Genomic DNA, 135,774 nt, shown 5'->3' on the forward strand with positions numbered 1-135,774 from the left:
AAATTAAAATGCAGGACCTCAAATGTAATAATCGCAGGATTACTCCCAGTTCCACGTGCTAGCGAGAGCAGGAATAAGAGGATAGACCAAATGAACACGTGGCTGGAGAGATGGTGTAGCCGGGAGGGATTCAGATTCTTGAGGCACTGGGACCGGTTCTGGGGAAGGTGGGACCTGTACAAACCGGACGGGCTGCACCCGGGCAGAGCTGGGACCAGTATCCTTGCGGGAGCTTTTGCCAGTTCTGTTGGGAAGTATTTAAACTAGTGTGGCAGGGGGATGGGATCCCAGGAGTAGGATCAGATAGGTCAGATTCAGATCAGAAAAATGGAGGTAGAACATTAATTAGGGATGTTGTGATAGACATGGAGTTACAGGAGAAGCAAAGTTTACAAAGTGTCCAGCAAGGGAAATTGACAGGGTTAAACTGTTTATACTTCAATGCAAGGAGTATTACAAACAAGGTAGATGAGTTAAGGGCACAGGTAGACACATGGCAGTAGGATGTCATTGCTATAACGGAGGCCTGGCTAAAGGAGGGACAAAACTGGCAGCTTAATATCCCTGGTTATAGAGTCTTCAGATATGATAGAGTAGGAGATAAAAAAAGGAGGGGGGGTAGCACTAATGGTTAAAGAATCAATTCCAGTTGTGAGAAGGGATGATGTACTAAATTGGTCAACAAACGAAGCTTTATGGATTGAGTTTAGAAATAAAAAAGGGGCAGTCACACTACTGGGAGTATACTACAGACCCCCAAATAGTGAAAGGGAGATAGAAGAACAAATATGTACCTAAATTTCTGCTTGTAAGAACAAGAGGGCAATAATAGTAGGAGACTTCAACTATCCTAATATCAATTGGGATTCAAACAATATAAGGGACACTGAGGGAGAAAAATTCATGCAGTGTGTCCCGGAAAATTTTTTCAACCAATTAGTGACAAACCCAACGAGAGGAGATGCAATTCTAGACCTCATCTTGGGGAACGAAGAAGGGCAAGTGGTTGAAGTGACAGTTGACGACCATATCGGGGACAGTGATCACAATTCAGTTAGATTAGCATTACCATGGAAAAGGACAGAGGTAAGGCAGGAGTAAAAGTCTTGAACTGGGGGAAAGCAAATTTTGCAGAAATGAGAAGGGACTTGGCTGAGGTGGACTAGACAGCACTGCTGGAGGATAAAACAGTGGAAAACCAGTGGGAAGCACTAAAAAGCGAGATCCTAAATGTACAAAGTAGACATGTCCCCTACAAAAATAAGAGTGGTACTGCCAAATCTATACCCCCCCCCCCCTTGTTGTCTAGAGGAATACAGGGGAAGATCAAATAGAAAAATAAAGCGTACGATAGGCACAAAGAACTAAGCACTGCAGATAGCCTAGACAAATATAGGAAGTGCAGGGACGAAGTAAAAAAGGAAATAAGGAAATCAAAGAGAGGGCATGAAAAAAGATTAGCAAGTAAAGTTAAAGATAACCCAAAGATGTTTTACCAATACATTAATGCTAAAAGGTTAGTTAAGGAAAAAGTAGGACCGATCAGAGATGAAGATGGAAACTTGTGTGTAGAATCAGAGGCTGTGGGAAGGGTTTTGAATGAATATTTTGTCTCCGTGTTTGCAAAGGAAAGGGAGGATATAGTAGTCCAGGAGGAACACTGCGAGATATTGGACAGGATAGTCATAAAGAGAGAGGAAGTACTCAAAAGGTTGAAATCCTTGAAAGTTAATAAGTCACCAGGGCCAGATGGATTGTTTCCGAGGCTGCTGAAGGAAGTCAGGGAGGAGATAGCAGATGCTCTGAGGATGATTTTCCAATCTTCACAAGATACAGGGAGGTACCGGAGGACTGGAAAAATGCAAACGTAGTTCCATTGTTCAAAGGAAATGCCAAACAATCATAGTCCAGTTAGTCTAACATCGGTGGTGAGCAAATTAGTAGAATCAATCCTGAGAGATAGGATTAACTGTCATGTGGAAAGGCATGGACTAGTCAGGGATGGTCAGCATGGATTTGTTAAAGGAAGGTCTTGCCTCACAAATTTGATTGAATTCTTTGAGGAAGTGACAAGAGGGTTGATGAAGGTACTGCAGTGGATGTTGTGTACATGGATTTTAGCAAGGCATTTGACAAGGTTCCACATGGCAGATTGATCATGAAAGTAAAAGCCCATGGGATTCAGGGTAATGTGGCAAACTGTACAAAAGGTTGGCTTTGTAACAGGAAACAAAGGGTAATGGTCGATGGATGCCCTTGCGAATGGAAAGTTGTCTCAAGTGGTGTTCCACAGGGCTCGGTGTTGGGATCCATGCTGTTTGTGTTATATATTAACAATTTGGATGTGAACGTGGGGGGGCACGATTGGGAAGTTTGCAGATGACAAAAGATTGGCTAAGTAGTGGATAGTGTAGAGGATAGCCATAATCTCCAAAATGATATAGATGGGTTGGTGGAGTGGGCGGTAAAGAGGCAGATGGATTTTAACATAGAGATGTGTGAGGTCATACATTTAAGGAGGTCAAACAGTTATAGGGATTACACAATAAATGGGAATATACTAAGAGGGTTAGATGAAGTGAGAGATCTTGGCGTACAAGTACACAAGTCCCTGAAGGCAGCAGTTCAAGTAGACAACGTTGTAAAGAAGGCATATGGAATGCTCTCCTTCATTGGCAGAGGTATAGAATATAAAAGTAAGGATATAATGTTGGAATCGTATAAAACACTGGTGAAGCCACAACTGGAGTATTGTGTGCAGTTCTGGTCACCACATTACAGGAAGGACATAATGGCTCTGGAGAAAGTGCAGAGGAGGTTTACAAGAATGTTGCCAGGGTTAGAAAAGTGTAGCTGCAAGGAGAGATTGGATAGGTTGGGGTTATTTTCCTTAGAACAAAGAAGGCTGAGAGGTGACTTGATTGAGGTGTACAAAATTATGAGGGGAATAGAGTGGACAGGATAAAATTGTTTCCCTTGGTGGAGAATTCTAGGACCAGGGGACATAGATTCAAGATAAGTGGCAGAAGGTGTATGGGGGACATGAGGAAGAACTTTTTTATGCAGAGGGTAGTGGATGTCTGGAATTCACTGCCCAAGTTGGTGGTAGAGGCAGAAACTCTAAACTCTTTTAAAAAGTACCTGGATCTGCACCTTAAGTGCTGTAAGCTGCAGGGCTATGGGCCAGGTGCAGGAAGGTGGGATTAGAAAGGGCACCTGGGTGTCCCCGGGCTGGCATGGACAAGATAGGCCGAATGGCCTACTTCTGTGCTGTAACTTTTCTATGGTTCTAGTTTCAGATTGGACCACTTCACTTTCCATCCTAATGAAGATTATTAATTAACCCCTTCTCATTGCACAATACCAAATCTAGCATAGCCTGTTGCCTAGTTAGTTCCTGGACATACTGGTCTAAAAAGCCGTCTCATACTCACTCCAGTAATTCAGCCGCCACAGTATTATTGCTAATTTGGTTTGCCCAGTCCATATGTGGATTAAAGTCACCCATGGGGCAGTAATTGGCATCTACTCAGCAATGTGGAAAATTGCGTCCATATCAGGATGATTTCAACCCAGCCAATTTTCCACCGGGTAGATGCCAATGTTGTAGCTGTGCTGGAATAGCTTAGTTAGGGGTGCAGCTAGTTCTTCAGTACTAGTCAGGGCCCTTAGTCTTTGAAGCATCCTGTGCCTCCAGCTGTTTCTTGATACACCACATGGACTGCAGTGGTTCAAGAAGGCAGCTCACCACCAAGATGTCTCTGGGTGGCTTTTAATTCCAGATGTATTTACTACATTTAAATTTCACAAGCTGCTGTGGTGGGATTTTTTTTTCTCTATTCATTCATGGGATGCGGGCTTCGCTGGCTGAGCCAGTGTTTATTTCCCATCCCTAGTTGCCCTTGAGAAGATGGCGGTGAGCTGTCTTCTAGAACCGCTGCAGTCCATGTGGTGTAGGTACACTCACAGTGCTGTTAAGAAGGGAGTTCCGGGATTTCAAATCCATGTCCCCAGACCATTAGTCTGGGCCTCTGGATTGCTAGCTTGGTAACATTGCCATTATGCCACCGACTCCCTGGAATACTGGCAGGGAAGGGGAAGGTGTGTTTGGTGGTAGGTCATGATGTTGTCTGGAGTCATTTTGGTGCTGCAGGTGAATGGAAACGTGAATGGATAAGGGTGCAGCAGGATCCTGCTTTAGACCAGGCCAGGGTCAGCTCTGGAATGGGGCTGCCCTTAGGAATCAGGGGGAATACTCTCCACTGGTTGGAGTCATACCTAACACAAAGGAAGATGGTTGTAGTTGTTGGAGATTAATCATCTCAGTTGCAGAACATCACTGCAGGAGTTCCTCAGGGTAGTGTTCTAGACCCAACCTTAGGAGCCCAGCATTGAACCCAAACACTGGACCTATCTCATTTCATGTGCGACATGCACCAGTAGGAGGCGCTGCTACCCCGAGGGATGCCGGGAGGTGTAATCTCCAATTGAAACTCAAACTCCAGGCAAGCCCAGCGCGTGGCGCATGGGCACTGCCCAGCCCTAGGGGCTGCTGGGAGTTGTAGTCCTCCTGCCCAGCCAGGACTACAGTTCCCAACAGGCACAAAGTTTGCGCACGCGCAGCGTCAGCGGTTCTGCCCATGGTTGCCTGTGCGCAGGGGGAACCGCGCGGAGCGATGTCGAGATCCGAGGAGGAAGAGATGGAATTCGGTGGATTTCCGGGCTCGGACAGTCGCAGTAGCTCAGCCGGGAACAGCGAGCTTGAGTCCTGGCAGGAGGAGGATGAATCGTCTGAGGAAGAAGTGGCTCAAGATGAGGTAAAGTGATCTTCAGAAGTGGCTTTGAGAGGGAGCGCTGCCGGGATAGGTGCTGCGGGTGGGATTACCTGTGGACTCGGGCCCGGGTTCACTGCCCGCTGTTTCCCGCACTTTCCCAACATTGCTCTGTTTTGGTAAGAGTGCGGGGACTGCCGGGATACAGGAGGAGTTAGCGCAATGCGCATGTGCATGCCGCTAACCTGCCAGCACGAGGAACCGGTCAATCATCTGGAGGCTGGGCAACAGCAGCAGTTACCATGGTGAAGGAGGCGTGGCAGAGTGACGCGAGAGAAGCTTTTTAGCCCCGCCCCCACTAGCAAGTCCCACCCCCTCCCCCCACAGAGAACTTTGGTGAATTATTCAGGTTTTTAATAAAAGCTCCGCTGATTCCTTGAGCATTTCTCCAGATTTATTAAATTCAGTTTTGCAGTCTGCTATGGTGAGATTTGAACTGATGATTTCTGTCTGCACATTCACAACAGTACCACACCTCATTTCTTTTTGTGGTATTACCATTTTTTCTTTTTATTTTTCTGTTTTAAAGTCCTATGACCCCATTTATAATGGAAATTGTGTAAAGTTAACACGCAGTCCCTAAGGATTGAGGATCACTTGCTTCCATAGAAATATAGAAAATAGGAGCTGGAGTAGGCCATTTGGCCCTTCGAGCCTGATCCACCATTCATTATGATCATGGCTGATCATCCAACTCAATAGCCTGCTCCTGCTTTCTCCCCATATCCTTTGGATCCCTTTTGCCCCAAGAGCTATATCTAACTCCTTCTTGAAAACATGCAATGTTTTGGCCTCAACTACTTTCTGTGGTAGCGAATCCCACAGGCTCACCACTCTCTGGGTGAAGAAATTTCTCCTCATCTCAGTCCTAAATGGTCTACCCCGTATCCTCAGACTGTGACCCCTGGTTCTGGACTCCCCCACCATCAGGAACATCCTTCCTGCATCTACCCTGTCTAGTCCTGTTAGAATTTTATGGGTTTCTATGAGATCCCCCCTCATTCTTCTGAACTCCAGTGAATATAATCCTAACCGACTCAATCTCTCCTCATATGTCAGTCCCGCCATCCCAGGAATCAGTTTGGTAAACCTTCGCTGCACTCCCTCTATAGCAAGAACATCCTTCCTCAGATAAGGAGACCAAAACTGCACCCAATATTCCAGGTGTGGTCTCACCAAGGCCCTGTATAATTGCAGCAAGACATCACTGCTCCTGTACTCGAATCCTCTGGCTATGAAGGCCAACATACCATCTGCCTTCTTTACCGCCTGCTGCACCTGCATGCTTACCTTCAGCGACTGGTGTACGAGGACACCCAGGTCTTATTGCACATTCCCCTCTCTCAATTTATAGCCATTCAGATAATAATCTGTCTTCCTGTTTTTGCTACCAAAGTAGATACTCTCACATTTATCCACATTATACTGCATTCGCCATGCATTTGCCCACTCACTCAGCTTGTCCAAGTCACACTGAAACATCTCTGCATCCTCCTCACAGCTCACCCTCCCACCCAGCTTTGTGTCACCTGCAAATTTGTAGATATTACACTTAGTTCCCTCATCTAAATCATTAATATATATTGTGAATAGCTGGGGTCCCAGCACCAATCCCTGCGGTACCATTCAGAAAAAGACCCATTTATTCTTACTCTTTGTTTCCTGTCTGCCAACCAGTTTTCTATCCATCTCAATACACTACCCCCAATCCCATGTGCTTTAATTTTACACATTAATCTCTTATGTGGGATTTTGTCGAAAGCCCTCTGAAAGTCCAAATAAACCACATCCACTGGCTCCCCTCATCAACTCTACTAGTTACATCCTCGAAAAATTCCATCCTTGAAAAATTCCAGTAGATTTGCCAAGCATGATTTCCCTTTCGTAAATCCATGCTGACTCTGTCCAATTCTGCCACTGTTTTCCAAGTGCTTAGCTATTAAATCTTTTACAATGAACGCTAGAATTTTCCCCACTACCGACGTCAGGCTGACTGGTCTATAATTCCCTGTTTTCTCTCGACCTCCCTTTTTAAATAGTGGGGTTACATTAGCTACCCTCCAATCTGTAGTGTATTCCACTCCAGTTGGATGGAATCTCCCAACAATGATGGTGCTGCAGTGCCTCTGTTGATGGGAGACTGTAATTACGGTGTGACAGTTTACGCTGGTAATTTCCATTATAAATATTGACAGGAATTTATAATGTGTTAGGCTGTCTGGAAGTCCATGCAGACACAAAACTTTCATAGGAGACAATTGCACTCTGAATATAGTCGCGGATGAGTAGTATTCCATTTTACTAGCATTTACCAGGAGAGTAATGAGGGAGTTCCTGGAGGCAGGAGAGTACCAGAGGTCTCAGAGAGGAGCAGCACATCTGCAGAAGATAAACTCCTAGGACCTGAGGGTGGAGTTCACACAAAGATTATGGTGTCAATGAATATTTCTGCCATTTAAATTTGGCAACCCATAGTGACTTCCATGGCATGTTTAATTATGGCAGCAAGGCAGGGGAAATGAGAATTTTATTGAAACACATCATCAAATAATTGGATGCTTTATCAGAGGATAATGAATTAAATATTTTGGAGTATTATGATTCGTTACACATCTGCAAAACGTCAGCAACATTTCCAAGCAACTTGAACGCCTGGACGTGAGAGTAGGTTTTGCTACAACCAGTGAAGGTGGGCTGTCCGAACCTGAAGTAATTGTATAGTACAGTTGTACACAGTACAAGTTAAGTGTTTCAGGACTGAGATTAATGGCCCTTAGAGCTGGGAACAAGTGCAACAACAACTTGTATTCATCTATCACCTTTGACATAATAAGCATCTCAAGTAATGCAGCACAAGGCTTCTGTTAAGCAGCAAGTGTTCTGGGCAGAGGAATTTTAATATCAGTGATCTTTTTGTCAGACTGTCTGTTATCTTTCCAGCAGAGTATTTGTCTGGCAGACGTGAATCCGTATATTCTGTGTCCTGTTTGTGGAGGCTACTTCATTGATGCAACCACCATCACAGAATGCCTGCACACATGTAAGTACAAAATGTTCTTCCATAGGAAGGTCATTTACCCTCACTTATTGCTTCATCCGTTAATGTACCTGTTAAGATGTGTAAGATACAGCGTTTACAGTTTTGTTGCATTGTATCAAGTTTCAGACACATCCCAAAGCATTTCACATAAAGTGAGCTAAATTGTGCAGTTACTGTGGGGAACACAGCAGTGATTTTGCATATTCCAAGATCACAATCAGTTCGATCATGGCTGATCCTTAGTTAAATTCCCTTTCCTGTCATTGCTCCATGCCCCTCAATCTTTTTACCCAACAAAAATCCTTAAGTTTTGAAAGCTCCAATTGACCCCCAGCATTCACACCTTTTAGGGGAGAAAGTTCCAGATTTTGATTTCCCTTTGTGTGAGAAACTTACTTCCTGATTTTATTCCTGAATGATCTAGCTCTAATTTTAAGATCATGCCTTCTTGTTCTCGATTCCCCTCAGAGGTAATAGATTCTCCAATTGAACCCCAAGTATTGCAGGATCTCTGACAGTAACTGTGTTCATCATTTGGAAACTGCAGTGGGAACACTGAAAGTTTCTGTTAGCAGCTGTGTCGCTGGGGTTTATTATTTGATGATCAGAATTTTTGCAGTGCATACTTTTTAATTCTGAAATCCTAACTTTATGTCTCTGCAGTCTGTAAGAGCTGTATTGTCAAACATTTTGACTACAGCAACCGCTGTCCAAAATGCAACATTATTGTCCATCAGACACAACCGCTGTACAACATAAGGTGAGTGGGGGAAGAGGTAAAATGAGTGGGGGAAGGGGGGTATGGTGAGCAGGGGAAGGGTGGGACACAGTGAGTGGGGAGCGGAGGAAGGGTGGGATACGGTGAGCAGGCAAAGGATAGGGTGGTACAGTGAGAGGAGCAAGGGTGGAGTACGGTGAGTGGGGGAAGGATGGGGGGGTACAATGAGCAGTGGAAGGGTGGGGTACGGTGAGCGGGGGAAGGATGCGGTACAGTGAGAGAGGAAGGGTGGGTTTTGGTGAGCAGAGGAAGGGTGAGGTAAGATGAGTGGGGGAGGGTGGGCCATTGTGAGCAGGGGAAGGGTGGGGTATGGGGAAGGTTGGGGTATGGGGTACGGTTGGCAGGGTGGGGTATGGTAAGCGGGAGAAAGGTGGGGTTTGGTGAGCGTGGGATGGGTGGGGTATGGGGAGTGGAGAAACTGTTTCAAATGTGTTTTACATAGGAATAGGAAGAAGGCCTGTGTTGGCCTTATCAAATCTCTACTCTTCTAATCACCTTGATCAGACCACCTCTCAACCTTCTAAACTCAAGGGAATACAAAGCAAGCCTATGCAGTCTGTATTGGAATGGTAGTAAGCCATTCAGCCTTGTGAACTTATTCGCTGTTCGATTCTATCATGACTGAACTGTATTTTAACTCCATCGACTCACCTTCATTCCATAGCCATTAATATCTTGCCCAACAAAAATCGATCAATCTCAGTTTTAAAATTTTCAGTTGACTCCCAACCTCAATAATTTCTTGTGGGAGGAGACTTGCAGATTTCCACTACCCTTTTATCCCTAATATTTGTTCACAGGGTGTGAGCTGCTCTGGCCTAGTCTATGCAACCTGTCTTCATAATTTAACCCATTTAGCCCAGGTAGCCTTCTGGTGATTCTGCCCGTGTCGTACCTGGACTGAATTTTGTTTTTTATTCATTCACGGGTGTGGGTGGCACTGGATAGGCTATTTCCCATCTCTAATTGCCCTTGAGAAGGTGGTGGTGAGCCACCTTCTTGAACCGCTGCAGTCCATGTGGTGTGGGTACACCCACAGTGCTATTAGGGGGGGAGTTCCAGGATTTTGACCCAGCAACAGTGGAGGAACGGTGATATAATTCCAAGTCAGGATGGTGAGTGACTTGGAGGGGAACTGTGTTGAGGGTGGAGTGCTGTCTGTCCCACCTCTTATATGCAGGCTCCTCTCTCCTGAGCAGAGAATGCATGTCACAGGTGGTGGTGTTCATACTCAATGGCCCCGCCTTCACCACCTTCTGAGGCAGAGTTCCAAAGTCACGCAACCCTCTGAGAGAAAAAATTTCTCCTCAACTCTGTCCTAAAAGGGGGACCACCAATTTTAAAACAGTGTCCTCTAGTTCTAGACTCACCCACAAGAGGAAACACCCTTTCGATGTCCTTTGTCAAGGCAGTTCAGGTTCTTGTATACTTCAATCAAATCACCCCTCACTCTTTTAAACTCCAGTGGAAACAAGCCCAGTCTGTCCACCCTTTCCTTATAAGACAACCCACTCATTCCAGGTATCCAATCTAGAAAACAAAAACTGCTGGAAAAACTCAGCAGGTCTGACAACATCTGTGCAGAGGAAGACAGAGTTAACGTTTCGAGTCCATATGACTCTTCATCAGAACTAAAGAGAAATAGAAATGAGATGAAATATAAGCTGTTTAAGGGGGGTGGGACAGGTGGAGCTGGATAGAGGGCCAATGATAGGTGGAGGCAAAGGAGAGATTGCAAAAGATGTCATGAACAAAAGGTCAGAGGGGTGTTAACGGTGATGATAGCAGCTAAAGGATGTGCTAATGGTGACATTAAGGGTAGAAAGCAGGATGAGCAAGTGACAGATGGCCCTAGTGGGGGTGGTGTGGGGGGAAGGGATCGAAATAGGCCAAAAGGTGGAGACAAAACAATGGATGGAAATAAATTTTTTAAATAATAATAGAAATAGGTGGGAAAAGAAAAAAATATATAATAATTATTAGAAAAAAGGGGATAAGGATGGAGGAGAGAGTTCATGATCTGAAGTTGTTGAACTCCGTTAAGTTTTGAAGGCTGTAAAGAGCCTAATCGGAAGATGAGGTGCTCTTCCTCCAGTTTGCATTGAACTTCACTGGAACATTGCAGCAGGCCAAGGACGGACATGTGGGCATGAGAGCTGGGTGGTGTGTTGAAATGGCATGCGACAGGAAGGTCTGGGTCATGCTTGCGGACAGACCGAAGGTGTTCTGCAAAGCGGTCACCCAGTCTGCGTTTGGTCTCTCCAGTGTAGAGGAGACCGCATTGGGAGCAGCAAATGCAGTAGACTAAATTGAGGGAAGTGCAAGTGAAGTGCTGCTTCACTTGAAAGGAGTGTGTGGGCCCTTGGACAGTGAGGAGGGGGGAAGTAAAGGGGCAGGCGTTGCAGCTTCTGCGGTTGCATGGGAAGGTGCCGTGGGAGGGGGGTTGAGGTGTAGGGGGTGATGGAGGAGTGGATCAGGGTGTCCCGGCTTCAATCTAGTAAACCTCCTTTGAACCGCTTGATAGCACTGTTGATCACCCCTTCCATCGCTTCAGTAGTGATCAAGAGTAGACTGATGGGGCGGTAATTGGCTGGGTTGGATTTGTTCTGCTTTTTGTGTACAGAATGTACCTGGACAATTTTCCACGTAGCCGGGTAGATGCCAGTGTTGTAGCTGTACTGGGACAGCTTGGCTAGGGGCGCGGCAAGTTCTGGAGCACAAGTCTTCAGTACTACTGTCGGAATGTTGTCAGGGCCCATAGCCTTTGCAGTATCCAGTGCCTTCAGCCATTTCTTGATATCATGTGGATTGAATCGAATTGGCTAAAGACTGACATCTGTGACGCTGGGCACCTTCAGAGGAGGCCGAGATTGATTATCCAATTCAGTTCTCCAGAAGGGCTCTGATTAAGGCTGTTCATGTCCAAGGCATTTCTTCCTCACCGATATTTCATTAGCTTTTTGGATTACATTTTATAAGGATGCCCTAGCTCTTAGTGATTCCGTACTTGAACACGCAAATCCTTTAAGACTCTCACAGCACCCAGTCTCTCACTATTAAAAAAAATAATGCCAATTTGATTTTATAATCCAGAGTGGACAAACTCTCAGTTTCCCAGATTAAACTACCTGCCATAGTTATGCCCACTTAGTCCTTTTGGATTAATGTGTGACTCTTTTTTTTGATTTTTCTAGGCTGGACAGAAAATTACAAGATATCGTTTACAAACTAGTGCCCAACTTAGAGAGCAGTAAGTGATCGTGATCACACTGAACAAGTTTTCAAGAACATTGCCTTGTTTTTCTCTGACAGTCAAGAACTGAATGAGTGCTCCCAGCCGGAATGTTTACTTTCTTTGTTATTCATGGAATGTGGGTGTCGCTGGCTGGGCCAGCATTTATTACCCATCCCTAATTGCCCTTGAGAAGGTGGTGGTGAGCCACCTTCTTGAACCGCTGCAGACCATGTGGTATAGGTACACCAATGATGCTGTTAGGAAGGGAGTTCCAAGATTTTGACCCAGCGACAGTGAAGGAACGGCGATATATTTCCAAGTCAGGATGGTGGGTGGCTTGGAGGGCAACTTCCAGGTGGTGGTGTCCCCATCTATCTACTGCTCTTGTCCTTCTAGATGGTAGTGATTGTGGGTTTGGAAGGTGCTGTCTAAACAGCCTTGGTGAGTTCCTGCAGTGCATCTTATAGATAGTACTGTGTTCACATTGGATTCAACAGCTCCCCAGTTCAGCAAGTTCATGGTGCATGAGAAATGAAAATATCCGAACAATGCATTAAAGGTGCTCGTCACTGTCAGGTGAGGTTCAAGGGTGCCTTGCCAAAATAAACAACAGGGAGGCTCTGCGATGTTCCTACATAGTGACACTTTAGACCTGGGTGTAATGATTATTGAGGAATTATTGTCACTGTCCTGGTCTGGGTGTAATGGACAATGAGTAGTTAATGTCACTGTCCTGTTCTAGCTATGATGGACTATAAGGAATTAATGTCACTCTCCTGGTCTGGGTGTATTGGACAATGAGGAGTTAATATCACTGCCCTGGTCTGGGTGTAATGGACAAGAGTAGTTAATGTCTCTGTCCTGGTCTGGGTGTAATGGACAATGAGGAGTTAATGTCACTCTCCTGGTCTGGGTGTAATGGACAATGAGGAGTTAATGTCACTCTCCTGGTCTGGGTGTAATGGACAATGAGGAGTTAATGTCACTCTCCTGGTCTGGGTGTAATGGACAATGAGGAGTTAATGTCACTGTCCCGGTCTGGGTGTAATGGACAATGAGGAGTTAATGTCATTCTCCCGGTCTGGGTGTAATGGACAATGAGGAGTTAATGTCTCTCTCCTGGTCTGGGTGTAATGGACAATGGGGAGTTAATGTCACTCTCCTGCTCTGGGTGTAATGGACAATGAGGAGTTAATGTCACTGTCCCGGTCTGGGTGTAATGGACAATGAGGAGTTAATGTCACTCTCCTGGTCTGGGTGTAATGGACAATGAGGAGTTAATGTCACTGTCCCGGTCTGGGTGTAATGGACAATGAGGAGTTAATGTCACTCTCCTGGTCTGGGTGTAATGGACAATGAGGAGTTAATGTCTCTCTCCTGGTCTGGGTGTAATGGACAATGAGGAGTTAATGTCACTGTCCCGGTCTGGGTGTAATGGACAATGAGGTGTTAATGTCAAAAACAAAATAAAAACAGAATTACCTGGAAAAACTCAGCAAGTCTGGCGGCATCGGCGGAGAAGAAATCAGTCAACGTTTCGAGCCCTCATGGCTCTTCGGCAGAACTGAAGCATAGTTTCAACAAGGGAGAAATATAAATTGGTTTAAGGTGGGTGGGGGGGAAGAGACACATTGAGGGTGTGGTGTGAGCAGATAATCAAAAGATGTCAGAGACAAAAGGGTCAAAGAGGTGTTGAAGGTGGTGGTCTTTGTCTGAGAAAAGTGCTAATTAAGAATGGAAAACAGGATATTCAAAGTACAGCTCTAGTGGGGGTGGGGTGGAAAGACTAAAGGTTTTAGTTTTAGATTTAAAAATAATGGAAATAGGAGGGGAAAGAAGAATCTATATAAATTATTAAAAAAAAGGCGGGTGGGGGGGGAAAAGAAACGGGGTGGGGATGGGGGGAGGGGGAGTTTAAGATCTAAAGTTGTTGAATTCAATATTCAGCCCAGAAGGCTGTAAAGTGCCTAGTCGGAAGATGAGGTGCTGTTCCTCCAGTTTGCGTTGGGCTTCACTGGAACAATGCAGCAAGCCAAGGACAGACATGTGGGCAAGAGAACAGGGTGGAGTGTTAAAATGGCAAGCGACAGGGAGGTTTGGGTCTTTCTTGCGGACAGACCGCAGGTGTTCCGCAAAACGGTCGCCCAGTTTGCGTTTGGTCTCTCCAATGTAGAGGAGACCGCATTGGGAGCAACGAATGCAGTAGACTAAGTTAGGGGAAATGCAAGTGAAATGCTGCTTCACTTGAAAGGAGTGTTTGGGCCCTTGGACGGTGAGGAGAGAGGAAGTGAAGGGGCAGGTGTTGCATCTTCTGCGTGGGCATGGGGAGGTGCCATAAGTGGGGGTTGAGGAGTAGGGGGTGATGGAGGAGTGGACCAGGGTGTCCCGGAGGGAACGATCCCTACGGAATGCCGTCAAGGGGGGTGAAGGGAAGATGTGTTTGGTGGTGGCATCATGCTGGAGTTGGCGGAAATGGCGGAGGATGATCCTTTGAATGCGGAGGCTGGTGGGGTGATAAGTGAGGACAAGGGGGACTCTATCATGTTTCTGGGAGGGAGGAGAAGGCGTGAGGGAGGATGCGCGGGATATGGGCCGGACACGGTTGAGGGCCCTGTCAACAACCGTGGATGGAAAACCTCGGTTAAGGAAGAAGGAGGACATGTCAGAGGAGCTGTTTTTGAAGGTAGCGTCATCAGAACAGATGCGACGGAGGCGAAGGAACTGAGAGAATGGGATGGAGTCTTTACAGGAAGCGGGGTGTGAGGAGCTGTAGTGGAGGTAGCTGTGGGAGTCGGTAGGTTTGTAATGGATATTGGTGGACAGTCTATCATCAGAAATTGAGACAGAGAGGTCAAGGAAGGGAAGAGAAGTGTCAGAGATGGACCATGTGAAGATGATGGAGGGGTGGAGATTGGAAGCAAAATTAATAAATTTTTCCAGGTCCCGACGAGAGCATGAAGCAGCACCGAAGTAATCATCGATGTACCGGAGAAAGAGTTGTGGGAGGGGGCCGGAGTAGGACTGGAACAAGGAATGTTCCACATACCCCATAAAGAGACAGGCATAGCTGGGGCCCATGCGGGTACCCATAGCCACACCTTTTATTTGGAGGAAGTGAGAGGAGTTAAAGGAGAAATTGTTCAGTGTGAGAACAAGTTCAGCCAGACGGAGGAGAGTAGTGGTGGATGGGGATTGTTGGGGCCTCTGTTCAAGGAAGAAGCTAAGGGCCCTCAGACCATCCTGGTGGGGGATGGAGGTGTAGAGGGATTGGACATCCATGGTGAAGAGGAAGCGGTTGGGGCCAGGGAACTGGAAATTGTTGATGTGACGTAAGGTGTCAGAGGAATCACGGATGTAGGTGGGAAGGGACTGGACAAGGGGAGAGAGAAGGGAGTCAAGATAACGAGAAATGAGTTCCGTGGGGCAGGAACAGGCTGACACGATCGGTCTGCCAGGACCATTAATGTCACTCTCCTGGTCTGGGTGTAATGGACAATGAGGAGTTAATGTCACTCTCCTGGTCTGGGTGTAATGGACAATGAGGAGTTAATGTCACTGTCCCGGTCTGGGTGTAATGGACAATGAGGAGTTAATGTCACTCTCCTGCTCTGGGTGTAATGGACAATGAGGAGTTAATGTCACTCTCCTGGTCTGGGTGTAATGGACAATGAGGAGTTAATGTCACTGTCCCGGTCTGGGTGTAATGGACAATGAGGACCATAAGAATTAGGGAGCAGGTTTCGGCTGTTTGACCCCTTGAGCCTGCTCAACCATTCAGTAGGATCGTGACTGTTCTGATTGTGGCCTTAACTCCCATTCCTTCCCGGCCCACATAACCCTTGACTCCCTTGTAGATCAAAAATCTGTCTAACTCAGCCTTGAATATATTCAGCAACCCAGTCTCCACTCTGGGGTAGAGAATTGCAAAGATTAATGACCCTCTGAGAGAAGAAATTCCTCCCCATTTCTGTCATAACTAGGTGACCCCTTATTCTGAATCTGTGTCCCCTCGTTCTGGATTTCATTACGGTCAGAGACATCCTCTCAGTGTTGTCCCTGTCAAGCTCCTTCAGAATTATATATGTTTCAATAAGATCCCCTCTCATTCTTCTAAACTCCCCATCACTGTCCCTGTCTGGGTGTGATGGAGATTGTGGGTTAACTCGCTATGTTCCAGTCAAAGCTTGAGGTGGGCTTTGGACCTCGAACTCTCACTGCTGGAGTCTGTCTTGGTTACTCACCTCACCAGCCAGCGTGGTTAGCACTGTAAGCATTTTGGTTGGTTAAAAGTTAAATCCTCTCATTCCCATCTTTAACCAGTGAGTGACGTTAGTTTCTTTGTTCTCAGGTGAAAAAAGGCGGCTTCATGATTTCTACAGAGAGAGGGGACTTGAGGTTCCCAAACCAGGTGAGTTCTCAAGACTGTGCTTCGGGTGGCCAGTTCTTCATAACATATGCCTTCTGGACTGGCGACCCTGGTACCATGCTCTATTTGTCGAATGTGCTGAATCAGATTCATTGTTCAGTGAAATGGCAACTCCAGAACTAAACCACAAAATGTAGAGTGCCCTCTTTTCGCTGATGGACATACTTCCCGTGCTGGAGTAAGTAGTTATCTCTGGCTCACCCCGGGTCACTGAGTCCAGCACAGCTTGAATACCTACCAGCTAGCCCTATTTCCCGATCTTTACACTGCACACTCTCTGTGAGTACGTCAGAAGGACAATGAATTTACCAACTCGAGGTTTCTCAGTTAGATGTGCAGGGAGCTGGTACCATGTGGGATTCTGCCCACTACATCCTGTATGTAATGTGTTTCGAGAACTCTTGAAAACCAAGCTCAATTAGTTGTCTTCTCATCCAAATGATGCTGGCAATCAAACCAATCCAGGATCTGACAGTAGAGACCGAAGAATGTAACTCTGACCATGTGGGCAGCTGGAGGTGATCTTGCTCGGCTTTTCATTCATTTCAGTCGTCAGGGTTCTTCATACCTTGTCCCTTTAGTACCTCAGGCCATGCCCCAGGTAACAGTCCATTGGTTAATCTTTGCAGAATTATAATTTACTGTTTTGTGATCACAGGTAATGTTTGGAATTCAGCATGAGATTGAGTGCAACAGCAAGTGTTTGCTTAGCAACAGGGCCATTGTCTCTGTGGTGTGTCACCATGTTGACTCTATTGGGTGAACCTGACATCCCTGTGGATTTGGATGTGTGTTGCAACAGGGAGGAGAATTTCAGTGTTTGTATTAAAAAAGTGGGCAGCTTTAAATCCTAGTTTACACTTCTTCCACGTCCATCCTTGAGTTCCAACTGCCCCTCATCCTTTAATAGATGCACAGGAAGTCTCTGCTTTCAATGAGGTAATGTAGTACAGGTCATTGGTGCCTCACACACATCTGTGACTGATGCTTTGACCAGATTGGAGTGGGGGGGGTGGGTGGTGGCAGGGTGAACCATGTAGACCTGTTGATAGGAGGGATCAGTATCTACCTGATGTGAAAATGTCTCATTCAGTTCCAGTGTGACTGTACTTTGCTGGAGATGGACTGCCCTTGCCTGATTACATTCTTATTATTCAGTCATAGCCAGAGTATCTCCTGCACCGGCTTCTCTTCCTGCTCCAACACCATTACTTTCATGTGCCCCACTGTATCCTTGACAGCTTCCTTTTCCTTGTCTAAATGCTGCTCTTCTGCAACGTCATCTGAAAACACAGTGCCAGGTCCTTTATGTATGCTGACAACACCAGCTCAACCTGACCACCACCTATCTCGATTCTCTCTAATTTATCTCATCTGCTGCTGTAACCTTGATCCATGCCTTTGTTACCACTAGTTTTAACTATTCCAATGGTCTCTTAGCTGGTTTCCCATCTTCTATCCTACATGAACGTGTGCTTATCCAAAACTCTCCTATCCGTATCCTAACTCACACCAAGTCCTGTTCACCCATCACCTCTGTGCTCACTCACCTATGTTGGCTCCCAGTCCAGCAATGCCTCCATTTTATAATTTTCATCCTTGTTTTCAAATCTCTCCACAGCCCTTACACCTGTCCTCTCTGTAATCTCCTTCAGCGCTACAGTCCTCTGAGATATCTACGCTCCTCTAATTCTGGTCTTTTGAGCGTCCCCAGTTTTAATTGTTATGCTATTGACGACCATGTCTTCAGCTGCTGAGGTCCTAACTTTGGACTTACTTCCCAAAACCTCCCTACCACTCTCTCCTCCTCTAAGACGCTGTTTAAAATTTACCTCTTTGTCCAAGCTTTTGATCACCTGCCCTAATATCTCCTTATGTAGCTTAGTGTTAAATTTTGTTTGAAAATCCCTCCTTTGGACATTTTTCTATGCTAAAGGTGCTATATAAATGCAGGTTGTTTCTGCATGTGAGCTATCTTGACCATTGATGGTTTCTTATGTTCTATGCCTGTACAGTTGTCCAGGTGCCCAGCAATGGTAAAGTGAGCCGTATCCGATCACTGGGTAAGAAGCTGGCATTGCCCATCGTTCCCCTGGACCGTCCTTCGCCTCATCTTGAGATTTCCTTGGTGCTCGAGTTCATTGGGTAAGTTATAGCTCATAATTAGCATTGATTTGCAGGCAGTAATGTGAGCTCCAAGTGATTCATCATGTGAAACTCCTTGCGACATTTTAAACGGAATATGTAATTCAGTCAGCTCGGCTCAGTGGGTAACACTCTGAGCCACAAGATGGAGTACTGCACTGTCAGAGGGTCAGTACTGAGGGAGTGCTGCATTGTCAGAGAGTCAATACTGAGGGAGTGCTGCACTGTCGGAGGGTCAGGACAGAGGGTGTGCTACCCTGTGGGAGGGATCATCTTGCAGATGAGATGTTAAACTCAGGCCTCGTTTGGCCACTCAGGTGAAGTTAAGTGAACCCCTGGCACTATTTTTATTTGAAGAACAGTGATTTCCCCAGTGACTTGGCCCTCATCCAACATGAGCAATAGAAATGATCCTGTAATTATCACATTGCTGTTTGAGGAAGTTTTTACACACACATTGTGCATTTCCAACATTTTGAAAGAATCTCATTGGCTGTGAACTGCTTTGGAATGTCTTTAAGTCATGAAAAATACTGTAGAAATACAAGTTCTTCCTTATATATGTATACATGTATACACATATATAAATAAAAAAACAAATTCTGCAAAAGGGTTTTAAAGAGTATATCAGGTGAGGTTCCTTGTGTTTTGCTGATAGCTGCCTGGTTACCTGCCTGGGGACCATGTTGTTCGATGCTTGGTTGAGTGAATGTGCCTTAATGGAGGAATCACTCAGACAGGAGCTCACGCTAGATAAACTATCAGCCTCCTGCTTCATGATGCAGCCAAGCAGTACTCAAGCAGAGGGCTGTGGCCTCCAGACATTGTATGATGTTGTGAAGTAAAAGTCTCAGCAGAGCCTCCCAAGACAGCTCTAGTAATTAGTCTAGAAACAAGGCAGGACATTCATGAAGGTAGATAAATGAAACCAAGAACATTACTTCAAATCAAGCAGGACTGTAGGAGCAGAGGTCATAAGGTTAAATTTAAAATTGATAAAAGGGAGAGCTTACTTTTATCCCACGGCAAAGAATGTTGTGTAGAGTTTGTAAGCTGGGTCATTCAGAATGCAGTTGGATGATACATTGATGATGCAGGAATCTGGTGGGATGACTTCTAATAGGTCAAAGTGGCCCTTTCTCAGTCCTGGCAGTGTCTAGTTTCTTGTGCTTTCTGTAAAAATGAGGTGTTAATGTCAGAATTTTACTTTATAGTGTTTGAATTTGGGCAGCAGACAAGTCGGCAGCCTTGTGCATTGTAAATTCCTATTCAGCCCCAGCAGTTGCTTTTTTCTTTGACTGATTTTGGTGACAGTTAAGGAGCAGTTCAGAGAGCTGGGGTGGGGGTCTAATCTGGGCTGATGTTTGCTTCTGGTTTTCCAGGCTGCCCAATGTCTCCAGCTGGTTACTGTTCCTGAAACGCTATTCCTGATACAGTCTGTGAGGAGTGGCCCGATTCATGTCACACTGCAGTGTTGCAAATGGATTCTGGCTCAAAGACAAATGAACATCAGGAATTAAAATTACATCAATAGTTTCATAAACTTATAAGGTTTTGAACCACTGTGGCTCGAAATCTAGCTTCTGTCACCAGTTGTGCTAACTTGGCCTGTGTAATCCTTGATTGTTGTCTGCCTTGTTTAGATTTCTAAATGCAATTATTCTTGATGCCCAGTGGGTGGCTGCAGAGACCAGCAGGATTGTGAGAGACTCACACATGTATGGCAAACGAAACTCATTCTGTGGATTTGAGAGTCAGTATTTTTTGGGAACAGCAAGTTGTTTGGGTTCTTTGGGTAATGTAAATTACAGAATCACTTTATAGGTAGTCAATAATTTTTTTTGTAAAACTGCAAAGCTAGCCTTTTCCTCACAGACTTGTATCAGCGCCCTGGTGCAAGTCACAGCCTTGTACGAGTGTCCTGCACTTATGGTAGTCAATAAAGATGACAGCCTCGCACTGAGGCTGATATTGTGCTGGCTAAACTCCAGGATGCCCCAGGAAACCGAGCTGCTGGTTTTACTGGTGTAATTGCCTTATTTTCACCGGTACATTCTCAAATCATGTCTGACCCAAAACTGAATAAATGGGTGCAACAAGGTGTAAGTTTAATTGTACCTGAGTGTGGGGTTGATGATTTAGTTCTATCCGGGTTTGGGGGCGAGTGTTTAGTTCTATCCGGGTTTGGGGGCAAGGGTTTAGTTCTATCCGGGTTTGGGGGTGAGGATTTAGTTTTATCCGGGTTTGGGGGCGAGGGTTTAGTTCTATCCAGGTTTGGGGGTGAGGGTTTAGCTCTGTCCGGGTTTGGGGGTGAGGGTTTAGCTCTGTCCGGGTTTGGGGGTGAGGGTTTAGTTCTATCTGGGTTGCTGCTTTGCTGCTTTTAGACATAATAAGGAACAGCTCTTCTTTAGTCAAATTGCCTTTCCATTCTTGGTTTAGACGTGTCTGCACTGTTTGCTGGCCAGCTGCCCAGTGCCTGGAGTGCCGATGGATGGTGTGCTGTGTGCTGTTCTATTGCACCGTCTGCACAGATCAGTCAGTTTGCTCAATGGTTCCATAAATTGAATAGAGCAGTCGACCCCATGGTTGTGCAATAGCAAGGTGTCTGAGGCCAAGATTAATAGAAAGTTGTACTCAGACTCAAATATCCCTCAGACAGGGTAAAAGAGAAGAAAGGAGAACATCAAAGCTGACTTGCCTGTTAATGGGATGTGGACGTCGTTGTACGGTCAACATTTATTGCCCATCCCTGATTTCCCTTGAGATGGTGCTGGTGAGCTGCTGCAGTCCATCTAGTGCAGGTACACCCACAGTGCTGGTAAGGTGGGAAATCCAAGATGTTGACCCAGTGACAGTGAAGGAACAGCAATATCATTCTAAGTCAGGTGGTGTTAACATGCATCTGCTGTCCTTATCCGTCTAGGTGATAGAGTTCAGGGACTTGGAAGGTGCTGTCGAAGAAGCCTTGGTGAGCTACTGCAGTGCAAGTTGTTGATGGTACACACTGCTGCCACTGTGTGTGGGTTGTGGAGGGACTGAATGTTTAAGATGGTGACTTTGTCTTAGATGGTGACAACCCTCTTGAGTGTTGGAGCTGCATTCATCCAAGCAAGTGAGGGTATGCCATCACACTCCCAACTTGTGTCTTGGAGATGGTGGCAAGGCTTTAGGAGTCAGAAGGTGAATTACTTGCCATATAATACCCAGCCTCTGATGTGCTCTTGTATCTTTGTCCAATTCAGTTTCCGGTTATTGGTAACCCCCAGGATGTTGATGGTGGGGAATTGAGTGATGATAATGCTGTTGAACATCAAGGGGTGGGTGGTTAGACTCTCTGTGAAAATGATCAGTGCCTGGCACTTGTGTGGTGCATATCTTATTTGCCACTTATCAATCCAATCCTGGATGTTGTCCAATTCTTGTTTCATGCAGACATGCACTGCTTCATTATCTGAAGAGTTGCAAATGCAACTGAACGCTGCAATCATCAGTGAACATGCCATTTCTGACCTTATGATGGGGGGGATGGCCATTGATGAAGCAGCCTACATCTGCTGAGTCCAAATCAACTACCCTGAGGAACCCCTGGAGCAATGTCCTGGGACTAAAGAGGATTTGCCTCTTCACAATCACAGCCATTGTCCTTTGTGCTGGGTATGACTCCAACCAGTGAAAGGTTTTTGTCTTGATGCCACTGACATCAAATTTACTAGAATCACAGAATGTTTGCAGCACAGAAGAAAACCATTCAGCACATTGTGTCAATGCCCTCTCTCTGCAAGAGCAACTCACCTAATCCCGCTCCCCCCACCTCTTCCCCACAGCCCTGCAAATATTTTCCCTCATTTCAATCTGCCTCCACCACACTCAGGCAGTGCATTCCAGATCCTTTTCTGGAAGTCTGTTTCCAGTCAGGTTCCGCAGGGCTCGGTGGTGGGGCCCTTGCTGTTTGTGGTGTACATAAATGATTTGGACTTGAATGTAAGGGGTATGATCAAGAAGTTCACGGATGACACAAAAATTGGTAGGGTGGTAAATAATGAGGAGGATAGCCGTAAACTGCAGGAGGATATCAATGGACTGGTCAGGTGGGTAGAGCAGTGGCAAATGGAATTCAACCCGGAAAAGTGAGAGGCAATGCAGCTGGGGAGGGCTAACAAGGCAAGGGATCACACTATGAATGGTAGGACCCTGGAAAGTACTGAAGATCAGAGGGACCTTAGTGTGCATATCCACAGATCCATGAAGGTAGCAGGGCGGGTAGATAAGATGGTTAAGAAGGCATATGCCTTTATTAGCCAAGGCATAGAATACAAGAGCAGGGAGGTTATGCTGGAGCTGTATAAAATGCTGGTTAGACCACAACTGGAGTACTGCGTGCAGTTCTGGTCACCACATTATAGGAAGGATGTGATTGCACTGGAGAGGAGATTTACAACGATGCTGCCTGGTCTGGAGGCTCTGAGCGATGAGGAAAGATTGGATAGACTGGGGTTGTTTTCCTTGGAGCAGTGAAAGTTGAGAGGAGACCTGATAGAGGTGTATAAGATTATGAGGGGCATAGGTAGGGTGGATAGGAAGGCATTTTTTTCCATTAGTAGAGGGGTCAATTACTAGGGATCATAGATTTAAGGTAACAGGTAGAAGGCTAAGAAGGGAGTTGAGGAGAAATGTTTTCACCCAGAGGGTGGTGGGAGTCTGGAACTCACTGCCTGAAAGGGTGGTTGAATCAGAAACTCTCGTAACATTTGAGGAGTATTTAGATATTCACATGCGTTGCCATAGCCTCCAGGGCTATGGGCCAAGTGCTGGAAAATGGGATTAGTGTTGTCAGATCTTTGTTGACAGGTTCGGACATGATGGGCCGAATGGCCTCCTTCTGTGCTGCAGATGTTTATGAGTCTAACCACTTGCTGTGTAAAAAGGTTTTCCCTAGTTTGCTATCACCTCTTTTCTTAAAAGTGGTGTCCTCTGGTTCTTGATCCTTCCACCAATGGGAACAGTTTCTCCCTATCCACTCTGTCCAGACCCCTCATGATTTTGAACATCTCTATCAAATCTCCTCAACCTCTCTTCTCCATTTGGAACAGCTCCAGCTTCTCCAATCTATCCATGTAAGTGAAGTTCCTCACCCCGGAATTATTCTAAAATGTTGTGCACAGAGCTGGACACAATGGACCAGTTGAGGCCATTGCAGAGTTTTATAAATGTTCATCATAATTTCTTTACTTTGAATTCTATGCCCCTATTCATAAAGAGGGGGGCCGGTTAAGCTTCACTCTAAACATCGACTCTGTACCCCGTGAGGCCTCATATCAATCAGGCCAATCATAGACAAGGCATCCACCTGCTGATTACAACCTATCACGCCCTCCCCACCCCCCCACCCCTGCAGCTGATGATTAGTCCTCCATTTGGAAGAAGCACTGAGGGGGTGAGTAGGGCACATAATGTACTGTGGGTGGAGGACTTCAATGTCCATAACCAGGAGTAGCTTGGTAGCACCACTCCTGACCAAGCTGGCCGGGTCCTAAAGGACATAGCTGCCAGACTGGGTCTGCGGCAGGTGGTGAGGGAACTAACAAGAGAGAAAAACCTACTTGGCCTTGTCCTCACCAATCTACCTGTCACAGATGCATCTGTCCATTATAGTGTTGGTAGGAGTGACCACAGCACAGTCCTTGTGGAGACAAAGTCCCGTCTTCACCTCGAGGATGTCCTGTGTGGCACTTGTACTGTGCTAAACGGGATAGATTTCAAACAGATCTAGCAACTCAAAACAGGGCATCCATGAGGTGCTGTGGGCCATCAAGCAGCAGCAGAATTGTACCCAATCACAATCTGTAACCTCATGGTCCGACATATTCCCCACTCTACCATTACCATCAAACAAGGGGATCAACCCTGGTTCAATGAAGAGTGCAGGAGGGCTTGCCAGGAGCAGCACCAGGCATATCTAAAATGGAGGTGTCAACCTTGTGAAGCTACAACACAGGACTGCTTGCAAGTCAAACAGCGAAAGCAGCATGCGGTGGAACTAAGCAATCCTACAACCAATAAATCAGATCTAAGCTTTGCAGCCCTGCCGCGTCCAGTTGTGAATGATGGTGGACAATTAAATAACTAACAAGTGGAGGAGGCTCCACAAATATCCCCGTCCTCAATGATGGGGCAACCCAGCACATCAGTGCAAAAGATAAGGCATTTGCAACAATCTTCAGCCAGAAGTGCTGAATGGATGACCTATCTCAGCATTCTTCTGAGGTCTCCAGCATCACAGATGCCTGTCTTCACCCAATTTGATTCACTCCACGTGATATCAAGAAATGGCTGAAGGCACTGGATACTGCAAAAGCTATGGGCCCTGACAACATTCCAGCAATAGTACTGAACACTTGTGCTCCAGAACTATTTGCGCCTCTAGCCAAGCTGTTCCAGTACAGCTGCAACACTAATATCCACCGGGCCAATTACTGCCCCATCAGTTTACTCTCGATCATCTGCAAAGTAATGGAAGTGCTCGTCGACCGTGCTGTCAAGTGGCACTTACTCAGCTTCTCTTCTTCTTAGGAAGTCCAATGGGCTGAGGATGACTTTCTTCCACTCCAGGTCTATGAGTCCTGAGGTGACTAAAAAGTCCAATGCTGGGTCTGTACACACAGTTGGGGCAGGTTGTGTTTGATGAGGTGGATGGGTGGGATGCTCGGATTTGGTACGCTCCTTCTGCCGTTTGTGCTTGGCCTCCACCTGGGCCTGTTGGAGATGCTCAAAATGGTTGACACCTTTGCAGGTGCTTCTCCAACTTGGCCGGTCTTGAGCAAGAGTTTCCCACATATCGGTGGAGATGTTGCATTTTATCAGAGAGTAGCTCCACTCCAGTGGGGAGCTTTATGGAGATGGGATGGAGTACTATGGCAAGGAAGATGGAAAAGAGTGTTGGTGCGATGACACAGCCTTGCATGACTCCAGCTTGCACTCATATTGGGTCTGTAGCAGATCTGTTGGTGAGGATCATGACTTGCATATCATTGTGCAGCAGGCGGAGGTTGGTGACAAATTTCTGTGGGCAGCCAAATTTGAGGAGGACGCTCCACAATCCTGGTTGATAAAGTCGAAAGCCTTTGTGAGGTCAAAGAAGGCCATGCATAGAGGTTGCTGCTGCTCTCTGCATTTTTCTTGGACTTGTCTTGCTATGAAGATCATGTCCACTATGCCTCTTGATGGATGGAATCCGCATCGTGACTCCTGTGGGAGCTCTTCAGCCATGGGGAGAAGGCGATTGAGAAAGACTCTTGCAATGACCTTCCTTGTGGTGGACAGCAGAGACACCTCTCTGTTGTCACTGCAATCGGTCTTGTCTCCTTTTTTGAAGATGTTCACAATCACAGTGTCTGTGAAATCCCCTGGCATGCTCTCCTCCTTCCAGATGAGGGAGATGAGGTCATGTATTCATGCTAAGAGTGCTTCTCCACTGTATTTTAATATTTCGGCGGGGATTCCGTCTATGCTGGCAACCTTATTGGTTCTTAGGTGCCGGATGGCCTTTTCATGCTGGATTGTGCTGAGGTGGTGGCGGGTAGCATGCTGTAGAATGTGGTCGAGGGCACTCATGCCGAGGTCTGAGTCTTGGTTGAGGAAATCCTCCAACAAATGCTGACTGCCTCTCTGTCCTTGATGAGCACACTCTGTTCTTAGCTCTCAGTGGTGTAGGCCCTTGGGTGCGTGGGCCATAAATGGCCTTGACTTCACTAAAGAATCCACGCGTGTCATGGCTGTCGGTGAGTTGCTGTATTTCCTGTGCTCTTTGCACCTACTATCTGTTCTTTAGGTTATGGGCTCTTTGTTGGACCTCGGCCTTCATTTGTCTATAGACAGGTTTTCCTTCCCTCAAATTTTTGTGGTGCTTCCAGCTTAGGAACGTCTTGTGCTTGCGATTTAGTAGCTTCTGGATCCCCTGGTCATTCTTGTCAAACTAGTCTTGATGTTTCCTGGTGGAGAAACCAAGAGTATCCTTGCAGATGCTGATTATGGTAGATTTAAGGGCAGACCGGGCACTGTGAAGGTTCTGTGGTTCCTATTTGTTGAGCATCACCACGTTGATTATGAGGCTTTATCTAAGTAAGTCTTTCTTCAGAGTCCTTGAGTCCACTGACATTGATTTTCCTGCAGCAGCACTCCTGCTGCCACTGCCTTTTTTGGGCCAGGAGATAGTAGCCCTGATTAGGTGATGGTCGGTCCAGCAGTCATCAGCGCCTGTCATGGCACTGGTGATGCAAACATCCTTGCGGTCCCTTACTCGCAAGATGACATCATCGAGCAGGTGCCAATGTCTGGAGCGAGGGTGTTGTCATGAAGTCTTGTCTCTCCGATGAACTAGGGTGTTTGTTATGATCAGACCATGTTCTAGGCGTTTTGTCAGAAGGAGGACTCCAGTGGTGTTAGCTTTCCCTACACTTTCCTTGCCAATCACACCTTTCCAGAGGTTTGTGTCCCTCCCAACTCTGGCATTGAAATCACTGAGGGAAATCAGCTTGTCTCCCTTTGGGACATGGCTCAAGGCTGGAGTAGAATTCCTCTTTGGTGTCATCTGTTGCATCTAGGGTTGGGGCATAGACGCTGACAACTGTGGTGATTTGTTTCGGTGCTAGGGTGAGCTGAAGGGTCATATCACACAAGGGGGCTGGCTGAGACAGTCAACTAGTTTGTTTTTTTATGGCGAAACCAACCCCATGGAGTCGGCATTCTTCTGATTTACCTTTCCAGAAGAAGATGTATCCACCACCTTGTTCCTTGAGCTGGCCTTCTCCTGCCCACCGTGACTCATTCAGGGCAGCGAAATCGATGTTGTAGCGCCGGAGTTCTCGGGCTATGATAGCAGTGCAATATGCTGGTCTGTCACTGCTGGGGTTGTCCATGAGAGTCCTGATGTTCCAAGTCCCAAAATTCAATTTGAGGGGGTGGAAGATGCCTAACTCAGCCGCACGTGCCTGCTCGCTGATGCTCAGTTTGGGTTCTGCCAAGGTCATTCAGCTCCTGACCTCATTACAGCCTTAATCCAAAAATGGGTGAAAGAGCTAAACTGTATCGGTGAGGTGAGAGTGACTGCCCTCGACCTTGGGCAAAATCGTCCCAAATTTGCACTGTACGGTAGTGGGTGTGAAAGAAGATATTTTACCCACCAGCCGCAAGGTCGGCTTCTCACACCGTATCATCCCAATCCCACCTCATTAATCATGCATTCCCGGGAAACATGCCGTTTCAATGGCAGGCGGGCTGCGATTTGGCCGCCATGTCATCACCTCACCGCTTCATCACACTGGGTATCACATTTAAAGTGCAGCCGTGCACACAACTCTTAGTGCTTCCACCCCAGAAAGAAGATATGGCCCCGAAAGGCAATAAGGCTGCAGCCCCCTGGTTTAGTGATGCATCCCTCGAGCACCTTTTGGACGCCATGGAGGCCCGCCGTGACGTCCTCTATCCCCACTCTGGCCTCAGGAGGGGCAGCTACATTACTATTCCAGCTTGTTAGGCGATGGCAGTGGTGATCAGTGCCAGTGCTGCACAGAAGAGGTTGGCCATCAGATGCAGATAGAGGATGAATGATCTCATCCCTGCCGCCAGGGTAAGGCAACCATCTCATCACTCTAAACACACACACTCAAGCCTATCACATATCCACTGGATCTCACTCACTGCCAGCTCAAGGGACATAACCACTCACTCTCTCACATACACCCTCACATCTCCATCTGGCCTGATCTCCTCTGGAGACTGCTTCCTCAGCCCTGACCTTCTTGAGGCCACTTGCACAGCTCAACATGTGCCCCCACACACACCCTGGGACACTCCTTTTCCTAGTACAGCTCTCGCCCTGCAGCCTCTTCCCTTGCTTGAGGCCACTTCTCCCCTTCAACAAGGAAGCCCTAGCCCTGCAGCCGTTGAGAAGCCACTCCCTGCCTTATGGCAGGTCTGGTAGGTAGAGACCTGCCCGTGAGCCCCCTCTAAAAGTGATGTGGCGTACGTGAAGCCTGGCACTGATGATTGTGAGTGCTGCCCGAAGCAAGGTACGCAAACAAACCTCGAAGTCCCAAGCGAAACGCAGCTCACCAGATACATGTCGCTTATGCACATTTGTGAAACACGTTGGCATGCAATCACACCAACGTGGGCGGACGATCCAGCGTGGGGTCCGACGGCGGGAAACGTGGCCCGCCATCAATGGGCAGAGCGGAGAATTGCAAACTGGTTTCACGATGCTGTGAAACTGATTTTTGGCCTTCTTGCTGTATTATCTGCTCACACCGCTGAACACACCCGACTCCAATGGGCACAGAAAATTCTGTCCATCAAGGCAACATTTGACCGAGCGTGGAATCAGGGAGTCCTAGCAAAACTGGAGTCAATGGGAATTGGGGGAAAACTCTCCACTGGTGACGTCATAACTAGCACAAAGGAAGATGGTTGTTGTAGTTGGAGGTCAGTCATCTCAGCTCCAGGACATCACTGCAGGAGTTCCTCAGGATAGTGTCCCCCCCCAAAACACCTTCAGCTGCTTCATCAATGACCTTCCTTCCATCATAAGGTCAGAAGTGGGGATGTTCACTGATGATTGCACAATGTTCAGTACCATTCACGACTCCTCAGATACTGAAGCAGTCCATGTCCAAATGCAGCAAGACCTGGACAATATCCAGGCTTGGACTGACAAGTGGTAAGTAACATTTATGCCACGCAAGTGCCAGGCATTGACCATCTCCTGCAAGAGAGAATCCAATCATCTCCCCTTGACATTCAATGACATTACTATCGCTGGATCCCCCACTATCAACATCCTGGGGGTTACCATTGACCAGAAACTGAACTGGATCAGTCATATAAATACTGTGGCTAGAAGAGCAGTTCAGAGGCTAGAAATCCTGTGATGAGTAACTCACCTCCTTACTCCCCAAAGCCTGTCCACCATCTATAAGGCACAAGTCAGGAGTGTGATGGAATACTCTGCACTTGTCTGGATGAGTGCAGTGCAGAGTGAAGCTCGACACCGTCCAGGACAAAGCAGCCCACTTGATTGGCACCACGTCCACCACCTGCAACATCCACTCCTTCCACCACCGACACACAGTGGCAGCAGTGTGTACCATGAACAAGATGCACTGTAGCAACTCACCAAGGCTTTTTTGGCAGCATCTTCCAAACCCACGATCTCTACCACTTAGAAGGACAAGGATAGCAGATGCATGGTGTCATAAAAAGCCAATTACTGCCACGAATTACTTACTGGCATATTGAACTTTTTAAGGAAGACGTGTGTGTTTTTCAAGAACTACAAGCAAGGACACTGAGCATGAGTGATAATGTAAAGTGACCACTTTCTGGAAAAATTCCTGTGTGGATTATACTGACAGACCTGTCCTCAGAGAACATGGAATGTCGCACCTGAAAAGGTGTCATGGCCTTCTTCAAGCAGAGATACTTATAAGGGAGGTGGGAAAGATGCAAAAGACTGAATTTTAATCTCCTGTGGTTGCAGAGACAAAAGACAGATTACCACTTTTCAGCAGGTATCTAAAATCCGTCTCTTGATTCATATCAGAATGTGTAAAATGGTGGGAAATCAAAGAAAATAGACTCTGGACACAAGGTATGGTATTTTTCCCTTACAGGAATAAACATGAAAAAATGGGTTAAAAAGCTATCTACAGAGCAATGCTATTGTGTGTTGAGAGTGACAGGACAAAGAAGACCAATTAGTCTCCCCTGCAGTTGCAGGCAAAGTCTCTCTCTCTCTTGCTGGAGGCAAGGCTCAGCAAAGCCACAATCGAGAAGGAAATAGGACAGCTTCTTCAGCCAACCTGCAGAACCAACTGTCTCAAAACCAACTGCTAAACTGCCAAAGTCAGCTCTACCAGAATGACCCAACTTAACAGCTGCAACGTATTGCCAGCCATCACCTCACGGACAAGCCAAAGACTGATTTGTACTCTTTTTAAACTTTTATTTTTGGGCTCTTACCTTTTTACTCCTGATCTGTGTGTTGCGCTTTTATTATTTTTCTCGGGTTTTTAGTAACGAATAAACTTACTCTTTCTTTGACTCAAGAAAGCCTGGTTAAATTGGCACCTTCTAAAACATAAATACATTTGGACTTGAAAAAGGCATTCAAGGGGGAAGGGACCCCTTTTAAATTAACTTTGTTGCAACCAACCGAGGGGGTTGAATAAAGAAGGAGAGGCAGCTCATTCCTCCTCACCTAGGAGCATAACAAAATTGCAAAATTGGGGTCCTGTTCAGGAAGTTAACATATTGGGGGACCTCGCCCAGGGACCAGTTGTAACAATGGCAACACCACCACCAGGAAGTTCCCCTCCAAGCCACTCACCATCCTGACTTGGAACTATATCGCCGCTCCTTCACTGTCACTGGGTCAAAATGCTGGAACTCGCTCCTTAGCAGCACTGTGGGTGTACCTACACCCCATGGATCGCAGCAGCTCAAGAAGGCGGCTCACCACCACTTCTCAAGGGCAGTTAGGGATAGGCAATAAATCCTGGCCTAGCCAGTGACGCCTACATCCCATGAAAAAATTTTAAAAAGTTGTCTAGATGGCTAACATAGTTCAAAATAACACCAACAATCTGGGTTCGATTTCCATTTCAGCTGAGGCAGACTTGGGACCTGCCTTCTTGCCCTGCCCCTGAGAGTGGAAGGTAATAGGAAACCACCACTGACAGAAAAACTGCTAAGAAAAGCAGCTCAGGATAAAGCATCGCAGACAATGAGCCAAGGACCTGTCTTCGAGCAGAGCACACATCATATCACATCATTTATAAAGCCCAGGATGCCGTTTGCTTTATTAACTGCTTTCTCAACCTGCCCTGCCACTTTCGTTGATTTGTGCGTGCATGTCCCCAGGTCTCTCTGCTCCTGTGTCCTTTTTAGAATTGTCCCCCTTATTTTCTATTGTCTGTCTTCGTTCTTCCTACTTGAGCTCCTAGATGCACAGAGGGCTGGGTGAGACAATTAGAATTAGGAAGGATCAATTAGACAATTAGAATTAAGTAGGTCAGAGTTTGATTTGGAGTGCATTTATGTAAATATTCACTAAGTGGAGTTAGGAAGGCTGGTGAGCTGCAGGCACAAATAACCGTGTGAAAATATGATTTAATAGTGATAAATGAGACCTGGGTCAAGAAAATGAGGGTTTTGATTTTTGATATTTCTGGGCGCAAGGAAATAGAGGGAAGGAACAAAATGGAGTTGGGGTAGTAGTTCTGATTCAGAAATACTTACAATGCTAGCAAGAGAATTTCCTTGAGGGGTTAAAGACAGATTTATTTGGGTTGAGTTAAGAAATAATAAAGGAGTTTTTTTTTAACTGAAGTGGATGTAGTTTATATGAGATGGTGCATTTTGACAGGAAGAGTGAGGAGAGATGATATAAGTTACATTGTACAGTTCTAAAGAGGATGCAAAAAGAGGGGTTGTTTGAAAGTTTTTAAAATATTTACTCATGGGATGTGGGCATCGCTGGCTAGCATTTATTGCCCATCCCTAATTGCCCTTGTTCAGAGGGCATTTTTAAGAATCAGCCACATTGCTGTGGATCTGGAGTCACATGTAGGCCAGACCAGGTAAGGACAGCAAATTTCCTTCCTTAAAGGACATTAGAGAAGCAGATGGTTTTTACGACAATCGGCAATGGTTTCAGGGTCGTCATTAGACTTTTAATTCCAGATATTTATTGAATTCAAATTCCACCATCTGCCGTGGTGGGAGTCAAACCTGGGTTTTCAGCGCATTAACCTGGGTCTCTGGTATACCAGTCCACTGACAATGTCACTACGCCACCACCTCCCCTGTGTTGCAGGACAGGTTGGGCTTTCCATAGAGGCAAAGGGTAAAATAATTCAGGAAATGATGTTAAACCAGTATAAAATACTAGTTTAGCTCAAACTGGAGTATTATGTCCAATTCTGGATACCACACTTTGGGAAGAAAGTGAAGGCTTTGGAAAGGATAGAGAATAACTAGAATGGGCTATGGGATTGCAGCTTAAACAAACAGGCTGGGGAAGCTGGGATAGGAAACCGGCTGGGACAGGAAACAGGCTGGGATAGGAAACCTGCTGGGATAGGAAACAGGCTGGGATAGGAAACCTGCTGGGACAGGAAACGGGCTGGGACAGGAAACAGGCTGAGACAGGAAACAGGCTGAGACAGGAAACAGGCTGGGATAGGAAATCTGCTGGGATAGAAAACAGGCTGAGACAGGAAACAGGCTGGGGTAGCTCTTAAGAGCAGAGAAGGCTAAGAGAAAATTTGAGAACTTGTTTAAAATCATGAAGGATTAAATAAGGTGAAACTTTTCAGTGGCTGGAAGGTTAATGACAAGCGACCACAGATTTAAGGCAATTGGCAAAAACAGCAGGGGTGACCTGAGAGAAAACTTTATACAATGAAATTGTTTGGATTTGGAATGCACCACCTGGTAGGATGGTGGATACAGGTTCAATAGTAGCCTTCAAAAGGGAATTGGGTGAAGGAGAAAAAAATTGCAGCGATTATGGGGAAAGAGGAGGGAAGTGGGATTAGCTGCATTGTCTTTGAAAGAGCTGGCACAGACTTGATAGACCAAATGTACTATTCTATAATTGAACAAAAGCTGTAATGAGGTCGGGCCAAGTGGCCCTAGTGGAACTCATATTGAACATCGGTGAACAGGCTATTCATGAGTAAAAGCCGCTTTATAGCACTATCAATGACGCCTTCCACCACTTTGTTGATTAAGAGTAGACTAATAGGACAGTAGTTGGCCAGTTTGGATTTGTCCTGCTTTTTGCAGACGGACATACCTGGGCACTTTTCCACAACGTTAGGTAGATGCCAGTGTTGTAGCTGTACTGGAACAGCTTGACAAGGGGCACACCACGTTCTGGAGCACAGGTTGGTAATGCTGCAGCTGGAATATTGTCGGGGCCCATAACCTTTCTTGTATGCTGTGTGCTCAGCCATTTCTTGATATCACATGGAGTGAATTGAGTTGGCTGAAGACTGGCATCTGTGGTGGTAAGGAACCCCTGGAAGTGCCAAGATGGTCGGTGTACATGGGGGTGGAGGGGGGAGGGGATGCCGAGTTGTGCTGTTGCCCAGTCTGTGTGGTCTGTATACTTGGTGGGGGGGTGTGATTTGTGTTTATGTGGTCAGTGTATGTGGTGAAGGGGAGTGAGGATTGCGTGTTGAAGTGAATGCTCTCTGCAGTTTCTAAGCCGAAAAAGATGGTTCTAAAGGATGCTGGATTGTAACAACATTGATTTTCCTAAATACAAATAGTTCTGAATGTCACGACTTTTGACTGCCTGCAGTTTATTTGTCAGAAGATGTGAAGCTCTTTGAGTAGAGAATCCTTGCTGACATCGGATGATGCTGTAGGTTTAATGTTTAGAGCTGATTTGTCATTTAAATAACTTAGTCCCAGACAGCCTTCTGGGCACAGCAGAGCCCAGTCTCACATGCCAGAGTTTGCTGCTGGCTCCTGTTTTTATTCCTGTTCAACCCAGCCCTTGGACTGTAACTATTTGAATTCTCTCCGTTGAGGATTTTGAAGCTGTGCTTTGAGTTCTATTGGTCTCGTATGCTATTTGGATTGTCACCATTGAGGAATTTAGTCCAGACTGTTAGTGAATGAATTGTTCACTCTTTCCAATCCTCATTTGCCCCACCACCCTTGAAAATGGTAACTCCCCTCTGGATTCTAGCTCATTACTTAGTGTCTCCCTCCCTCTACCTCACCTATTCCTCTCTGGACTCTATTTCCATGCTGTAGAGTTAGGGTTAGGGTTCTCACCTCTACCTGACCGGTTTCTTTAGGTAGGAGTCTAGGTTCTGAGTAATGATGGGAAGCTGTTAACCTAAGCATGTATCAACAAAATGTCCTCAGACCAGGTACGTTCTAACAAGAGTCACTCCATCGAGATTAGGAGCGGGAGTCAAGGCTGATTTACTTTTTTCTTCTTGTCCCTAACCCAGAGGAACTTAGGCCAAAGGTTGCCTCCCACAAGCTGCCTCTGAGCATTTCAACCAACAGAGAACAGACCTGGAGGCAGACGTGGGGCCTGTAGTGGATGTATTTTATATTGATTTGTAAAAAGTCTTTGATGTGGTACTACATAAAGGATTTAAGCTAAGTAAAGCATCTTCTGAATTAAGGGACATGGACAAAGGGATGGTTTGAGAGTGGGGAGATTGGGCTAATAGGACATTTATAGAATTGCGAAATGTAAATGGAGTCTATGTTGGAGCCACTCTCATTTACCATATACAGTAATATATGTTACAAAATACTTAGAGCGCAGAAATAGGCCATTCGGCCCAACTGGTCCACGTCAGTGTTTACTCCACACGAGTCCCCTCCCATCATACTTAAAGTAACCCGATCAGTATATCCTTCTATTCCTTTCTCCCTCGTCTTTATCTAGCATCCACTTAAATGTATATATGCTGTTGGCCTCAACTACTCCTTAAAGTGGCAAGTCCCACATTCTAATCACTCTCTGGGTAAAGAAGTTTCTCCTGAATTCCCTATCAGATTTATTGGTGAGTATTTTATATTTATCGTTCTTATCTTGCCTGCAAGTGGAAACATCTAAACAGAAGGGTCTCAGAGTACAGATGCATTAATCACCAAAAGCTGCGCCACAGGTTAGCAAGACCATTAATAAAAGCAAACTAAGCAATAGGCTTTATTTTTCGAGGGATGAACTGAAAAGTTATGCTAAACCTCTTTCGAACCTTGCTTAGATCACACTTAGAGAGTACTACATGCAGTTCTAGTCTCCATATTATAAGAAGGATACAGTGGCACTGGAGAAAGTGCTGAGAAGATTCACAAAGATGATACCAGAAATGTGTGGGTATATTTATCAGGAAAAGATTGACAGGCTAGGTATCTTCTCTCTTGAAAAAAGAAGGCTGAGGGGTGACCTAATAGAGGTCTTTAAAATGATGAAAGGTTTTGTTAGAGTGTATACAGAGAGAATGTTTCCTCTAGTGAGGAAGAGCATCACTAGTGACAGTCAATAGAAGATAGTCACCAAGAAATCCAATCGGGAATTCGAAAGAAATGTCATTCATTACTTATGGTGGTGCGAAGGTGGAACTCACTACCACAGGGAGTGGTTGAAGCAAATAGTATAGATGCATTTAAAGGAAAGCTAAACAAGCATATGAGGGAGAAGGCGATAGATGGTTATGATGGTCGATTCAGATGGGAAAAGATGAGAGGAAGCTCAAGTGGGGCATTGACACTGGCACAGACTGGTTGGGCCAAATAGCCTGTTTCTGTGCCATGTAGCCTATGTAATTTTCTATGCATACCCTATCAAACCCTTTCATAATCTTAAAAATCTCTCAGGTACCCCTCAGCCTTACAAAAACTAAATACTGTGGATGCTGGAAATCTGCAATAAAAACTGAAATGTTCAACATGTCAGGCAGCATTTGTGGGGTGGAGAAAAGAGTTAATGTTTCAGGTCAGTGACCTTTCACCAGTCTACTCGGTTTCTTTTTCCATAGATGCTATATGACCTGCTGAGTATTTCAGCGTTTTATCTTTCTATAATCCCTCAGTCTCCACTTGAGCACTGAAACTCTAGTGTAATACTAAGGGAGTGCAGCACTGTTGGAGGAGCTGCCTTTTGGATGAGAAGTTAAGCATGCGTATAAGATCCCATTGCACTATTTTGAAGATGAGCAGGGGAGTTATCCCCATTGGCATGGCCAATGATTATCCTTCCATCATTAACGTAGAAATGGATTATCTAGTCATTTTCACTTTACTGTTTGTGGGATCTTGCTGTGCACAGATTGATTGCTGCATATCCTACATTACAACAGTGACTACAGTTAAAAGGTATTTCATTGGATGTAAAATGCTCTGGGATGTCCTAATCTTGTTAAAGATGTTATGTAAATGCAAGTCTTTCTTTGTTTTCACTTTTCTAGAGAAAAGAGCCCCTGCCTGTTCAGTCTTTCCTGATAGTTATAACCCCTTAGTTTGGTATCTCTGGGTTCAAATCCCAGATGGTAAAATTGGTGCACAAATCTGGAATTAAAAGTCTAATGATGACCATGAAACCATTACCAATTGTTGTAAAAACCCATCTGGGTCACTAATGTCCTATTGAGAAGGAAACCTGCCATGCTTACCTGGTCTGGCATACATGTGACTTCAGATTCATTGCAATGTGGTTGACTCCCTTTGCAATGGCCTAGCAAGCCACTCAGTTGTATCAATCCACTAAAAAGTCTAAAAGGAATGGAACTGGACGGACCACCTGGCATTGACATAGACACCAGAAACAACAACGGCAAACTTGGCCCTGTTGACACTGCAAAGTCCTCCTTACTAACATCTGGGGGCTTGTGCCAAAATTGGAAGAGCTGTCTCACAGACTAGTCAAGCAACAACCTGACATAGTCATACTCACGGAATCATATCTTATAGACAATGTCCCAGATACCACCATCATCCCTGGGTATGTCCTGCCCCACCGGCAGGACAGACCCAGCAGAGGTGGTGGCACAGTGTTATACAACGGGAGGGAGTTTCCCTGGGAGTCCTCAACATTGACTCTGGACCCCATGAATCCTCATGTCATCAGGTCAATCATGAGCAAGGAAACCTCCTGCTGTTTATCACATACCACCTGTTCCCCCTCAGCTGATGAATCAGAGCTCCTCCATGTTGAACACCAATTGGAGGAAGCACTGAGCATGGCAAGGGTGCAGAATGTACTCCGGGTGGGGGACTTCAATGTCCATCACTAAGAGTGGCTCAGTAGCACCACTACTGACTGACCTGGCCGAGTCCTAAAGGACATAGCTGCTAGGCAGGTGGTGAGGGAACCAACAAGAGGGAAAAACATACTTAACCTCATCCTCACCAACCTGCCTGCAGCAGATGCACCTGTCCATGACAGTATCCAAAGGAGTGATCAACTCGCCGTCCTTGTGGAGACGAAGTCTCGTCTTCACATTGAGGATACCCTCCATTGTGTTGTGTGGCGCTACCACCATGCTAATTGGGATAGATTTCAAACAGATCTAGCAACTCAAGACTGGGCCATCAGCAGCAACAGAATTGTTCTCAACCACAATCTGTAACCTCGTGGCCTGGCATATCCCTCACTCTACCATTACCACCAAGCCAGGGCATAAACCCTGGTTCAGTGAGGAGTGCAGGAGGACATGCCAGGAGCAGCACCAGGCATCCCTAAAAATTAGTTATCGACCTGGTGAAGCTACAACATAGGACTACTTGCGTGCCAAATAGCGTAAGCAGCAAGTGATAGACAGAGCTAAGCGATTCCACAACCAACGGATCAGATCTAAGCTCTGCTATCCTGCCATATCCAGTCGTGAATGGTGGTGGACAATTAAACAACTCACTGGAGGAGGAGGCTCCATAAGTATCCCCATCCTCAATGATGGGGCAGCCCAGCACATCAAAAGCTAAGGCTGAATCATTTGCAACAATCTTCAGCCAGAAGTGCCAAGTGGATGATCCTTCACAGCATCCTCCAGAGGTCCCCAGCATCACAGATGCCAGTCTTCAGCCAATTGAAATCACTCCACGTGATATCAAGAAATGGCTGAAGGCACTGGATACAGCAAAGGCTATAGGCCCTGACAATATTCCGGCAATAGTATGGAAGACTTGTGCTCCAGAACTTGCCGCGCCCCTAGCCAAGCTGTTCCAGTACAGCAACAACCTGGCATCTACCCGGCAATGTGGAAAATTGCCCAGGTATGTCCTGTACACAAAAAGCAGAACAAATCAATCCCAATTACTGCCCCATCAGTCTATTCTCGATCACCATTAGAGTGATGGAAGGGATCATCCACAGTGCTATCAAGCGGCACTTGCTTAGCAATAACCTGCCCAATGACGCCCAGTTTGGGTTCCGCAAGGCCACTCAGCTCCTGACCTCATTACAGCCTTGGTTCAGACATGGACAAAAGGACAAACTCGAGAGGTGAGGTGAGAGTGATTGCCCTTCACATCAAGGCAGCATTTGACCGAGTGTGGCATCAAAGCACACTAGCAAAACTGAAGTCAGTGGAAATCGGGGGGAAACTCACTGTTGGTTGGAGCCATACCTAGCATCTTCAGCTGCTTCATCATTGACCTTCCTTCCAACATAAGGTCAGAAGTGGGGATGTTCGCCGATGATTGCAGAATGTTCAGCACCATTAGCGACGCCTCAGATACTGAAGCAGTCCATGCCCAAATGCACAAGACCTGGACAATATCCAGGCTTGGGCTGACAAGTGGCAAGTAACAATCGCGCCACACAAGTGCTAGGTAATGACCAACAAGATAGGATCTAACCATTGCCCCTCGACATTCAATGGCATTACCATCGCTAAATCCTCCACCAACCCCTGGGGTCACCGTTGACCAGAAACTGAACGGGACCAGCCATATAAATATTGTGGCTACAAGAGGCTAGGGATTCTACAGCGAGTAACTTACCTCCTCACTCTCCAAAGCCTGTCACTGTCTACAAGGTTAAGAGTGTGATGGAATACTCTCCACTTGCCTGGATAAACTTGATTGGCACCCCACCCACAAACATTCACTCCCTCCACCACCAACACACAGTAGCAGCAGTGTGTACCATCTACAAGATGAACTGCAAGAATTCACCAAACCTTTTTTTATATTAATTCATGGGATGTCGCTTATTGTCCATCCCTAATTGCCCTTCAGAGCGCAATTAAGAGTCAACCACATTGCTGTGGATCTATAGTCACATGTAGGGCAGGAGATTTCCTTCCCTAAAGGGCATAAGTGAACCAGATGGGTTTTTACAACAATCTGCAATGGTTTCGTGGTCAGAGTTTTAATTCCAGATTTTTATTGAATTCAAATTTCACCTTCTGCCATGGTGGGATTCGAACCCTGGTCCCCAGAGCATTACCCTGTGTCTCTGGAATATTAGTCCAGTGACAATAACATTATGCCACTGCCCCTCCTCTTCAAACCCCCGACCACTAGGATATAGAAGGACAAGGGCAGCAGATGCATGGAAACACCATCACTTGGAAGTTCCCCTCCAAGTCACTCACCAGCCTGACTTGGAAATATGTCGCCGTTCCTTCACTGTCGCTGGGTCAAAATCCTGGAACTCACTCCCTAACAGCACTATGGGTGTACCTACACCACATGGACTGCAGCGGTTCAAGAAGGCAGCTCACCATCACCTTCTCAAGGGCAGTTAGGGATGGGCAATAAATGCTGGCCTAGCCAGCAACGTCCCATGAATGAATAAAAAAAAAAGAAATTTGCTGTTGACAGCAAATTATGATGAGAATTATGAAGGACCCCAGAAGACATGGATAGATCTGCAAGGCGGACATATAGGGGACATGCAATTTAATGTGGTAAAATACAAAATCATTTTGAAAGCACGAATAGGGAAAAGAAATGTCCTTTAAGTAGTGAGATGAAGTAGAGTAGCAGAGGAGTCTGGTGTGCAGATATACAGGTACTAAAGAGGCAGTACAATAGGTAAGGGTAAGTAGGGCAAACTGAATCCATGGCTTTATAACTAGAGGCATGGAAAGTAATCCAGCCATACTGAATTGAAGTAAAAACAAAAATGCTAGAAATGCTCAGCAGGTCTGTAAAGAGCGAGACACAGTTAATATTTCAGTTGAGGACCTTTCACCAGAACTGCTGTGTAGGGAGAGACTAGGGGAGGGTCATTAGACTGGGTGATTTATGGCAAAAAATACTAGCACGAACCTGATAGGCCAGATGGCTTCTTTCTATGCTGTAACATTCTATGGTCCTGTGACCTGGACTGCTAAATAGGCAACAGTGCATTCAGGTTTAACATCCTACTGTTGATACCGCAACTAGGACCAATAAATATATTCACTAATGAATCCAAAGGCGAAGTCATTTGTCCGCCTCTAATCCACAGGGTCTTAAAAATGTTTATAAAATAATTAAAAATCTCACTATGAAATGGTCAGGTGATCTGTTGTTTACCAGTGATTCCTGCTTTGCCTCATCTACTCGTTCACTCTTTGCAGTTTTGTTGTTGACTCTTCACCTTGGTTTCTCAAAAAAACACCGTACCTAACGAAGGGTCCAAGTGAAACATGAGCCTGCTGTATGTTTCTGGAATCGAGCTGAGCTGGATCTCAGTCCTGGGCAACCACAAGCTAATGGTTGTTGTTTTGTTTTTGCAGAGCTGATCTTGGAGTTGGTGACTATAAGGTAGGTGCATTGTAAACAGAGCTAAACTCATTGATCAAAGTACTATTTAAGATAGGGTGGGGGTTGAAATTGTGAGGACGGGGTTTATGTTGCTGGGATGGAGGTTTATATCACGGGGACAGGGTTTATATTGCAGGAACGGGTGGGGTTTATATTGCGGGGGGTTAGATCACGGGGGAGTTTTATTGCGGGGACGGGGGAGTTTATATCACGGGGTAGGGAGTTTATATTGTGGCTAGGGATATATAGTAGGGATGAGGGGTTTATATTGCAGTTAGGGGTTTCTTTCACGGGTATAGAGCCTTTAAATCAGGGTTAGGGGCTTATATCATGGGGATAATGGCTTATATCGTAGTTTAGGGTTTATTTTGCAGGGATGAGAGGTTTATATTGTGTTTAGGGGGTAATATCACGGGGATAACAGATTTATATCGTGGTTAGGGGTTTATATTACGGGGATAACAGATTTATATCGTGGTTAGGGGTTTATATCGCGGGGATGAGAGGTTTATATCGCGGTTAGGGGTTTATACCACAGAATCACATAGTGCAGAAGAGGCCCTTCAGCCCATCGAGTGTGCACCGACACGTGAGAAACACCCGACCTACCTAATTCCATTTACCAGCACTTGGCCCAGAGCCTTGAATGTTATGACGTGCCAAGTGCTCATCCAGGTACTTTTTAAAGGATGAGGCAACCCGACTCCACCACCCTCCCAGGCAGTGCATTCCAGACCTTCACCACACTCTGGATAAAAAAGTTTTTCCTCACATCCCCCCTGAACCTCCTGCCCCTCACCTTGAACTTGTATCCCCTCGTGACTGACGCTTCAACTAAGGGGAACAGCTGCTTCCTATCCACCCTGTCCATGCCCCTCATCTTCTTGTATACCCCGATCAGGTCGCCCCTCAGTCTTCTCTGCTCCAACGAAAACAACCCAAGTCTATCCAACCTCTCTTCATAGCTTAAATGTTTCATCCCAGGCAACATCCTGGTGAATCTCATCTGCACCCTGTCCAGTGCAATCACATCCTTCCTATAATGTGGCGACCAGAACTGCACACAGTATTCCAGCTGTGGCCTCACCAAGGTTCTATACAGCTCCAGTATGACCTCGCTACTTTTGTAATCTATGCCTCGATTGATAAAGGCAAGTGTCCCATATGCCTTTTTCACCACCCCACTAACATGTCCCTCTGCCTTCAGAGATCTATGGACACACATGCCAAGGTCCCTTTGTTCCTCAGAATTTCCTAGTGTCATGTCATTCATTGAATATTTCCTTGTCAAATTACTCCTTCCAAAGTGTATCACTTCACACTTTTCAGGGCTAAATTCCATCTGCCACTTAACTGCCCATTTGACCATCCCGTCTATATCTTCCTGTAGCCAAAGACACTCAGCCTCACTGTTAACCATCTGGCCAATCTTTGTGTCATCCGCAAACTTATTAATCCTACCCCATCACATAGTCATCTATGTCGTTTATATAAATGACGAATAATAGGGTACCCAGCACAGATTCCTGTGGTACGCCACTGGACACTGGCTTCCAGTCACTAAAGCAGCCTTCTGTCATCACCCTCTGCCTCCTACAACTAAGCCAATTTTGAATCCACCTAATCAAAATACCCTGTATCCCATGTGCATTTGCCTTCTTTATAAGTCTCCCATGTGGGACCTTGTCAAAGGCTTTGCTAAAATCCATATAAACTATATCAACTGCACTACCCTCATCTACACACCTGGTCACCTCCTCAAAAAATTCAATCAAATTTGTTAGGCATGACCTCCCTCTGACAAAGCAATGCTGACTATCAGTGATCAAACCTTGTCTCTCCAAGTGGAGATAGATTCTTTCCTTCAGAATTTTATCCAATAGGTTCCCTACCATTGACATGCGTCTCACTGGTCTGTAGTTCCCTGGCTTATCTCTACAACCCTTCTTAAATAGCGGAACCGCATTAGCTGTTCTCCAGTCCTCTGGCACCTCCCCCGTGGTCAGCGCCCCTGCGATCTCCTGCTTTGCCTCCCTCAGTAGCCTGGGACACAGATCACCCGGATCTGGGGATTTGTCCACTTTTAAGCCTGCCAACATCTCCAATACCTTTTCACTCCCTATATCAATTTGCTCAAGAACCTCGCAGTCTCTCTCCCCAAGTTCGATACCTTCATCCTCATTCTCTTGGGTGAAGACGGATGTGAAGTATTCGTTCAACACGGGATAGGGGGTTTATTTCGCGGCTAGGGGTTTATATTGCACGGAGAGGGGCTGTATATCACGGGGATACCAGGTTTATATCATGGTTTGATGTTTATATCGCGGGGAAAGTGGGCTTATATCATGCGGATACGAGGTTTATGTTGCGGTTCCAGTGTGGAAATGTCATGGTGTGGTCCGTGCAGCCACATGGTCAATTCTCCATTTTATATATTTTGAAATTGCCGAATTCACCAATACAGTAGAGGTGACAGAATATCACTTTATTCAGCAACGTAGAAGAACAACATCGCGATCCGTCCGTGTGATCTATTTGTGATGTGACGCATCAGTACTTGTAATAATGCCTGAAACATCATAGGATTATTTTTCAAACTGCTCTTGCACCTCCTCCTTGTAATAATGCAGCTGCTGTCCTGTGAATCCAAGAATTTCTGGAAGAATTGAAACTCCCAAACAAATTTTTTGCAAATGACATTGCCCTTAAATTATGAACAAACTGGCACATGCCGGTTCACTGCCTCTCCCCCTCCCCTCCAGGCTGGTTCCCCACGCTCACTACCCCAGCCCCCTCCAGGCTGGTACCCCACGCTCACTACCCCAGCCCCCTCCAGGCTGGTTCCCCATCTCCACCACCCCAGGCCCTTCCAGGCTGGTTCCCACCCACACTACCCCAGCCCCCTCCAGGCTGGTTCCCCACCCCCACCCCAACCCCTGCAGGCTGGTTCCCCACCCCCACCACCACCCCAACCCCCTCCAGACGAGCTGTCTCTCTCTCTCTCCAGTCTCGTGATTTTTGCAATAGCATTATTTGATTTTCAGGCTGTTGCTGGACAGCTATATTTATTGTAACCAGGAGCAGGAGAGGAATAGAATGATTTGATATAGAAGTGGGTCCTTCACAATGCTGAAGTCTGTTTGAATCAAGAAATGATGCTCAGTAATAATTATAAACTGACAGAAATGTTCAGAAGTGATAAGTGGAATCAGCAGCAAATCTCTGAACCCTGGCAAAGCTGCTAACATCAATTTTAAAAATTACAAAGGTGTACTGATAGACAAAGTAGAAGCAGGCTGGATTATCTGCAGCATTTAGCTGTTGGCATTCTGTGTACTAGCTGGGAACAAGGCCATGTTAGAAAAGGGTAGTATAGTACTATACAGAGAGTAGTAAACAGAGAGACTGTGCACTGTGAGGAAGTGGCAGGTATAAGGACTGAAGAGCAAGGGACCTAGTTTAGAAAAGGGCATCAGCAGTAGATAAGATGTTCCACAGAGCGACAACTGAGTGCTGGGCAGGGTGCACAAACATGCAGGATTGGTGCAGAATGCGGGGAAACATTCAAGTGGGATTGGTGCCAGTCAGGGTACTGTGTATATCCATGTGGGATTGGTGCCAGTTAGGGCACTGTGTATATCCATGTGGAACTGGTGCCAGTCAGGGTACTGTATATATCCATGTGGGATTGGTGCCAGTCAGGGCGCTGTGTATATCCATGTGGGATTGGTGCCAGTCAGGGCACTGTGCATATCCATGTGGAACTGGTGCCAGTTCAGGGCACTGTGTATATCCATGTGGAACTGGTGCTGTTCAGGGCACTGTGTATATCCATGTGGATCTGGTGCCAGTTAGGGTACTGTGTGTATCCATGTGGAACTGGTGCCAGTTCAGGGCACTGTGTATATCCATGTGGAACTGGTGCCAGTCAGGGTACTGTGTGTATCCATGTGGGATTGGTGCCATACTGGGATGGTGGGGGGAGAGGAGGTTGTACATTTGCACGTGATTGGTGCTGGGTGGAGGGACGGTGGGTGTTACCTGCATGCAGGATTGGTACTAGAGAACGTGTATTCCCATTATAGAAGGATAGTGATCAATCAATCAATCACAACTTTTCTCCTCTCCCCCTGTAATGCTCACTGTTTTCCCCCACCTTCACCTTTGCTTGCTCTCTGTTGCCTCTGTATGGTGGAAAACATGCCAACCCCTGCAGTACTTAACAAATGCCCAATCTTTGCAGTAACTTTACCTATAAGCTGGCAAATATTCAACCATGAGAGGTCCTGGCCAAGACTGTTCCTGCCCTCACTACATGCCCCCATACACAGGAATAACTGAATACTGATCATGAGCTGGAATCATGGCTGAATGTTTGCCTTCATCACATCTCAACTAAAGGGCTACGAGAGTAATAGTCCTACCTGTGCCTGAGATCAGCACAGCCTGGTGATTGGGCTTGGTATCTTCAGGGAGTGTTCAGTTCAGTACCACACTTGACAGAGCATGTACTCCCTGAGCCATGTGAATCTTCACCTGAACTATTTTAATAAAACCTCAATTTTTATTGAGTACATTTCAGTAAATGTTAAACTCTGGTTGCTTGTCTGAAGTCTCTCTGAGTGCGAAAAATGTCTGGAGCAAGCCCTGCTTGTGATCAGCAGCAGGAGGCCTTCCTGCCTTTTCTTGCCCCCAACCCTACCCATCAGTATCCAGTGTCACTGATGGTAACACTAACACCTTCACTGCCATCTGAGCTTCTCAGCTGAGGTAGCATAGGCCACACATCATTCCTTCAGAGTGACAGAGCCCCACAGTCCAGATTAGTTTTTCAGAAGCTGTCTGTCAATGCAATGCAGTGCAGTAATAAAATGGATTTCCACAGTTTATCACTGTTAATGGGTTGTGTCGATTTGGCTCTGGGATTTGGCAGTGTGTACCTTCAGTATTTACTGAGTTTTACAAGCTGTAACTATCCAAGACTCAGTACCTGGTTGCTGTAAAACTATGGAGAGATTAATACTGAGACATGGATAAAAATGTAGTTGTATATTTGGGACTCGTTATTTTATAATTTGTCTACAGATTTATTCAGAAACTGCAATAGATTAGGGTGTGTACTGTTGACTGTGCCAAAACATGACTGTTTATTCTGGTACCTAGGCAGCATGTTAAGCTGCTGGACTCACTAATTCATTGATTATGGCTTCATTCTGTAACGCAAAAAAGTGTCATTTCTTGTTTCATAAACACCTACCAAATGGATCCTTAATGGAAAGGATGAGTTATTGGAAGCGTATGAAGCTTGGACGCTCTTTGATAGGTTTAGGAAATCAGATGATCAGCCCATGGAAGAATATTTCATGGATTTTGATAAATGGTACAGGAGACTGCAGAGATATGAACTTGAACTTCCAGAATCGGTATTGGTATCTAAATTACTGGACTCACATTTCCCATGTTGATAGTCTTTTAGTCCTAACAGGGGTTCAGTTCTGGGGGAAAGAATTTCTCCTGGATCAAATGGCTGCTGCCCTAAAAAAATTTCTGGGGAAACAGTCATTCCTGCCACTTTGTTAGCAAATGTGAACAACTGTGCTGTAAAACAAGGGACGGGATACAATGGTGGCCGAATTTCACGGTCGACCAAATATTAGATGAAGATTCCAATACAAAGATGGGGTTAATGACAGGAGATCTGAAAATGGTCATAACCGTAGCCAATTTGAGAGTCGGGACAAGAAGTGTGTCTGGGACGGTGACCGTAGGTGTTTAAAACCAAAAAAATGCACGGGGAATGGTTAATCGGTGTTTTTGGTGTGACTCCCAGTATCATTACACGATGAACTGCCCACAGCGAAGGAATCGCATTTTTGAAGTGACCCACGAGATGGATTCACCTGAAACTGAAAGTGATGATGGTGACTGCCATGATGGAATTATATTGATCACTGAGAAGTTGAATCCGGTGATGAGTATCTTGATGGTAGATTCCTTCAACTGTGCAGTTCTGGACAGTGGTTGCACTTCTATGGTGTGTGGCATGGACTGGCTTGACTGCTATCTGGAGCGTCTCGATGAGGCAGACCGGCGGAAGGTCAAGGAGTATGAAAGCTCTACCTGCTTCAGGTTTGGAGATGACAATACATTAACATTCTCCAAACGGGTGGTCCTCCCTTGTAAGATAGCAGGGATCAATCTGTTTGTCAGTACTGATGTGGTTTCTAGCGAGCTACCGCTATTGTTGAGTCCATCTGCGATGAAGAAGGCTCAGATGCCTTTGGATATGAAGAATGACAGAGCAGTCGTGTTTGGAAAAAATGTGGATCTACATTTTACTCGGTCAGGCCATTACTGCTTGCCACTAAGGAAGCCAGAGATTTCTCATCAAAAAAGTTCATGAAGTTTTGTTAACTGCTGAGAATAAGAATTTGGTGGACAAAAAGAAGATAATTTGGAAATTACATAGACAGTTTGCATATCCGGAGCCACAGAAACTGAAGACTCTGCTTCGAGATGCGGGTGTTAATATGACAATCATCTTGTTAAAACCAATTGGTAGTTAAACAGGTGATGGGCATTAATTATCCCAACTGAATAGAATAAAAAGGTACAGCTGGAACACTTTGTGTGGAAGCTACTAGGAAGTTAGTAGCACTGAGGAGTTGTCTTGGAAATAAACCAGCTTTAACCAAGAGACCAGCCTGGATTAATTCTTCCACCACAAACTTTTATCGTGAGTAACAGCAGTAGTGGTCGACAAAGGATATGATGACCTTATTGAACAAATCACTGCTCAGTGTGAAATTTACCTTAAATACCGCAAGACACCACCAGGTCCTGTTGTGAGTTTTTCATTAGCCAGAGAGTTTAATGATGCAGTGGCAATGGACTTGAAAGTTTGGGGCAAGGATAGTATTTTTTTTACTACAGTTCATATATATGGCAACCAGATTTAGCCTATCCACTGTGATACATAGTAAAGACAAAAGGACCATTGTCGATAAGGTCATGGAGAAATTGGTAGGAACAGGATTAGGAACACCAACAAAGTTCCTCACAGATAATGGTGGGGAATTCGCCAAGGATGAATTTTGAGATATGTGCAAAAATTTAAACATCATAGTTATGCACAGTGCAGCTGAGAGCCTGTTTAGTAATGGTCTTTGCGAAAGAAACCAGGCGGTAATAGATGACATGTTACATAAAATATTAGCTGATCAACCAGATTGTAAATTGCAAACGGAGCTAGCATGGGCGGTGCATGCAAAGAACTCTCTGCAAATGGTTGGGGGGTATAGTCCCTACCAGTTAGTATATGAAAGAAATCCGAAGTTACCTCCGGTGTTGTCAGATGCTCCCCCTGCCCTAGAAGGGACTAGCATTAGCTCCACCTTTTCTACTCATCTGAACGCTTTGCATGCGGGCACAAAAGCTTTCATTAAAGCTGAGGTTTCGGAGAAAATTCAGCGGGCCCTACGGCACCACATAAGACCATCAGGGATGCAGTTCAGACAAGGAGACATGGGGCAGAATTTTGCCCTTGGATGGTGGGTGGGCCCCACCGGCTTAGCAGCGGGCGTACAGCTGACCCCCGCCACCGAAACGGGGCCCGCCGCCATTTTGAGTGGGCGGGCCAATTAAGGCCTGCCCAGCGGCCCTGCCATGACAATGGGAAACAAGGAAATGGCAGAGACTTTGAACAAGTATTTTGTATCTGCCTTCATAGTAGAAGACACAGAATAAATAATAAAAGAAAATCAAGGAGTGAAAGGGAGGCAGGAACTTAAAACAGCCACGATCACTAGAGAAACGTACTGGGAAAGCTAATGGAATAAAGACTATCAAGTCCCCTAGACCTGGTGGCTGGATCTTAGGCTGCAGAGATAGTGGATGCATTCGGAAATGTTCCAGCGGATTGGAAAAGCACAACTTAACACCCTTATTTAAGAAAGGTGGGAGACAGAAAGCAGGAAACTATAGACCAGTTAACCTAACATCTGTCATTGGGAAAATGCTAGAATCCATTCTAAAGGAAATAGTAGCAGGAAGGGGAGGCGGTGGCATAGTGGTATTGTCACTGGACCAGTAATCTGGAAACCCAGGGGTAATGCTATGGGAACCTGGGTTCGAATCCCACCACAGCAGATGGTGGAATTTGAATCCAATAAAAATCTGGAATTAAAAGTCTAATGATGACTAATGATTGCTAATTGTCATAAAAACCATTAGCGAAGGAAATCTGCCATCCTTACCTCCTCTAAATGTGCCTATATGTGACTCCAGACCCACAGCAATGTGGTTGACTCTTAAATACCCTCTGAACAAGGGCAATTGGGGATGGGCAATAAATGCTGGCTGAGCCAGCGACACCCACATCCTATGAATAAATTTTTAAAAAGGATCATAATACAATCAGGCAGAGTCAACATGATTTAGTGAAAGGGAAATCGTGGTTGACAAATTTATTCAAATTCTTTGAGAATAATGTAACAAGCAGGGTGGATAAAGGTATACCAATAGATGTCGTGTATTTGGATTTCCAAAAGACATTCAATAAGGGTCCACATAAAAGATTGCTACCAAAGATAATAGTTCATGGTTTTAGCATTAGCATGGATAAAGGAGTGGCTAACTGACAGGAAAGAGAGTCGGGGTGAATGGGTAATTGTCAAATTTCCAAACTGTAACTAGTGGGGTACCACAGTGATCACTGCTGGGATTTCAACTATTTGCAATCTATATTTATGATTTGAATGAAGGATCAGATTGCATTGTAGCCAAATTTGCTTACAATACAGAGATAGGTAAGAAAGAATAATATGAGGAAGACATGAAGAGTCTGTAAAAGGATATAGATGGATTAGTGAGTGGGAAAAAATTTGGTAGATGGAGTATAATGTAGGAAAATCTGAGGTTATCCACTTTGGCAGAACGAATAGAAAAGCAAAATATTTAAATGCAGAGAGACTACAGAGTGCTGTGTTACAAAGGAATCTGGATGTTCTTGTACATCAATCACAAAAAGATTGCATGCAGGTACAGCATTGGAGTAGGGTCAGAGAAGGCTCACTAGGTTAAGGCTGAAAACAGTGAGAGGAGCAGAGACATCGGAGACACAGCGAGGCTAAGAACAGTGAGAGTCTACAAAGGGATAGAGATAGGTTAAATGAGTGGGCAAAAAATTGGCAGATGGGGTATAATGTGGGAAAATGTGAACTCATCCACTTTGGCAGGAAGAATAGAAAAGCAGTATATTTAAATGGGGAAAGATTGCAAAACTCTGCTGTACAGAGGGATCTTAGTGTCCTGGTGCTTGAATCACAAAAAATGAATATGCAGGTACTGCGTGATTAGGAAGGCAAATGGAATATTGATGTTTATTGTAAGGGGAATGGAATATAAAAGTAAGGAAGTTTTGCTACAATTGTATAGGACATTGGTGCACCCACATCTGTAGTACTGTGTACAGTTTTGGTCTCCTCACTTGAGAAAGGATATAATATCATTTGAAGCAGTCTGGAGAAGGTTCACTCGACTGATACATGAGATGGGGGATTATCTTTTTAAGGAAAGTTAGACAAGTTGGGCCTGTACCCATTGAAGTTTAGAAGAATGAGTGGTGATCTTACTGAAACATATAAGATCCTTAGGAGACTTGACAGGTTGGATGCTGAGAGGATGTTTTCTCTTGTAGGAGAGACTAGAACTAGGGGACATATTTAAAAATAAATGGTCTCCCATTTAAGACAGAGATGAGAATTTTTTTCCCCTCCTGAGGGCCATTGGTCTATGGAATTCTTTTCCCCAGAGAACAGTGGAGGCTGGGTCATTGAATACTTTTAAGGCTGAGTTTGATGGGTTCTTGATTGATTCTTGGTTGACAAGGGAATCGAAGGATATAGGGGGAGACAGGAAAGTGGAGTTGAGGGCACAATCAGATCAGCCATGATCTTATCACATGGTGGAGCAGGCTCGAGGGACCGAATGGCCTATTCCTGCTACGAATTGATAAAAAGAGGTTGATTCCTGGGATGAAGGGATTGTTTTTTTTGAGGAAAAGTTGAGCAGTTGAACTTATACTCATTGGAGTTTAGAAGAATGAGAGATGATCCGAGTGGAATGTATAAGATTCTGAGGGAGATTGACCAGGTAGATGCTGAGAGGACATTTCCCCTCATGGGGGAGTCTAGAACTCGGGGGCGCAGTTTCAGAATAAGGGGTCTCCCATTTAAAATGGAGATGAGGAGGAATTTCTTCCCTGAGGGTTTGAAGTTCTCTTTCCCAGACAGCAGTGGAGGCTGCATTATTGAATATATTCAAGGCTGAGTTCAACAGATTTTTGACCTACAAGGGAGTCAATTATTATGGGGGCAGGCATGAAAGTGGAACTGAGGGCACAATTATGTTATTGGGTTGCAGATCTAGCTGGAGGGGCAGAATGGCCTCCTCTTGCTCCTATTTCTTATGTTCTATCGTTTGATGTCTTGAATGTGTTTTATAAATAATCAGATTTGACAATATGCTAGTGACATCTAGTGGCCATTATTTATAGATTTGAAACTGGGAATTTTGGATATTTTGTGTTACACTGATTTGAAAGTGAGAGTTATCTTGGATGATCAGCTTTGTATACACTAGGATACATTGATGGATCTCAAGCGTACAGCAGGCTCTGTATGTAAGTGCTATTCCATTTCTGGAGAGGCTAAGCAGCCCTTCACTGTGTACCACCTGCATAATCCTACTGGCAAACAGTGTGCTAATCCTGAAATGGAGGCTCCTGATACCCATTTTCATATCAACATAAGTAGGCCATTTTGCCCCTCAAACCTGTACCTCCTTTAAAAAACTCCTAGGTTGACTTCCTATGTTTTTCCTTCAGCCACTGCAGAAGAAGTACATCCGTGTGTCAGAGGAGGCAACTATTCGACATGTTGAAAAGTTCATAAGAAAGAAGCTGGAATTGGACCCAATCTGTCAGGTAGGCCAGATAAAGATTGGAAAACTGCCACAAACCTGAGTGCACATGGAAAGGACCATCACTCTGATGTACCTGGAGTGGAAAGTTGCAATTGCTGTGAGCCTCAGTGCCGCAAATAGGAGTGGGATAGCTTTTGTTAAAAGGTTCATTCTCAGGATATGGTCTTCACTGGCAAGGCCAGCTTTTATTGGTTGCCCTTGAGGTGGTGGTGATAAGCTGCCTTCTTGAATCACTGCAGTCCATATGGTGAATGGTACTCTCACATGCTGCAAAGGAGGGAGTTCCGCCATTTTAATCCAGCTATTTTGGAGGAACAGCAATATTGTTCAAGTCACACACTGTTATGACTTGGGAGGGGAACTTGCAGGTGGTGACCTTCCCTCACAATTGCTGGCCTTCCTCTTCTTGGTGATGGAAAATGCAGATTAAGGAAGTGCTGTGAAAGAAACCTTGGTGAGTTGCTACAGTGCTTCTTGTAGATGGTACACACTGCTGCCCCTGTGTGTGCCAGTGGTGGAGAAAGTGAATATTTAAGGTGGTGGATGGAGTGGTAATCAAGCAGGCTGCTTTGTCAAGCTTTTGAATATTGTTGGAACTGCAGTCATCCAGGCAAGTGGAGAGTATTCCATCACACTCTTCACTTGTGCCTTGTAGGTGATGGAGAGGTTTTAAGGATTCACGAGATGAAGTATTGCCTGGAGAATTTCTAGCCTCTGACCTGTTCTTGTAGCCACATGTATTTATGTGGCTGGTCCAGCTGGGTAACTGGGCAATGGATGTTAATGGTGGGGGATTTGGTGATGAAATGGCACTGAATGTTGAGGGAGGTGTTTAGACTCTCTTGGTGGAGATGGTCACTTCCCAGCACTTGTTTAGTGCAAATGTTGCCAATTATCAGCCCAAGCCTAGATGTTGTCTAGGTCTTGCTGCTTGAGGACATGGACTATTTTATGTAAGAACTCATGAGTGAAACTGAGCATTGTAATTGTCAGTGAACTTCCCCACTTCTGACCTTATGATGGACGTAAGGTCATTGATGAAGCAGTTAAAAACAGTTGGGCCTAGGACACTACCCTGGGGATCTCCTGTAGTGATGTCTGTTACTCACAATAAGAGGTTGTGGTGGAAGAATTAATCCAGGCAGGTCTCTTGGTTAAAGCTGGTTTATTTCCAAGACAACTCCTCAGTGCTACTAACTTCCTAGCAACTTCCACACAAAGTGTTCCAGCTGTACCTTTTTATTCTATTCAGTTGGGATAATTAATGCCCATCACCTGTTTAACTACCAATTGGTTTTAACAAGATGATTGCCTTATTAACAATGTCCTGGGTCTGAAATGATTGGCCTTCAACAATGTCAGTGTGAAGATGGGTCTTCATCTCCACTAGGACTTAACCAATAGTGGACAGATGCATCTGTAACTGCTGGATTGGTGAGGACAAGGTCAAGTAGGTTTTTCCCTCTTGTTGTTCTCTTACCACCTACTGCAGGCACAATTTAACAGTAGCGTCCTTCAGGACTTGGCCAGCTCAATCAGTGGTGGTACTCCTGAGCCATTCTTGGTGATGGGCATTGAAGTTCTTCACCAAGAATACATTCTGTGCCCTTGCCGCCCTCAGTGCTTCTTCCAATTAGTGTTTAACATGGAAGAGCACAGATTCATCATCTGTGGAGGGGTGATAGGTAGTAATCAACTGGAGATTTGCTTCCCCATGTTTGACCTGATGCCATGAGATTTCATGAGGCCCAGAGTCAATATTGAGGCCTCGTTGGGCCACTCTGATTTTTCTGTGTACCACTATTTTGCTACCTCTGGTGGGTTTTCCCTGCCAGTGGGACAGTATATACCCAGGGATGATGATAAAGAAGTCTGGGACATTGTCTGTAAGGTATGATTCGATGATTATGACTATGTCAGACTGTTGCTTGATTGGGCTGCGGGACAGTTCTCCAAATTTTAACACAAGCTCCCCCCCCCGCCCCCCTTCCAAGATGTTAGTGAGGAGGACTTTGCAGGTCAACTGTGCTGAGTGTTGTGTCCTGATTTGATGCCTACATTGCACCCAAGTGGTCTGTCTGTCCATCCATTTTTTTTTAGTCTTTTGGTTTGATACTGAGGGCAGGGAAAAGGGGAATGTTAGGACGGCAGAGAGAGAAACCCGAGCGTGGTGTTGAGGTTAAAAAGAGGATGAAGAAACTGTAGGCTGGGGAGTGGAGAAACCAGAGGTGGGAGGAGCTTTGATTCCACTAGAACATAATAGTAACTCAATAAAATTGCACCAGTAACTAATACCTAATTGCACCAGTAACTAAAATTGGTAAACATTCAGATTACCCTCACAGCAAACAATAGTACAGAAACTCATTGATAGTTTATGCGTAACTGGTCATAAAATGATAGAACACGGGCTAAGAAGGACTACGAGGAATACAAAGGCAAGTTTAGAATGTATATATGTAAATGCACAAAGTGTGGCGAATAAGGTTGGTAAGTTACAAGCAGAAATGGCTTGTAGGAATATGATGTAGTGGCAATAACAGAAACATAACTTAAAAGTGGTGAGGACTGGGTGTTCACATAAAGATATAAAGTGTTTAGAAAAGATAGAGAAGAAAACAAAGTAGGTGGGGTGGTAACACTCATTCGCGAAGACATTCGTAATGTTGCAAAGAGGGTATGCCCTTGGGGCAAGGACAGAATCCATCTAGTTAGAGTTGAGAAGCAAAAAAGAGATGATCATGCTACAGAGGGTATTCTATAGGCCTCCAAGTAGTGAAGGAGATGGAGGGGCAAATCTGAAGGGAAATCACTGAGATGTGCAAGAACTATAGAGTGGTGATACTGGGGGACTTTAATTACCCAAATATCAATTGGGATAATGTTAGAGTAGAGGGTAAGGAGGTGGAAGAATTTATAAAATGTGTTCAGGAGAACTTCCTTGATCAGTATGTTCTTGGTCCAGCTAGGAAGGAGGCATTGCTGGATCTCCTGCTGGGAAATGAGGTGGACCAAGCATCTGTGGGGGTAAGAATGATCATACTTGGGTAAGAATGATCATCATATTATAAAGTTTAGATTAGTAATGAAGAAGAGAAGGAACAATCTAAATTGGAAGAGAGCTAACTTCAATGAGATGAGAAGGGGTCTAGCCAGGATAAAATGGAACCAAAGGCTGACAAGAAAATCAGGAACAGAACAATGGGTGAGCTTTAAGAAGGAGATATTTCAGATGTTTTAGGTACATTCCAGCAAGGGCAAAATGGGGGGGAACAAAAGCCAGGGCTCCTTGGTTAATGAGGGAGATAGAGAATATGATGAAACATAAAAAAAGAGGGTGTATGATGCATATCCTGTAATGGAGGACTAAGAAAAAGATTAAGAAAGGAAAAATAGAATATGAAAATTAACTACTGAGAAACATAAAAAAGTACCATAAAAACTTCTATAGGTATGTACAAAGGAAAAGATTAGCAAAAAAACAAATGTGGGCCCATCACAAATGGAGTCAGGAGAATCCACAATAGGGAATAAGGAAATGGCAGAGAAACTAAACAAATACTTTTGTGCCTGTCTTCACGGAGGAAAATACTAAAAAAAACCCCAGAAATAATGGAGAATTAAGGCACTAGTGTAAAAGAGGGACTGCAAGATATTAATATCAGTAGAAAAAATAGTACGAGAGAAGTTAATGGGACATAAAGTAGATGAATCCCCTGGACCTGATGCTCTACATCCCAGAGTGTTGAGAGGCGGCTGCAGAGATAGTGGATGCATTGGTGGTCATCTTTCATATTTAGCTTTTCAGAAAACTTTTGATAAGGTCCCACACAAGAAGTTAGTAAACAAAATTAGAACACATGGGATTGGTGGGGGGAAATATACTGGCATGGATTGAGAACTGAATAACGGACAGAAAACAAAGAGCAGAGATATATAGGTCATTTTCAGTCTCAGGCTGTGACTAGTGGGGTACTGCAAGGATCAGAGCTTGGGTCCCAGCTCTTCCACAATCTATTTGAATGATTTGGATGTGGGAACCAAATGTAATTTTTCCAAGTTCACTGATGGCACAAAACTAGGTGGTAGTGTGAGTTGTGAGGAGGATGCAAAGATGTTTCAAGGGGATTTGGAGAGGCTAAGTGAGTGGGCAAACATTTGGCAGATGGAATACAATGTGGAAAAATGTGAGATTACCCACTTTGGTAGAAAGAACAAACATACAGAGTATTTCTTAAATGGTGGGAGGCTTGGAAGTGTTGAACTTCAAAGGGACCTGGGTATCCTTGTTCATGGATCACTGAAAGCTAACATGAAGGTGCAACAAGAAATTAAGAAAGCAAATAGTGTGTTGGCCTTTATTACAAGAGGATTTGAATATAGGAGTGAAGATGTCTTACTGCAATTATATAGAGCCTTGGTGAGACTACACCTGGAGTATTGTGTGCAGTTTTGGTCTCCATACCTAAGGAAAGATGTACTTACCACAGAGGGAGTGCAGCAAACATTAAATTAATTCCTGGGATGGAGGGATTGTCCTATGAGAAATTATTAAATATGCTGGGCCTTTATTCCCTGGAGTTGAGAAGAATGAGAGGTGACCTCATTCAAACCGACAGAATTCTTACAGGGCTCGACAGGGGAGATGCAGGAAAGATGTTTCCCCTGTCTGGTAAGTCTAGAAGCAGGGAACACAGTCTCACAATAAGGGGTAAACCATTTAGGACCGAGATGAGGGGGAATTTCTTCACTCAGAGGGTGGTGAATCTTTGGAATTCTCTACCCCAGAGGGCTATGGAAGCTCCGTCATTGAGTATGTTCAAGACTGAGATCGTTATATTTCTGTATATTAAAAACGTCAAGGGATACGGGGATAGTGCAGGAAAATGGGGTTGAAGTAGTGGTCAGCCATGATCTCACTGAATGGCAGAGCGGGCTTGAAGGACTGAATAAGTCTATTCCTGCTCCCATTTTTATATCAAATCTCTCTGTCACTGTATGTTACAAGCAGGTGCTGTGATTTACCCCAGTGCTGTCTCTCTGTCACTGTATGTTACAGTGAGGGGACAGGTGCTGTGTTTTCGCCCAGTGCTGCCTCTTTGGGCTGTATAAAACTTGATGTAGGAGCAGCTCTGGAAACCAATCACGTAGAAAAGTGAGTTACTCCACTTTGCATTGATTTTATGTAATTAAACACGAGACAGATGGATCTCCTGGGAAGAAGTGGGAGGAGGAGAGGGCTGTCAAGGGCATGAATTTATTCAGGACCCAGGATCTACAGACAAGATCTACAGACATACACACACCAGTTTATAAATAAAGAATGTGAACATTCTCCGGGAAGAATTTACCTGTTGGTATTTATCCTGTATGGATTGACTTCGAATAGTTTTTGGAAGTATAGGTGTTTGGTTTTGTCATTGTAGGGGCAATGTTTATTTTATGTCCTTCTCTGTTTCTCTTTCTCTTCCTCCGTTTTCTCACATTTCCTTTCATTGCTTTTTATTTATTTCATACCTTTCTTTCACTCTTTTGACTTTCTGTGTTGTCTTTCTCTTTTTTCCCCCCTTTTTTCTCTCCTTTTACTTCACTGTACTCTCCCTCCTTCTCTCCCTTTTTGTCTCTATGGCCTTTTTCCTCTTTCTTATTTTCTCTCTCTTGTTTAATTCTGTCAGTTCTTTTCTTTTTTCTATCTCATTCTCTCCTTTCTCTTTTTTCCCCATTTTTCCTTCTGCCATCTTGTTATTTATTTCCCCTTTCTTTCCCTTCTCCTTTTATTTATCCATTCTCTCTCTCTCTCCCTCTGGATTATTTATAGGCCTAGACTCTCTGCAATTGAGGTAGTTGCTTCCCTCTCCCTGTTTCATCTATTGCAGCATCTATATTTATTCAATGGCTCTCCACCTAATCTCCAGGTGCCATTTGCAGCCTCTCCAGTAAACACGCGCAGGTTTTATAATTAGCTTTCGAATTTCCTCAGTGATTTAAGTGCTGCCTCATCTGCAGGCTTGTGCTGCTTCACAGTTATTTGCGCAAATCACACATCTGAAGGTTACTTAAAGGCCCAAGAGACCCAAGCAGCAGCCAGTGTGGCGAAGATAAAAAGAATTATCGCTTAACACGTGAAAAGCTGCAAATCAACAACACGACAGAATGAGTTCTGAAATATCAGAATGTTAGCTAGGCACTGAATGAACAGTCCCTGAATTAACAGCCAGTGGACTGGCTAGAGCACACAGTTCCCTTGCCGCCACCTTTGTCAAACTCTCACCAGTGCCCTTGACACTGATATCTATCCAACAACATGGAAGATTGACCAGGATAAAATGAACCCAGCCAATTGCCACCCATCGAAGCTCCTTCCAATCATCAGTCAAGTGATGGAAGGAGTCAACAAGCAGCACCTAGCGACCAACAGTTTTCTCACTGATACTTTGTTTAGCTTCCACTAGAATAATTTGCCTTCAGATCCCACCACAGTTTTGATCCAGTAGTGACTGCCAGAGATGAGGTGAGAATGACTGGCTTTGACATCAAAGCAGCATTTGATCAAGTACGGCACCAAGGATTCCTAAAAAATCTGAGAACACCCGGAGTCAAAAGGCAAGCTCTTCACTAGCTGGTGTCATACCTGGCACAAGGGAAATGGTTGTGCTGTCTCAGTCCAGTTAATTCGGCCCCAGGACATCACTGCAGGAATTCTTCAGTGAAAACACCCACCGCTCAGCCATCTTCAGCTGCCTCATCAATGACCTTCCCTCCACATAAGACCAAGAGTTGACAATTCCACAGTTTTCAGTTCCCTTCACAATAACTTTAATCTAGCCTTGACATTTCTGTGCAGTATTGTCAGAGTGCTGTACTGTCAGCGGTGCCACCTTATGGCTATATGCAAGTCAACTGCTGCATTTACTTACATAAATCATTCATCGGTTGTTCTGAGCTGTCCTGTATAGTTGCATGTTTGTTCTTTCTAAACTCAGTACTTGAACTAAATGAGGTGATTGCCATTAATAATTATTAGTTGTCCTGAATTGAGTTGAATGATTTTTAATGTTGTGCTGTGTGGCTGAGCTGTGGACAGAATCTGTGTTGTTCTACTCTGTTCTCAGCTGCAACTTAGCTGGAAAGCAGTGACCAGAAAGCCTGGGTTTCGATCCTCGGCAGTGGTGATTTGGGTGATCTCAACTGTGGTGAAAGTGCTAAACTGGCTTCATTAGCTGCTGGTGAGGAGTGGGACATTAGCCAAGTCTCCCACTTGCCAGCCAGGCCTACAGGAAAGTGAGGGGTTATGGCCGTGTTCAGGCTTGGTGACATCCCTACCTTACTCCAATAATCTGCGACAAATCCAATAATGAAGAACATCCATTTGAGAAAGGTGCCAGAGAACTGCTGCATGAGGACCTGTACCTACAGGAGAAGAGGGGAGAGAATGGAATTGACTTTGAAAATCACTTGCTGAGGTTCAGAGTAGTTTTTAATTGCACAAAGTGAGGAATGAATGTCCAGTGTAATAGAGAATGGTGTCCCCACAACTCCATCATCTTCTTGAGTTCTCTGCCCAAATGCAGGTGCGACCTGCAACGCCACGATCTACATCACCAGTAGGGAAAGGAGACAGTTCACGAATACACCCCATTGAACTGGGATCAAACCGAGTGCTGATGCTACCAATCAGATTCACACTGGCTATGCAGTCAACTGGCCGCCAAGGCTGAGGGTACATGCATGGCATAGCCTGGAGAAATCAATAATGATGGTAGAGTCTCCAAATTATTTCCAACACGTGGCTCACCAGGAATCTCCCCCTGCACTTGTCAGCTGTGATTCACAGATATTCATAGGATTTATATTGATATTCAATCTGTTTTGCCGTGTTAGCAATGCCCCTTCCTTGGCCATCAAGTCTGGTAGTGGTACCAGGAAGCTACCCACTGCACCACAAGATCTTCTTACATCTGCATATTTCACAAAGAGAACAAACTGTAATCAAAATGACAGACATAATCCCACCTCAGACCTACTGATTTAAGACCCACTCCTAATGTGGGAGTCCTGAGGTGCTGAGCTAATAGGGCACTGGGAAGCTCAGCAGCGGCCCTGTGATGGCGGGCTGCGTTCCCTGTGATGACGGGCTGGGGCCCTGTGTTACGAAGAGCAGTGGGAAATCAGGGGATTGGGAAGCCTACAAAGACCAACAGAGGACAACTAAAAAAGAAATAAGGAGGGAGAAGATTAAATATGAGGCCAGTAATATAAAAGAAGATTGCAAGAGTTTTTTTAGATATATAAAGGGTAAGAGAGAGGCAAAAGTGGATATTGGGCCGCTGGAAAATGACATTGGATAAGTAGTAGTGGGAAACAAAGAAATGGCGGAGGAACTGAATAGGTACTTTGCGTCAGTCTTCACGGTGGAAGACACGAGTAACATCCCCAAAGTTCAAGAGAGTCGGGGGGCAGAGGTGAGTATAGTGGCCATTACCAAGGAGAAGGTGCTAGGAAAACTGAAAGGTCTGAAGGTGGATAAATCACCTGGGCCAGATGGATTATGCCCCAGAGTTCTGAAGGAGATAGCTGAAGAGATAGTGGAGGCGTTAGTGGTGATCTTTCAGGAATCACTGGAGTCAGGGAGGGTCCCAGAGGACTGGAAAATCGCTAATGTAACCCCCCTGTTTAAGAAGGGTGTGAGGCAAAAGACAGGAAATTCCAGGCCGATTAGCCTGACCTAGGTCGTTGGTAAGATTTTAGAGTCCATTATTAAGGATGAGATTTCAGAATACTTGGAAGTGCATGATAAAATAGGGCAAAGTCAGCATGGTTTCATCAAGGGGAGGTCATGCCTGACAAATCTGTTAGAATTCTTTGAGGAGGTAACGAGTAGGTTAGACAAAGGAGAGCCAATGGATGTTATCTACTTGGACTTCCAGAAGGCCTTTGACGAGGTGCCGCACAGGAGTCTGCTCAGTAAGATAAGAGCCCATGGTGTTAGAGGCAAGGTACTAGCATGGATAGAAGATTGGCTGTCTGGCAGGAGGCAGAGAGTGGGGATAAGGGGTCCTTCTCAGGATGGCGGCCGGTGACTAGTGGAGTTCCGCAGGGGTCAACCTTTCACTTTATACATTAATGACCTAGATGAAGGAACTGAGGGCATCCTGGCTAAATTTGCAGATGATACAAAGATAGGTGGAGGAACAGGTAGTATTGAGGAGGCGGGGAGGCTGCAGAAGGATTTGGACAGTTTAGGAGAATGGGCAAAGAAGTGGCAGATGGAATACAACGTAGGGAAGTGTGAGATCATGCACTTTGGTAGGAAGAATAGAGGCATAGACTATTTTCTAAATGGGGAGAGAATTCAGAAATCTGGAGTGCAAAGGCACTTGGGAGTCCTAGTCCAGGATTCTCTTAAGGTTAACTTGCAGGTTGAGTTGGTAGTTAGGAAGGCAAATGCAATGTTGGCATTTATTTCGAGAGAACTAGAATATAAAAGCAGGGATGTGCTGCTGAGGCTTTATAAGGCTCTGGTCAGACCACATTTAGAATATTGTGAGCAATTTTGGGCCCCGTATCTCAGGAAGGATGTGCTGGCCCTGGAGAGGGTCCAGAGGAGGTTCACGAGAACGATCCCAGGAATGAAAGGCTTAACATATGAGGAACGTTTGAGGACTCTGGGTCTATACTCGATGGAGTTTAGAAGGATGAGGGGGGGGATCTGATTGAAACTTACAGAATACTGAAAGGCCTGGATAGAGTGGACGTGGGGAAGATATTTCCATTAGTAGGAGAGACTAGGACCCGAGGGCACAGCCTCAGAGTAAAGGGAAGACCTTTTAGAACAGAGATGAAGAGAAACTTCTTTAGCCAGAGAGTGGTGAATCTATGGAATTGATTGCCACAGAAGGCTGTGGAGGCCAGGTCATTGAGTATATTTAAGACCGAGATAGATAGGTTCTTGATTGGTAAGGGGATCAAAGGTTACGGGGAGAAGGCGGGAGAATGGGGTTTAGAAACTTATCAGCCATGATTGAATGACAGAGCATGGGCCGAATGGCCTAATTTCTGCTCCTATGTCTTATGGTCTTATTAGTTGTGCTTGTTAGGCCGTTTCCATGGACGAATTTCTGTTTTGTAATTGGATAATTTCATTACGTAAATCCGATGGCTTGGATTCCGGTTCTCTGCTAATTGGAAGAGATCAGATTTGGCACAACTTGCAATGGGAACTGTAATATTTTCAATGGTGTCTCGTACATGTGCTAAAATATGAATTATTCATCTATGAACAGTTGGGGTCTGTCCTGTGTTGGGCAAGCACTGTAACTAATATTGATTGCCAGAATTTTAGAATCATACAGCTTAGAAGGAGGCCATTTGGCCTGTTGGAGATATGGGATTGGGGAGAATTGAGGATTGAGACTGGTTAACGGACAGAAAAGTATGAATAAAATAGGTCATTTTCAGGTCTCAATCTGTGATTAGTGGATTACCGCAAGGACCAGTGCTTGGCCCCAGCTATTTACAATCTATATAAATGATTCAGATGTGGGAACCAAATGTAATATTTCCCAAGTTTGCAGATGACACAAAACAAGGTGGAAGTGTGAGTTGTGAGGAGGATGCAAAGACGTTTCACGGGAATTAGGAGAGGCTAAGCGAGTGGGCAAAAATTTGGCAGATGCAACACAAAGTGGAGAAATGTGAGGTTATCCACTTTGGTAGGAAAAACAAAATTTCTTAAATGGTGAGAGGCTGGGAAGTATTAAACTTCAAAGGGACTTGAGTGTCTTTGTTCATGAGTCACCGAAAGCTAGCATGCAGGTACAGTAAGAAATTAAGAAGGCAAATTGTATGTTGGCCTTCATTACAATAGGATTTGTGTATAGGAGTAAAGATGTCTTACTGCAATTATATAGAGCCTTGGTGAAATCACACCTGGAGATGTGTGTGCAGTTTTGGTTTCCTTACCTAAGGAAAGATATACTTGCTGTAGGGGGAATGGGACAAAGGTTCATTAAATTAATTCCTGGGATGGAGGGATTATCCTATCAGAAATTATTATTTTTTTATTCATTCACAGGATGTGGGCTTTGCTTTCTGGGCCAGCATTTATTTCCCATCCCTAGTTGCCCTTGAGAAGGTAGTGGTGAGCTGCTGCCTTGAACCGCTGCAGTCCATGTGGTGTAAGTATACTCTGTGCTGTTAGGAAGGGAGTTCCAGGATTTTGACCCAGCGACAGTGAAGGAATGGCAATATATTTCCAAGTCAGGATGGTGAGTGACTTGGAGGGGAACTTCCAGGTGGTGGTGATCCCATTTATCTGCTGCCCTTGTCCTTCTAGCTGGTAGTGGTCGTGGGTTTGGAAGGCAGTGTCTAAGGAGCCTTGGTGAATTCCTGCAGTGCATCTTGTAGATGGTGCACACTGCTGCTACTGTGCGTCGGTGGTGGAAGAAGTGAATGTTTGTGGATGTATTCCTAATCAAGCAGACTGCTTTGTCCTGGACGGTGTCCAGCTTCTTGTGTTGTGGGAGCTGCACTCATCCAGGCAAGTGGGGAGTATTCCATCATATTCCTGACTTGTGCCTTGTCGATGGTGGACAGGCTTTGAAGAGCCAGGAGGTGAGTTACTCGTTGCATGATTCCTAGCCTCTGCCCTGCTCTTGTAGCCATAGTATTTATATGGCTAATCCAGTTCAGTTTCTGGTCAATGGTAACGCCCAGGATGTTGATCATGGGGGATTCAGTAATGGTAATGCCATTGAACATCATGGGGCGATGGTTGGATTCTGTCTTGTTGGAGATGGTCATTGCCTGACACTTGTGTGGTGTGAATGTTACTTGCCACTTGTCAGCCCAACCCTGAATATTGTCCAGGCCTTGCTGCATTTGGACATGGACTGCTTCGGTATCTGAGGAGTTGTGAATGGTGTTGAACATTGTGCAATCATCATCAAACATCCCCAGTTCTGACCTTGTGATGGAAGGAAGGTCATTGATGAAGCAACTGAAGATGGTTGGGCCTAGGACACTACCCTGAGGAACTCCTGCAGTGATATCCTGGAGCTGAGATGACTGACCTCCAACAACCGCAACCACCTTCCTTTGTTAGGTATGACTCCAACTAGCTGGGAGTTTTCCCCCTGATTTCCATTGACTCCAGTTTTGCTAGGGCTCCTTGATGCTACACTCGGTCAAATGTTGCCTTGATTAAATAGACTGAACCTTTATTCTCTGGAGTTTAGAAGAATGAGAGGTGATCTCTTTCAAACATACAAAATTCTTACAAACAAAATTCTTACAGGGCTTGACAAGGTAGATGCAAGAAGGATGTTTCCCCTGGATGGGGGGGGTCTAGGGGGCGCAGTCTCAGAATAAGGGGTGGGCCATTTAGGACTGAGATGAGGAGGAATTTCTTCACTCAGAGGGTACTGAATCTTTGGAATTCTCTACCCCAGAGGGCTGTGGAGGTTTAGCCGTTATGTTCAAGACAGAGATCGATAGATTTCTACGTATTAAAAACATCAAGGGATACAGGGATAGTGCAGGAAAATGGTGTTGAAGTAGTGATCAGCTATGAGCTCATTGAATGGCGGTGTGGGCTCGAAGGGTTGAATGGCCTACTCCTACTTCTAATGTTCTTATTGTGCCTATGCTGGCTCTTTTGCTGAGTTGTTTTAATTCATCTCATTCCCCTGCTTCTTCCCTATTGCCCTTCATATTTTTCCTGTTCAAGTATATGAAAGTTACTATTGAATCTGTTCCATTGACTTGTTCTTGGCAATTAGATTTTTTTTACAAAACCGTGCTTGGTTTACAATTATATCTCTGCTGTCTCTGAACCACGTGTTTTTCGCTTCACTTATTAGATATTGTACAGGTATGCCATACTACCAGAATGGATACAAGTACAGTTATGGGTAAGGGTCAGTTATGGGTACTAGTAAAGGTATGAATGCAGGTATGGATATGGATCCAATTATGGGTAAGAGTTCAGGTATAGTTGCAGTACAGTTACTTACGCTGGTATGGATGCAAGTATTAATGTTTGTATACTTGCAGGAATGGGTACTGATGTGGGTACAGCTCATGTTGGCATGGGCATAAGTGCAGTTGCCGGAACTTGGGTTGCTGTGGGTCCAGTAGTTGGTGCCTGAATGGGTACAGTTGCAGGTGTGAATATTGGTATTAGTACAAGGCTGAGTTTATATTTCCCTGTTAGTACCTTTGTGAATTTATTTTATTTCTGTGTGAGCTACTGTTTGCTGCCATATTGTTCCCCACAATAGGAGCCAGAGTGATATGTCAGGGCCTCCTGGGTAGTTGCTGTAGTGTCAGAATGAGCCTCTTCAAATTGCAAGACACAGACTCCGTGATTGGCCTTCGAAGAGGGAGGTCACCTTCTACTGACAGTGGCACATGATGAAGGCCCTTCGAGTGAACTCTGAGACTCTGAGTCCAAATGCAAATGCACCCTCTGCTCTTTACTCAGAGCTGGTGTCAAGCAGAGCTCTATGGAGTAGCTTAAAAATAAGTTTGTTTTGTAATGAAACCCAGAAAGAGATGGAGAGTAAAACATGGTGAGGGTGGGCCATGCTGGGAACTGGACTGAAAGTTATAAAAATAAATCACAATAGGCTGAGTGTGGAAGGCCATTCAGCCCATCCCAGCTCCATCCTTCCAAATAACATCTATAGCTCCCGTTGATAGCCAGAATGGTTCAGTTACCCCACTGAGGTATCGTTTCCACATGTTCCCCAGTTTTTTGTGAAGTGACATCAGCCCTAAGCCGCCTTTCACTTTTTGAACTGTTTCCTCATTCTTCCTCCATTCAATTTGAAATGCTCCAGGTTTATCTTTCTGATTCCTCTTCCATATCCAAACGTTTTCTTTCTTTCAAGACTTAAAAGCCCGCAATTTGCCATCTAGCCTTGTAGCCCAGTCCCCCTTCTGCTTCCTCTTTGCATCATTTCCCAGCTGTCTCAGTGACCAGAAAGGGATTAAGTGCCCACAGAGTGATCTGACCAGAGCACCATGCAGCTTTAGCAAAACTTGTATGTGACTGACTTCTCCAGTGCTTTGAGATGCCTGCTGTAGGCTGACAGCAGTTCCTTTGCAAGATCCTCCAAATCCAGTGGCAAGGAAGGCAGTCCAACAGCAACATCCTCTTCCCAAGCCAGCATGCCCGGCATTGAGGCGCTAATCACTCAAAACCAGTTTCGCTGGGCAGGACATGTTGTTCGTATGCCTGACACCAGACTACCAAAGCACCTGCTCTACTCAGAACTCAGTTGTGGCAGGAGACTCCCAGGAGGACACTGGAAACAGTTTAGGGATGTCATCAAAGCATCCCCACTGACTCACATGAGTCCCTGGCTTGTGACCAACCAAAATGGAGAAGGTTCTTTCCGGAATGTACCAAACACATTGCAAGACTTCACTGGGAACACTAGGAGGTGAAGCCAGAGAGAGCACCCAAATCTCCCAACACCTTCTGTACCCAACCCTTCAAGCACCACCTGTCCTACATGTGGCAGAGTCGGTAGATCATGCATTGGACTTATCAGCCATCTGAGAACCCATTGAACCGTAGTGGAAACAAGCCATACTCTATCCCAAGGGACTGCCTAAGAAGATATGACTGAACATGCAGTTTGAAGTTGCAAGAATGAAGTTACTGCTTGAATAATGTCCTCTGACTGTCAGGACCGGCAGAATTCAGGGCTGCAAACAGCTGCAGATTTCCCAGTGGAATATAGAGCAGGAATATTATTCTAAGTGAACATTCAGGGACATGTAAATAGGAATTGACATGTAATGTGTACAGAGAAGAAAAGATCAGCATCTGGTTTAATCTGAGTTCTAACAGCCATTAGCAATATTTGAGTCTGGTCACAGTGTGGGACTCGACACTCGACTGTGGGAGAGGGGTGTTGGTCTGCAGCTTTGTAGATGAGCAGGTGGAGAATTGATGGCTTTGTGGAGGGTCGAGGGATGTCTGGTTCCAAGTGCGGTGCAGAGGATCAGTTGGGGTAGGGGAGGGGGCTCAGCATTTTCTTGAAAACAAAGACATTGCACCTGGGACTGTCTCTTTTCAGGTTTACATTCAGTTAGTAAATGTTTAATCACAGGTCATATTTTGTCTAATTGACAGGTAGACATCATCTGTGGAGACAAGATCTTAGAACATCACCAGACCTTGAGGCACATTCGAAGCAGCGTCACTCACAGCAGCATACGGGTTAGTGCTGGGCCCCTCACTTCATGGAATATCGAATGAAATTCTATGCAGTGGGAAAGAATGAAAATGTATCACGAGAACCAAGTACCTAGGAATCAAATCAGAAGGGCGATGTTGGGACTCTGTACAATAGGGATCTGTGGGGAGAATTGTATTGGAAATCTGTGCAGTAGGAATTAATGGGGAGGGCTTTATTGGGATTCTGTGCTGTTACATTTAAGTAGGAAAGACCTAGTTGGGAATTAGAGTAAATGAGAAGAGTATTGTACCTGTGAATGGAACAGACAAGTTGGAATTGTGGATAGCGAGTGTGGGCAGCACAGGAGTGAGAAATGAAAGACTGGGTATTCAGTGAGAACATGAGATGCAAACCGGCTTGAATTTGATGCTGAACACCAAATAGTAAATATTCTGTATGATTCGTAGTATAAACAACGGAGCTAAAAGATAATTTAGACTTTGACTTTGCTATAAATGAGATGGAAAAGTTCGACTGGTAAATGGGTTCAAAATAAATCTCCAGGTATGGGTGGTATTTATCACAGAGTGCTGAAAGTGAATGATCATGAAGCTCTACAGGTCTGTCTGACTGTACTTTCAGCACTAGGTCCAGTACTGGTCAGATTGCGCGCACAATTGTAGAATCTTAGAATGGTTACAACACAAAGAGAGGTCAGTTGTTCCTTTGCTGGCTCTCATAAATAGCATCCCGTCTGGTCTCGCTCCCTAGCCTTTTCCCTGTAGCCCTACAAGTTTTTTCTCTTTGTTTCTTATCCAATTCCCTTTTGAAAGCCATGATTGAACCTGCATCCATGACATTTTCAGGCAGTGCATTCCAGATCCCAACCACTCACTCTGTAAAACATTTTTCAACAGTGCCATTGATCTTCTTGCCATTGACCTTAAATTGGGTCCTCTGGTTCTCGACCCTTCCACCAATAAGAACAGTTTCTCCTGATGTACTCTGTTCAGACCCTTCATGATTTGGAACACCTCTATCAAACCTTCTCTCAACCTTCTTTTCCTTGAAGTCTGTCATCACTGGAACCATTCCTATAAATATTTTCTTCACCCTCTCGAAAACCTTCACATGTTTCCTAAGGTATAGTGCCCTGAATTGGACATAATACTCCAGTTGAGAGTGAACTGCTATTTTATAAAAGTTTAACTTAACTTCTTTGCTTTTGTATTCTCTGCATTAAGTTTTTCACCTGTCATGTGTCTGTCCATTCCACCAGCTTGGCTAGGTCCTTTTGAAGTTTATAACCTTCCTCCTCACAGTTCACAATACTTCCAAGTTTTATGTCAGCTGCAAATTTTGAATTGTGCCCTGTACACCCAAGCCTTGGTCATTAATATATATATCACGAAAAGCAGGGATCCTCATACCGACCCTTGGGAAGCCCTACTGTATACCTTCTCCTAGTTCAATAAACAATTATTCACCGTTACTGTTTCCTGTCACTCAGCCAGCTTTGTATCCATGCTGCCACTGTCCCTTTTATTCCATGTGCTTTTAACTTTGCTGACAAGCCAATTATGTGGCTCTTCATCAAAAACCTTTTGCAAGTCAAACAAGGTATTCAAGAGGGAATTGGGTTTTTATCTGAAAAGGAAATATTTGCAGGGCAATGGGAAGAAAGCCAGGGAGTTGCATGAGGTAAATTACTCCTTTAGAGAGCTAGTGCAAACACGACATGCCAAATGACGTCCTTCTGTGCTATAATCATTCTGTGATTCTGTAATTATCAACTTTTAAGTACAGTCAGCCTTTCTGATACCTCCTTTTTATCAATTGTCTACCTCCCTGTTCACTGACTTCTGCAGCATCATCTTCCTTGGTAAAGACAGATGCAGAATACTCATTTAGTACCTCAACCATGCCCTCTGCCTCCGTGCATAAATCTTCCTTTTTTGTCCCCATTCGACCTAGCCTCAGACCATCCTTTTACTGTTTATAAGAAGACCTTTGAGTTCCCTTTTTAAGTTAGCCGCCAGTCTCATCTCATCCTCTCTCTGCCCCTCTTATTTCCTTTTTCACTTCCTCTCTGAACTTTCTATATTCAGTCTGGTTCTCAATTGTATTGTTAACATGACCTCTGTCAAACACCCCCATTTTTCTGCTTCATCTTACTCTTTATCTCTTTCGTCATCCAGGGAGCTCAGCTTTTCTTGCACTACATTCCCCAACTTAGAATGTAGAATCATAGAATAGCTCCAGCATAGAAGGAGACCATTCAGCCCATTGTATCCATGCTGGCTATCTGCAAGGACAATTCAGTCCCAGTTCTCTCTCCCCCCCCCCCCCCCCCCCCCAGCCCACCCACATTTTCCTCGAAGCCCTGCAAGTCTTTTCTCTTCGGATAATTGTCCAATTCCCATTTAAAGCCATGATTGAACCTTCCTGCACCACACTCCCAGGCATTGCATTCCAGATCCTAACCACTTGCAAGTAAAAATGTTTTCTTCACGTAGCCTCTGGTTCTCTTGCCAAAAACACTATATCAGTATCCTCTGGTTCTCAGCCCTTCTGCCAATGGGAACAGTTTCTCTCTGCCTATTCTCCACCTACTCTGTCTAGGCCCCTCATCATTTTGAACACCTTTATCAAATCTCTCAATCTTCTCTTCTCCAAGGAGAACAGTCCTAGCTTTGTCAATCTTTCCATGTAACTAAAGTCTCTCATCCCTGGAACCATTCTTGTAAATCTTCTCCGGACCATTTCTAATGCCTTCACATCCTTCCTATAATATGGTCTCTAGAATTGAACGCAAAAGTGAGGCCGAACTAGTGTTTTAAAAAGGTCCACCATAACTTTCTTGATTCTATGGCCCTATTTATAAAGCCCAGGATGCTATATGGCTTCTTGCTTTCTCAACCTGCTTTGCCACCTTCAATGCTTTGTACAGATATAATTGCTCCTGCACCCCTTTTAGAATTATTTGTTTTATATTGTCTTTTCCTATTCTTCCTATCAAAATGTATCATTTCACACTTCTCTGCATTAAATTTCATTTGTCACATATCACCAGGCTATCTATATCCTCTTGAAGTCTATCACTGCCCTCCTCACAGTTCACAGTACTTCCAAGTTTTGAGTCATCTGCACATTTGGAAATTGTGCCAAGCACACTCAAGCCTAGATCATTAATATAGATCAGGAAAAGCAGTGTCCTAATATCGAACTGCTGGGGAACCCTACTATCTACCGCTAGGTAGCTCAATTGTCCTCAAACCATCTCCTCTTTAAAGGCAACTCATTGTTCTGTTCTTTTTTTACCTGCCAATCTTTGATTCCAATTTAACAGACCTGCTCTCACCCTACTGAAATTGGCTGTCCTCCAATTAAATATTTTTGCTCTATATTGCTCCTTGTCCTTTTCCATGGCTAACCTAAACCTTATAATACTACGATCATTGTTCGCTACTGACACTTGATCCACTTGACCACCTTATTCCCCAGAACCAGATCCAGCATTGAGTAGAACAGGAAGAAAAAGTAAACATAGGTCTGAAATCAAGAAATGTTTCTTCCCAATGACAGAGTGATCAATACATGAACTGGATTCCGGGACACAGGAGTGGAATGAAGAATCCTGGAATCATTGAGGAAGTGATTAGATGTTGAAATGTGGTTGCGGGGAGGCGATGTGGGGCCTGTCTGGATGACTTGTGGGTGGGGGGTGCCGAATGGCCCCCCTCATCTGCATGTATCGTGATCTTATCTAGGAACTTAGCAGCAATCATTCCATATTCCAGAGATGATAGAGATCACAGCAGCAGCTTGTGGTGAATAAAGAGGTTAAATGGAGGAAAGTGTGATTTTAAATATTTGTGTCACAATGAGTCTTGATGAATGAGTAACACGTACAGTGTTGCGAATATTTGTGATAGAAATCATTGGCGTCAATCTGTCTTTGGGTTTCACCATTTACCAGATGCTCTGTGTGATGAGATTTATGCACAGTATTTTCATAATATTCCATCTGAGCAGCCTGTGATCAGTGCAGATGTTTGGCTTGTACATTACAGATCACAATATCAAAGAAAGACTTGCAACCTTTCATGACCTCAGGATGTCCTGAAGTGCTTCATGACTAATGAGGTACTTTTGAAGTGTAGCTACTGTTGTAATGTAGGAAACACAGCAGCCAATTTGCACACAGGAAGCTTTCACAAACAGCAATGTGATAATGACCAGAAAATCTGTTTTTGTGAAGTTGATTGAGGGATAAATATTGGCCTAGACACCCAGGAATACCTACCCCACTCTTCTTCCAAATATTACCAATGGATCTTTTGCCTCTACCTGAGAGAGCAGACTGGGCATTAATTTAATGTTTCATCTACAAGATGACACCTCTGACAGTGCAAGACTCCCTCACTCGAGAGTCAGCCTAGATTTTAGTACTCCGGTCTCTGGAGTGGGGTTTTGACCCATGATCGTCAGAAGCAAGAGTGAGTCTGAGTCACAGCTGACACCTCATTGGAAGGTCAAGAACTGCCTGTGGTCGGCTCACCTTGTGCTGTCAGATAATCAATTTAAAGAATCCAATCATTCATCGTTCACTCACATCACACAATCCATGATCAATATAAAGACACAACAGGCAGCCTGGGGCAGAGGCTCTTGCTGCAGGGGAGGGCTCTGTACAGCATCCCAATCCCCAATGACTCACTGTGGCTAAATGATCCTCATGGTGCCCTGCTTGCCTTACTGTGCCAAAAGGCTCAGTCCAAAAGAGCCCCGCCTGTACTGGCTCTGTGCAGCATAGACTATGTCCAATGACACAGACAAGTGCGACTACATGGACTGAGGCAGCAGGGTAGTCCTGAGCAGGAGGCAAGTGCTGAGTCACATTGGTGTCTTGATCCTAACAAATAACCATTGCACAGTCAACTGTTTATACCAACCTCAGAACTTCAGCTCATTGCTGCAAAGAGGAAGGAATTTCAGCTGTGAGAATTTGCTGCTCCCTTTCTTCTCAGGGGATGTTACAACTTTGATGGATTTGTTCTGAGTAGGCTGTGAATGTCATGCTGTAACTAAGTGAATGTGCCAGCTGTGTGACCTGTGAATGACCTTTACAAAGCTCAGCTGCACATGTGCAGTAACCAAGGAAACTGTCTCCTGGGGCGGCAGGGCTAATAAATTTAAAATGTATTTAATGTATTTTCCACTGAACCTCATTAGCGGGCAGCCTGTCCTCTGCTCTGCCTGTTTGATAGTGGAGGCACACTGGAAGTAACTGGTCAGTTTACAGAATTGCTTTGTGTTTGTGTGTGGCTATGATTGTAGATTTAAACTCTTAATAGGAAATCACACAGCTTATTTACCATGTACAGGACCTATTTTTCTCATCCACATAGTTCTTTAGACTGTACTACAGATTGTGTGTATTTTTGGAAGGTCAGAATTCTTCTTGATTAGAATTATAGAATGATACAGCACTTGAAAGAGGCCATTCAGCCCATTGTGTCTGTGCCTGCTCTTTAAAGGAGCTATCTAAATAGCCCCACTGTTCTTTCCCCGCAGCCCTGCAAATTCTTTCCCCTTTAAATATTTATCTAATTTTATCCAATTCCCTTTTCAATGTCATTACTGAATCTGTTTCCACTACCCTTTCAGTCATGCGCATTCCAGATGACAACAACTCACTGTGTGTTAAAAGAGTTCCTTCATGTCACCTCTGGTTCTTTTGCCAGCGTCCTTAAAAATGTGTCCTCTGGTTATTGATCCTCCTGTCAAGGGAAGCAGTTTCTCCTTATTTACTTAGTCAAAATCTTTCATTATTTTGAATACTTAGGTCTTCCCTTAACCTTCTCTGCTGCAAGAAGAACAATCCCAACTTCTCCAGTCTTTCCACAGAACAGAAGTCCCTCATGCCTGGCATCATTCAAAAATTATTCCTCCTGCATTCTCCCTTGTTAACCAAGGCCACCCCTCACCAGCCAGTCTGTAAGGGTGGGGTTGGAGACAGGTTGACGAGCAATCTTCACCTGCCCAGCTCTTGGATAATTTCCCGTTCTTTTCCTGATGCTCGAGGAATGAGGTGAGGTTAGTGACTGAGAATGTGCACAGAGACAAGAAGATGTCTCCTCCCAATCTCCAACACAGGAGACTCAAACAAGGGAGGGACATTGCACAGAAATCAGCCCTGTTTTCCAGCCGTCAACTTTAAGGAGCTGTGCTTTTGGTGAAGGGTTGAGAGTTGGCTTAGTTGTTGCTGTTGAAGTGAGAATATCTGACTTTTCTTAGCTCATTTCTGTAGAGTGATGTGTAGTGCAAGAAATACAGGATAAGAATAGGCATGAACACTGTCCCCTGAATCTGGATTACACTACTCGCTCTTCCTGTATTTTGGCTTGTTAACTATTGGAAGTATCCTCACTCCTCCATTCAGTATTTTTAATCACTGATCCCATCCCATGGTGTAAGTGAGATTCTTTTAATTTCTTCATAGGATGTGGGTGTCACTGGTTAGGTCAGCATTTATTGCCATCCCTAATTGCCCTTGAGAAGGTGATGGTGAGCGTTCTTGAACCGCTGCAGTCCATGTGGTGCTGGAACACCCATAGTGCTATTAGAAGGGAGTTCCAGGATTTTGACCCAGTGACTGAAGGAACAGCGATATATTTCCAAGTCAGAATGGTGAGAGGTTTGGAGTGGAATTTGCAGGTGGTGGTGTTCCCTTGTGTCTGCTGCCCTTGTCCTTCTAAGTGGTAGGGTTTGCAGATTTGGAAGGTACTGTCAAAGGAGCCTTGGCGCATTAAAGCAGTGTATCTTATGGATGGTACACGCTGCTGCTCTGCATAGATGGTGGAAGGAGTTAATGTTTATTGTGGTGAATTGCGTGCCAATCAAGGGGGCTGCTTTGTCCTGGATGGCATCAAGCTTCTTGTTGCAGATTGTCATTGCCTGGCACTTGTGTGGCACGAACGTTACTTGCCACTTATCAGCCCAAGCCTCAATATTTCCCAGGTCTTGCTGCATTTGGACACGGACTGCTTCAGTATCTGAGGTGTTGTGAATGGTGCTGAACATTGAGTAATCATCAGTGAACATCCCCATTTCTGACCTTATGATAGAGGGAAGGTCATTAATGAAGCAGCTGAAGATGATTGGGCCAAGGACACCACCCTGAGGAACTCTTGTAGTAAAGTCCCGGGGCTGAGATGATTGACCTCCAACAACCACAACCATCTTCCTTTGTGCTAGGTATGACTCCAACCTGGGGAGAGTTTCCCCCCTGATTCCTGTTGACTTCAGTTTTGCTAGGGCTCTTTGATGCCACACTCAGTCAAATGCTCCCTTGATGTCAAGGGCATGTCACTCTCACCTCACCTCTGGAGTTCAGCTCTTTTGTCCATGTTTCAACCAAGGCTGTAATGAGGTCAGGAGCTGAGCGGCCCTGGCTGAACCCAAACTGAGCGTCAGTGAGCAGGTTATTGCTGAGTAAGTGGTGCTTGATAGCACTGTCAGCAACACTTTCCATCACTTTAATGATGATCAAGAGTAGACTGATGGGGCGTTAAGGTTGGATTTGTCCTGCTTTTTGTGTACAGGACATACCTGGGCAATTTTCCACATAGCCAGGTAGATGCCAGTTTTGTAGCTGTAGTGGAACAGCGTGACGAGGGGTGCAGCTTGTGCTGGAGCACAATTCTTCAGTACTGTTGCCGGAATATTGTCAGAGCCCATAGCCTTTGCAGTATCCAGTGCTTTCAGCCGTTTCTTGATATCATGTGGAGTGAATCGAATTGGCTGAAGACTGGCATCTATGATACTGGAGACTGAGATGGATCGTTCCCTTGGCACTTTTGGCTGAAGATTGTTGCAAATGCTTCAGCCTTACCTTTTGCACTGATGTGCTTGGTTCTCCCATCATTGAGGATGGAGATATTTGTGGAACCTCCTCCTCTAGTGAGTTGTTTAATTGTCCACCACCATTCATGACTGGATGTGGCAGGACTGCAGAGCTTAGATCTGATCCGTTTTTTGTGGGATCGCTTAGCTCTGTCTGTTACGTGCTGCTTTTGCTGTTTGGTATGCAAGTAGTCCTGTGTTATAGCTGCACCAGGTTGACACCTCATTTTTATGTATGCCTGGTGCTGCTCCAGGCATGCCCACCTGCACTATTCAATGCACCAGGGTTGAGCCCCTAGCTTGATGGTAATGGTAGATTGGGAATATGCCAGGCCATGAGAAAACAGATTGTGTTCGAGTAAAATTCTGCTGTGCTGATGGCCCACAGTGCCTCGTGGATGCCCAGTCTTGAGTTGCTAGATCTGTTCGATATCTATCCCATTTAGCATGGAGTGTGATAGTGCCACACAACAAGTGGCACTTGCTCAGCATTTGACCCAGTGAGGCATCAAGGAGCCCTAGCAAAACTGAAGTCAATGGGAATCGAGGAAAACTCTCTCTGCTGGTTGGAGTGATACCTAGAACAAAGAAATATGGTTGTCAGTCATCTCAGCTCCAGGGCATCGCTGCAGGAGTTCCTCAGGGTAGTGTCCTCAGCCCAACCATCTTCAGCTGCTTCATTAATGACCTTCCTTCCATTGTATGATCAGAAGTGAGGACGTCCACTGATGATTGCACAATGTTCAGCACCATTCACGACTCCTCAGATACTGAAGCAGTCCATGTCCAAATGCAGCAAGACCAAACTTGGGCTGACAAGTGGCAAGTAACAATCGCGCCACACAAGTGTCAGGCAATGACCATCTCCAACAAGAGAGAATCCAACCATCGGCCCTTGATGTTCAATGGCATTACCATCACTGAATCCCCCACTATCAACATCCTGGGGGTTATCATTGACCAGAACCTGAACTGGACTAGCCATATAAATACTGTGACTAGAAGAGCAGGTCAGAGGCTAGGAATCGTGCGACGAGTAACTCACCTCCTGACTCCCCAAAGCCTGTCCACCATCTACAAGGCACAAGTCAGGAGTGTGATGGAACAGTCGCCACTTGCCTGGCTGAGTGCATCTCCCACAACACTCAAGAAGCTTGACACATTTCCAGAACAAAGCAGCCTGCTTGATTGGCACCCCATCCACAAACATTCACTCCCTCCGCCACAGACGCACGGTAGCAGCAGTGTGTACCATCTACAAGATGTACTGCAGGAATTCACCAAGGCTCCTTTGACAACGCCTTCCAAACCCACGACCACTACCATCTAGAAGGACAAGGGCAGCAGATACATGGGATCACCACCACCTGGAAGCTCCCCTCCAAGTCACTCACCATCTTGACTTGGAAATATATCGCCGTTCTTCACTGTCGCTGGGTCAAAATCCTGGAATTCTCTTCCTAACAGCACTGTGGATGTACCTACACCACATGGACTGTAGCGGTTCGAGAAGGCATCTCACCACCACATTTTCAAGGGCAATTAGGGATGGGCAATAAATGTTCGTCTAGCCAATGACCCTTACATCCCAAGAACGAATAAAAAAAACCTGTGAAGTGCCTTGGAACATTTTATTACTTTCGAGGTGGTCTATAAATGCAAATTGTTGGTGTTATTGTAGAACACGTTAAGAGGAGAGTGGTACTTAAATTAGCAGTCTCTCTTTGAGACCATTACCCTTCTGAAAAACTAGCAGTATCATACTATTCCTTTTGCTCCTTCAATAGCACTGGTGTGACGATAATTTAGATGTGTCTGAAAGATTTGAAAGCTGTGTCAGCTTCTCCCTGGAGTATAAATGCAATAGTAAAGCATGAGTGAAATACTGCGTATTCAAGGACCGGGGGTGGGTGGGGGCCGGGTGGGGGCGGGGACAAGCTTGACTGCTCCCTAGAGGACTTGTTTTTACAGCATTGCGGCAGGGTTAGAGGACACTTAACTCACTCTATCAAAGCAACATTACAAAGAAAAGGTGGGTGGAGCCCATGTTTGTACAGCTTCTAGTCTTCTGTGATTAAAACTGATTCAAGCAGTTACAAAATTTATATATTTTTTTTATATTTAAAAATATATTATCAAAAGAACTATTAAACCCTGGAAGCTGTCAGGAATCCTATCCTTCATTCATAATAAAATCATTATTTCTGGATATATTGGGAAGAAATTCCAATGTTCTGGGCTGATATTACAGATGGATATTGGTGATCATTTGAACTCCACATGCCCCCCCCCCCAGTGGGAAGCTGATTAATAATAACTCTGGTCTCTTTCACATCCCTGATTTTCATGTTTTTGTGTTATTCATTTAGGTGGGCATTGCTGGCTAGGTCAGCATTTATTGCTCATCCCTATTTGCCCTTGTTCAGAGGGTATTTAAGAGTCAACCACATTGCTGTGGGTCTGGAGCCACATGAAGGCCAGACCAGGTAAGGACAGCAGATTTCTTTCCCTAGAGGATATTAGTGAACCAGGTGGGTTTTTACAACAATCGATTTCATGGTTAGACTTTTAATTCCAGATATTTACTGAATTCAAATTCCACCATCTACTATGGTGAGATTTGAACCTGGGTCCCCAGAGCATTACTCTGGGTCGCTGGATTATTTAGCCCAGCAACAATACCACTACGCCATCGCCTCCCCACTATCACTGTGTCATTGGAGGCTGCATGGGCCCTGAGCTGTGGAATTTCTTCGAAACCTCTCTGCCTGTCTCTCTTCCTTCACGATGTTCCTCAAAACCTATCATTTTGATCTCTATAGTAAAGGTGTCATATAAATGTAAATGGCTGTTGTACAGTCATCACCCTGAATGCCTGTTGAGGAGAGGTATCCAAGCATTGAATGTAAAAGTAGTACAGACAGCTGCGTCTTCATTTTGAAATGAAAAGTTCCTTTCTACTTGAAGGTTTGTCCCAAGAACTTTTTATTTTGATATTGAAACGTTGCTATGGTTTATTTAGCCAGCACTTTTCCCCTATTTTCTCATACTTCCATTAACAGTATCAGCAAGGGGCTCCTCGGATTCCGACAGTAGGACTGCTAAGGGGAAAAGCGGAAGAGGTTGACTGCACCATCTACCTCAACACCACTTCTCCTCAAAGCCACATATAGTTGGGGGCAATCGTGCAAACTTTGCTGCACTTTCGTGGAGAAATTGTGACCAGACTGTGCCGAAGACCGCTAGCCATTCTCTAGTGTCGACATAACACTGCCAGTGAAGGTCACCTCTGCCCTTGGTTTTTGTGTCAGGATCCTCTCAGGCACCTACAAGAGACACCACATAGCAACAATCTGCCAGCCGTAGGTACATACTGTACTGAATTCACTAATGTCCTTTAGGGAAGGTAACCTGCCATCTTTACCTGGTCTGGCCTACATGTGATCCCAGACCCACAGCAATGTGGTTGACTCTTAAATGGCCTGTGAAGTGGCCTAGGAAGCCACTTAGTTGTATCAAACCGCTACAAAGTCTACAAAAAGGAATGAAACCAGAGGGATCACGCGACATTGACCTAGGCACCGGAAACAATAACAGCAAACCCAGCCCTGTCAACCCTGCAAAGTCCTCCAAACTAACATTTGGGGACTTGTGCCAAAATTGGTAGAGCTGTCTCTCAGACTAGTCAAGAAACAGCCTGACATAGTCATACGTTTTTTTTATTCATTCACGGGATGTGGGCTTCGTTGGCTAGGCCAGCATTTATTACCCATCCCTAGTTGCCCTTGAGAAGGTGGTGGTGAGCTGCCTTCTTGAACCGCTGCAGTCCATGTGGTGTAGGTACACCCACAGTGCTATTAGGGAGGGAGTTGCAGGATTTTGACCCAGCAACAGTGAAGGAACGGCGATATATTTCCAACTTCCAGGTGGTGGTCTTCCCAACTATCTCCTACCCTTGTCCTTCTAGATGGTAGTGGTCATGGGTTTGGAAGGTGCTGTCTAAGGAGCCTTGGTGAATTCGTGGAATTCCTCTACCATGCAGACAATGTCCCTGACACTGCCATCATCATCCCTGGGTATGTCCTATCCCACTGACAGGACAGACCCACCAGAGGTGGTGGCACAGTGGTACACAGGAGGGAGTTGCCCTGGGAGTTCTCAACATCGACTTTGGACCCATGAAATCTCATGACATCAGGTCAAACATGGGCAAGGAAACCTCCTGCTGATTACCACCTACTGCCCACCTTCAGCTGATGAATTAGTGCTCCTCCATGTTGAACACCACTTGGAGGCAGCACTGAGGGTGGCAAGGGCGCAGAATTTACTCTGGGTGGGGGACTTCAATGTCCATCACCAAGAGTGGTTAGGTAGCACTGTTATGACCCAGCAGTTGGTAAAGCTAAGTTATTTAAAAATCCCAGAGAAACTTTAAAGAACTGTCGTAACCTATATTTTTATTTTTGTATGTTTGCGATGTAGCTCTAAATTCAGGAATCCGACCACCAGTTCTTGAGAGGTTTTATATCAAAATACATGAGACATTTATTAATTTACACAAGTTTAAAAAATACACATGACTACAAATTACTACTATCATAACTTCTAACAAATTCCCAAACTAATAAAACATTTTCACCTTATGAATTCAAAACGAGGTTCCTTTCACTTTGCTTCCTGTGGAGACAGTTGTAGGCTTACAGCTGCTTTGATCTTACAATGCCTCTGCCCTGCACACACAAAATCGCTGTCTGTTATACCCAACACAGCTCATTGAATGTAAATTCTCATTGTATCACCAGCCCCTTTGAACTCCACCTCTTTTAACAATAAAACCCCTTTTGTCATACCAATTTTATTAGTAATATAAACATATCGCTTGGTGCCAGAATTCACTCCCCTTCTTGAATGCTCTATTCAACAAAATGCAGGTGCACTCTACCTCTCTTACATCTCAAAACTAGTACACATGAAAGCAACCAGACAAGCTGACTTTAATCCAATTAAGACACACCTACAAAATAAACCTCTATTTTAAAAGAAGAATATTTTCCAATAATAATATGTACGTTAATAGATTCATGACAAGCACCACTACTGACCGAGCTGGTTTAGTCCTAAAGGACATAGTTGCTAGACGGTTTCTGGTAGGTGGTGAGGGAATCAACAAGAGGGGAAAACCTACTTGACCTCATCCTTACCAGTCTACCTGTCTCAGATTCATCTGTCCATGACAGTATTGGTAGGAGTAACCACCGCACAGTCCTCGTGGAAATAAAGCCCTGTCTTGACACTGAGGATACCATCCATTGTGTTGTGTGGCAGGACCACCGTGCTAAATGGGATAGATTACAAACAGATCTAGCAACTCAAAACTGGGCATCTATGAGTCACTGTGGGCCATCAGCAGCAGCAGAATTGTACTCAAACACAATCTGTAACTTCATGGCCCGACATATCCCCCACTCTAACATTACCACCAAGCCAGGGGATCAACTTTGGTTCAATGAAGAGTGCAGGAGGGCATGCCAGTAGCAGCACCAGGCATACCTAAAAATAAGGTGTCAACCTGGTGAAACTATAACAGGACTGCTTGCGTGCCAAACAGCAAGAGCAGCAAGTGATAGATAGAGCTAAGCAATCCCACAACCAACAGATCAGATCTAAGCTGTGCAGCCCTTCCACATCCAGTTGCGAATGGTGGTAGACAATTATACAACTAACTGGTGGAGGAGGCTCTACTAATATCCCCATTCTCAATGATGGGGGAGCCCAGCTCATCAGTGTAAATGATAAGGCTGAATCATTTACAGCTGTCTTCAGCCAAAAGTGCCGAGTGTATAATCCATCTCAGCCTCCTCCGGAAGTCCCCAGCATCACAGATACCAGCCTTCAGCCAATTCGATTCACTCCACATGACATCAAGAAACGGTTGAAGCATTCCAGCAGCTCAAGACTTGTGCTCCAGTACTAACTGAGCCCTTAGCCAAGCTGTTCCAGTACAGCTACAAAACTGGCACCTACCCAGCAATGTGAAAAACTGCTTAGGTGCGTCCTGTCCACAAAAAGCAGTACAAATCCAACCCGGCCAATTACCATCCCATCAGTCTACTCTTGATCATCATCAAAATGGTAGAAGGGTAGTCAATACTGCTATCAAGCGGCACTTACTCAGAAATAACCTGCTCACTGATGCTCAGTTTGGGTTCCACCAGGGCCACTCAGTTCCTGGCCTCATTATAGCCTTGGTTCAAACATGAATTAAGAGGTGATGTGAGAGCGACTGCCCTTGACATCAAGGCAGCATTTGGCTGTGTGGCGTCAAGGAGCCCTAGCAAAACTGCAGTTAATGGGGATCAGGTGGAAAACTCTCCACTGGTTGAAGCTGTAGCTAGCACAAAGGAAGATGGTGCAGGAGTTCCTCAGGGTAGTGTCCTCGGCCAAACCATCTTCAGCTGATTCATCAATGACCTTCCTTCCACCATAAGGTTATAAGTGAGGATGTTCGCTGATGATTGCACATTTTCAGCACTATTTGCGATTCCTCATATACTGAAGCAGTCCGTGTCAATATGCAGCAAGACCTGGAAGACATTCAGGCTTGGGCTGATAAGTGGCAGGTAACATTCATACCCACAAGTGCCAGGCAATGACCATCTCTAACGAGAGAGAGTTCAAACATCTCCCCTTGACGTTCAATGGCATTACTATCCCTGAATCCCCCGCTATCAACATCCAAGAGCCTGTGCACCATCTACAAGGCACAAGTGAGGAGTGTGATGGAATACTCCCCACTTGCATGGATGAGTGCAGCTCCAAGAACACACAAGAAGCTGAACACCATCCAGGACAAATTTGTCCACTTGATTGGCGCAGTGTCTACCATCTACAAGATGCACTGCAGCAACTCACCAAAGCTCCTTGGACTGCACCTTCCAAATTCATGACCTCTACCACCTAGAAGAACAAAGACAGCAGATGTATGGGAACACTGCCACCTACAAGTCCTCCTCCAAGCCACACACCATCCTAACTTAAAACTATATTGCCGTACCTTCACTGCCACTGGGTCAAAATCCTAGAACTCGCTTCCCAACAGCACTGTGAGTGTACCTACACCACATGGCCTGCAGCATTTCAAGAAAGCAGCTCTCCACCACCTTCTCAAGGGCAAGTAGGGATGGGCAATAAAAATGCTGGCCCAGCCAGTGACACCCACATCCCGTGAAAGAATAAAAAGAATGTGTAAGTAATCATCTGCCTCCCTCCGGTAGTTAGACTCACCCCAACTATCATTATCCAGTGCTGCATCACAATTTCTATTGTAGCATTTCCTCCCTCTGATGAACAAGATAGAAGGAAGAACACTCTCTGGGCACATTAAATGTTGAGTGACACTTGAATAGTTATTTCCTCTAAGTGTGGATCTCGACTATTGGTGCAAACTCTCTGCCCCTCCACCTTTCTCGAGCTATGCTGTCCAGGCTGCTAGAGTCACAATTTCCTACAGCTAAACACCAGGAAATCTGCAACCATCATCTTTATCACCTGCTACAAATTCCGTGCATCCCCTACTGACTGCATCCCCCTTCTTGACCATTGTCAAGTTGAATCAAATTGTTCACAGTTTTGGCATCTTACTTGACCCCAAGATAAGCTTTTGTCCCCTTACCCTCTCCATCACAAAGGCCACCTATATTTACCTCCGTAATAACATCATCTCCAACCCTACCTCAGCCCACCTGTTTCATCCATTGTCACCTCCAGGATCAGTTTATTCTCGTGGTTTCTTGACCGATCTCAACTCATCCAAAGCTCTGTGCAATAAGATATGTGCAGTAATCAAGTCTCATTCACCCATTACCCCTGTGTTTGTTGACCTACGAAGACTCACGGTCCCCAGTGTCTCAAATTTTAATTCTCATCCTCATGTTATATCCTTTTTTGACCTTGTCCCTCCCTAACTTTGTAACCTTCTCCAGCCCTGTAACCCTTAGATTTCTTTGAATTCTGGCCCTTTGTGCAACCTGAAACCTTTCAACCACCATTAACAGCCTTGTCTTCAAACATAAGCTCTGGAATTGTCTCCCTAAACTTCTCTGCCTCTCCATCTCCTCCTCCTGCTTGAAGATTCACCTCATAAGCCACCTCTTTAACCAAGCTTTTGATTAACCTTGCTAATGTCCCTACCCTTCACTTGGCATCCATTTCTTTTGATTTTGCTCTGTGACATTATTCCACAATAAGAGCTCTGTTTAAATGGATGTTTTTTTAGTTTTACCACTGTGCTAATGAAACTGATTTTACACTCTCGGGAAGGCCTCGCAAGAAACCCTTCATGAAAATAGGAGTTACTCCTCCTCTGGGAAGGCTGCCTGGTGGCAGAATTCGTATTTCTGGATGTGATAATGATCATCCAGGAGATCTTGTTTATCGTTTCTGCTTAGTGCTGTATCAGCACTGTGATGCTCAGCCAATGTTTACAGGTGTTTTCAGATATTTACATCCAAATGTGGAAAAGGCACAGTCAGAAACGGGAGCGAAAAGTGATTGGAATAAGGATAATGTGCAGCAGGATTACAATGTGGCTGTTCGGATCATTCCTCTGAAATATGTTTCTGATTTGTTTCTGGATCAAAGGAAATTATATTGATTGCAGAGATGGATGAACCAGATGCTTCTGACTGTCACTTTCTCTCTCATTGCATACACTGAGCCTCCCTCCTGCAACATTTTCACACTAATATTCAGACACATTCAGGCCCTTGTCTATTCATGTGCACACTCACACAGATTTCAGAAGAGAATTTATATCAGTGATTATTTGGATGTTGGATTTTGTAACAGCTTTATATGTAGCATTCAGATGGTGCAATTAGACTGGCTGTGCAGAAATGAGAATAGAATCTTTCATAATTAACACTAGCCCTGGAAACAGGAGGAGATTAGTCTAGCACATGACAGATTCTTTTATGGCTTGTGGATTTATGTGTACTTACATAGACAAAGCCATTTTCATCAATATTTAATCTTCCACGTTAGAATGTGTAGAAGGTGAAGGAAAATTGAGATGTTGTCAGATTCCCCGTCTGACGACCAGTCCTGAATGAGACACTGTTTTCTTCATTTAACTTTGGGAAGACCAGAGTCATTGTCTTCAGACCCCATGACAACCTCTGTTCCCTTTCCATCGTTACCATCCCCGTGCTTGGCAACTGTCTCAGCCTAAAGCAGACATAACAACTTGGCTGTCCTATTAGACCCTGAGTTGAACTTGCGATCCCATTTTCTCTCCATGTCAAAAAGCACTTATTTATACTTCTGTAAAATCATTTGTTTCTGTTCCTACTTCAGTTCATCTGCTGCTGAAATGCTCTTCCATGCTTTTGTCACCTCCAGTCTTTACTATTCCTGTGCTTTTCTGGTCAGCGTCCTACCTTCTATACAACATAAACTTCCAAGCCCCTGTTGTCTGTATTGTCATTTGCACCCACCATTCCTACAATGCCACAGCCTCCAGACTCAATAGGAGGACCACCAGACAAATACTAGCATCCCTCTTTAAGCCAGCTCCACAAGTGTTCAGGCAAAACTTCTGCAACATCAATTTTGATGGACTGGACACTCTGTCCAGATAGCCGAAAGTTATCTTCCCTGCTAGGTCCTGGTTTCTCAACTCTCAAATGGCCAACGTTCCGAGCTGGACAAAGAAAACACTTCAAAGACACTCTGAAGCTCTCCTTGAAGTGTGACAGCATTGACATTATTGACTGGGGGTAGCTTGTCACCACTCGTTCAGAATGGCAGCACCTTGACCAAGCTGCATCAGGCTTTGAGTCCCAACATCTTAATGATGAGGCAGAGCGGCATCAGAGAAGGAAAGAAAAGGAAGCAGATCCTGCACTCCAGGTCCCACTATCTTGTGGGACGTCCTTACCATGTGCTCAAAGATCCGCAGGTCAAGAATCGGCCTGTTCAGTCACATGAAGATCCATGGCAGAAACCCACCACCCTGAGTAGACATCATCCTCAAATTGAGGGGCAGCCACCAACTCTGGCTCCCCATCCAATGCCACCTCAATTTTAAAATTCTCATCCTCATGTTCAAGTTTCTTGTTCCTTCCTATATCTGTAATCCCCTCCAGCCCTACAACCCTCCGAAGCTATGTTCATCCAATTCTGGCCTCTTGTGTGAAAGGAAAACCTTTCACCACACAATCAGCTGTCTAGGCCCAAAGCACTAGATTTTCCTCCCTAAACCTCTCCACCGCTCCACTTCTCTCTCCTTCTTTAAGACCTTCCTTAGAAACCAATTATTTGATCAAATTATTAGTCACCCTGAATATTAACTGTGTGGATTTTTAAGTGCACTGTATAAAAGCAAGTTGTTAATTTTAGCCAAGCACACATTCCATCATCTGACCCACAGATTACACTGGCATTGCTGCCTGAGCTGCTCTTGGGGGAGCAAACTTGGAACAAGTTGTGCAGTACGGTCTCTCTGCACTTCCCCAAAAGCAGACAGAGTGGGCTCACGCCAAGTATAATGTTAAGACCCTATAACTGCTCATGGACTAACACCGAATGGATAAAAATGAAGTAGAGTGATTGGAATTGATCCATCAATTGCGCTCTCATTGCTTAAATTATTTTTCAGTGGCTGGTCGGTTAGGACCTGAGCTAGGTCACAGTCACAGCCACACATGCTGCAAAGATGAGTTTTTGTCTGCCAAGTGCCCTGCACCGCAACCCCCCCGCCCCTCCAAAACCCCCACCTCCACCACCACCACAACCCCCACAGGTTTCATCTCCGTCTGAGCTGGCTGTTTAGCATGAGCTGAGGTGTTACTATTAGCCTCTGCCCCTGGTTTTGGAAAGTAAAAATCAGTCAGTCACATTCCTGTTGTTGTAAAGGAACTTGCACCCCAGTGAAAGTCAGTGTGTGCGGGACCTGTACCCCTGTGAAAGTCAGTGTGTGTGGGACCCGTACCCCAATGTGAGTCAGTGTGTGTGGAACCCGTACCCCAGTGAGAGTCAGTGCGTGTGCGGGACCCGTACCCCAGTGAGAGTCAGTGCGTGTGCGGGACCCGTACCCCAGTGAGAGTCAGTGCGTGTGCGGGACCCGTACCCCAGTGAGAGTCAGCGCGTGTGCGGGACCCGTACCCCAGTGAGAGTCAGCGCGTGTGCGGGACCATACCCCAGTGAGAGTCAGCGCGTGTGCGGGACCCGTACCCCAGTGAGAGTCAGCGCGTGTGCGGGACCCGTACCCCAGTGAGAGTCAGCGCGTGTGCGGGACCCGTACCCCAGTGAGAGTCAGCGCGTGTGCGGGACCCGTACCCCAGTGAGAGTCAGCGCGTGTGCGGGACCCGTACCCCAGTGAGAGTCAGCGCGTGTGCGGGACCCGTACCCCAGTGAGAGTCAGCGCGTGTGCGGGACCCGTACCCCAGTGAGAGTCAGCGCGTGTGCGGGACCCGTACCCCAGTGAGAGTCAGCGCGTGTGCGGGACCCGTACCCCAGTGAGAGTGAGTGCCTAAGGGGTCTATATCCCAGAGGGATCTTGATCCCCTTTGACTGAACAAAGAATGCCAATCATTGCACTTTTGGATATGGAAGGGATAGTGCACAGTATAGCCTTGTTTTTTGAGAGTTGAACAGTGATCACGAAACTCAACTGTAGAGGAGGCGAAAGCCAAGATTAGATGCAGCCTACAATCTGAAATAAAAACCATCTGCTCTCAGTTCTTCACTGCTAACTGCTGCCAACTCCTGCTATTGGCAACTTCCAGCTGGACTAGAAACCTTTCCAATATTGTCACAAGGCCAAGATGGCTATGGTAGATTACACGTGTGACTACCTTGATGCCAGAACCATGCTATGTAGCATAGGATGTGTTGAACTACAAAGGAAACCTTGTTGGTTTTTGCAATAGATGTGAACACAGCTTGTCCCAATATTGGCATTGTTTGTAACTGTGCTAAAGATGCCTGCACTGGGTAGATGTGATATAGGCCAATGAGATAAACTGAGGCTTGGGTCTTCAGGTCCATGGAATTGGGAAACTGCAGCAAAGGTTATGAAAATTTCCGTCCAAGCTCTACATTCCCTGTGTCTTGTCCACTGGCCCACAGTCTGCTCCCAGCTTAATCCATGCACCTGTTTCTTGTTGTTATCACTGTAGTCACTGACAACATGGGTCCTTACCATTGTCTGATTTCATGCGATTTATCATTCCCATGTCCACAGGCACTTTATTGATCTATACAGAGTGTCTGGGAACAATTACATGAATCAATAATACGTCTGTTTTCCATCCAAGGCTATGTTTTGTTTGAAGATCTCATTAAGGAGAGATTCATTCTGGAGAAAAATTATACTCTGGAGAAAAAGCATACAGGGAACTGGCAGCAGCTGAGTCACTCAGTGCCAGCATTGACAGCTCAGTGTAGGTCACGCCACAATCACTGCTTCTCAGACGTATCAGTAAAGACTGATAAACCAGACAGCTATTAGGCAATGCCTAGCTTTGCCTTACTTTTCTCTCATACCGGTCCACTGACTTCTGATTTTTTTTTATTCATTCACGAGATGCGGGCTTCACTGGCTGGGCCAGCATTTATTGCCCATCCCTAGTTGCCCTTGAGAAGGTGGTGGTGAGTTGCCTTCTTGAACCGCTGCAGTCCATGTGGTATAGATACACCCACAGTGCTGTTAGGAAGGGATTTCCAGGATTTTGACACAACGACAGTGAAGGAACAACGATATATTTCCAAGTCAGGATGGTGAGTGGCTTGGAGGGGAACTTCCAGGTGGTGGCATCCCCATCTATCTGCTGCCCTTGTCCTTCTGGATGGTAGTGGTCGTGTGTTTGGAACGTGCTGTCGAAGGAGCCTTGGTGAATTCCTGAAGTGCATCTTGTAAATGGTACACACTGCTACTACTGTGCGTTGGTAGTGGAGGGAGTGAATGTTTGTGGATGTGGTGCCAATCAAGCGGGCTGCTTTGTCCTGGACGGTGTCAAGCTTCTTGAGTGTTGTGGGAGCTGCACTCATCCAGATAAGTGGACAGTATTCCATCACACTCCTGACTTGTGCCTTGTAGATGGTGGACAGGCTTCGGGGAGTCAGGAAGTGAGTTACTTGTCACAGGATTCCGAGCCTCCGACCTGCACTTTTAGCCACAGTATTTATATGGCCAGTCCAGTCCAGTTTGTGGTCAATGGTAATCCCCATGATGTTGATAGTGGAGGGTTCAGTGATGGTAATGCCATTGAACATCAAGGGGCGGTGGTTGATTCTCCCTTGTTGGAGATGGTCGTTGCCTGGCACTTGTGTGGCGTGAAAGTCTCCATCTCCTTCATATTCCTTGCTTCTGATTATTTACTTCCTCTCAGTCTCCTCTCCCTCTGTCTCTCCCCCTCCCTGTCTCTCTCTGTCTCTTATTCTCTCGACTGAAACAACTTGTATTTATGTAGCGTCTTTAATGTAGTAAAACACTCTAATGTGCTTCAGAGGAGCATTATCGAACCAAACGGGGACCACAGGGATCAGTGCTTGGCCCTCAGCTATTTACAGTCTATGTCAATAACTTTGATGAGGGGACTCAGTGTGAAGTGTTCAAGTTCACAGACAGTACAGAGTTAGATGGGAATGTAAGCTTTGAGGGAGGATGCAAATATACGAACTAAGCGCAGGAGTAGACCACTCAGCCCCTCAGCCATTCTATAAGATCATGGCTGATCTCATTGTAACCTCAACTCCACATTCCCGCCTACCCCGGTAACAGTAGCTGAAAGGTTAATCAAGAATCTATCTAGCTCTATCTTAAAAATATTCAAAGACTCTGCTTCCACCACCTTTTCAGGAAGAGAGTTCCAAAGACTCTCAACCCTCTGAGAGAAACAAATTCTCCTCACCTCTGTCTTAAATGAACAACCCCATGTTTTTAAACAGTTTGGAGTTCTAGATTTTTCTACAAGAGAGAACATCCTGTCCACATCCATCCTGTCAAGGCCCCTCAGGATCTTAAAGATTTCAATCAAGTTGCCCCTTACTCTTCTAAACTCCAGTCGATACAGGCCTAGCCTGTCCAACCTTTCCTCATAAGACAACCAGTCTGTTCCTGGTATTAGTCAAATAAACCTTCTCTGAACTGCTTCTAACGCATTTACATCCTTCCTTAAATAAGGAGACCAATACTATACACAGTACTCCAGATGTTGTCTCACCAATACCCTATACAATTGAAACATAATTACTCCCTACTTTTGTATTCAATTCCCCTTGCAATAAACGATAACATTCTATTAGATTTCCCAATTACTTGCTGTACCTGCATACTAGCATTTTGTGATTCATGCACTAGGACACCTAGATCCCTCTGAATATCAGAGCCCTGCAATCTCTCACCATTTAGATAAAATGCTTCATTTTTATTCTTCCTGCCAAAATGAACAATTTCACATTTGCCCCTGTTGTACTCCATTTGCCAGATCTTTGCCCACTCACTTAACCTGTCTATGTCCCTTTGTAGCCTCCTTATGTCTTCTTCACAACTTATTTTCCTACCTATCTTAGTGTCAACAGCAAATTTAGCAACCATACCTTCAATCCCTTCATCCTGGTAATTTATATAAATTGTAAAAAGTTGAGGCCCCAGCACTGATCCCTGTGGCACACCACTCGTCACATTCTGCCAACCAGAAAAAGACACATTTATGCTTACTGTCCGTTTTCTGTTAGACAGCCAATCTTTTATCATTGTCAATATGTTACCCCCTATACCATGGGCTTTTATTTTCTGCAATAACCTTTGATTTGGCACTTTATCAAATGTCTTCTGGAAATCTAAGTACAGTACATTCACTGGTTCTCGTTTATCCACAGCGCATGTTACTCCTTCAATGAACTCCAATAAATTGGCTAAACATGATTTCCCTTCGCAAAACCATGTTGACTCTGCCTGATTGCCTTTAGTTTTTTTAAGTGCCTTGATATAACATCTTTAATAATAGTCCAACATTTTCCCTGTGACAGTTGTTAAGCTAACTGGCCTGTAATTTCCTGCTTTTTGTCCCCCTCCCTTTTTGAATCTAATGGAAACTTTCCCAAATCCAGAGAATTTTGGAAAATTAAAACCAATGCATCAACTATCTCACTACCCACTTCTTTTAAGACCTGAGGATGAAGTCCATCAGGACCCGGGGACTTGTCAGCCCGCAGCTCCAGTAATTTGCTCAATACCACTTTCCTAGTGATTGTAATTTTCTTGAGTTCCTCCCTCTCTTCCATTTCCTGACTTACAGCTATTCCCAGGATGTTACTTATATCCTCTATTGTGAAGACTGATGCAAAATACCTGTTCAATTCATCTGCCATCTCCTTCTTTTCCATTATTAATTCCCCAGACTCACTTTCTATAGGACCAACATCACTTTGCTAACTATCTTTTCTTATTTAAATATCTAAAGAAACTCTTACTGTCTGTCTTTATATTTCTAGCTAGCTTTCTCTCCTCCTCTAATTTTTCCCTCCTTATTAATCTTTTTGTCATTTTTTGCAGTTCCTTATATTCTTGTCTAATATGACCTGCCATCCGTCTTTGTGCAATTATATGCTTTTTCTTTCAGTTTAATACTGTCTTTAACTTTTAAGTTAACCACGAAGGGTGGGTCCTCCCCTTGGAATTTTTCTTTCTCATTGGAAAGTATCTGTGTATTCTGAAATATCCCTTTAAATGTCTGCCACTGCATCTCTATTGACCTATCTCTCAACCTCATTTGCCAGTTCACTTTAGCTAGCTCTGCTTTCATGCCATCATAATTGCCCTTGTTTAAGTTTAAAATACTAGTCTTGGACCCATTCTTCTCTTCCTCAACCTGAATGTAAAATTCAACCATATTATGATCGTTGCTACCTAGGGGTGACTTCACAATGAGGTTATCAATTAATCCTATCTCATTTCACAATACCAGAGGGAGAATTTTCTCAATGTAGAGGGGGCCAGTCGGGAGCGGGCACAGCCCGCAATTGGCTGTGCGCCGCCATTTTATGTGGGCAGGCCAATTAAGGCCTGCCCAGCGTGATGCAAGGCCAGTAGTGCTCAGCGCTCCCTGTGCGGGCGGGGGGGAAGGAGGGAGAGTTGGAGCCTGCGCTCTTTTGCGCATGTGCGTGAAAGAGCGCAGAAATCTCCCTGAGGCACAGCTGCCTCAGGGAGATTAAGTTCAAATTGAAATTTTTAAATAAAGAAAGATAAAAATTATTTACATATGTTCCCTCATGTGACGGTGTCACATGAGCTGGGACATGTTTGTCAATTTATCAGAATTTATTTATTTATATTATTAAACCTTCAGGAAACCTCATCCCGCTCATGGCTGAGGTTTGCTGAAAAATGCGAAGGCCGCTTGGGCTCTTCGCCTGCCCGACGAGCAGCGCTGTTAATTATCTTAATTACTTCCCTAATGGCCTTAACAGGCCTTTGACAGTTCAGCGGGCGTGCAGCCGCCTCCAGAGCGCGCCTGCCGAACGAAAGATCTAAATGAAGCGCAGTGACGTTGGGACGCACACCCGATGTCACCGCACATTATTTTACGCGTCGGTGTGCCGGGCCCACCCTCGCAAGCCAACATCAAAATTCTGGTCCAGGTCTAGTATAGCCTGCTCACTGGTTGGCTCCAGAACATGCTGTTCTAAGAAACTAGCCTGAAAACACTCTATGAACTCCTCACCTATGATACCTTTGCCCATCTGATTTTTCCAGTCTATATGCATTGTAAACTGTAGATTATCACTGTACCTTTCTGACAAGCTTCCATTATCCCTTCCTTTATACTCTGTCCTACCATATAGTTACAATTTGGGGGTACACCATTCATACAAGTGACTTCTTGCCTTTATCATTTCCCATCTCAACCCAAACCACTGGTTTCTATATCCTGGTTAACCCTCTCTAATATGCTAATAACTTCATTAATCAACAGAGCCATCCCTCTGCCTTTTCCTAGCTTCCTGTCCTTCCTAAATCTCACGTACCCTTCAATATTTAGCTCCCAATCTATGTCATCTTGTAGCCTGTCTCTGTAATAGCTATCAGATTGTACTTATTTATTTTTATTTGCACTATCAGTTCATCTGTTTTGTTTCGAATGCTACATGCATTGAGATACAATGCCCATGCATTGAGATACAATGCCTTTAGTTTTGCCCTTTTATTATTTTTGTAACGTCTAGCATTATCTGCTGATTTAGTCTTAGATTTGTATATCTGTCCCTTCCTGTCATGATCTGTTTGTCATTTCCCATGAGAGTATCTTTCTCTTTCGTCTTGTCTCTACTCTTTTTGGTTTACCACATCTTCCCAAATTTGATCCCTTGCCCCCACTATTTAGTTTAAAACCCTCTCTACTCCCCTAGTTATATGGCTCGCTAGAACACCAGCCCCAGCATGGTTCAGGTTTAGATCATCCCAACAGTACATCCCCCACTTTCCCCAGTACTGGTGCCAGTGCTCCACAAACTGGAACACACTTCTCCCACTCCCGACTTTGGGCCATACGTTCATTTCTCCAATCTTATTTGCCTTATGCCAATTTGCGCATGGCTCAGGTAATAATTCAGAGATTATTACCTTTGAGGTTCTGCTTCTTAATTTGGTGCCTAGCTCTTCATTCTGACTATGCAGAACCCCCTTCCTTGTCCTGCCTATGTCATTAGTACCTGCCTGGACCATGACAACTGGATCCTCCCCCTCCCACTGCAAATTCCTCTCCAGCCCTAAGCAAATGTCCCAAAGTCTGGCACCAGGCAGGCAACACAGCCTTCTGGAGTCTCGTTGCTGCAGAGAACAGTGTCTATCCCCCTCACAATACTATCCCTTACTACCACTGCATTCCTTTTTGCCCCCACCACTTGAATGGCTTCATGTACCACAGTGCCATGATCAGATCTGATTGAAATTTACAGAATACTGAAAGGCCTGGATAGAGTGCACGTGGGGAAGATGTTTCCATTAGTAGGAGAGACCAGGACCCGAGGGCACAGCCTCAGAGTAAAGGGAAGACCTTTTAGAACAGAGATGAGGAGAAACTTCTTTAGCCAGAGAGTGGTGAATCTATGGAATTGATTGCCACAGAAGGCTGTGGAGGCCAGGTCATTGAGTGTATTTAAGACTGAGATAGATAGGTTCTTGATTGGTAAGGGGATCAAAGGTTACGGGAGAAGGTGGGAGAATGGGGTTGAGAAACTTATCAGCCATGATTGAATGGCGGATCTGACTCGATGGGCCGATTGGCCTAATTTCTGCTCCTATGTCTTATGGTCTTAAGCTGATAGAACCTCAAACCTGTTGGAGAACTGCAGAGGCTGACACTTCTGCATTCTGGGTCCCCTTACCTGTCTCAGCTGCAGTCACGCCTTCCTGTCCCTGACCACCTTCCAAATCAGAAGGCCCTATCCTCACGGGTGTGACCGCCTCCTGGTACAAAATGTCCAGGTGACTTTCCCCCTCCCTGATGTGTTGCAGTGTCTGCAGCTCTGTCTGCAGCTCAGCCTCCAGCTCAATGACTCTGAGCCAAAGCTCCTCAGCCGCACACTTACTGCAGACATGTTTGCCCTGGATAACACTGGTATCCAGGAGCTTCCACATGCTGCAGTTGTGACACATCACCTGTCCTGCCATACTTATTTAATTATTTTATTAGTTATTTTCTTTTATATATTTATTAATCTTATCACAAATACCTGTACTATTTTAAACCTTAGGAATAGTATAGACCTTAACCACTCACCAGATACTTACCAGATACATGCTGCAAAGGAATATAGATAAACAGTCGCTTGCTATTATAGAACTTGAATATTGCACAATGTCTCTCTTTGCAGCAACATTCAAAGGTAGATCGGTTAAGTGAGTGGCTAAAATATGGCAGATGGAATATAATGTAGGGAAGTGTGAATTTATCCAGTTTGGAAAGAAAAATAGAAAAGCTGAATATTTTTTTAATTAGTGAGACACTGGGAAAAATTGGTATTCAGAAAAGACCTGAGAGTCATTCTGAAAGTTAACATGCAGGCATTGCAAACAATTAGGAGAGCAAATGGTATGTTAGCATTTATTACGAAGGGATTGGCGTATGAGTAAAAATGTCTTTTTGCAAATATATAGGGCCTTGGTGAAACCACAGCTGGAGTACTGTGTACAGTTTTGGATCCTTACCTAAGGAAGGATAAATTTGCCTTAGAGTAAGGTTCACGGGACTGATTTTTGGGAGGAAGGGATTCTCCTTAGAGTAAAGGTGGGTAGATTAGTCCTTTATTCCCTAAAGTTTAGAAGAATCAAACAAAATCTCAAAATTCTTAAGGGGCTTAACAGGGTAGTTTTTTTATTCTTTCATGGGATGTGGGTGTCACTGGCTTAGCCAACATTTGCATCCCTAATTGCCTTTGAGAAGGTGGCGATGAGCCACCTTGAACCACTGCATTCCACGTGGTGTAGGTACACCCAGAGTGCTGCTGGGGAGGGTGGATCTTTTCCTTGGCTGAGGAATCTAGATCGCAGGGGTGGGGGTGAGTCACAGTTTCAGAATAAGGGATTGACCATCTAGGATTAAGATGAGGAGAAATTTCTTCACTGAGTTCTCCACCCAGACGAATGTGGATGATCAGACGTTGAGTACATTCGGCACAGAGGTCAATTTTTGAATACGAAGGAAATCGAGGGATATGGAGATACTGCGGGGTGGTGGAATTGAGGTAGAAGATCCGCCACGATTTTATTGACTGGCTGAGCAGACTCAAAGGGCTAAATGGCAAACTCCTGCTCCTACTTATTATGTTCTTATGTTCAATTTTTCACCGAGCCACATAAGCTATTAGGAGAAGTTCCAAAAGCTTAGTCAGAGGTAGATTTTAAAGAGCATCTTCATGGAGGAAAGAGAGGCGGAGAGCTTTAGGGAGGGAATTCCAAAGCTGAGGGCCCAGGCAGTCGAAAGCACAGCCTCAAATGGTAGCATAATTAAAATTGGGGATGCTCAATAGACCAGGCTTGGAAGAGCCCAGAGACCTCAGAGCGTTGTAAGGTTGGAGAACATTACAGAAATAGGGAGAGTTGTGGATAATGGAATGATTTGAAATCAAGGATGAGGATTTTAAAATCAACACACTGTTTAACCAGGAGCCAATGTGGAACAACGAGCACATGGGTGATGGGTGAAGGAGAGATGGTGCATTTCAACCCCTCTCTCAACTTTCTCTCTGTCCCTGTTCATCTCTCTCTCTGTCTCTTATCTTTCTTTTTGTCTCTCTCGCTTAGTCTCACTCTCTTTCTATGCTTCTCTGTCTCATTTTCGCTCTGCTGACTCTCTCTTTCTCTCTCTCATTCTACTGTCTTGCTCTCTGCTGTCTCTCTCTTTCCTCTCTCTCCCACACTGCCTCTCTCTCTCTCTCTATCTATCTCTCTCTCCCTGCCCCCCTCTCTTTCTGGCTCTCCCTCTCTCCTTTGTTGTCTCTCTCTCTTGCTATCTGTTTCTCTTGCTGCTCCTCTCTCTGTCTCTTGCACTGTATCTCCCTCTCTCTCTCTCTGGCTGCCTCTCTTTTCCGCTGTCTTTCTCTCTCGCTGTCTTTCTCTCTCGCTATCTTTCTCTCTCACTGTCTTTCTTGCTTACTATCTTTCTCTCTTACTGTCTCCCTGCTCTCTCGCTGTCTTTGTCTTTCTTGGTGTCTCTTTCTCTCCCACTGTTCTCTTGCGCTCTTTCTCTCGCTGCCTCTCTCTCTTGCTGTCTCTGCCTCTCTCCCTTTCCCTCTCTCACTGCCCCTGCCTCTCTCCCTTTCCCTCTCTCTCACTGGCTTTCTCTTTCTCTCTCTCTCACTCTCACTGAGTCTCTCTCACTACCCCTCTCTCTCTTTCTCAGTCTCTGGGCAGGAATTCCTTCAGAGTTTGTCACCAGAAATGTGGCAAATTGGCCATTTAAATGTGTAAACCGGGCTTTCCACTGCACATCTGGTGAAGTTGTGATATGGAGTAGAAACAGCTTTGGGGAAATTCTCAGCTTCTCTTCCTGCCTCTGCATTCCATTCACTTACTAAGATAGTAGCTGAGTGAGCATTTCCAGGCCCACAGTAACCAGCTCACAGAGAGAGAGAAAGGGTCCGTGACCCAGGGATTTACTATAGAAGCTATGCAGCACTGTAACATCAAGTTTCTCACTTATGAAGGAGCGTTCAGTAAATTAACATCACTAACTGATCAACAAAACTTTGAAAAACACCTTCTGAATGTGCTTGAGATTTGCAGTCCTGCTTGAACTGCAAGATGCTGATGTGTTGATCTGGTAAACCAGATATTTTCCGTGTACACAAGCCCATCATATAAAATGAAAACAAGGAGCAATCCACACAGTGGATTTGCATCGTTTGGAATGGAGTGTCTAGCTCCATAGAGACATAACCCACTTGAGACAGACTAGGCACAGGTTGGCAAGAGGCAAGGCTTAGGAATCTTCAGATGTTTGTAAAACTAACAGATGTTTAACTGTCTGAAATTAAGCAGCTTAGCAGCAACTAATAAGCTTCAGGATTTGGAGCAAAGGAATGGGAATCTTTAATGCTCCCAGGCCTATCTCTTTTTTTAGTTGGTTTCTAAGCTCTTTATTCATCCATAGCATCCTGACACTACCAGTACTTTGCCTTTTTAATGCAATATTGGGGTTCGGGTTACTCTGGACCTTTGCAATCTCTTTTTCAAAAATACGGTAAACTTTGTGTTATCCGGCCCTCTACCAACCGGAATCCTCTATTATCCAGAATTTCTGATATTCCTCTAATAAGAATCATCACTTTACCCACCAGAAGCAATTATGAAGTTATCCAGAACCCGTCCCTGTATACCGTATTAATTTAGATTTTTAATTGATGTTTTAATGCACTGTTGAAGATTTAGAAGTAAAAGGAATACTGCCCTTTACTTCCTGAGTACTTGCATATTAGTTCCTGAGACAAGTATTGCTCTGTATTCCATTGGTAAATGGAATTCTCCGTTAACCGGTTATGATTAACTGGCACCATTCTCCTCGCATGCTGGATAATAAAGATTTTACTATATCACACTATTGCCCTACAATCTTGAAGTAGTACACTGCTATAGGAAGCAGTCCTGTGTGCATTAATGTCCCATACCATTTTTTCCATTGACTCCCTCTGTCCTAATCAGTAAGGGGATAATTAAAATAAGTTTTGTTATTTCTGCTCATCTCTCAAATCTGACTGCAAATTTCCTCTTCCATTTCCTTCCCATAATTTGGCAATTTGTAATGCTAATAATATATCTAATATCCCTGACTAATGTGTGAGCTCCAAACATATTGGCTTTCTGTTCCCATACTTATCGACAGTAAACCTCTCTGCACAATACGTTCCCTCTTTAATCAATATTGCCCATGTCTCCTTCCATATCTCTCCTAAAATATATTATATCCTGATGTTTATTTTCCATTCCTGTTCAGTTTGCTGCAGATTTCTGTTAATGATTTGAAGTTGAGATGGGTTGGTGTAGCTCCACCCAGCTCCTAGAGGACAGAGGCTCACAGCACAAACCACATAATCCAGGATCATTTGCATTGTTGCTCATTGACATTGGGGTGGGAGAAAGGGGAAATTGAGAGAAAGGCTTTTAATAAATGACACATTTGTCTTTACTCTGTTTCAGGATGGTTTACTTATTCTACACTATGGACTCGTGCGATCTCAGAAATGATGATGGATTCTCTCACATTATCAAACAGTAATGTTATTGGGATTCCTTGTGACATCAAACAAGATGTAAAGGAGCACATTTTCTGTGCTCTGCTTGGAAATTGCACTGATCAGCTCCAGTGTGGCTAGAATCAGAGGCTGCACGGCCTCCTCTGATCAGCTTCAGTGTGGCCATTATCAGAGGCTGCATTGCCAGCACTGAAAAGATGATCACTTAAGGATCAGTAGTGCAACATGGCAAAACATTACATGCTGTCAGTTACCCCAACCTCATCCTCTGGATCTCTCACCCTGTTCCTGCTCTATTTATGCGACAGAAGTTTTGCATCCTGTTGAGCTTGCACTGTACCGTAGGTGACTTAAAATATTTGTATTTGGCACCAACACTGAGACAACTTTAACTGCACACAATGTCACTGTCCATCGGAATGAGCTGTGACACTGCATCCCAGTACTGACCACTAGCAACGTAGAACCACAGTGATGCCATCTCTGAATACTGGCCTTGACCAAATGTGACATCCTGGTACTGACTGCAGTGATGTCACAACCTGGTACTGATGGTGATGGTGAGACAGCTGTGACTGGAGCTGATATCAACACTCAGACCTTTTGCCTTTGTACAGAGAACCTTGCTAATTTTTTAAACTGTTCAGGAAAATTTTTAGATATTTTTCTCCAGTTTGTTAAATTTTTTGCTGATTAATAAAATTGGAACGAAATTGTTTACGATATGAAATATGAAAATAATTATATTCTATAAGAAAATCTTTGATGTATTCTGTTACAATCCAGGACTTCAGATAATTGCTCCAGTACATGATGACCAAAACACCTTAAATTTATGTAATAGACATTCCAAAGAACTTCACAGGAGCAATATAAAGGAAAGTATGGCAGATGCCCAAAGGTTTGGTCAAAGTGATTACTTTTAAGGACCGTCTTAAAGGAGGAAAATGAGGTTTAGGGAGGGAATTCCAGAGCTCAGCTTAGCAACTGAAGGCATGACCATCAATGATGGAGCGATTAAAATCAGGACCAGTGTTATCCCTGCAATCAAATATTCCATCAAACATTTCCGCTACAAGTACAGCATAGGATTAAAATGGGGTAAAGCGCTCTCACTCCCAGGGCTGGTACAGGGCTGGGTTAGATACAGACTAAAGCTCCCTCTACACTGTAGCCATCAAACACTCCCAGGGCAGGTACAGCACCGGGTTAGATACAGAGTAAAGCACGCTTTACACTGTCCCACCAAACACGTTCTACATTGGGTTACAACTCTGGAATTGATTTGAATTGAACTAAATAGCTGTGCTGGAAATCTGCAGGTTGAGACCTTGCTGGTGGGTCTCCCAGTGAATGTGGGTCTACAACATCAATCTCTCAGTAATTGATAAACTGTCAAAGAATTCACAGGTTGGTTGATGTGTGTGAATAAACATAGGGCAAAATGAAGAACACTTGACAGCGATGTCGTAGCAAGGGTTTGAGTGCAGTTAAATTCTGGATATAGCCATTAAAATGTGTCAGATAGGCTGACCCTCTCTGCTGTCAGACAGCCAGCCGGCTGCATTGCACGTCACAACATCTGAAATAGAATTGTTTTGACTGAGGACAAGTAGAATCCATTTAAAATCTATATTTAGCCAGAAATTATATTGAATACCAAAGAGCAGACTCTCGTAAACAACACAGATCAACCTAAGGTACTTGTCCAGCATTTGCAGAGCTTTTTTATTTGCAGTGAATAATTTTTTTTTATATTCATTCATGGGGTGTGGGTGTTGCTTGTCCATCCCTAATTGCCCTTGTTCAGGGGCATTTGAGAGTCTACCACATTGCTGTGGGTCTGGAGATTTCCTTCCATTCATGAACCAGATGGGTTTTTACAGCAGACAGCAATGGTTTCATGGTCATCTTCAGACTTCTAATTCCAGATTTTTATTGAATTCAAATTCCACTATCTGCCGTGGTTCTAATGTTGGTACTAAGCTGGACACTCCTGGGAATGTTAGCACTTTGATGGTCAGTCCTGCTGGGAATGTGAGCACTGTGATGGATAGTCTTGCTGGAAATGTTAATCCTGAACTGGATAGTCCTGCTGGGAAAACAAACATACAGATGAACATACAAATTAGGAACAGTAGGCCATTTGGCCCCTCGAGTCTGCTCAACCACTCAGTAAGATCATGACTGATTTGATTGTGTCCTTAACTCCACATTCCACCTTTGACTCCCTTATTAGACACGAATCTATCTCCCTCTGCCTGAAAAATATTCATTGAATCTGCCTTCACTGCTATTATAAGAAGAGAGCTCCAAAGACTCACGACCCTCAGAGAAAAAAAATTCTTCTCAACTTCATCATAAATGGGAGGCCCTTATTTTCAATCTGTGTTCCCTAGTTCTAGTCTCTCCCACAAGGGGAAACATCCTTTTACATCCACCCTGCCGGAGTCCCCTCAGGATTTTAAATGTTTCAATAAGATCATCTTTCAATTTTCTAAACTCCAATGACCCAGCCTGTCCAATCTTTACTCATAAAATAAACCCCAAACCCAGGTATCAGTCAAGTGAACCTTCTCTGAACTGTTTCTAACGCACTTACATCTTCCTTAAATAAGGAGACCACAACTGTACACAGTACTGTAGATGTGGTCTCACCAACACCCTGTACAACTGTAGCAAACACCCCTACTTTTATATTCCATTCCCCTTGCAATAACCAACAACATTCCATTTGCCTTCCTAATCACTTGCTGTACCTGCATGCTAATTTTTTGTGATTGATATACCAGGACACCCAGATCCCTCTGTACCTCAGAGTTCTGCAATCTCTCTCCATTTAGATAATATGCTGCTTTTCTATTCTTCCTGCCAAAGTGAACAAGTTCACATTTTCCACATTACACTCCACCTGCTTAAATTTTTGCCCACTCACCTAGCCTGTCTATATTCCTTTGAAGACTCCTTATGTCCTCTTCACAAATTACTTTCCCACCAAAAAAAACCTAAAAGGCTAGTATTCAAGTCCAGCAAGTAATTAGGAAAGCTAATAGAGCGTTATCATTTATCGTGAGAGGAATTGAATACATTCATTTGCTTCATTTGTACAGGGCATTGGTAAGATCACATCTGGAGTACTGTGTACAGTCTTGGTCTCCTTATTTAAGGAAAGATGTAAGTGCATTGGGAGCAGTTCAGGGAAGATTTACCAGGCTAATATCTGGAATGGACGGGTTGTCTTATGAGGAAAGGTTGGACAGGCTAGGCTTGAATCCACTGGAGTTTAGAAGAGTAAGAGGCAACTTGATTGAAACATAAGATCCTGAGAGACCTTGACAGGGTGGATGTGGAGAGGATGTTTGCTTTTGTGAAAGCATCTAGAACTAGGGGTTACGGTTTAAAAATAAGGAGTTGCCCACTGAAGACATGAGAAATTTTTTCTCTCAGAGGGTAGTGAATCTTTGAAGCTCTCTTCCTCAAACGGCAATGGAAGCAGAGACTTTGAATATTTTTAAGGAAGAGCTAGATAGATTCTTGATAAGCAAGGTGGTGAAAGGTTATCGGGGGTAGGTGGGAATGTGGAGTTGAGGTTACAATCAGATCAGCCAAGATCTTATAGAAAGGCAGAGCAGGCCCGAGGGGCCGAGTAGCCTACTTCTGCTCCTAATTCAAATGTTAATTTGAGCAAATTTAACAACCATGCATCCAGTCTCTTCATCCAAATCATTGTAAATAGGTGAAGCCCCAGAACTGATCCCTGTGGCGCTCCACTCATCTCATCTTGCTAACCTGAAAATGAACCATTTATGCCTACTGTTTCCTGTTAGCTAATTAATTCTCTGCCCATGGTAATCTGTTACCCTCTCCACCATGACCTCTTACTTTGCATAGTAACCTTTGATGTGGCACCTTGTCAACTGTGTGCTGGAAATCTAAGTACATCAAATCCACAGGTTCCCCTTTATCCATGTTTATTGTTACTTTGTCAAATAACTCCAATAAATTAGTCAAACGTGATTTTTAAAAATTCTTTTTGCGGGATATGGGTATCACTGGCTAGGACAGCATTTTTACTGCCCAGCCCTAATTGCCCTTGAGACGGTGGTGGTGAGCTGCCTTCTTGAACTGCTGCAGTCCATGTGGTGTAGGTACACCCACAATGCTGTTTGGGAGGGAGTTCCAGGATTTTAACCCAGCGACAATGAAGGAATGGCGATATAGTTCCAAGTCAAGATGGTGTATGGTTTGGAGGGGAACTTGCAGGTGGGGGTGTTCCCATGTATCTGCTGCCCTTTGTCCTTCTAGGTGTTAGAGGTCGGAGGTTTGGAAGGTGCTGTCGAAGGAGCTTTGGTGAATGCCTGCAGTGCATCTTATAGATGGTACACACTGCTGGTATTGTGCATTGGTAGTGGAGGGAGTTTGTGTTGAAGGTGGAGGCTGGGTTGGCAATCAAGCAGGCTGCTTTGACCTGGACGGTGTCCAGCTTCTTGAGTGTTGTTGGGGCTGCACTCATCCAGACAAGTGCAGAGTATTCCATCACACTCCTGGCTTGTGCCTTGTAGATAGTGGACAGGCTTTAGGGAGTCGGGAGGTGAGTTACTCATTGCACGATTCCTAGCCTCTGACCTGCTTTTGTAGCCACATTATTTTTATAACTGGTCCAGTTCAGTTTCTGGTCAATGGTAATCCCCAGGATGTTGATAGTGGGGTATTCAGCGATGGTAATGCCATTGAATGTCAAGAGGAGATGGTTGGATTATCTCTTGTTGGAAATGGTCATTGTCTGGCACTTGTGTGGCACAAATGTTACTTGCCACTTGTCAGCCCAAGTCTGGATATTGTCCAGGTCTTGCTCATTTTGACATGGACTGCTTCAGTATCTGAGGAGTCGCAAATGGTGTTGAACATTGTACAATCATCAGCGAACAACCCCACTTCTGACCTTATGATGGAGGGAAAGTTGTTAATGAAGCAGCTGAAGGTGGTTGGGCCTAGGACATTTCCCTTTCACAAAACCATGTTGACTCTGCCTGATTGTATTGAGATTTTCTAAATGTCCCACTATAACCTCCTTAATAACAGCTTCCAGCATTTTCCTGATGACAGATGTGAGGCTAACTGGCCTATAGTTTCCTGCTTTCTGTCCCCCTCTCTTGAATAGAGGATTCACATTTGACTTTTTGCAATCTGGTGGGACCTTTCCAGAATCTAGTGATGCCTTTACCAATCAGAGTCTACTTGCCAACCAATCAGCACTCTCTCCTCATGCAGTATAAAGTTGTTGCTTCCCCAGACACTGGTATTCTTGAGATTGTCCTGATGAGTGCAAGATGAAAAGCTACGACAAAATGGGGAGAATTTTCTCCCCGTCGGGCGGGCCAGTCAGGAGCGGGCATGGGTGGGTGCAGAGCTGATTGCTGCCCGCGATCGGCTGCACGTCATGATTTTATGTGGGCGGGCCAATTAAGGCCCGCCCAGTGTGATGTGTACCCGGTAGCGCTCAGTGCTACCTGTGCAGGCGGGGGGAGGAGGGAGAGTCGGGGCCTGCGCTCTTTTGCGCATGCACAGAGCTGCCTCAGGGAGATTAAGTTCAGTTTTAAAGTTTAAAATAAACAAAGTTAAAAATCATTTACACATGTCCCCTCACGTGACAGTATCACATGAGCTGGGACATGTTTATGAAACGTATAAAAAATATTTATTAATTTAATAAACCCTTCATGAAACCTCATCCCGCCCGTGGATGAGGTTTCATGAAAAATGCGAAGACCGCCTGGGCTCTTAGCCTGCCCCCCAAACCTTAAGGTTGGACGGGCAGCACTGTCAAAGTGGTTAATTGTTTTATTAATGGTCTTAACAGGCCTTTGACAGGTCAGCGGGCGCACAGCTGACTCTGGTGCACGCCCGCCGAACAAAAGATCGGAATGACGCGCAGTGACGTCAGGACGCACGCCCGACATCAGCGCGCATCATTTTACACGTTGGTGTGCAGGGCCCGCCCCCACACACTGAACAGAAGATTCTGCCCAATGTCTTTTTTCAGCAATACTCAAGATCTAGTATAGCCTGCTTTCTGGTTTGTGCTAGAATGTACTGTTCTAAGAAATTGTCCTGAAAATATTCTCTAAACTCATCATCCAGGCTACCTTTGCAAATCTGATTCTGTGGTTTCCCTATCATCTGATGTGTGAAATGTTCTACAGAATTTGACTGCATCCCTAGGCAATCCAGGCCAATAAAAATGTTTTTGTATCTTCTGTGATTTTCTAATTCCTAAATGTTCCCCTGGTTGCAATTTGATGAGCTATCCTCAGAATCTCATTTCTATATCCAGCTACCTCCAGCTTTCATTTGCTGAAGCAAGATAAGGCCTCCGTTTTTGCATTAAAATATTACCCTTAAGGTAATAACATTCTGGAATACAATTTGCCTCTGTTTCTGAGTAGGCTGCCTGATATAAATGTTTTATTTGCAAATCATTTTTCTGTAAATCTCCTAACCTACTTGAGTTAAACACTTCAGCTGAATTGTCTTCCAGTCTTTCTTCCTCAACAATCTTATCAAACAGTGTCAGCTAATTGGATTTCCACACCTTCTCTCTGCCTTTGAACTTCCTGTTCTTCTTGTTTTAACCTATGAGACTGTGATCTCATTATCACACAATCTGGAAACAATCTAGGATGCTCTCCTGTTGAAGACACCTCTACAGGCTGCTCAACTACCATAGGCATCACCCACATCTGTGATCCAGCTATATCATTGCCCAGAATAAATTGAAGCCCTGCAATGAGCAATTTTCCCACTACTCCAATGATCACCTTACCTGTTTTCCACTTACTCTTTAAATTTACCTTCCACAATGGAATAGGTTTAGCATCTCCATGAACCCCACTTATTATCACCTGTTCCTGCAATACTCCCTCTGAACAACAAATACCACTATCCCACAACATTAAGGATTGACAAGCCACTGTGTCTCTTAAAATTTAAATATCTTTACCTGCTCCACCCTGTACACATGGAAAGACTTTCCCTTCACACACAAAATCTTTAAACATTTCTGCACCCTGCTCATCCAAATTCTCTTGGGGAAATTGTGAACACATTCCCACTTCTTTACCTATCACTGATTCTCCCTGTTTTACCTGTACACAAACCACTAGTTGTTCCTGTGCCTGAACCTCAGAACCCACAGTACTTTTACTTCCAGAATTATATCTGCTTTTGTCGCCCCTGCAGGTAACCCCAATTGTAATTTATCCACCAATTCCAATAACTTAACTTTAGTTACCTTCTTTAAACCAGCCAAAGTTAAAACTTCAACTCCCAGACAAGGGGAGGTGATAGCGTAGTGATATTGCCACTGAACTAATGATCCAAAGACTCAGGGTAATGCACTGGGGACCTGAGTTCGAATCCCGACACAACAGATGATGGAATTGGAATTCAATAAAAAAGAACCTGGAATTAAAAGTCTGATGATGACCATGAAACCACTGTCGATTGTTATAAAAACCCATCTGGTTCACTAATTCCCTTGAGAGAAGGAAATCTGTCGTCCTTACCTGGTCTGGCCTAAATGTGACTCCAGCTCCACACCCAGGTTAACTCTTAAAATACGCTCTGAAATGGCCTAACAAACCACTCAGTTGTTTCAAATCGCTACAAAGCCTCAAAAATGGAAAGAAACCGGACGGACTACCCGGCATCGACCTAGGCACCGGAAACAACAACAGAAATCTCAGCCCTTTCAACCTTGCAAAGTCCTCCTTACTAACATCTGGGGGCTGGTGCCAAAATTGGGAGAGCTGTCTCACAGACTAGTCAAGCAACAGCCTGACATAGTCACCCTCAGAATCATACCTGACATATAATATCCCAGACACCACCATCACCATCCCTGTCCCACCGGCAGGACAGGCCCAGCAGAGGTGGTGGCATAGTTGTATACAGTCAGGAGAGAATTGCCCTGGGAATCCTCAACATCGTCTCCGGATCCCATGAAGTCTCATAGCATCAAGTCAAACATGGGCAAGGAAACCTCCTGCTGATTACCACGTATCACCAACCCCCACCCCGCCCCACGCCCGCCGCCCCCCCCCCCCCCCCCCCGCCCCCAAGGTGATGAATCAGTCCTCCTCCATGTTGAACGCCACTTGGAGGGTGGCAAGGGTGCAGAATGTAGTCTGGGTGGGGGACTTCAATGTTCACCACCAAGAGTGGCTCTGTAGCACGACTACTCACTGAGCTGGCCTAGTCCTAAAGGACATAGCTGCTAGACTGGGTCTGTGGCAGGTGGTGAGGGGACCAACAAGAGGGAAAAACATATTTGACCTCATCCTCACCAACCTGCCTGCTGCAGATGCATCTGTCCATGACAGTATTGGTAGGAATGATCACCACACAGTCGTGGAGACGAAATCTCACCTTCACATTGAGGATACCCTCCATCGTGTTGTGTGGCACTACCACCGTGTTAAATGGGATAGATTTGGAACAGATCTGGGAACTCAACACTGGGCATCCATGAGGCACTGTGGGCCATCAGCAGCAGCAGAATTGTACTCAAACACAATCTGTAGCCTCTTGGCCCGGCTTATCCCCCATTCTACAATTACCATCCAGCCAGGAGATCAACCCTGGTTTAATGAAGAGTGCAGGAGGGCATGCCAGGAGCAGAACCAGGTATATCTAAAAATGAGTTGTCAACCTGGTGAAGCTATAACACAGGACTACTTATGTGCCAAACAACACAAGCAGCAAGTGATAGAGCTAAGCAATCCCACACCCAACGGATCAGATCTAAGCTCTGTAGTTCTGCCACACCGAGTCGTGAGTGATGGTGGACAATTAAACAACTCAATGGAGGAGGAGGCTCCACAAATATCCCCATCCTCAATGATGGAGGAGCTCAGCATATCAATGCAAAAGATAAGGCTGAAGCATTTGCTACAATCTTCAGCCAGAAGTGCCGAATGAATGATCCATCTTGGCCTCCTCCGGAGGTCCCCGAGCATCATAGATGCCAGTCTTCAGCCAATTTGATTCACTCCACATGATATCAAGAAACGGCTGAAGGCACTGGATAGTGCGAAGGCTATGGGGCCTGACAATATTCCGACAATAGTACTGCAGACTTGTGCTCCAGAACTTGCCCGCGCCCCTAGCCAAGCTGTTCCAGTACAGCTACAACACTGGCATCTACCCGGCTATGGGAAAATTGCCCATGTATGTCCAGTACACAAAAAGCAGGACAAATCCAAACTGGCCAATTACCGCCCCATCAGTCCACTCTCGATCATCAGTAAAGTAATGGAAGGGGTCATCAACAGTGCTGTCAAGCACCACTTGCTTAGCAAAAACCTGCTCACTGACGTCAAATTTGGGTTCCGCCAGCCACTCAGCTCCTGACCTCATTATAGCCTTGGTTCAAACATGGACAAAAGAGCTGAACTCCCGAGGTGAGGTGAGAATGACAGCCCTTGACATCAAGGCTGCATTTGAGTGTGGCATCAAGGAGCCCTAGCAAAACTGGTGTTAATGGGAATCAGGGGGAAAACTCTCCATTGGTTGGAGTCATACCTAGCACAAAGGAAGATGGCTGTGGTTGCTGGAGGTCAGTCATCTCAGCTCCAGGACATCACTGCAGGAGTTCCTCAGGCTGGTGTCCTCGGCCCAACCATCTTCAGCTGCTTCATCAATGACCTTCCTTCCATCATAAGGTCAGAAGTGGGGATACTCACTGATGATTGCACAATGTTCAGCACCATTCGCGACTTCTCAGAAACTGAAGCAGTCCATGTCCAAATGCAGCAAGACCAAACTTGGGCTGACAAGTGGCAAGTAACAATCGCGCCACACAAGTGTCAGGCAATGACCATCTCAAACAAGAGAGAATCCAACCATCGCCGCTTGATGTTAAATGGCATTACCATCACTGAATCCCCCACTATCAACATCTTGCGGGTTACCATTGACTAGAAACTGAACTGTGTCTACAAGACCAGGTCAGAGGCTAGGAATCATGTGGCGAGTAACTCACTTCCTGACTCCCCAAAGCCTGTCCATCATCGACAAGGCACAAGTTAGGAGTTTGATGGAATACTCCCCACTAGCCTGGATGAGTGTAGCTCCAACAACACTCAAGAAGCTTGACACCATCCAGGACAAAGCAGCCTGCTCAATTGGCACCACGTCCTCAAATATCCATCCCCTCCATCACCGACACACAGTAGCAGCAGTGTGTACCATCTCAAAGATGCATTGCAGGAATTCACCAAGGCTCCTTCGACAGCACCTTCCAAAGCCACGACCACTACCATCTAGAAGGACAAGGGCAGCAGATAGATGGGAAAACCACTGTCTAGAAGTTGCCGTCCAAGTCTCTCACCATCCTGACTTGGAAATATATCGCCGTTCCTTCACTGTCGCTGGGTCAAAATCCTGGAACTCCCTCCCTAACAGCACTATGGGTGTACCTACATGACATGGACTGCAGTGGTTCAAGAAGATAGCTCATCCCCACCTTCTCAAGGGCAGCTAGGGATGGGCAACAAATGCTGGGCCAGCCAGCGAAGCCCACATCCCGTAAGTGAATAAATAAAATGTTTTAGCTACTGCCGAAGCCATATTGCAGTCTCACCATTTCAAAAGAACCTCTTAAGCCAGTTCCTCTAATTTCAGAGCCAGTGTAGGCAGTCTCAGGCCCTGCATCCTGTATGTATCCAGGTCCCCGCCTATTTCCAAACCCTTTTGCAACCGGGACATGTGCAGTGAAAGAGAAATGTCAGCCTCATTGTAACTATACCCACTGACCACTGGTACCATCCTGGGGAATGGAGGGCGTAGGGATAAGCAGATATGAGAATGAGGGAATAATGTGCATGCGAAAGGGTGGAACTGTGGGATTACTGTTTATTGTCTGATATAATGTCTCAACATGCAGTAACTAAATTTTCCTGTTTAACAAGCGGTCCACTTTCTTTTATACTGTCATATGGGCTCAAACATCTTTATGTAGAAAGGTTGCAGAGAGTCTCACAGTAACAGCCAGGGATCCCTAAGAGAATCAGCTGTAACATTCAGAGTCCCAGGGAAGTGAAGTGTTTACTACAGCTGTGACAGCAGTGCCAGCCATCAGAAGGCAGCAGTTGGGACTGCTGGAGGCAGCTCTGGCGTCTCATTATCTCAAGGGCAGGTAGTATTTTAATTAATTTACTCGCTTTGCTATTTCTCCTGTCTGACTCTGGGGTAGAATCACTGAAAGTCCCTGCACTGAAACAAGTGGTTCAGCCTGAACACCTGCACCAGTCACTATCCACATGAACCACACAGTCTAATCTCTGTCTCCTGCTCACTCGCCGCGCCCTTTAATATCCCACCGGGTCTAATCCAACACTCCTGCTCACAACCCATACCCTTGAGCAAGGAGACTGAGAGTATTGTATCCAAGTTTGCTGAAGATACAAAGCTAAGTGAGAATATAACTGTGAGGAGGGCACAAAGAGATTGCAAAGAGATATCGACAGGTTAAGTTAGTGGGTGACAAAGTGGCAGATGGAGTATAAAAGTGGGGAAGTGTGAGGTTTTCACTTTGGCTCAAAGAATAGAAAAGCAGGATATTTTTCCAAAGGTGAGAAACTTCTAAATGTTGATGTTCAGGGGGACTTGGCTGTGCGCAAACAAGGAACACAATGTTAGCGTGCCGCTGCGGCAAGCAATTAGGAAGGCAAATGGCTAGTTGGCCTTTATTGCAAGGGGATTGGAGTAGAAGAATAAAGATGTCTTGCTACAGTTGTAGAGTTTGGTGAGACCACATTCTCCAATACTGGATGCAGTTTTGGTCTCCATATTTAAGAAAGGATATACTTGCATTGGAGGCGGTACAGCGAAGGTTCACTAGATCGATCCCTGGGATGAGGGGGCTGTCCTATGATGAGAGGCTGAGTAAATTGGGTTTATATTCTCTGGAGTTTAGAAAAATGAGAGATGTTCTCTTTGAAATGTACAAGATTCTGAAGAGGCTTGACAGGTTGTTTCCGCTGGCTGATAGTGATTAGTGAACTAGATGGGTTTTTACGACAGCATTCACTGTGGATGCTGGAGATCTGAAATAAAAATAGAAAGTGCTGGAAAATCTCAGCAGGTCCATGGAGAGAGAGACAGAGTTAACATTTCAATTCCAACATGTCACATCGTCAGAACTCCATGTTACAGCACTTTCGGTCACCATTACTTAGACCAGCTTCATAGTCCAAATTTAATTAATTGAATTTAAATTCTACCAGCTGCCATGGTGGGATTCAAGTCCATGTCCCCAGAACATTAGCCTGGGCCTCTGGATTACTAGTCCAGTGATATTATCACAACACCACCATCTCTCAAAGTTGACCCCAGAAAGTTGTGGATGCTCCAATGTTGAGTACATTTAAAGCTGAGATAGACTGGTTTTTGGACTCAGGGAATCAAAAGATGTGGGGAGTGGGCAGAAAGATGGAATGGAGGCAGAAGATCAACCAGATTGGTATTGAAAGGAGGAGTAGGCTTGAGGGGCTGAATGGTCGCCTCCTGCTCCTATTTTTTTATGTGCTTAATATCACACCCAATCTAATCCCATTTGTCCCCTCCCGATCACAGACTTTAATTATAGAATCATAGAATGATTGCAGCTCAGGAGGAGGCCATTCGGCCCATCATGCCTTTGTGGGTTCCAACTAAAATTCCACGCTTCATGTTTCAGATCCATCCAGGTATCTCCTAGATTGTCCTAGACTCCTCGAACAACTGTGTCATACTGAGATCCACTCAGTGCCATGTGCTGCCACATGAACACTTGCGGGCTGTCTCTTCAGCAGTACCAACTCACTCTATCTCAAAGTTGTCCTTTTATTTTCATCCTTTGTCTCAGACGATGCTTTAACAAAACAACTTTTCTCTTCCTTTCAGGTGTCAAGGATTGCAAGCTCCAGAAACTCATGAGTACCAACATGCCTCCAGATCTCTCTTCCTCTGACCCTGTTCCTTCTTCTGATCTCAGCCCTTGCTGTGTATTCATGCTACTCCCTGACCTTCCCCTCTCTGATGCTGAAAGATCTGTCCTTAGCAAAGGATTCAGTTTTATCCCCTACGCCCTCACCTCAGTCATTTTCGAGCCCTGACTGGGGTTGAACCCTTCTTCTATCGCCTTTGCCTCCATGCCCACTGGAGTCCTTCCCAGTACAATGGATCCTTTCACCCAGCTCCAGTGTTCTCCCTCAACTTGGAACCCTCCCTCTGGCCTTTTATCTTCTCTTGATCTTTTTGTTGAGAACTGTCCGTCTGGCATCAGCCATCTCAATTTCTCTGCTCTCCTTACTCTAACCAGACTGCCTCTGAACTTGCTGCACTCAATTCTTCCAAGTCCAACACTAAAATTGTTGTCAAATCTACTTACAAGGTGGGGTGCTGTTGTCTGGCATTTTTAAAAATTCATTCATGGGATGTGGGCTTCGCTGGCTGGGCCAGCATTTATTGCCCATCCCTAGTTGCCCTTGAGAAGGTGGTAGTGAGCTGCCTTCTTGAACCTCTGCAGTCCATGTGTAGGTACAGCCACAGTGCTACTGGGAAGGGTTTATATCCAGCGACAGCGAAGGAATGGCGATATATTTCTAAGTCAGGATGATGAGTGGCTTGGAGGGGAAATTCCAGGTGGTGGTGTTCCCATCTATCTGCTGCCCTTGTCCTTCTAGATGGTAGTGGTCATGGATTTGGAAGGTGCTTTATAAGGAGCCTTGGTGCGTTTCTGCAGTGCATCTTGTAGATGGTACACACTGCTGCTGCTGTGCGTTGGTGGTGGAGGGAGTAAATGTTTGTGGATGTGGTGCCAATCAAGCAGCTGCTTTGTCCTAGACGGTGTCAAGCTTCTTGGGTGTTGTGGGAGTTGCACCCAAGCAAGTTGGGAGTATTCCATCACACTCCTGATTTGTGTCTTGTAGATGGTGGACAGGCTTTGGGAAGTCAGGAGGTGAGTTACTCGTCACAGGATTCCTAGCCCCTGACCTGCTTTTGTAGCCACAGTATTTATATGGCTAGTCCAGTTCAGTTTCTGGTCAATGGTAACCCCCAGGGTTGATAGTTGATAGTGGAGGATTCAGTGATGCTAATGCCATTGAACATCAAGAAGCGATGGTTAGATTCTCTCTTGTTGGCTGGTTGTTGCCTGGCACTTCTGTGGCGCAAATGTTACTTGCCACTTGTCAGCTCAAGCCTGGATATTGTCCAGGTCTTGCTGCATTTGGACATGGGCTGCTTCAGTTTCTGAGAAGTCGCAAATGGTGTTGAACATTGTGCAATCATCAGCAAACATCCCCACTTCTGACCTTGTGATGGAAGGAAGGTCATTGAAGCACCTGAAAATGGTTGAGCTGAAGACACTACCCTGAGGAACTCCTGCAGTGATGTCCTGAAACTGAGATGACTGACATCTAACAACCACAACCATCTTCCTTTATGCTAGGTATGACTCCAGCCAGTGGAGCCTTTTCTCCGATTCCCATTGACTTCATTTTAGCTAGGGCTCCTTGATGCCACACTCAGTCAAGTGCGGCCTTGATATCAAGGGCAGTCACTCTCACCTCGCCTCAGGAGTTCAGCTCTTTTGTTCATGGTAGAACCAAGGCTGTAATGAGGTCAAGAGCTGAGTGGTCTTGGCGGAACCCAACCTGGGCATTAGTGAGCAGGTTATCACTAAGCAAGTGGTGCTTGACAGCACTGTTGATGACCCCTTCCATTACTTTAATGATGATTGAGAGTAGACTGATGGGGCGGTAAATGGCCGGGTTGGATTTGTCCTGCTTTTTGCGTACTGGACATACCTGGGCAATTTTCCACATAGCCGGGTAGATGCCAGTGTTATAGCTGTACTGGAACAGCTTGGCTAGGGGCACAGCAAATTCTGGAGCACAAGTCTTCATTACTATTGCTGGAATATTGTCAGGGCTCATTACCTTTGCAATATCCAGTGCCTTCAGCTGTTTTTTGATATCACATGGAGTGAATCAAATTGGCTGACGTCTAGCATCTGTGATGCTGGGGACCTCCGGAGGAGGCCAAAATGGATCATCCATTCAGCACTTCTGGCTGAAGATTGTAGCAAATGCTTCAGCCTTATCTTTTGTACTGATATGGTGGGCTCCTCTATCATTGAGGTTGGGGATATTTGTGGAGCCTCCTCCTCTATTGAGCTGTTTAATTGTTCACCACCATTCACGACTGGATGTGGCAGGACTGCAGAGCTTAGATTTGATCCATTGGTTGTGGGATCACTTAGCTCTGTTTAGCACTGGCTTCTTATGCTGTTTGGCAAGCAAGTAGTCCTGTGTTATAGCTTCACCAGGTTGATACCTCATTTTTAGGTATGCCTGGTTCTGCTCCTGGCATGCCCTCCTGCACTCTACCTTGCAGAGGCTGAACTCCAACTCAGTGACACTTCCTCCTAGCTCCCTCTGGACCATGACCCATCATTGAACATCAAGCCATTGTTCCCAGGACAGTCATTGACCTCATGTCCTCTGGAGATCTTCCCTCCACAGCTTCCAACCTCATTGTTCCCAATCGCCAAACAGCCAACTTCTACCTCCTTCCCAAAATCCACAAACAGGACTGCCCTTCATCATTTCAGCCTGCTCCTGTCCTACGGAACAGATTGCTTCCTATCTTTCGCTACTTTTTCTCCCCTTCTGTTTCTCTTCATCTAATTCTGCAACTTTTCTGATGCCCTCCGTCACTTTAACAGATTCCAATTTCCTAGCTGTAACTGTCTCCTCTTCACATTCTCCTCATTATCTAAAGCCCCAAACACTCCTTGCAGGTGATTTACATGCACTTCTTTCAATTTAGTTACTGCATTTGCTGCTCACAATGTAGCCTCCTCTGCATTGAGGAAACCAAATGCAGATTTGGTGATCAGTTGATGAAACCTCCACTCAGTTCACAAGCATGACCCTGAGCCTCTGATTGCTAGCCATTTTAATTCTCCACCTTGCTCTCACACTGACATCTCTGTCCTCAGCCTGCTACAGTATTCCACTGCAGCTCAATGCAAGCAGTTGAACAATTTCAAAATATATCCCCCCCACCCTGCACCACCCCCCCTCCAGTTTTGTCTCCTTTGCTTTGCATGTTTCAGCCTTAATCTTGTTTTTTTTTGTTTTTGCTTTCGGACAGCAGTTCTTCATTATTCTGCCATTCACACCTCTGGGCCCATATTTTGTTTCTTTATTTTTCCCATTCTTACTCCTTTGGCTCTGCCCCATCAACTCTTTTGTCAGTTAATGCCTCCGGTCTTCTGCCCTATCACAGACCTTCCCTTTTGATTTTTTTTCTACCCTCCCCCATTTCACCAGGTTTTATGTTACATTACTAACTTTTCCTAGTTCTGATGAAAGGTCATAGACCTGAAATGTTAACTCTGTTTCTGCCTCCACAGATGCTGTTAGACCTGCTGAGTTTCTCCAGCATTTTCTGTTTTTAATTCAGACTTCCAGCATCCGCAGTAGTTTTTGGAGAGATAGAGGGCCTTGTTCAATGTGAAGTAACTATATTTTGAAAGTAAAAATATGAAAAGGAAATACACCTTAAATAGTGAGATTGTAAGAGAGCAGAGGGACCTGATGAGTAGGTGCAAATGCCTCTGAAAGGGGAGGTGCATGGAGGTATAAAAGGCAAACTGAATCCTTGGTTTTGTACCAGGAGGCACAGAATACAGAAGACATTAATGTTGAATGTGTGTAAGATGTTATTGAGACTGTAATTGAGAGTATTGTGTAGATTCTGGGCATCCTGGTATAAGAAGAATACAAAACAATGGGAAATAGATTAATATGAATGGGAAATAAATAAATAACAGAAGCATGACAAGAACGCCGTTACCATGGAGCTCACGGATCCGTTCAACAAGATCTGGACTGCGTAGGACATCCCAGATAACTGGAGGCGAGGAGTAATCATCAAGCTGCCAAAGAAAGGGAGCCTCAGCAACTGTAACAACTGGAGGGGCATAACTCTGCTGTTAGTACCTGGCAAGATCAACATGATACTCCTCAACAGATTGAAAGCACAAGTAGACAGTACCCTTCGTGAAGAACAGGGAGGTTTCTGGGGTGACAGACTATGCTGTGAGTGGATCTTTGTGCTGAGGAACATCATAAAGCAGAGCCTCAAGTATCAGGAAATTTCCTTCCCTAAAGGGCATTAGTGAACCAGATGGGTTTTTACAACAATAGACAATGGTTTCAGGGTCATCATTAGACTTTTAATTCCAGATTTTTATTGAATTCAAATTCCACCATCTGCCATGGTGGGATTCAAACCCGGGTTCTCAGAACATTACCCCTGGGTTTCTGGTCCAGTGATAATACCACTACGCCACCACCTCCCCGCTGGGAGAGAACAGCAAAAGTGTCACATAAGATGGATGTCTTTCACTAGGGTTGCCTACATAATATCCTGAGAATCACATGGAGAGACAACATCACCAGTGAAGAAATGCTGCAGAGAACTGGTTAGAGGCACCAGAGGAACAACTGAGGCTGGCAGAACACGTATTTCACCTCCCGGTGATACGCCAGAGTGGCAGTAGAATGGATACCACCAGACAGAAGAAGACGCTAAATAGTTCTTGCAGAAAGTAGCTTGGGCTCGAAAGGCTGAGTGGCCTCCTTCTGTGCCATTCTATACTATGGTAATTACTCTATGATTCTGTTATATTAATTGCTGAGTGAAGACTGCCTTCATTCGCCAGTCCAGAACTTGCCCTTTTCTAGTTTGTACCTCTATCCCCTGGTCCTATCTTAAGCAAGTGCTTCAGAATCTTTTCTGAAATCACAAAACGGGAAAATTTGAACTTAGGAACATGGGAGTAGGAGTAGGCCATTCAACTCCTCAAGCCAGCTCCAGCATTTAACTAGATCATGGCTCATCTTCTACCTCAGTGCCATCTTCCCGCACTATCCCCATATCCCTTCACAGACCTAGAAATTATCTACCTCTGATTTGAACATACTCAATGGTTGAGTCTCCACAGCCCTCTGGGGTAGAGATTACCAAAGACTTGTTACCCTCTGACTGAAGATATTCCCCTTCATCTCAGTCTTAAATGGCCTACCCCATATTCTGAGTCTGTGTCCCATGGCTCTAGACCCACCCCCCCAACCAGGGGAAACATCCTTCCCACATCTATTCTGTTGATCCCTATAAGAATTTTGTACACTTCAATGCGATCACCTCTCATTCTTCTAAACTCCAGAGAATACAGGTCCAGTCTCCTCAATCTCTCCTCAAAGGACAATCCCGCTATCCCTGGGATTCATCTGGTGAGTCTTTGTTGCACTCTCTCTATGGCCAGTATATCCTTCCTTAGGTAAGGAGACCAAACCTACACATAGTACTCAAGGTGTGGTCTCACCAAGAGTGTATACAACTGCAGCAAGACTTCCTTATTCCCGTACTCAAATTCCCTTGTAATAAAGGTTGTATTTTCTAGTCTTTCTTTAATTAAGCAATTAACTAAAGTTGCTCTTTGGGTTGGGAGAAGGTGAGTTTTAGTCCAGCTTTAAAACAGGGCTCATTCAGGCTCTGATTGCAGCTAGTTAATTGGATAACTGGCTTAAACAAGTTTTCAGAAGCTAGATTCAGGGAGCATGAAAGCAGGCCATCTACAGTGCAGCCTTGTCTGCACTGACCTTGTCTTGGGCTGCATTTGAGTGCTTCAGTTGGAGTTTGGTGAGTGAGTGAGGGAGTTCAGTGGAGGTGAAGGAAGGAGGTGATCCTTTCATTTTCTACCTTTTCTGCAGAAGAAGAGCAGCTGCCTCGGTAAGTAGGACTTGGTGAGTACTTCTACTCAATATTCTCTAAACTAGAGAAAGTAAAAGTAAAGGGAGTAATTTAAGGGTAAGTCATGGCAGGGCAGCTCGGCCACATGGAATGCTCCTCCTATGTGATGTGGGAAGTCAGGGACACTTCCAGTGTCCATGGTGACCACATGTGGAGGAAGTGTCTCCAACTGCAGCGACTTGAAATCCAGGTTTCGGATCTGGAGCAGCAGCTGTAGTCACTGTGAGACAAGATCTTCGTGGATAGCACGTACAGTGAGGTGGTCACACCGCAGGTAAAGCGTGCACAGGCAGAAAGGGAATGGGTGACTGTCAGACAGAGTAAAAACACCAGGGGCAGGTAGTGCAGGAGTCCCCTGGGTCCATCGCCCTCTCCAACAGATTTTCCATTTTGGATACTGCTGGGGGGAGATGGTTTCTCAGGGGAATGCAGCGAGAGCCAAGTCCATGACTCACAAGTGGCTCAGCTGCACGGGGAGGAGAAAAGAGTGGGAGAGCAATAGTGATTGGGGATTCAATTGAAAGGGGAACAGATACACGTTTCTATGGCCATAGACGTGACACCAGGATGGTATGTTGCCTCCCTGGTGCCAGTGTCAAGGATGCCACTGAGTAGCTGCAGGACACTCTGAAGGGGGCGGGGTGATGAATAGCCAAAGGTCGTGGTCCATATTGGTATCAACAACATAGGGAAAAAGGAGGATGAGGTCCTGAAAGCAGAATATAGGGAGCTCGGAAATAAATTAAAAAGCAGGGCCTCAAAGGTAGTAATATCAGGATTACTCCCAGTGCCACGTGCTAGCAAGATCAGGAATAGGAGAATAGACTGGATGAATGTGTGGCTGGAGAGATGGTGTAGGAGGGAGGGATTTAGATTTCTGAGGAATTGGGACCGATTCTGGGGAAGCTGGGACCTGTACAAGCTGGACAGGTTGCACCCCAGCAGGACTGGGGCCAATATCCTCACAGGGGTATTCGCTAGTACTGTGGGGGAGGGTTTAAACTAGAGTGGCAGAGGGATGGGAACCTGAGCGGGGAGACACAAGGCAGGGAAACAAAGATAGAAATGAATGATAGAAAAGTAAAAAGCAAAAGTGGAAGGCAGAGGAAACAAGGGCTAGCAGCAAATAGGGCCATAGTACAAAAAATGTGTAAAAAGACAAGTCTAAAGACACTGTATTTGAATGCATGGAGCACAAATTAACGGTGCAAATAGATGTAAACGGGTATGGTATATTGCAATTCAGAGACATGGCTGCAGGGTGACCAAGGCTGGGAACTGAATATCCAAGGGTACTCAATATTTAGGACGAGCAGGCAAAAAAGAAAAGGAGGCGGCGTGGTATTGTTAGTTAAGGATGAAATCAGTGCGATAGTGAGAGGGGATATTGGCTCAGAAAATCTAGATGTAGAATCAGTCTGGGTGGAGCTAAGAAGCAACAAGGGGCAGAAAACATTAGTGGGAGTTGTTTATAGGCCTCAAAACAGTTGTGGCAAGGTAGGGGACAGTATTAAACAGGAAATTAGAGATGAATATAACAAGGGTGCTACAGTAATCACGGATGATTTTAATCTACATATAGACTGGGCAAACCAAATTAGCAATAATACTATGGCGGATGAATTCCTAGAGTGTGTATTAGGTGGTTTTTTAAACCAATACGTGGAAGAACCAACTGGGGAACAGGCTACCCTAGATTTGGTTTGGTGCAATGAGTTGGGATTAATTAATAATCTTGTTGTGTGGAGTCCTTTAGGCATCAGTGACCGTAACATGATAGAATTCTTCCTTAGGTTGGAAAGTGAAGTGGTCCAATCCGAAACTAGGGTCCTAAATCTAAACAAAGGAAACTACAAAGGTATGAGGGGTGTGTTGGCTAAGATAGATTGGGGAACTTCATTAAAAGGCATGACGGTGGATAGACAAAGGCTAATATTTAAGGAACAAATGTACGCATTGCAACAGTTATACATTCCTTTCTAGCACAAAAACACAACAGGAAAAGCAGCCCAACCATGGCTAACAAAAGAAATTAAGGATAGTATTAGACCCAAAGAGGAGTCATATAAAGTTGCTAGAAAAAGTAGCAAGCCTGAGGATTGGGAGCAGTTTAGAATTCAGCAAAGGGAACCAAGAGATTGATTAAGAGGGGAAAAGTAGAGTATGAGAGTAAACTTGCAAGGAACATAAAAGAGGACTATAAAAGTTTCTATAAGTATGTAAGAAGAAAAAGATTGGTGAAGACAAATGTAGGTCCCTTACAGTCTTAAATGGGAGAATTTATAATAGAGAACAAGGACATGGCAGAGCAATTAAACAATTACTTTAATTCTGTCTTCACGGAGGAAGACACAAATAACTTCCTAGAAACACTAGGGGATCGAGAGTCAAGTGAGAAGGAGGAATTGAAGGAAATTAGTATTACTAAAGAAACAGTGCTTGAGAAATTAATGGGATTGAAAGCTGATAAATCCCCAGGGCCCGGTAGTCTACATCCCAGGATACTAGAGGATGTGGCCATGGAAAGAGTGGATGCATTGGTTGTCATCTTCCAAAATTCTGTAGATTTTGGAACAGTCCCGGCAGCTTGAAGGGTGGAAAATGTAACCCCACTATTTAAAAAAGGAGGGAGGGAGAAAACAGGGAATTACTGACCAGTTACCCTAACCTCAGTGGTAGGGAAAATGCTAGAGTCTATTATAAAGGATGTGATAACAGGATACTTAGAAAATATCAATGGGACTAGACAAAGCTTATAAAAGGGAAATCATGTTTGACTAAACTACTGGAGTTTTTTGAGGATGTAACCAGCAGAATAGATAAGGGAGAACCGGTGGATGTGCTGTATTTAGATTTTCAGAAAGCTTTTGATAAAGTCCCACATAAGAGGTTAATGTGCAAAATTAAACACATGGGATTGAGGGTAATATATTGGCATGGATTGAGAATTGGTTAGCAGACAGGAAACAGAGTAGGAATAAATGGGTCTTTTTCAGAATGGCAGGCAGTGACAAGTGGGGTACCACAGGGATCAGTGCTTGGGCCCCAGCTATTCACAATATATATCAATGATTTTGATGAGGGAATCAAATGTAATATTTCCAAGTGTGCTGACGACACAAAACTAGGTGGAATGTGAATGGTGAGTGGGGGTTAAGATGCTTCAAGGTGTTTTACACAAGTTGTAAGTGGGCAAATACATGGCAGATGCAATATAACATGGATAAGTGTGAAGTTATCCATTTTGGTAGGAAAAACAGAATGGCACAATATTACTTAAATGGTGATAGATTTGGAAATGTTGATGTACAAGGGGACCTGGGTGTCCTTGTAAACCAATCACTGAAAGCAAGCATACAGGTGCAGCAAGCAGTTAAGGCGGCAAATGGCATGTTGGCCTTCATTGTGAGAGGACTTGAGCACAGGAGCAAGGATGTCTTACTGCAGGGCGTTGGTGAGACCACACCTGGAGTAATATGTGCAGTTTTTGTCTCACCTAAGAAAGGATATACTTGCCATAGAGGGAGTGCAGCAAAGGTTCACCAGACTGATTCCTGGGATGACAGGATTGTTGTATGAGAGATTGGGCTGACTAGGCCTGTATTCAATGGAATTTAGAAGAGTGAAACTCATCTCAAAATTCTGACAGTGATGGACAGACTGAGTGCAGGGATGATGTTTCCTCTGGCTGTGGGGTCTAGAACAAGGGTTCACAATCTCAGGATATGGAGCAGACTATTTATGACTGAGATGAGGGGAATCATCTTCACTCAGACAGTGGTGAACCTGTGGAATTCTCTACCACTGGCGGCCAAGTCACTGAATATATTTAAGAAGGAAATAGACAGATTTCTAGACTCTAAAGGCATCAAGGGGTACAGGGAGAGAGCGGGAGTATGAAATTGAGATAGAGAATCAGCCATGATCATAATGAATGGCAGGGCAGGCTCGAAGGGCCAAATGATCTACTCCTGCTCCTATTTTCTATGTTTCTATGTAATATACCACTTGCCTTTCTAATTGCTTGTTACACCTGCATGTTAGCTTTCAATGACTTACGAACAAGAATCCCTGGTACCTTTGGACATTAACACTTCCCAATCTTTCCCCATTTAAGAAATACTCTGCATTTCTATTTTTCCTACAAAAGTGGATAACTTCACTTTTTCCCCCATTATATTCCATCTGCTTTGTTCTTGCCCACTCACTTAGCCTGTCTAAATCTCTCTGAAGCCTCTTTGCACCCTCCTCACAACTCACATTACACCAAGTTTCATGTCATCAGCAAACTTGTAAATATTACATTTGTTCCCCATATCCAAATCATTGATATAGATTGTGAACAGCTGGGCCCCAAGCAGTACCGAACTAGCCATTTTGCTGATAAATGTACTTACCCTAAAGCACCATCTGAAGGACAGTAAGCAAGGAATGGAGAGAGGAGAGGTGAGGGAAGGGTGGCTTTGGGTTACGGTGACTGAGCGAGTCTCCGTGTACTTTTTTATTCATTCTCGGGACATGGGTATCACTGGCAAGGCCAGCATTTATTGCCCATCCTTCCTTGCCCTGAGTTTGATGAAACTGAGTGGCCGCTTAAAAGGGCAGTTAAAAAATCAGCCACACTGGTGTAGGACCAGAGTGACATAGATTGAAGAAAGAACAGTAAGTTTTCATCCTTGAAGGACAGTGAATCAGTTGGGTTTTACGATAATCTCACAACTTCATAGTCATCGAGACCAGTGTCATTTCTAGATTTTCTTTTTTAAATTTTCAAACTGCCATATTAGGACTGGAACTAATTTCCTGTATTATTCAGGAAACTAATAAATTTGAAGGAGTGATCATCTCCTTTGTATACTTTCAGCACGACCTTCTTACAGTTCAGGAACCTGGTGCGTGGGCATTACCTGTAACAGCTCCTGAAATGGTTAAATCACTAAGTGCACTCTGATCACAAGACTGGATTGATCAGTAGCACCTGGAGATTTCAATGACTCATCTTCACCCCCATCCTCAGATCCTTATCAGCACGGAAAGATCACACTGCAGAAAAATCCATTGACAAAATAACATTAAAGCTGTTCCACACCGACGTTCTGGCAGTAGAATTCAGTTCTCTCTCCTCGCCCCCCCCCACCCCGAGGTAGGAAATCAGTAATAATTTTTACATTCAGCATTAGTCCAAGGTCACATTCATGGAGAATTATCTGGGTTGACAGGCCTCCTGCCCTACATCAGTGTGGTTCATTTTTAACTGTCCACTGAATTTTATTAAACTCAGGGAAATGAAGGATGGGCAATAAACGCCAGCTTTTCCAGAGATTCCTATGCCCTGAGAATGAGTTTTTAAAAGATCTACATGTAGGCTCATCCAGTCATCATAAGCACAAAGCCTCCCCTCACTCTCTCCTACTGTCCTTCAGTACACAGCCCTGGGTACCCAAATACTGCACATATTGACCCTCTGAAACAGGCCACTCAACCTGTCCAACCCCCATTCCTGTACTTTCTGAAACACAAGATGAGAGTAAATTAAAGATATCAAGGATGAGTTTCCCCCACCCCCCAACTCAACAAGCAGGTTCCCAGGAAGATGCACAAGACCATGACATTAGCTTTTCCACAAAATGGTTGGTGCTGTAACAGTGAGTTAGACAGTTCTGTTAGAACGGTCTTTAATCAGAACCTTGGGTTGTAATCAAACTGTCCAGCTACCTTTCTCTGCAATCTACAACCTGGAAAGCAGTTTCCTCCAGACTTGAATATTTAACCCATCTGCCTATAAAAAGATCTCATGACACTATTCAGAGAGCAAGGGAGTTCTTCTTGGCCAATATTTGTCCCTCAACCATCATATATATATATATATATATATATACACAAAATTTATTTAGACATTTCTCTGCTATCTTTGGGACCTTGTTCTGCTGTAAAATAAGGGGTCACCCATTTAAAACAGATGAGGCAATTTTTTTCTGAGGGTCATGAGTCTTTGGAACTCTTACTGAAAAGGCAGTGGAAGCAGAGTCTTTGAATATTTTTAAGGCAGAGATGGATAAATTCTTAGTCAATAAGGGCGTGATAAGTTATCAGGGGTAGGCAGAATGCAGATTTGAGGTTACTATCAGATCAGCCATGATCTTATTAAATGGCAGAGCAGGCTCAAGGGGCCAAACGGCCTACTCCTGCTCTTTGTTTGTATAATTAGTACAACAGAACTACACTGCAGTTATCTAGCTCCTAACAGGATATCCCAAGTTCTGTCAATGTCCAATAATTTTTTCTAGTGTATTAGTATTTTTCTTGGAAGTGGATGAAATGAAAGGAAAAGAATGAGACTTTTCTCAAGGGCTTCACCCTCACTGTTGCTTCATACACCTGTGTGCTCCTTATGCAGTGGCTTCAAGCTGTTGAACTAGAGACCTCACTAGAACACTGGTCACAAACCAAGTTCCTTGTACCCAGCCCTGGTGTTCAAAATACAGAAACTTTCAAAACCATAGGAGAACAAGACAAACAAAAATTAGGTTAAGTTTAGTTTATTTACACAAATCCAGGTAGTGGAATGTATGTGAAGCTGTTTACAAACAGCTAGATCCAGCAGTATGGGCAAGTGTGACCCTCCACCCTTTAAAATTCACATTTACACAAACACATTCTAACATTTTATTCTGCTTCCTGAAACAGCATCTCATGGACAGGCTCCATCTGGACAATTGCTGGACTCATGAAGGTGATTCTGTGTGTGAACAATGTCCAATGGAAGTTGAGAATCTGTCATGATGAGCAGAGTGAGGGACATGCAGACACTGGTACACATGCAGCTAATTTCTAGACATGGACAGAATGAACTACACTCAGGACAGGTCAACTTGATGGCAGCAATTCTTCTGTGCTTGTTTAATTGGGGAGGAACGCTAGCCAGCACCTGGGATCCCTCACTAGGAGTAACAATTACCTTTACCCTGGCCCTGTCAATCGTCCTGCCCAAAATCACAGTGCAGGAATGAGACATCTGATGCCGTGTTTCAGTAAAATACTGGACCAATAAATGAGGTCACTAAACTGTGGTTTACACACCAGGTGTTGTGGGGAGGGGGAGTGGAGTGGACCCTACAGATAAGGGCTTCAGAAAGAAGACCACCCATTGTTGGTGGCCATTTCAGAGGCTCTGAGGAATTCTGCCATCAGCTTCATTGGCCTTCCATCTACCTCAGGTGGAGGGAAGAGGACAAACACCCAGTGACCTATTTTGGAGGATTGGCAAACTCTGTTTTCTGGCCAATTGCATTCTGCTCCTCTCGCTCAACCTTCTTGGTTGACACAATGGTTTCTTCAATGATCTCCTCATAAGCCTCTGCTTTTTGTTTGGAGGATTTTGATGGCATTTTGGATCCCTCTTCCTTCTGCTCTTTCTTGGAGGTGACAAGGGAGGAAGTGGTCATGGTGGAGAATCGAGGCTGGCTTGGGACCAATAGTGCTGGGTTTGAGTTGGTAGGCAGGAGGTTGATAATACTGGTGCTGAGCCTGGTCTCTTCACCTTCCAGCAACTTCCTGTTAGACAGAAAAAAGAAACAGCCAATGTTACATTAAACAAGGAGGCTTCAGTGATATTCCACAAATCTCCTGCTCTCTAGCAGTGACTGACCCACAGCAACAACTCATGGTGGTGAGGGAATAGGATGAGCTTTTGGCTTGGGATTGTTTCTCTCCCTCCATTAATTGTCCCCAATGTTTCTCTTCTCCTTTTGCAATGCCATTCCTTCCCCCCGCCCCCACCATTTAAAAATATATTCCCAATTCCACAAGATAACCTCCCATCCAGATTCAACCTAACCTCCATTAAACAGTCTGTTCCACAGTCACCATTGCTTAAATGACTCCAGGTGACTAAATATGAATCATGTGTCTGCACTTGTCATTTTGTTATTCTGACACCAGCTGCCCCACCAATGAGCACAGTACCTGCCAAACTCACTGATAGGTACTGAACAGCTCTGCTCCAATCAGATACTGACTGAAACCCAAGCAATGGGCCCTCAGGGAGCCATATCTGCAAATGAACAATTTAAAATCAGAAAACACAAATTCGTTGTCCTCAATTCATGGTTGCCATCCCTCCTCCCCTGATCAATACAAGACTCCTTTATAGACAATTCATTAAGATTGACTCAGGGCTCCACCCAATTGTCTCAGAAGAAAGTTTTCTGAAAACTACACTCAGTTATTTCCACTGGTTGGGCAGTTTAGGACTGGGGGTGGGGTAGTCTAAAAAATTAGTCGAAACTTTCAGGAGTGAAATTAGGAAAACTTCCACACAGGGTGGTACAAGTTTCAAACTCTTCCAGAAATGCAATGTGCTAAACATTAATTTTAACTCCAATTCATAGATTTCAGTTAACCAAATGTATGGAGATAAAGGGAAAAAGCAGTTGTATGGAGTTGGTCTCAGTTCAGCCATGATCTCACTGAATGATCAAACAGGCTTCAGGGGCAAAATAACCTGCCCCTGGTGCAATGCAGATAGCAAGCTGGCACATGTTTCATGCTTGGGCTGTAAAGGCAGTGTCTGATCTGAGCCAACATTAATAGGCAGCTCACTGCACTTATGCCAGACAATGCAGAAAGCTTCATTAACTATGCTCCAAGACAGACTACTTTCTGAACCAAACAATTTCACTCCATTCTCATTACTGGTAAGGCAGGACCAGGTGCCCTGGAGCAGGGAAGTGTGGGTGGCACCCAATTCCCACTGTGCCTGAATTTGGCTGTAACTCTGAGTCACAGGATGGTCACATGTCTACCAGTTGGCAGTCAGCTCTGGTGCTACTTGGTCTCATGTCCATCTCATGGACAAAACAGCTCGAGCAGTCACTCCTGGTCCTAATCCAGTAATTTTGCCAACGTCAGTTGAGGACAGACTTGGGTTTGTTACAGTGAAACAGGCTGACACTCACCAAGTGTACTCATTGATGGTTACCTGGATAAGATAGCAAAGGTCAGTCAGGTCCCAAGTACTCTATGCCCATGGTTCCCTCCTCCACACCCCTCACCCCAACCCTAAGCCAAGATCAGGGCAAAGGAATTGTTTAGCTGCATATCCTCCATGTTCTCTGGAGTGAACAAATCCAATCTCAAACTCTGCCAAGCTGTGGGGTTAATCATTTTAACTCATTAACTAAGGGAACACTTGACTGTCAAACCACTGCCAACCTCGGATTTTCAGACAGCTTCACTTTCAATTAAGTGAAGAGTTTTATGAACTGTCAAATCTGGAAGGAAAAAAACAGAATAGGAAACAGGAGAATTGACAATTAAATGAGAATCAGCTGTCAGAATCAAGTATTAATCTCAGAACTCTGGGCAGCTGGAGAGACAGGCAGTGGGGCAACACAATATCAAGCATGCACCATCCAGTAAGGCTGCCGAGGTTTCACATTCCTTTACACATTTCTCCCTGCAATAGCTCCAGATCATGTAAAAACCTCACTGCACTCAAATCAATAGAACAATTCTTCCAGTTAAATTTCTTTTGATCCAAAACCAAAAGATCAAAGAAATACCTTCTCAAGGGCAATAAATTCTGGCCTTGTTAGTGACACCCACCTCCTAAGAGCTATCCATATCCTGAAATGAGCTTGTTAGAGCTCAGAGCTTGCAAGCTGACCACAGCATTCCCATCAACAGGGGCATGGGCAGAAGGATGTGGTGAGACCACGGCCAATGACACTATAGCCCAGTCATTGGGAGGGGTTGCTCATTGCAGGTGATTCACTTCAATAAAGAATCTAACTTCCCTCCTCTGGAGGGCCCAGAAAACAAGGGATTTACAGTTCAGGTTATTAATCCAGGCACTGTCAAACACTTACCGGTAAGCAGCAATCTCTATGTCCAAAGCCATTTTCACATTGAGAAGCTCCTGATATTCCCTCAGGTGTCGAGCCATCTCAGCCTTGGTGTTCCTTAGCTCATCCTCCACCTGCCCAATAGTGTCCTGATGGAATGAAATAGAAATAAATAGTCTTTAAACTACATTCATTAAACCCCTTTCCCTATCAAATGTTTTCCTTGATCAGTGACCTTGCTAATTGGGATAGATTTCAAACAGATCTAGTTGCCCAGTCCTGGGTTGCTATAAGACACTGGGCCATCAGCAGCAGAATTGTACTCAAACACAATCTGTAACCTCATGGCCTGGCATATCCCCCACTATACCATTACCATCAAGCCAAATGATCAAACCTGGTTCATTGAAGGGTGCAGGAGGGCATGCTAGGAGCAGCACTAGGCATATCTAAAAATGTGTCAACCTGGTGAAGCTACAACACAGGACTACTTGCATGCCAAACAGTCATAATCAGCAAGCGATAGAGCTAAGCGATTTCACAATCAACAGATCAGATCTAAGCTGTGCAGTCCTGACACATTCAGTCATGAATGGTGGTGGACAATTAAACAACTCACTGGAGGAGGAGGCTCCACAAATATCCACATCCTTAATGATGGGAGCCCAGCACACCAGTGCAAAAGACAAGGCTGAAGCATTTGCAACAATCTTCAGCCAGAAGTGCTGAGTGGATGATCCATCTTGGCTTCCTCCAGAGGTCCCCAGCATCATAGATGTCAATCTTCAGCCAATTCAATTCACTCCATCTGATATCAAGAAACAGCTGAAAGTACTGGATACTGCAAAGGCTATGGGCCCTGACAATATTCCAGCAATAGTAATGAAGACTTGTGCTCCAGAACTAGCCACACCCCTAGTCATGCTGTTCAAGTACAGCTACAACACTGGCATCTACTTGACAATGCGGAAAATTTCACAGGTGTGTCCTGTACACAATGCAGGATGAATCGAACCCAGCCAATTACCACCCTATCTACTCTTGAACATTAAAGTGATAGAAGAGGTCATCAGTGCTATCAAGCAGCACTTGCTTAGTAAGAGCCTGCTCACTGACACCCAGTTTGAGTTCTGCTAGGGCAACTCCACTCCTGACCTCATTACAGCCTTGGTTCCAACATGGACTGAAGAGCTGAACTCCCGAGGTGGTGAGAGTGACTGCCCTTGACATCAAAACAGCATTTGACAGTGTGGCAACAGAAAGCCCTAGCAAAACTGGAGTCAATGGGAATCGGGGGAAAACTCTTCGCTGGTTGGAGTCATACCGAGCACAAAGGAAGATGGTTGTGGTTGTTGGAGGTCAATCATCTCAGTCCCAAGACATCACTGCAGGAGTTCCTCAGGGTAGTGCCCAAGGCCAAACTTTCTACAGTTGCTTCAATGACCCCCCCTTCCATCATAAGGTCAGAAGTGGAGATGTTCGCCAATGGTTGCACAATGTTCAGCACCATTCAGAACTCCTCAGATACTGAAGCAGTCCATGTCCAAATGCAGTAAGACCTGGACAACATTCAGGCTTGGGCTGACAAGTGGCAAGTAACATTTGCACCACAGAAGTGCCAGGCAACAACCATCTTCAACAAGAGAATCTGGCCATTTCCCATTGACATTCAATGGCATTACCATCACTGAACCCCCACAATCAACATCCTGAGGGTTACCATTGACCAGAAACTTAATTGGATAAATACTGTGGCTACAAAGTCAGAGGCTTGAAATTGTGCAGCAAGTAACTCAGCTCCTGACTCCCCAAAGCCTGTCCACCATCTACAAGGCACAAGTCAGGAGTGTGATGGAATACTTTTCACTTGCCTGAATGAGTGCAGCTCCAACACCACTCAAGCTTGACACCATCCAGAACAAAGCAGCCCATTTGATTGGCACCAGATTCACAAACATTCACTCCCTCCACCACTGATGCACAGTAGCAGCAGTGTGTACCATCTACAAGATGCACTGCAGGAATTCACCAAGGCTCCTTAGACAGCACCTTCCAAACCCATTATCATCTAGAAAGACAATGGCAGCAGAACGACGGGAACACCACCACCTGGAAGTTCCCCTCCAAGTCACTCACCACCCTGACTTGGAAATATATCACTTCCTTCACTGTCTCTGGGTCAAAATCCTGGAACTCCGTTCTTAACAGCATTGTGGGTGTACCTACACCACATGGACTGCAGCGGTTCAAGGCTGCTCACCACCACCTTCTCAGGGACAATAAAGGATGGGTAATAAATACTGGCCCAGCCAGTGACACCCACATCCCATGGAAGAAAAAATCTCAGGCACCTTGCTCACTTAGATGAGACTTCATTAGCGTAGACTCCTGTCCTCAGCTTTTAAGCTGGAGACACTGATAAGCTGGCTGATTTCCTTCCCATATAACAGCGATGTGGAAACTAACAGTAGTGATCAAACAATTCCACTGCTGAGATCAAGGATCAAAGCTGGTGCCTCAGTCACAGCAGCTGTGACTTTACCAAGTGCATCAGGGAAATGTAGCTCATCCTTCACAATACAAGAGCAGGTGGATCACTGCCACAATTTAAACAAGCTCCATAGCTCAGACTGTACTCATGTGATTGAAAGGTTTAATTCTAGTTCCAGAAACCCAAATACACAATACCAGAAATAAAATATGGCAAAGCTTACCATTTGAAATCAGGTTCCAAGTTTCATTATTGAAAACCAAGTAAATCTTCTACAACACATGCCACATTTTTCCCTGTAAACTGCATTAGCTGGTAACAACTCAATCTGTAGATTCAAAACCCACTCATTACAGAAGCCGACACTCCAGGCTGTCCACAATGGAAAGCAAAAATGACACAACTGACCTACACACATTTTATCATAAGCTTCAACTGCCCCAAATGAAGCCACATCCTTTCATTAATGTTTCAGGTTAATTATGAGGGTGTTGGAAATTACTTGCATTTATATAGCACCTTTCAGTCATCCCAAATCACTAATTAAAATGTACTGAAGTAGAGCAGGATAATCATAACCAGTTCCTGGAAGAGGTCCAACTATCTTCCTATATCTACCAGGGGAGTGTTTGATGGGGACAGTGTAGATGGAGCTTTACTCTGTACCTAACCCCGTGATGTACCTGCCCTGGGAGTGTTTGATGGGGACGGTGTAGAGGGAGCTTTACTCTGTATCTAACCCCGTGCTGTACCTGCCCTGGGAGTGTTTGATGGGGACAGTGTAGAGGGAGCTTTACTCTATATCTAACCCCGTGCTGTACCTGTCCTGGGAGTGTTTGATGGGGACAGTGTAGAGGGAGCTTTACTCTATATCTAACCCCCTGCTGTACCTGCCCTGGGAGTGTTTGATGGGCACAGTGTAGAGGGAGCTTTACTCTGTATCTAACCCCGTGCTGTACCTGCCCTGGGAGTGTTTGATGGGGACAGTGTAGAGGGAGTTTTACTCTGTATCTAACCCGTGCTGTACCTGCCCTGGGAGTGTTTGATGGGAACAGTGTGAACTCTATGAGCCGCTGTCCCTGGTGCTGAAGCGGCGGTTTTCTCTCTCTCTCTCTCTCCCTCCCCTTGCCCCTGCCGGTACCTGGTAGCCGGCGATCTCGGCGCTGTGCCGCTCCTCCATCTCCCGGAGCTGCCGCTCCAGAGACTCGTTGGTGCCGCGGACGGCCTCGACCTCGATGGTCCGGGACTGCAGCTGCCGCCGGTACTCGCTCAGCTCCTCCCGGTTCGCCCTCAGGGCCTCGCTGCTCTTGGCCGCCGCCTCGGTCATGTCGGCGAACTTGGTCTTGTACCAGTCCTCGGCCGACTGCGTGTTCCGGGCCGCCAGGTTCTCGTACTCGGCTCGGATGTCCCGCAAAGCCGCCGTCAGGTCGGGCTTGGCCACATCCACCTCGACCGAGAGCTGGGCGGCCTGCACCAGGCTCCGCAGCTCCTGCACCTCCTCGTCGTGCAGCTTCCGCACGAAGGTCAGCTCGTCCAGCAGCGACTCCAGCTTCTTCTCCAGCTCCAGCCGGGCCAGGCTGGCCCCGTCCACGTCCTTCTTGTAAGCCCGGGCCGCGGCCTCGGCCTCCTCCCGGCCTCGCTGCTCCTCCTCCAGCCTCAGGCGGACCTGGTGCAGCTCCTGCTCCAGGCTGTCCCGGTCCAGCAGGGCCTGGCACCGCCCCGAGCTCAGCTCGTCCACCTGGCCGCGGAGCTCCCGCATCTCCTGCTCGTAGAGCTCGGCCAGGCGGGACGGCTCGGCCTGCCTCTGCCGCAGGACGCCCAGCTCAGCCTCCAGGACGCGGTTCTGCTGCTCCAGGCCCCGCACCTTGTCGATGTACACGGCGAAGCGGTCGTTCAGGCCCTGCAGCTGCTCCTTCTCGTTGGTCCGGGTGATGCGGAACTCGTTGCCCAGGCCCGAGCTCTGCAGCAGCTCCAGGTCGGCCGAGCGCCGGTACTGGCCCAGGGGCAGGCCGCCTCCCCGGGGCACCGACTGCGACCTGAAGCCGCCCGAGGCGCGGGACGAGGACATGGAGGAGCTGCTGAAGCGGCTGCCGGAGCGGGGCGACTCCCCGAAGAGGCGGCGGTACGAGGACGGGTAAAGATCCGACACGAAGCTCATGGCCATGGCGACAGCAACGACAACTGCGGCGGCGGTGGGACTGAAGGGGGCGGGGCCGGGAGCGGGGCCGCGCCTTTTATAACCGAGCGGGAGAGTTCATTACAGCCGGCAGACAGGGGGAGTGGGGGGGGGGAAAGGGCGGTGCCCAGCATCTGCAGCCAAGCCCGGACCTCCACCTCCGGCTCCGGATCCGGGTCCCCGCTTCTCCAGCTCACTCACCGACTTTCTGCCACTGGCAGCCGCCTCATACCGTGTCCGCTGCCGGTAAGCTGGGCGGCCGAGACTCCGCTGGGACCTGCGTCCCCCTCCCACTCCCGAACACTTGGACACGGCCGGTTCCCGACGTTCGGTAATAAATATGCATATTAATAACCTTCATTTACATAAATTAACGAGGCCCTGTTCCCCCCCCCCCACCCCACCACCAGGGCCGTCTGGGCGGCTCCGCCTGAGTCTGACTCGCTGAATGAGCATTTCAGCACTGGACAGCGCCCGGTAGGGCAGAACACTTCACCACCGGGGTTTATAGACAGGAGCTGTCCTTGTATCACTTTTAGGAAATCATCAATAGTAGGCAGAAGCCGTGTTACATCAGGGATTAGGTGCAGAATAGGCACAGTGGGGTTTACACCGGGTTGTATGAGGATTGGAAGGATGCTGTGTTGAAGATTTATTTCAGGACTGGACAGCGTCTGTTTTATAATAGGCAGGATTGAAGCCGTGTGAGTTACACCCGATTATACACAAGACTATGGAAATGTTGTGTTACTTGAGGAAAATAAACAGTGTTGGGAGATTTCCAGCATTTTATGTTTTTATTTCAGATTTCCAGCATCCGCAGTATTTTTAGTGCCGGTTCAGTGTTGTCTACTTGTCTAATTGTTTCAGCACTGGATAGCGGCAGTCTCACAACCGATTCAACACGACACTGATGTGTTAATTCATAGATTGTAAATAGGACTCCGAACATTCTATGTCACATCAGATTATGTAAAGAATGAAAACTCAATAAATTGTTTTAAAGGTATTTCAACATTACACAGCATCGGTGTCATATTGGGGATTATATGCAGGATTTGGACATTGATGCAGAACAATAGAGATGTGTGTGTGTGTGTATATGTATGTGTGTGTCTATGTGTGTGTATATGTGTGTATCTGTGTCTGGGCGGAGGGTGGGGTGTTGCCAGGAGAACAAAATATTAATTGAGATTATCTAAAGAACCAGGACAGTGTTGTGTTAGATTATAGCCAGGACCAGGAAATGATCATATTGTATTAGAATGTTACAAAGGAAATTATATTATATTTTATATTACATCAGAGATTTTACAATGGTCTGCACAGCATTGTGCAGCAATATAAATTAAATCGAGGTTGATATCATTTGAAAGAGCACTCAATTTGCATAAAATAATGTCTTTGTAAGTTTCTCCAGCCTTGCAACTCTCTGAGAACTCTGATTTCCTGAAACTCTGGCCTCTTGTCCATTTCTCACTTGCTTTTCCATCGGTATCAATTTTTTTTTGACAATGTTCCTGTGACAGTCTTGGGCTATTTTACTACAATAAAGATATATAAGTGCAAGCTGTTGTTGTAAAATGGGTTTAAATTCTCCTCGTGCCATGTGTTTACTGGTACTGTCACTCTAGTGACTAATTATATAACTTCACCCAATCTTTCCAACACCTGCTGCCTCGTATCCCAGGGACCCAGACTCTTCTGATTTTAATTCCTGTTGTCTCCTGATGATTCATCTGGTTTTCTCGTGTCTCAAAACAGAAAATACACAAAACTCCTGTTGTTCAGTGAGTTGCTCAGCCTACAAAGTGAAGACAGATTTGTGTAAGGCCTGAAACCCTCCATCAGGTAGGCAAAGTGAGACTGGAGCCTGACCAGCTGAAGAGTTACAGATAGGTCAACTACTTTTACAAGGAATAAGTGAAAGTTTTCAATCAGCTGGAAGCATGAGTCAAAGTGCCAGAAAGAGGTGAAAAAGGCTTCACTTTGTAGAAAGACGATCTGAGTTGGGTTATGAAACAGCACCGGAAAGGCAAATAGTGAGTGAAATTCAGCTCCAAAGGGAAAGAAACTCAGTCCAATAGGAATGGACAATTGGGATGATTCAGGAGAAAGGTGAGGTCATATCGAATTACTATGTGCCATAGAATCACAGAATGGTTACAGTATGAAGGAGGCCATTTGATCCATCATGTTCATGCCAACTTCCTGCAAGAGAAACTCTGCTAATCCCATTCCCCTGCCTTTTCACTAGAGCTCTGCATATTTTTTCTCTTTAGACAATTATCCAATTTTCTTTGAAGGATTCGATTGAATCTGCCTCCACTGCACTCTCAAGCAGTGTATTCTAGATCCTAAACACTCACTGCATAAAAAATGTTTTTCCTTATGTTGCTTTTGCTTCTTTTGCCAATCATCTTAACTTGGTGTCCTCTGTCTCTGGATCCTTCTGCCAATGGGAACAGTTTCTCCCTATCTACTCTGTCTAGATCTTTCATGGTTTTGAATACCTTTATCAAATCTCCTTCTAATCATCTCACCTCGAAGGAAAACAACCCCTACTTCTCCAACCTATCCATGTTATTGAACTCCCTCATTCCCTGGACCCATTCTTGTGAATCTTTTCTGTACCCTCTCTGATGCCATCACATCTCTCCTAGTTGAGACCAAACCAGTGTTTTAGACAGGTTTATCACAACTCCTTACTTTTGTACTCTATGCCCCTATTTAAAAGACCCAGGATCCTGGATGCATTATTAATTGGTTTCTCAACCTGTCCTGCCGCCTTTAATCATTTTGTGCACACATACACCCAGGTTCCTCTGCTTCTGCAACCTCTTTACAACTATATCCTTTATTTCACTTTGTCTCTCCTCATTCTTCCAACTAAAATAAATCGCTTCATACTTCTCTACATTAATTTTCATCTGCTACTTGTCTGCCCATTCCACCAGCCTGTCTATGTCCTTTTAAAATGTAATATTATTTTCCTTACAGTTCACAATACTTTCAAATTTTGTGTCATCTGCAAATTTTGAAATTGTGCCCTGTACACCCAAATCTCGGACAAGCAGTCCATGTCCAAATGCAGCAAGACCAGGACAATATCCAGGCTTGGGCTGACAAGTGGCAAGTAACAAGTGCCAGGTAATGACCATCTCCAACAAGATAGAATCCAACCATCACCCCTTGACATTCAATGGCATTGTCATGCCTGAATCCCTCATTATCAACTTCCTGGGAGTTACCATTGACAAAAAATTGAACTGGATTAGTCATATAAATACTGTGACTAAAAGAGCAGGTCAGAGACTGGGAATTCTGTGGAGAGTAACTCACCTCCTGACTCCCCAAAGCCTGTCCACAATCTACAAGGCACAAGGAGTGTGATGGAATACTCTCCACCTACCTGGATGAGTGCAGCTCCAACAACACTCAAGAAGCTCGACACCATCTAGGACAAAACGGCCTGCTTGATTGGCACCACATCCACAAACAACCATTCCCTCCACCATTGATGCACAGTAGCAGCAGTGTGTACCCTCAACAAGATGCACTGCAGAAGCTCACCAAGACTCCTAAGACAGCACCTTCCAAACCCACAACCGCTACATTTAGAAGGACAAGGGCAGCAGTTAGATAGGAACACCACCACCTGGAAGTACCCCTCCAAGGCACTCACCATCCTGACTTGGAAATATATTGCCATTCCTTCACTGTCACTGGGTCAACATCCTGGAACTACTTTCCTAACATCACAGTGGATGTACCCACACCATATGAACTGCAGCAGTTCAAAAAGGCAGCTCACCACCTTACAAGGGCAATTAGGGATGGGCAATAAATGCTGGCCCAGGCAGCAAAGACCACATCCCGTGTATGAATATTTTTAAATATTAATATAGATCAAGAAAAGCAAGGGTTCTAAGACCGACCCATGGGGAACTCCACTGCATACCTTCCTCCAGTTCACAAAACAACAGTTCACCACTACTCTCTGTTTCCTGTTACTCAGCCAACTTTGTACCCATGCTGCCACTGTCCCTTTTATTCTATGGGTTGTAACTTTGCTGACGACTCTTTTATGTGGCACTTGCTGGAAGTCCATATACACCACATCAACATATCACCCTCATCAACCCTCTCTAAACTCATCAAGAAACTCAAACAAGTTGTTTGAACACAATTTTCTTTTAACTAGTCCATGCTGGCTTCCTTAATTAATCCACATTATCCCAAGTGACTGTTAATTTTGTTCCAAATTAGCATTCTGAAAGCTTCTCCAATATGAAGATTAAACTGACTGACCTGTAGTTAGTTGCTGTGCTTATATTTACACCCTCTTTTGGACAAGGATGTTACATTTGCAATTCTCCCATCTTCTGTCACTCGGTATAATCTAACCCCCAGGCAGTAGGATCAGTGTTTTATGCAATGTGGATCTGAGCATCCCAGAATCAGCGTCAGTTAAGAGAATATTACAGTCAAGTCTTGGAACAACATTATCGTTGTTCTGAGATGGGTCTTTATGCCTGGACTCTAGATGCTGAGTAAAATACCCCCAAAACAGGCATGTACCTCGCCCGCACTGACCGACTATAAGGTGTGATGAGGTCGGGTCACATTCCCGCCGACATGCGATAAAACGGTCGGCAGGTGGCCCCAGAAATCCGGAACCTGCCCAGCACATTCAACGTGGGGATAACTGGAGATTTCCGTTTATTAAGAGTACAACTGAGTGCTGGACGTGCTGGCTGCTTTAATACAGTAGGAGAGTGGGGAAAACGCCTGGATTGAATGTAAGGA

At 45.0% G+C, this 135,774-nt stretch overlaps 2 protein-coding genes across 6 annotated transcripts; one reads left to right on the plus strand and one right to left on the minus strand.

Moving 5' to 3' along the window:
- The first annotated feature begins 4,601 nt into the window (after positions 1–4,601).
- On the plus strand, positions 4,602–98,324 carry pcgf6 (polycomb group ring finger 6). 5 transcript variants are annotated; one of them, XM_078564972.1, is made up of 10 exons: positions 4,602–4,817; positions 7,773–7,872; positions 8,536–8,632; positions 11,845–11,900; positions 16,234–16,293; positions 18,327–18,456; positions 40,719–40,746; positions 51,632–51,730; positions 66,875–66,961; positions 97,528–98,324. In XM_078564972.1, the coding sequence occupies exons 1-10, from the start codon at positions 4,641–4,643 to the stop codon at positions 97,573–97,575; spliced, it is 882 nt and encodes a 293-aa protein (XP_078421098.1). In that variant the 5' UTR covers positions 4,602–4,640; the 3' UTR covers positions 97,576–98,324. The 5 variants fall into 5 exon arrangements, with proteins under 5 accessions (XP_078421098.1, XP_078421099.1, XP_078421101.1 ...); XM_078564973.1 differs by having other exon boundaries at positions 7,776–7,872; XM_078564975.1 differs by lacking the exon at positions 66,875–66,961.
- Positions 98,325–122,978: 24,654 nt separating this feature from the next.
- Positions 122,979–130,956, minus strand: inaa (internexin neuronal intermediate filament protein, alpha a). Its single transcript, XM_078564978.1, has 3 exons — positions 129,931–130,956; positions 126,323–126,447; positions 122,979–124,007 (listed from the first exon to the last, which is right to left on the minus strand). Exons 1-3 carry the CDS (start codon positions 130,951–130,953, stop codon positions 123,701–123,703), a joined length of 1,455 nt encoding a protein of 484 aa, XP_078421104.1. The 5' UTR covers positions 130,954–130,956; the 3' UTR covers positions 122,979–123,700.
- Positions 130,957–135,774: the final 4,818 nt, after the last annotated feature.

This window comes from Cetorhinus maximus, chromosome 20, assembly GCF_964194155.1.
Source record: "Cetorhinus maximus chromosome 20, sCetMax3.hap1.1, whole genome shotgun sequence".
Taxonomy (NCBI): Eukaryota; Metazoa; Chordata; class Chondrichthyes; order Lamniformes; family Cetorhinidae; genus Cetorhinus; species Cetorhinus maximus.

What these genes read in the sequence shown, in the direction of transcription:
- pcgf6 (XM_078564972.1), top strand. Translation starts at nt 4,641, where the DNA reads ATGGTTGCCTGTGCGCAGGGGGAACCGCGCGGAGCGATGTCGAGATCC. An exon ending in CAACCGCTGTACAACATAAG is followed by an intron (nt 8,633 to 11,844) that starts GTGAGTGGGGGA and finishes TGATTTTTCTAG; the next exon opens with GCTGGACAGAAAATTACAAG. An exon ending in TTGGTGCTCGAGTTCATTGG is followed by an intron (nt 18,457 to 40,718) that starts GTAAGTTATAGC and finishes TTGTTTTTGCAG; the next exon opens with AGCTGATCTTGGAGTTGGTG.
- inaa (XM_078564978.1), bottom strand. Translation starts at nt 130,953, where the DNA reads ATGGCCATGAGCTTCGTGTCGGATCTTTACCCGTCCTCGTACCGCCGC. An exon ending in CCGAGATCGCCGGCTACCAG is followed by an intron (nt 126,448 to 129,930) that starts GTACCGGCAGGG and finishes TCATTCCATCAG; the next exon opens with GACACTATTGGGCAGGTGGA. An exon ending in ATAGAGATTGCTGCTTACCG is followed by an intron (nt 124,008 to 126,322) that starts GTAAGTGTTTGA and finishes TCTGTCTAACAG; the next exon opens with GAAGTTGCTGGAAGGTGAAG.